Source organism: Chelonia mydas, chromosome 1 (genome assembly GCF_015237465.2).
Source record: "Chelonia mydas isolate rCheMyd1 chromosome 1, rCheMyd1.pri.v2, whole genome shotgun sequence".
Lineage (NCBI taxonomy): Eukaryota > Metazoa > Chordata > Testudines > Cheloniidae > Chelonia > Chelonia mydas.
In genome coordinates, this window is record NC_057849.1 from 214,388,316 (window position 1) to 214,504,460 (window position 116,145).

Genomic DNA, 116,145 nt, shown 5'->3' on the forward strand with positions numbered 1-116,145 from the left:
CCCAGTAGTTAACATGACAGCTACAGACCCAGCGAGCCTGTGTGTGACTGCAGCTGGGTGTGTCCCTACCTGTGTGAATGCTGGTGAAAGTGCAGGCTGGAGGGCTTTGCTGTTTGTCATACCAGTACAGTGTGAAAGGGAGCCCAGGCCGGTGCATCAGGGGGCTCAGTCATACCCCAGTTCCAGGTGGCACCCCCCGGGGAATACGTCACAATAGTGTTTCACAACTATTGAACTCTTTAAATTATGTGGGAAAACAATATGTGGGCTCCAGGCAAACAAATGTGAAAATATCGGGGATGGACTAAAGCTGCGGGTTTTACTCCCAGACCCAGATCTGAACTTGTCAATGTGCTGCTTTCCTACTACCTAAGCACAGCCAAAAAGTGAAGGGATTGATTCTCTGACCTAGGCTATAGTTGCATTAGCCAGAAGAGGCTACAGTAGTAGTAGAGATGGCATGTAATCATCTGGGAGGTTGTGCAATTCTGTGGGCAAGTTAATGATAGAAAGGTAAGCAGTCATTTGATTCATACAAATCTAGAGAATCATTACTTCAATGGTGCCACCCTCCGCATTGTGGCAAAGGGGCAGTCACTGTCTTCCCCCCCCAACCTCCGCACTTGGCTCCCAGCTCCAAGTCCTCTGTGATACCTGACTTGTTTTAATGTTACAGATTACTGTAAATGGAAGGAGTGCATTAAGTTGATTTGCCATCATCAGCAAAAATAAGTGGTTTGGTGGTGTTGATTATGAGCTTTGTTTGTGATGCTGTCAAGGTTCCTTCCCCACTTTGAACTCTAGGGTACAGATGTGGGGACCTGCATGAAAAACCCCCGAAGCTTATTTTTACCAGCTTAGGTTAAAACTTCCCCAAGGTACAAACTATTTTACCTTTTGCCCTTGGACTTTATTGCTGCCACCACCAAGCGTCTAACAAATATATAATAGGGAAAGAGCCCGCTTGGAAACGTCTTTCCCCCAAAAATCCTCCCAAACCCTACACCCTCTTTCCTGGGGAAGGCTTGATAAAAATCCTCACCAATTTGCATAGGTGAACACAGACCCAAACCCTTGGACCTTAAGAACAAGGAAAAAGCAATCAAGTTCTTAAAAGAAGAATTTTAACTGAAGAAAAAGTAAAAGAATCACCTCTGTAAAATCAGGATGGTAAATACCTTACAGGGTAATCAGATTCAAAACATAGAGAATCCCTCTTGGCAAAACCTTAAGTTACAAAAAGACACAAAAACAGGAATATACATTCCATTTAGCACAGTTTATTTTATCAGCCGTTTAAACAAAACAGAATCTAACGCATATCTAGCTAGATTACTTACTAAGTTCTAAGACTCCATTCCTGTTCTGTCCCCGGCAAAAGCATCACACAGACAGAGAGAACCTTTGTTTCTCCCCCCCTCCAGCTTTGAAAGTATGTTGTCTCCTCATTGGTCATTTTGGTCAGGTGCCAGCGAGGTTATCCTAGCTTCTTAACCCTTTACAGGTGAAAGGGTTTTTCCTCTTGCCAGGAGGGATTTTAAAGGTGTTTACCCTTTCCTTTATATTTATGACAGATGCCAAAAGAGTTGCAATGAGGCACTGGTTAAGCTGTCCGCATCCAGCCAGAAATTACAGGAATCCATCCGCAAATAGTGTGCACATAGTTACATCATATAACTTTGGGTTTGTAATTAACTATTACAAAATCCTTATTTTTACATTAGTCTATTATAGAATTAACCAGGTGATTGTTTGCTTGTCTCCTGATTGTATCCAGATCTCAGTGTGATGTTGATCTACGTGAGAACTTGGGAAAGTACAAGTTCTCAATGGTACCATGATCAGTGATCATGATCAATGGTACCATGTTTGAATATGATGGGATAATGCATGTGTTCCAGGTGAAAATCAAACAAATCTGCACATTGCAAGGTCTTCCTAAGCCAGCACCTACTGACAAAGTGATCAGTACCTCAGGCCAGCAGAGGCCTTTCAGTGTAGCAGTCACAGATGGTATGGCTAAGGTACAAGCTCTCAACAAACCAGAAACCATTAATACCTGCTAAGATGTGGCTGAACATTTTATGAGGAGGCTACAGATAAAATACTGGACCTCTGATAAAGTCCACTTCATGTTTGACATGTATGCACAGGAATTAAAAATATTACAGAAAGCATCGAATCCATGGTATTGCACCTTTCCAATATAAAATCAGTGATTCACGAACACTTACACTGTAACAGTGAAGAAGCTACTATCTCACACTTTCACAAAAAAACAAATTAATTGGGGGAGGGATAGCTCAGTGGTTTGAGCATTGGCCTGCTAAACCCAGGACTGTGAGTTCAATCCTTGAGGGGCCCATTTAGGGATCTGGGGCAAAAATTGGAGATTGGACCTGCTTTGAGCAGGGGGTTGGACTAGATGACCTCCTGAGGTCCCTTCCAACCCTGATATTCTATGAACTGCATAACTTGCAGCAAAAATGCTCCAGCATGCAAATAATTGCTTATTGTCTCATAGCATAATGAAGCTGTTGCCTTGTGCTGTTCAGTGGAATTTCTTCATAGTTTCCCATCAAGAGACTGACACTAAAGTTATTCTGCATGCCATCAATGCTCTGTGAAGAAGGGTGGAATGTTGTGTTTGCTGTGGTACCACTGTCCAGGCTGCAAAACTGCTACAGCTATTCACTGCTTCTGTTCTTGGAGCTCCGGTGTTATCAGCATAAGCAGAGAGTTCAATCTGCTAATTTAGCAGACTTCAATGTCACTCATAAAGACCACAGGCTCAGTTCAGTGGCAAAGGTGCTCTACCAGGTTTATTGTCGACAGAGCACGGTCCTAACACCCTGGCTCCATGGTTACAGGTACACTAGCACATGCCTGCCGGTGACAATGGACCAACTGAGTCAGCAGTAGGAGTCTGCTGCCTCCTAGGAGGGGCGACTTTGTCCAGCTTATGACTTACCTTTTTATACATTGATACAAACAAGTTATGTATTACAATCCTGACATAGTTAGTTACCACCCTTACCCGTGTACCTAACAGTTAGAACAAAACATCCTCATCCATTATCCTGTCACCCCATCCTTATCTTACAAGGGGACAATATGTTCTTGTACCATCCCTTCAGAATGTGTTTACATAGTTACTTGAGAGACCTGTGTGGGTTTTGGTACAGTCCTTTCCAGTCAGGAATGTGCTTACTTGGTTAGCTGACACTTGGTGCACTGCTATTTAGCACCAGGCCAGGCCTGCTCTGGTTCACACCCTTAGTTATGCCTAAGGCTCCAGTAAGGCCTACACCACCAAGAGATGCTTCTGAACTGTGGATTTTTACACAAGAGACAGATGTTCTAGTGCTCTCTGTGAGATGCTACTCGAGACTTCCAAAAGATTCGGGGTTTTGTGCCTGTTGCTGGGGAACAGACTCACTGTATGTCCCTCAGATGATGTGTTGCTATCATGTAGACCACTAAAAGCCACTGCACTGACAGGTTTCCACTCCCTTCTAGGATGTGACGACTGGAAGGTTGGTTGGAAAGACTTACTAGAAGTCATTTGATTCAGCCTCCAAAGACTCTCTCTCCTCACTCTAGGAATGGCTTGATGAGGTCATAAGTGCACTGGAAGCATTCATGTGCCAGGTTTATCATTTGAAGACCAATATAGTTCTGTAAGTGTTGGTATGTCGGTAGGTATTTTCCAAGAAGCAGACAAATAGAGAAAAATTGCCACCAGTAAGTGCTGCATTTATACCCACTGTCAAGAGGGTGAATTATCAAGCAATGGAATGTCTCTGGGATGACTGAGAGTATCCAAAACTTGCCCTCCCATGTTGGGCACGGATGGGTCTTGGAGGATGGACTGATCACACCAGTTGTGTGTGATATACCATGTGCTCCTGGTATATCCTTCAGCTAATCAAATGCTCACGTGCAAAGACCAGATGCTCACCACCCTGCAAATGTCTGGCAATCAGCCTGCCTTGTACAGAAACCTGCAAGTGCAGCACGGACAAGGATCATTGTGGCAGCATATCTAGCCGTGGTGCCTTAGAGATGACAACTGATGACTTTGACTTTGATTAAATGTTTTTAGTCCTGCATGTCAAGGTTAACTTCCCTAAGATTACCAGAGATCAATCTATTTAAGGAATACATCCCTGTGTTAAAGTGTAATTTTAAAAATCTTTAGTTTAAAAAAAAAACTCTCAAGTCTATAGCTACATAATAATTCTAGGTTTGTCATGTTTGGTACCACTGTGTTCACGGGCGAAAGGGCTTTTGAATGATATCCAACTTGACCCACTCTGACAACACTGTTTTATCAAAATTTCCACCACTGTAGGACTTGGAGTTGCAGGGGGCGGGGGCGGGAGTTGCTCCAGCAGCAGTGGGTGATGCTATTGAAATTGATTCTGTAGGTTTTTATGAATCAAATGACAACCCCTTACCTGTCTGTCACTAACTTGCCCACGGAATGAGATCTTACTGCCTGATGCTCCCAGACATCACGGAGGGCACAAGTCATGGGGCTCTGAGATGACCTCCATGAGCAGCAGTGCTGGGCCTGGAAGGTGGAAGGTGGGGTGAGTTGGGAGATGGAGGAAAAGGAAGGAAAGAGCAAAGGACGCTTCCCAGAAGTTCAGGAACAGCAGTTAGTTTGGGGGTGTTTATCTCAGCTTTATTCTGGGCTATGGTGCAGTTTGAGAAAATGAACACCTACTCCAAAAGGAGAATTCTTTATTTTGGACAGGTAGGACGTCATGTTGCCTGATATTTTTTTTATTAGATTATTAATTTAGAATCCCCAATTAACACTGAAACTTGTCCCAAGATCAGGCCCAGTATTATCAGAATTACTGGTTCGGGAGCCCAATAAGACATGGGAGCGACAAGAGCACTCACACTCAGGGAAGACCTTCTGTAATAGTAAAAGTTTTATTTATTACAATGATTATTCCAATAAATAAAACAATCCAAACAAGTCAAGTGATGTAATACAATGCTGTAAGGACGGCCTGCACCATAACAGGTATATACTCGCTCTATCCTTGGAGAGTTCTAGAAATTGAGACAGGTCCTAGTCTGGCTCTGGCATGCTACTGATGAAGAATTGCAATGGCTGTACCTTTACTTTATCTTAACTTCTTCACCCTCATAAGATTGGGGTGCCTTTATTCTATAGGCTTGTATATTAATTAAACTAAACTCACTAACAAATACATTCATTGAATTACTATGCTTACCTGCAGTTGAGGATCTGCTAATGTTCCCCTCCAAAAATACTCCAAACTGGTACAAACTGTCTTCCCGCTACACTTGTGATTGTTACAAAACAATACATAAAGTTTTGTGCTACCTTGTGATTTAAGGTCACTGTTACTTTATTTACTTATGCTAACGCATTGAGCAGTACTCCCACTCAGACTGCAATGCCTTGTACTTGTGCTAACTGCTTAAGCTTTTCTTATGGGTCAGGGCCTATAGGTTGCTGGCATTTCTGCAATCAATTCCTTATAGTAGTAATCATAAGATAAAGGGGTAATTACTACATGGCTACAGTCAGAGTGAACATCTTGGGCAAAAAGCATCTGGGGTTGCAGAATGGTGGAGGGGGCTTTCTATGACATTTTGCCCCTTTCTCTCCAGTGCTGCGTTTCCCAGCCACCACTGCAAAATGCCTCCACCAAGCACCAGGTTTCTTACTGCTGGGCACTGTTTGATGAGGGTATTATACACAAGGCCTCTTAAATAACCTCTGTCCCCAAGCACTCTGGCCTCGTGCCATCACAACTGTGCTTCTGCCCGCAGTCACTGCAGGGAGCTCCCATTCCACACTCCATTCACACTGCTCCTGATTGACAAGGAGGTGTCTTTTTGTAGCCACAAATGCCCCTCATGTACATCATACGGTGAACTAGGAGTGCCGCCCACCCATTATTTCCATCCTCTGCTGCCTCATAGAAGCCACAGACTAAGAGCAAGACACCAGATTCCCTCTTGACAGCATTTATACCACCTTCTGAGGCCACTAAACTGAGCATTGAGATGGGTTTCCCATCAGAGCCATCAGCCCTTAAGAGTGCATGGTGGATGGTGAAATCACTTATACCGTCTGGAGATTAGTCCCTACGCAAAATATCTAGGGAGGTGCTAGTCTAAAATAGTGGGTTTAGCATACCATTAGAAACTCCTGGATCCCACTATTGATTCTGCCACTGATTTGCTGTGTTGGGGAAAGTCACTTCCCTTCCCTATCTTTCAGAAGGGGATAACAGCTTCCCAGTCTGGTCAGAGAGATGTGAGGGTTACTTAGTGTTGATATGCTGCTTGGAAGATGTAAAGTACTACAAACGTGGTCAGGTTTATTTAATGCTGCTTTCTCTGATTTCTTCTCCATTGTGTTCATCACCAGGGGGAATTTCCCTTTTGTCTGATCAGAAAACAAGTAACTTATGCTGAGAAGAGTCTCAGATGCATGTTAATATTTGTAGGAGAGGCTTTTGCTTTTCACTGTAACATACCAAAGAATTTTGACCTTCAGGGCTCACCAGATGTTTTTAAGGGATGGGAGAAGAGATTCTCAAGTTTCAGTATTTCCTGAATGTCTTAGATGTCTGGTGTTTTTTCCCCTTTGGCTTAGCTCAAGCTAGTACAGGAGGACAATTCTCCCATTGCCAATGAGACTGTCCAGCTGAAGCTCAATGGAAAGAATGTGGGCAACTACACCACGGCTGAGAATGGCACTGTTCAGCTTTCTATCAACATGTCTGAGCTCTTCAATCCGGACTTCAACCTGAGAGTGAGTAACCAAAGAGAAGAGGAGCCTGTGCCCTGGAAAGTCCCTCTGCAGAGGAGGTTGAGGGATGGTCTTGGCCATCATCAAAGCTAGAGATGGGGCTCAAACCAAACCCTCAAATCTGAACACAGGTTCACTTTGGGGAACTCTGGATCTGGATGTGAAAAGCACAGCTGGCCCTAACTCTATATTGGGGTGAAACAAAACCCTGAATTGCCTCAACAATCCCAAATTTGGTCACCACTTTTGACCCAGATCCCATAATGATTCAGACAGTAACTCTTCAGTGGCAGCCCCATGTATACAGTGATGACTTGTGCAAAAGTATCCACAGACTGTCTGTTTTGGATATGGAAACTCACATCCTTTTGCTCCCAAATCACAGCCTCCAGCCACTGAATCTAATCAGAATCTGTTAGCAGTACAGGGCATTTGCTATACAGCTGAACAAGTCTGATGCAGTCCTTCAGAAGAAAGTGGAAACACACATGCATACAGTAGCCAGTTCATTATAGTAATCACTGCAAGACTTATGGAAACTGCAATTCTCACGGCTCTGGCATTAATGTTCAAGTGCATCGACACAGTAAATGTAGGAAATTCAGTGTAAGCACACATCTTAAAAATGGCTTGTGACTATTGGTATCTACAGGTTTGTGTGATTTGATGTTTCTCCTTCTTCTCCAGTGAAGTATCATAACTTTTTTCTCCCCACGTCCCCCCATTCCTGTCAGGCAATATATAAAACCAATGCTACAGTGCCGGCTGACTGGTACCTTTCTATCCTGAGGCCTATTACTCTGTCCAGTGCTTCTGCTCTGGACTAACAGCTTTGTGACGATTGAGCCCATGTGGGAAGAGCTGAGCTGCCAGGACAAGGTGATCACTGTGCACTAGCTCCTAAACAAAGAAGGGTACGGGGAGGCCACCAGTGCACATTTCTGCATGTGGTAAGTGTTGGGTGTTTGCTCTGCTTCCCTAAAAGCCTTCGCTGACTACTGGTCAAATCTGTAAACTGGGCAGAGATCAGAGATTTGCCAAAGGGCTCTTTCTGGGATCTGCCCAGCAAAACTCCAAACTGAATAATCGCCAGTTGATAAACTCATCTCCCAGAGGGTGGGAAGCAGAGACTCACCACTGAGTGAACTGTCCGTCAGTCCACGAAGCTGCACAACTGGCAGGCAGGAGAGTCCTAAATCAGAATTGCAAGGGGTGCCTCAGTCCTTCCCAGCAGTCCATCACCAGAGCTCTGAGAAGGTGTCCAGAGCTGTGGCACTCAGGAATGAAAGAGCAGAGTGAATGACATTGGCATTATTGCAAAGCTGTGTGTAAGGGGAGCTTGTACAACACCTGCTCACGCCAAGGTTTTGTCTACACTACAAGCTAGGGTTGTGATTCCCAGCTGAGGATACACCACTGGGTTCAGGCGGGTTTGTAATCTGCCCAGCTAGCTCATGTTGATGCTCACAGCTGCCCATGCTGCTGTGGCTACACCGCTATTTTCAGCGCACGAGCTCAAAGAGAGCTAGCCCCAGTATGTCTACACAAGCTGGGAATCACACTCCCAACTCCAAGTGTAGACACACCCTGAGTGGCTCCAGATTCATCCCTCAGTTACAAACTGAGATGCCACAGTGAGGATTTTAGGATTATAGAAACTTTCCTGTCTCCCTGACTTAGGCTGCTGTCCCTTAGCTCCCATCTTGAAAAATCTTTCTATGCCCAGGTGATGGCGAAAGGTGCGATTGTTAGGAATGGCCAACAGCAAGTCAGCATCAGTGGAGGTAAGTGCTGTTCTTGGTGAGAATTAGCTGGGCAGGATTCTTAAGAGTCACTTTTCCCTTAGATCTCATCACCTGGAGTCAGGATTTTCTGACATAAAGGGCCCAATCCTGCCCTCAGTTAGATGGGAGTATCACCCACCCATTGGCTTGACTATAAATGGAGACATAACTGAGACCCAAGATGGCTGCGTCTAGACCAGTTCAGGTTCCCTTGGCTCCTCTAATCACTACTTCCTTTCCTCCCCTGGTTCCCAATGGCAGGTTCGTGCTCTTGGTCACAGTCAGCAAGGAGCTGGCTCCTGTTGCCAGAACGCTATTCTACACGGTGCACTCTGCTGGGGAGCTGGTGGCGGATAGCATCAGATTCCAGATTGAGAGGTGCTTCAGGAACAAAGTGAGTGCTCTGCTCTCTCTCCCCTTAGAAGGGGAGTGAGTGCAACTATGTCTACTTGCACCCTGCACTCAGGCTGGTCTTCAGGGACTCAGAAGGCAGATACCATGGGGAGGCAGTCCTAGTGAAGACTGAGGAAGTGAGAGCAGGGAGACAAGTTGGCTATATGAGAGGCAGAGGATGTGTGGAAGGCATGGTAAAGGGATGGAGAAATGAACATGAAGCCTTTGCAGGACCTTTGTGGTCATGTCTGACCGTGTAGCAAAAACTCTGGGAGATTCAGTTTGATGGAGGGGCCCAGGTTCTGCAGGGAGTAGAATGAGGCCATGGTAAAGTGTAGGACCCTGTCCACCTTGACACAGGACCTATGCGCTCACAGAACTCTCGGCGTAACCCCTCTGACATCTCTGCTCAATTCCAGCTCCATCTACAGTTCTCCGGGAAGCCGGGGCTCGCAGTCTCCAACATCAGCATCCACCTGAATGCCACTGCCAACTCCCACTGTGCCCTGCAGGCTATGGCTCAGAGCATCCCACTCCTGAGGCCTAAGCGAGAGCTGTCTGCTGAGACCGTAAGCCCCCTTCACCCAGTCTTTAGCCACTTTACCAAGAGATCTCAACTGTTGTACCTCCTCCATGTGGGAAGGGCAGAAACGGGGCAAAGTTTTCACAAGATAATTCTCTAGGGGTTAGGGTCACCTCAGCAATGTGACCCTGACGGGCCCAAGGAAGAAGACTTGGATCCAAATCCAGTTGAAAACACCCCACAAGGGGAGACATGAGAAAGGACTGAGCCACAAAGCACAGATCAAGGCCTGAACTTCCACAGGGATCAGGGGTGTTTGGATGAGAGTTTTCTCTACTAGAGAGTTGCCTCTACTAGAACTATGGAAAGAGATGATCCAGTGGAGGACCAGGATAACTTATTCTTAGACAATGAGGCCAGAAGGCACTGTACTGGGATTAACCTTCATTAGAGAAGGTTTAGAGTAAATTTTTGGATACACTTTGTAGAGAGCTGAGGCTGGGACACCCATCTCTCAGGGATGGCCTAGGGATAACTATATCCAGTCCTGCCCCATCCCAGCAGAATGAACCCACTACAGACCCCTCTCCACCTGCAGGACTCTCTTTGTTTCCCCTCCCACAGGTGTACAAACTGTTTCCCTTGAAAGAGTCTTATGGCTACCACTTCAATGGGCTCAACCTGGAGGACGACAGCAAAGAGCCATGTGTGCTGGCTGATAAGATTTTTCCACAACAGCTTGTATTATGTACCTGTAAACTCTGACTCAGGCCCAGATGCCTATGAAGTTGTCAGGGTAAGTGCCAGCAGACCTCTCCTAAATCTGTCCACCATGGAAACATCTCAGGTGGGGGGTTCCCAGGGTTGGGAAAGGGATCCCAAGTCCCACCTGTGCACTTCTGTACAAACACCAGTCCTCTTGCTAATGGGGTCAGAGTTAATCCCCGGAACAAGCACCATACTTATCAATAGAACAACACTTCTCTAACCTAGGCAAAGCCAGGAGCAGACTCACGTCAAGATCTGGAGCAGGGGTTATACAGACTTCCTTGCCCCGGCACAGCATACAGAAATACAGCCCGCACCACATGCCTGGCTAGACACAGACTTTCTGCTCCACACCAGTTCACTCCCCTCCCACCTTTGGGTCAGTCCAACTGTCCATGCACTCTGCTGCTGGCATGCAGTGTGAGTTCAGAATGGTGAGTCCTGATTCATGATCTCAGGTGTTCTTTCAGCTACAGCCTGGGCATTTATGACAGTCCCCTTTTGCAAGCAGCTGGCTCTCCCCCAATCAGCTCCCTCTCTGCTTAGCTCAGGGATCCCGCTTTTTTTTTGTCTTCTCTGACTTTCCCAGGCTAGTCCCTATTCCCGCCTCCATCTGCTCACTTGATCAAACCCTCCCAGAGTTAATTCTGTCCTTGTTTTGGAGTGGCACACCCCACCCCCTAGCCAATTAGGTATGTGCAGAATAGCAGGCAGGGAGTAAAAGGGGGAAGGAGAAGGAGGAGGAGTTCTCTCACCAGTTCCATACCCACCACCATGTAAACACACCTGTTCCCAAGTAGCGGGCATGCCCCATGACTTGGCCACCCTCAGCATTGCTGTATCACTTGGGTAGGGGGATCCCCCTATTTGCCCTTTGAGAACTTTGGGGTGCTCCTGCCTTGTTGCTCTTTTCCCTCTCCCATCCCTGCCCCAGGGTCAGACTTTGGTGCCTCTTGCCCAGACCTTGGTGCTTCTTCCCTGGGTCTCCTGCCCTCCTCACTCTGTTCTTCCCCTGTCTGGACCAGAGTTGGGTGCTTCTAGTGGGGATTCCCCCAATGGGATCCACCCCACTCGTGGGAGCCCAGGTACTCCCTCTGGCCCCAGCTACACGGGCTAGGATTTCCTCCCCTCCCCCAACGTGTCTGGTGGCTTGGGCTCAAAGCAGCAAGGCCTCACCATGCTCCGGTGGACCTTCTCCAGTCTATCCACAGACTCTACTCGGATCTTGTATACCAGCCATTTGGGGTGTGGGATCCCACATACAGTGTACAGTTTGGGGCCCCAGGCTGAATCCAGTTTGGAACACCTCTGCTGCTTGAGTAGGACCCAACTCCCCTGCAATAATGGCCCAGCACCAGCATGTCTTTCATAGTTCTCTCTGTCCACCTTGGTTGTGGTCCATATCAGTGGCTATGAAACGGCCTGCCTTCCCAGAGGCACTGGAGATGCTCATGGATGCATTCTGGGACTTCGGACCCTAGTTCTCTAGGGTCCCTGGTCGGATGCCCAGGGTCATGTCTGTTGGCAGCCAGTCAACGCCTGCCAAACATCAAGAAGTAGGGGATGTACTTCATGGAGTTGTGCACCATGGTGTTATACATGTAGATCAGGTCTGGCAGATAAGACAGCCAATCTCAAAAGGTCCTCAGTCCCACTGGCAGCATCTGGTTGGCTTGCTCACAGAGACCATTACTTTGTGGGTGGTAGGCTGTCACTCTTAGCTTGTGGCTGCTATATGGAAAGCATAGTTTTTGAACATCTGTCACTCGAAGGGCATGTATTGGTCCATGAACATCTTGGTGTGGTAGCTATAGGACTGGACAAAGTAGTGCAGAAGACTTCTGTGGTTGTTCTGGCTGTAATCTCCCCAAAGGGCATGGTGACCAGGAATTTGGTGCAATGAACCACCATGGTCAGGATGCACAGCTCAGGCTTGGCTTCACCTTCATGGTGTCCAATGCTACCAATTCCAAGGGTGCACTGGTCTCTGTTGGATGGAGGAGGGCTCTGTCCCCTAACCCTAGGTTTCATCTGCTGGGCAGAGAAAGCAGTTGTCACACCACTCCTGCGTGGCTTGGGCCATCCCCACCCAGCAGAACCTCCTGTGTATGTTCATCTTGGTCTCTTGGGGGCCAAACTGACCTGAAGCCTCATGGGAGGCTTGGAGCACCATCTCGACTGTTGTCTGGGACAGCACCATCTGGGGGATTTTTTCATAAGACACACCTGGGTAATTAAAGGGGGCCTGGACGGGAAGAAATAGGCAGACAACCCTGGACATGTTGCTCTTGCTGACTCAAATGAGAGGAAGTGACATACCTGATTTTTCTTTTGGAAGAACATGGGGCTAATGGTTCTTACTAACTCTTGGCTACAGAGGCCAGATGTGTGCCAGAGTCATAATGTCCAAGCACCCCTCTCGATTATGATGTTGCTGGAGGACCAGATCCCTGAGGTAATGGAGGGGGAGGGGGGAAGGGGGATGGGAGGAGATATAATTATTAATAAATCTGGCTCTGATATTGTGTGGGGATGGGGATGTGAGGGGAAGTGATTATTCTCCTCTATTCGGCACTGGTAAGGCCACATTTGGAGCATTGCATCCAGTTTTGGGCCCCCCACTACAGAAGGGATGTGGACAAATTGGAGAGAGTCCAGCAGAGGGCAACGAAAATGATCAGGGGACTGGGGCACATGACTTATGAGGAGAGGCTGAGGGAACTTGGCTTGTTTAGTCTGCAGAAGAGAAGAGTGAGGGGGGATTTGATAGCAGCCTTCAACTACCTGAAGGGGGGTTCCAAAGAGGATAGAGTTAGGCTGTTCTCAGTAGTGGCAGATGAGAGAACAAGGAATAATGATCTCAAGTTGCAGTGGGGGAGGTCTAGGTTGGATATTAGGAAACACTATTTCACTAGGAAGGTGGTGAAGCACTGGAATGGGTTACCTAGGGAGGTGGTGAAATCTCCATCCTTAGAGGTTTTTAAGGTCCGGCTTGACAAAGCCCTGGCTGGGATGATTTAGTTGGTGTTGGTCCTGCTTTGAGCAGTGGGTTGGACCAGATGATCTCCTGAGGTCTCTTCCAACCCTGATCTTCTGTGATTCTATGATTCTATGTGGTTTGAGCTAGCAACTCGGTGGGGCAGTGTATGCAGATATCATGGCTAAGTTTCCATGTATTTTTCAGTTTAACCCACAATACAGAAAATGTTACCGGGCAGTTAACACTAAATGCAGAATAGAATCCCCAGTGTTAACCTGATGGCTTCCCTGCCTCTAACCTGACCCTTATTCTAATATTGAAAGTTTGGGATACAACTCCTGGTGTTTCCATTAGGAACCCCTCCTTCCCTTAGTCACCTCACTGTGCCTTGAACAACCTTTAATAGGGAACAGTCCTGGAGTAGATCCTCATCCCAGGGGTTATTCTAACTGTCCCCTGGGTTTGGCTAGTTCCATACACACACAGAGAAGCTCTATATGGGGAACAGTGGCAAACCCCCATCAGAACTCCTCTCTCCCCTCTAAGAAGACATCCTAAAATGAGCCCCCAGCCCAGTTCTGGTTTCACTGTCTAATGTGGCTTTCCTGCCCCAGAATGCCAGATCCACATTCTCTGAAGAGTCTGATTTGAGCATGCTCGGGCGAGGGCTCTACACCTCAAATAGCATAAAGAAGGTGTAATGATTATCCTCCCTTCTCGTGAAGCAGAGGCAATGACTGGTGGGGATGCTGCCTCTAGGGTGGAAGGAAAAGCTGTGCTCAAGGCTGTTCAGAAATTATTCCCCGAGACCCGGATTTGGGGGTCTAGTCGCCATTGTGTGTGTGCTTCCACCATTCCTCAGCTCTCCTCATCCCATCTCGACTGCCTGAGCCAGAGCCTGTTGTCACAAGGAAAGCTGTGGAGTGCCTGGCTGTTCTAGAATCCTCTCTCTAGACTTACCGCTTTCCAGCTGGGCCAGCATTGTGACATAGCTCAGATGCTTCGCTATTTCTATGGCCTGTGTTCTGCAAGTGATGCCCCATTACTGGGGTGGGGGGCGGGGGAAATGCCATCCATATTTCCACAGCACATATCATGTATGGTAAGAACTCACTATATACCTGGTAGCAGTGTAGAATCACTAACAGGTAAGTACAGCTTAATAAATCCTCTAAGTCAGAGATTGGAAACGTTTCTCAGGGCATCTAGTTCTCTGGCGGTTCCATGTGGCATACTCCAGCTGATGCAGGAATACACCTTATTATGTATATACTCCAGCAGAGATGGGTGACATTTCTTTGAGGAATAGGTTGTTTTTGCCAAAAAATGCATTTTGGGTGGCTCTGAAACATTCACGAATTCAGGTCAAATTCAGCAAAGATTTGTATAAATATTCTGACACCCCCCCCCTTTTTTTTTGTATTGACATGTTCGAACTGAACAATTTTGACATTTCATTTTGAAAATACTGATTTGTATTGACATTTCGTTTAGAAAATGTCACCATTCGTTTCAACATGTTTTTTGATTCATCGAAGAAAAAAACCCCCAAAATATTCTGTTTTGTTTTGAAACATTTCCCAGATTTTTTTTTTAATTTTGGCCACTGGATCAAAATATGTGATTCACTCGGATCTATGCTTGAGCTCTGTCCAATCTGAGGCTTAAATGTCTCATACTGTTGGAGCTGTCTTCAGGTTACACAATGAGTGCATTTAATAGAGGCAAAAATAACAGTCACGTATCTCTCATGGATATAACTGCCCAGCCACTCCCATTCCTGTCAAATCCCCAGTCACTACCCAGCACTTGCTCCTACAAATATTTTGCTACTTCATGCCATTTAACCCTGACATAGCCATCCCACAGCATTTGTCCCTGTAGGTACCCAGCCACTCTATGCAATTTTTATCCTGTAAATATCCAGATACTCTACAGCTCCAGAAGCTGTAAATATCCAGCCATTCCACAAAATGTCCCTAGATAGCGATATAGATTTATCTTGCTCCATGTCATATTCAGCGATCAGCTAGGTGCTCCATGACATTTTACCCTGTCAGTGCCCAGCCACTCCCAGGGGTTTCTCTCCTTAGCTGAAGCAGGTCTGTCATTTGGGAATTCTCATTCTTGAAAGGTCAGTGCTGCTGGGTCTCTCTGGCTTTGATGCTCAAGCCTGGTGCTGTTTTATTCAATGTAAGACGGGAAGAATTTTTAAACAGTGCCTTTCTGTCCAAACCAGCAGTTACTCCTAAAATCCAGTCCTATGGGAAAGTTGTATAAGCCAATCTACAATAACTCCCTGACTAGGTCACATACTGTAATCATTTCATGAAGACATCTTGGTATTCATAACGCTACTACACTTCAGCTCCGAGGCCGTCAGTGCCAAACAGCAAGTACAGGAAAGGCAATGAGTCCAACTGGCTGATCCTTTTATTAATATATTATACCCTGTAAGACTCTGCAAGCTGAGCATTTACAAGAGAATCTTAGATAAACACACCCGTCAGGCAGGGTTCAAACAAGTGACTCGCTCAGAACTTTGGGGAGGCTTGGATCCAGATCTCAACTTTGCATCTTGCTCTTGCAGAAGTTCTAAACAACCAGCTAAACAACCCCACATCAGTGGGAAAATTCAAATCTGGGGTGACTGCGGACCATTAAACTGCCGTTCTTTTTCTGAAATGTGACTGTGGAAACAGCATCTTCCTCAGCAGACCTGCCCCCTGTGTGCTTTTAGAGTCAGAGCTGCTTACTTTAGGGACGCAAGTTTGTTCTTCCTCCTGTTTACTCTGCAGAGCCATCTCAGCTCAGAGAGAGGGGTGTCTGCACCTCTTGTGCATCAGCAAATTATTCAATAGGTGCTGATCAGTGTCACCTGTGTAAACCCACTGAGGACAATGGGGTTACACAGGTGTCTGTGAGGGCATCCTTTGTCCTGCTGGATCTCTATTGCAGGCGGTGATGTTTAAGAAGGAAATCTTTTTTTTAGGTAACGTATGGAGCATGCTTTGGTCCAGCATCCCTTTTCAAAATAGGATTGCCCATTAGTTTCCCATTTAGCTAAGATTCCTTGCTTCAACATCTAAGAGCCTCCATGTCGAGGGCTATAAATCCAGCATATGATACCACAGCCAAATGTCTGAATTGCTGGAAAACTTAGAATCTTAGTCTCCACTAAATTTGAATTATTTTAGTGGATTTATAATACAAAGCCAAATTTCATTGATACTAAATATGCAGAGCTAGACTGTGACCTGGAATGCACTGTATGCAGGAACATGGGGGGGCTAGGAACTTCCCATGCACTCCTCAAGGGTCTGGGGGTAAGGGTGAGAAATGGGCTCAGCTGAGACAGCATGGGGAATGCCGTAACTTGCTGCTGCTATAGGCCAACCGCAAATTATTACCCACCCTTGAGCAAGGGGGAAGTGAGGGACTTGTACCTCAGAAGGGTATTCGAGGCATGGTGCTTCCCAGGGCTCCTCCTGAACTGGATCAGTTCACACATCACCCCTTGCATAGGGCTTTCCTAAAAGTGCAACCATGTGGCTACACTTTGCAAAAATGAAGTGCAAATGAGGCTAAACTAGAAAGTGTGAAATATATTGCCCATGAGTTTCCCATTTCAACCTTCGCCAAGTAAAGCAGCTGCTGCAATTTCATAGGGGTCCACCATAGCCCTTCCTCCATGTGTGTGGAGGGCCCTGACCCAGCAGATTCAGTGTATCTCTGCTGCAGAAAAACAGGAGGAAGGGAAGGAGGTTAGGATTTGGGGACCTATCGTTGGTGATCTGCCCCCTCCTCCCATACTCTAGTGTATGGGGGAAGTTGGCCAGAGGAGGGCAGGGCTGATAGATTCATGACTGCCTTTTTATGCAGCATGAAGGCCTAGCTAGATGCAGAGAACAAGGTGGATGATGGCTGCATAGGGTCTTGATCGTCTGAGATAATTAAGCCCTGGTGATCCACAGTCACCTCCTGCAAAAATTCCTTTAGTTTTCTTCATGTTGTGTTTCCATTTGCAATCACCTCAGTGCCACTGCAAGGGCTGGTGTTTAAAACATTCAGCATTTTGTGTTTTTCCTTTTGTCTTTGGCATTGTGTCTTCAGATGTCCTTTCCTTGTGATAGTCTCACCACTGCTCGCCTTCTCTCCTCACACAGACAGTTGTGATCCCCTCACACCATGCCACATTCAGAGCAGAGCTGGACCCAAGCAGGTTCGTCCCACTCTAGCTATCCCACCAGAATGCAACATTGATGATGAGATTTAGGGCGGCATCTGATCCTCAGATACTGAGGCAGGAAGGTGCTTTATCCAGCTACTGCCCTCTTGCCATTTTAAAGCGGTTAAAGCTGAGGGTAGTGGAAAGAGAGCCTGTAGACCGTCACCATGACTCCACTTCAGGAGTTAAGTTCTGCTGTCTAAGTGCATCCAGGAGCTTCTTAAACTGCTGCTCCCCTCAGCTTCCTTCAGGCCTGGCTGTGTGTTTCGTGGGCCGAACTCTGGCAGGAAACATTCAAAATTTTCACTGAAAAAGTATTTCCATGGATTGTCTTTCAAAAAGAGAGAAAACAAATGTACAGGGGTCATTTTGTTTTCCCCTTGAAGTTTGCCTGTGACTACATTGCTGGTGGTACTTGCCACTACATTGCTAAGCCTCCTTAATGCTAATGCATACTAAAAGGAGGCACGTTCAACCTGTCAGTCAATTCTATAGCATGAGAGCTATGGTTTACCTGGCTTCTCTCTTCTTGCGTATCTGGAGAAACAATTCCAGATGCCTAAATGAAATCTTCTGAGAAAATTATTGTGAGGAACATACACGTTTATGTTGTATGTTTCAACCTGCGGTACGTTAATATGCACTAGGGAACTTAGTGTGCATCCAACAGGGTCTACAGTGACCAGCTGGTGTGCAACACATTAGTGCACTTTAGAATCACGCCTTCTAGTGCACATTACTGCACCACGTAGAGCAGTCCTAAGACTACTGCAGAGCTCAAAGTGGTCTGCTGGACATGTTTGAGGTTTTCCCTTCACTGATCGTAGAGATGGTACGCTGTTTATTGCTATTTCACAAGTAGCATTAGAGATAGCATTGAGATCAAGAGTCTCGGTCCAGCCCATTAGATAAATAAAGTTGTGATCTGGGCGTCCCCCCAAGTTCAAGTTTATTCAGGCCTGTCTCTAGTTACTGATATTGCAGATGGCTTCAATACACTGTCTACGCACTCCAAAACAAATAGAAAAGATTCTAGTGACCTGCTCACATGGGTAATGGCTGAAGATGTGCAGCTAAAACTGCCTGCTAGAGACCGTGAAGACTCCTATAGAGATGTGTTCCTCAGGGGCAGCCAGGACCGGCTCTAGGCACCAGCAAAGCAAGCATGTGTTTGGGGCATTCCAGCCACCCTTTTTTTTTTTTCCGCTTGGGCAGTTATGCTCTTGGAGCTTGGGACAGCAAATGTTTTGCTTGGGGCAGCAAAAAACCTAGAGCCCGCCCTGGGGGCAGCTGGCTGGTAGTATGACTGGCAAATATACTTATCATTATAGCTGGATTTTTATGACTTGTGTGTCACCATTTGAACATAGGATTTCTCAAGTGGCTTGAAGCTGCACTCCCAAAGTTCACGTTGGTCATCAAAATGTCTTGCTGGTTCATCTGTTGGGGGAGCCTGGCCCTAAAAGTCAAAACAGGCATACCAATATAAAACGACCTTTACCAGGAACCAGACACCAACAGGGGGAGCAGTCTCTCTCCCTCCACCTCTTCTTCAGGTATCTGGCAACCTCCCACAGACCTGCTGGAAATAGGGATTCTAGTTCATCTCCACTATTGTCAGCAATTAGCACGGCCACAGGAACTAATCAACACAAATAGCTAGATTACAAAGGTGCAACAATACATCCAGTTGGGGTCCAGAACAGAGACTACCCATAAATTGAAAGATCTAGGGAAAAAAGAGCTCCTTCCCTATCAAATAATATTGAAAGCCTGGGAAAGCCAGGTAGGCACTAACAACTGGATGGCAGGTTTTGCTGAAAGGAGAGAAAGAGAGACAGGACATGTGCAGGTCTTCTACAAACTTTAAACCTCTGTGGCTCTCTGCCTTATGCTGGTTTCCTGACAGTTTCCAGATCCACTTTTAGGTCTAATCTTCAAAGCCCTAAATCCATTAGTTTACCTATCTTGGGAACTGTCTCTTCCTCCCTAATACACTGGGCTCCAAAGGGCTATCGAGGCTACTGGAGCTCAGGATGACATTCTCAAGGCCTGGAGTCATGGCATTCTCCGAGGAGGACCCTCAGTGATGGTGGGACTCCCTAATGATTGGGATGAGCTTAGTTCTTTGTGCAAGCCTCCCCTTAAGAGCAACCACATACTGTTCTGACTGTATTTCTCATAAAGATGGAAATAATGAAATAACCACTTCAGAAGACAACCACGCAATGAAGAGGAGATGGAGAGTACAGTCTTTTGGAGCAGAATTTGTGCTTTGTAGTTATATGTTCAGTATGTCCTAATAGTTGCCCTTAACAGGTGACAGCCCAAAGCAAGTTTAAGGAGTGTTTCTTATTCAATGCAATACCAGAAGAAATGGTCAGTTAATATGTAAGGTGACACAATGTAAATTCTTTGGCAGCATGGTCATAAGCCTGATGGACGCTGGAGTTCCTGTCTACGCAGTCTTGCATGCGCGCTCGCATGCTGTCTCTCCAACAAACTGGCAAAACAGACACGGGGAAAAGTTCCACTTCTGTTCAGTTAGGGGTAGGGAAGAAATTAATTTTCTTGTTAAAGAGAAGAGGGCCATGAAACTGAATATAGGAGGCCTTCTTCCCACCAACAGTTTTGCTGTGGCAGTCTCAGTGCTGAGATCAGAAAGATAGGACAGCGATCAGCATCAAATGACTTCCTATTTTAAAGACAATCTACAACTTTTCTCTGTGCAGATTTTCAGGTCCTAAACAGCAATCTTGTGTCCTGAAACCTCACTTGGCCCAATCAACTGCTCCAAAATTAAATGTGCCCTTTCAGATTCATAAGGCCAAAAGTTGGTGTTGAGCCCCTTCAATCCCCACTGACTTCAACAGAAGAGGAATGAGTCTCCAACTGAGGAGAGGTGGAGAAAGAGACAGGAAATGCCTGTCTTCTTGCAAGACAAGTTTTTCATTTACCTCTCAGCGATTCTTCTCCATCTGCACTGCAGATGCTTTCATCCCTGGACTTAATCTCACTTTGTCTTGGAGTCTTTGCATCACATTTAATCCATCATATTGTATTATGTATGTGGTTGGGAAATTTATTCTGATTTTTGCCATTTTATTAAAATCTTCATATGGTAGATCCAGCAGTTGGACACAGTAGAGACGCATGGGCTTAGATCCATCCCTGGCATAACACTGCAGTTAAAACAAGGATAAACCGGGCTTGAGGTCTAGAAACAAGTAGTAATGCACTTTCTTTATAAAACCACTCACTGTTATGTTAAGTGCAGAATGTTGACTAATATTGTTTTTATTTCATGTTTGTTTACATGTATGTATGCAAATTAAGTTGTTCAGTGGCACGTTCTGCATAAATAATTCTTTGCACACTAGAAGAATGTTAGGTGGGGAATGGGAAGTGAGAGATTGGGGTTCAGTCCCAGGTCCAGAAAGAAACTGAAACATGTTTTTGTTTGTTTCACTCAGATTTATATTTGTATAACTTAGAGTATTTTTATTCCTTATTTACTCACAGGCTCTGCAGTTTCTGAGCTGGAGTATCTGAAGGAGCCAGCAAACCTGGTGCAGGGATCAGCCACAGCCTTGTTCTCTGTCATTGGTAAGTTTACTAATTCCCATGCTTAATTTCATACTGAGACTCTTGTGTCTCAGACACCGACTTCTGAACTCTGAGCTTGGCTCCTTTCCCTTAGAAACTCACTGTCCTTGCTCAACATTGTGTGTAGCAACGGGGACACCTACTCTCCAGTGAGGAGAAATGGATTTTCTGAACCTTATAGTATGTACAGGCTGGGTGCTTTGGTGCACTGACTCCCTGTGTCTCCATCTCCAGACAATATCCTGGGCACAGCCATGCAGTACCTGCAGCAGCTCTTCCAGATGCCCTTCGGCTGCAGGGAGCAGAACATGGTCCTGTTTGCCCCCAACATCTACGTCCTGGACTATCTGAATAAGACAGGGCAGCTGAACGAGGAGACTAAATCCAAGGCCATCGGATACTTAGCCAGCGGTGAGGGGCATTAGAGGATTCCTCCTTCTAATATGTGACTGGCTTTGCTGAAACAACTTCGCACCTCACGTCTTGGCATAGATGCAATATTGTTGCTCCAGTAACACAGATTTTAGGGCTAGTTACGTTTGTGGCAGATCTTGGCAATTTTTTTATCAAATTATAATTCATGAAGAACACTTCCTTCTTCTGTTCCTATATAGCTTTGTCACATTATCCAGGACCAAATTATCTCTTGCAGTCCTGCAAGTCGGTTGATTTTCATAGGGTTGCTTTGGTGTAAATGGCAAAAGAATTTAGTCCCCAGTTGTTAGTTTATAAATCCTATGGAAAGCTGTTTGGAGACTGGGGTTTAACTGATGGCAAAAATGGATTTTACCCTACCTTTAAAAGCAGGGAATGGTTCAGTCTCCTCCTTGTGCTTTCAGGGTACCAGAAGCAGATGTCTTACAAACACCCAGATAGATCCTACAGTGTCTTTGGGAGCAGAGATAAGGAAGGAAGGAACACATGGTGAGAGCTGAGAATCTGTGGGGGGGCGGGGTTGAGCATTGTCTACATAGACTCCAATTTCTTATCTGAGCCTGCGTGGAGGGAAAGGGATCTGAGCTGATCTTTACTGCTCCTGACTCATAGTAGGTGCTCGTGTCTCTGTGGTTTCCTTGCAGGCTCTCCGCCTTCGTATATAAATCACTTGCACAAGCCAAATGCTACATCTATATTGTCAACAAGGTCCATTCTCAAACTCTGGTCTGGCTGGCAGACAAACAGAAGCCAGACTGGTGATTCCAAAATGCTGGGAAACTCTTCAATAACAACTTGAAAGTGATGTGTCTCTGCATATTCAGCCATTGCATATTTAGTGTAACCACTAAAAAATATTGTCCTTACCAAGCATATTTTGATCTACCACTGGGCTTACTGGTGTGTGCAAAATACTCTAGGTTGAGTTCTGCTGTAACACCTGTGTAAATCTGGAGTAACTCCATTGACTTTCATCAGGATTTGGACTACCACATCCAAGAGCAGAATAGGGCAATCAACTACATCTACACAGTCCAGCTAGAAATATTTTATAGCACATATATGTTGATATCAATGAAAACTGTATCTCTCACCATCTCTCCTGCACTCTGCCCACTAATTCATATCCACCAGGATTTAGTCTAACTTTACAAACCTCTGATAAGTTTTTTTAAAAAGCCATCATTTTAAAGTCAACCTGCCATGATCAACACACTCAGTCTTCAGATGGACCAGATCTATGAATGCTGTGATTCTGGAGGTAAATTTGCTATTTGCAAATATGGTTGCCATCACAAATTCATGCTGCTAGAACCTTTACCACACTATTATTCTAAGTGGTGCATCTTGGCATCACACTCTTGAGGTTGGGGCAGAGACAATGAAGATGTGGATTTTGAACAAACCTATAGAGTAGGTATCAGTGGTCCACCATCCAGGCATACAATGTGTTAGTGAGATACTGTAAGAGGAAGGGGAGAAGATGGGTCCCTGTTTTCCTCCCCTGGACTGACTAGCTCACTTTGTGTTCTATTCAGGGAGGAGTATATGACGAGTTTTCACTCACAGCCTACATCATCATGGCTTTGCTCAAAGCTGGACATCCCAGCTTGGTAAGGATTCCTTCACGGTGGTTATCAGCTGAAAATGTACTTCTGTCAATTTTCCTTGTATTAAAATCATTACAGATTGTCTAGGCACTGGGAGTGATAATTTGTGAGGATGTACAGGAACATGCGTTCATTATCTGCTGGTAATGGAGAGGAGAAGCAACCATCCACTTTAACACATTCTGTTCATATTAGTGGACTATTAACATACAGATCTACGATAGCATACAACTTATGGTGTACAGCTTGTTTTGTTCTGTTGATGCATGATCACTGTAATTCTAGTATACATAGGAACTGCACCTCAAATACATCCAGGAAGCTAGCAATGTATTGATCAGTTTGAAATCCTCACTAACAGCCCATCAACATATAAACAAAGATGGACCTACACCACAAAATTCAGATTTGGATCCAAATCAGGACTGTGCACATCTAAGATTTGGGTTAAGCCCGTTAGAAAGGTAGTGATCAGTTTCAAAATTCAGATCCAAATATGGGTTCATATTGTCCTCATTCCCCCTTGGAATTGTTCATATCGGAGGTGTGGGTTCCAGCCTATCCCTACACACACTATAATATTCCATGTTGCTGTTTCATGTACTTTTCCTATTTGTATTTGAAGGTCTTTCCTTCACCTGGCCCTTTGTGTTCTGCAGTGAAGTATTTGGACAAAATTCAGACCTGTCAAAATCTTCTCCAGCAAGTCCTTCAGAAGGAGCTTTCAAGTGGACAGCAAGAACCACCTGCTGCTCCTGTCTGATATTCTGGGAAATTACAGCGTGGAAGTGAATGGCCATGGCTGTGTCTACGTGCAGCACAGAGATCCCCAGCCCATTGCCCCTCATTGTGGGGCAGCTCCACCCAGTAATGAACCATTCTTCTTTCTCTTTCCTGTTTTTGTGGCTTGTTCATTCTTTCTTTGTGTCCTTTATTCTTTGTTTCATTTCTTTTATTCTCTTGGGTTTGGTTTATTCTTCCATTCTCTCTTTTGTTCCTCCTTTCTCTTTCATTCTTTCATGTATTGCGTTCCAGTGTTTCCTTCACTTTTCTGAGGGAACTTTCCTTCCTGGGAGCTTGGGTCCAATTCTGCACCCAGAAGTAGCTGTGTTTCTAATTGAAAACTCTGCCAATTGCACCCTATTGCGCTGTCTTTGATTTTCCTCTTTCCCAGGCTGTGAGGTTTCTGAGAGGCGTTAAAAGTAATGGATTGTGTCTCTGATGCAGATGCAACCCTTACCCTGGAGTCACTGTGTGGTAGTATTTGAGTCACAAGTGAAGAATTTTTGGAGCTGAATTACTGATGTGGAAAATAGAGGATAGAGGCAGATCTGTCGTAAAGGTGTTTGAGAACTGCCACCGCATTAAATGGAGGATGGGAGTGATTGGGGTTTTATTGTCAGGATTATTTTCCCTTTTTTCTACTTAATTCTGAGATACAACATCCTTGTGCCTGAGAAGGCATCTGGGTTCTCTTTCTCTCTCTCTCTCTCTGTGCAGACAGTGAATGCTTCCTGCACTGCTGATGTGCCAACAAAGTTTGACCTTGTCGTTTCAGCCAGGTAGCCTCCCTTCACTTCCCCAGCTCCCTGAATGACAAGAATCAGCTGACTGGGAAAGGGGTGAGGAAGAGGGTTTTAAAACAAGGCTGATTATAAATATTGCAACAAATCCTTGGCATCCAAGGACTTCACCATGGCCCCTGTGATTGTGAGCATAGGACACGGCTTCTCCTACCCCGAAAACCCAGGTGTTAATGAATGGGCCGGAAGGACATTCTCCACTAGCTGTTAGCAGTATTGGGCCTATGATACACAACTAATCATTTCTGATTCCATCCAACAATGCCCTGCAGTGCGCATATACACTAGACAGTTGAGTACAGTGTTAGTGCTGTTTTATAATGGGGATGATTCACATTTGCTCCCTGCACCCCTTTAGCCACATGATGGTTGTTTGGATGCGTATAAACCACAACGTGCAAAGAAGCAATGAATCATTTAAATGGCAGTTGCCATTGCAGCAGCCATTGTATGTACGCTAGGGTTCTCTCCAGCCACAGCCCTGTGGTGCCCGAGTCCCCTGAAGCACTCTCTCCTGTTGAGACACCTGTTGCCTGTTCCTGATGCCGGGACCTCTCCCCAAATGCAAGTCCAACAGCTTTGGATCGTGTCCCTGTGACTAGGAATATAAAAAACACTCAGAACATTAGCTCCCTCACCCTGCATGGAACTTATCATGCTTCATTGCAACACCCTTTCTTTCTCTAGGTATTTATAGAGCACCAGCACCACAGAAACTAGATGCTGTATTAATAGATCTCCTCTCCATGCCCTGTCCCTCTCACGCACTTATGCTTCTTGCTGCCCTGTCTCTCTCCTACATGTAATTAGGGCTTGGTCTACACGAGAAAACTAAGTCAGTTTAACTATGTTGCTCAGGAGTATGAAAAATCCGTACCCCTGAGAGGTGTAGTTAAGCTGACCTAAACCCAGGTGTAGATAGCTATCTAGCCTGTTGGGGAAGTGGATTATCTACACCAATGGGAGAACTCCTCCCGTCAGCATAATAGTGTCTACACGGAGCACTGCAGTGCTGCAGCTGTGCCACTGTAGTGTGTTAAGTGCAGACATACTCTAAGAAGTCAAAATGGAACAGGTAAATCAGAAAGGTCTTGTGCTCTGGAGCAGAACGTATCATTGTGATTCCTCATCATTCGTGGTCCAGACTGATCTTGTCTCTCTCATTGCAGTTATGCCGGGAAGTGCAATAGCTCCAGCATTGTTGATGGCAAGATGCTCTTAGGCTTTGTCCCTGTCGGATTATCCCTGCGGAAGGTAAAGGATGGGAGCGAGGTCAATAAACCACCCCATGGGTAGGGCGGTTACAGGCTGTTATACCCTGGGCTGGATAAAAGGAGAGGACCAGGCCAGCCAACCAGTGTTCTGAGCCATGCGGGCATTCACTGGAGCCCACCTGGCTCAGGACACATTGCCATCCCCTTCATTACATACAACCAGTAACCCACTTAATGAAACAAACATTATACTAAGCTGTGTGTGGATGCCTGACAAATTGCTACTGACTAGCTTAGGCCAAATATATACACACATACACCTAGGGCCAGTTTTTGTGTGTGTGTATGTGTTACAGCACCCCCCGCTTCCCCCACCCAAGGGCAGATTTTTAAAGGCATTTAGGTTCCTAGTGGGACATCCAAAAGAACCTAGCTCCCATTAAAATCAGTAGGAATCAGGTACTTAAGCATTTTAGAAAAATTCACTTGGGCACCTGCCCATCTGCATTCTTAGGTGCCTAATTACCTCTGACAATCTGCCACCTAGTGATTATTATGCAGTTTCCACCTTGGCTGTTACACAACACTTGTTCCATGGTAATAGAGCTGCCAATACTTGCACCAATTAAGAATGTGGTAGGTGTTTATTGACATCATGTGGCCATTTCTGCAGGTTCTGAGATGTTTTTTGTGTTAATAAATGGAATCTCTCTCCTTTTCCCTTGTTTCAAGCTTCAGGGTGATCGTATGCTGATACAGGTGGAAACCAAGAACAACCGTGACCTCTTCAACTTGGAGAGTGGAAGTCTGAGTAAGTCTGTAAGTGGTAGTTTTTCTTGACTTTTTTGTGTATATTTTATAAAACTGTTTTCCCCTAAGACCAAAAGTCTTAACAAGGCAATTGTAAAGCAACCAAGTCAAGTGAACAGGGACTCTGGGCAGATGGTATCATACAAGGTAAGCAGCCATGTGTTTGGGACGCACTTTAGGGGTCTTTGGTGGAAAGAAATTGATATTTTAAAAGAAAATAATCTGACAAGCTTGTCTGTCCTTCCATTCCCAGCCCTCACAGAAGAATATCACTTTCTCTTTTGAGCAAGAATTTCCTGTGTTCAACATCAAACCAGCTTCAGTGCTGATCTACGATCACTATGAAATAGGTAGGAGGCCTGGCTGAGATCCTTGTCTATTTCCACTAAGATAGATGGTGTTTGTTTACATGCTACTACTCTTGCCTTAATACATATTGACTGGGGGAGGGCACTCCCAGCTTTTATATTGGATGTTAGCCCCATGTCCCTCCCAGATGGGACCTGTAGACACCTTGGAACTCGCCAGACACTGCCTGTATATTGTAGCTCAGCCTTGGGAATGGATCAGTCTGAAACGGGGAGATTGCAATGGCGTTTCATCAAATGTTTAGGGACTTATTGAACATATCAAATGCTGACCATGAGTTTATAGATCAGCCATGAAGACAGGTCATTCTGAAACAAGGGATGCTTCAAGTTCTCAAAGGTGTTTGTGAGCTGAGAAGTTTCTGTAACTGGGGCAGGGGACACTTATTAAGGGTATGGAATATTTTGATTGAATGTGTTTGGGTTTCTTCCTTTGTAGATGAGCATGTTCTTGCTGAGTACAGCACAGCCTATGGTCAGACATCTCACTCTGAAAGCAGCTACAAGTCCGCACCAGATAGAGCGAATTGTGAGTGGTACTCTCCAGAGAGTACAATAAGAATGGGAGAGGACAAGGCTGTGGGGGAAAGTGGACAAGAGACTGGGTCACGTAATCCAAATGAAAGGGAGAGCTGTTCAGAACCTGAGGGCTCTGATGTACTTTGTAAGGAATTTGACAGTCGTGTAGTGGGATGGATTTCACTGGAAAAATATACAAGATTTTGTAGATGTTGAGCTTGGAAACAGATCCCTTCACCGTGAAAATGAGCCACTTTCTGAGTAGAAAATGGCCCCATCAGGAACAGTGAGGGGGTGTTTCAAAAGCAGCTAAATGACTTAGGAGCGCACATGATATTGAAAGTTAGTGCTCCTGAGGTGCTTCTGAAAATCCCACCCATCAGCTGAGGTGACTCCGGAATTGGAACTCTTGCATATACAGGATTTGAAACTTCACGTGGTGCTGGTGTTGTAACCAGCCGCTTCAGGGAGTTTTCTGGAAAAGTAAAACTTGTGGGGAGTGAAACTTGGCGAAAATGTCTGTGCTTAATTCTGCAATTAAATTTTCATCTGTTTCATGCAGCTGCAGTGGTTTGTAGAGCAGGAGAAGAAAGGCAGAAGGATTAAGTGTGGTTTTGTCCTCCTGGCACAACCAGAATTGGCACATTGGCTTTAAGAGGAGATTCTGATCTCTCTCTCTCTCCCTCACACACACACATAAATCAAAAGTAAATCCTCTGAAGTCAACAGAGTTACAGCTGTGAAGGAGAGAGGATGGGTAGGGTCCAATGGGTGGGGATGTAGGATTGCTCTGCATGGGGCCAAATAGGCTGATGTTTCATTGGTCCCACAAGGAACTGACAGAAACCCCCTTTCAGGACAGGCCTGTTGTCATTCTGTACAGCTAACCATCATTTTCTGGGGAGAAAAAATTGAGCTATACAAAAAAAAAATCCCCATTTTCATCATTCTAATTTTTAGTCTATTTTTTTCTTGTTGGGTTTTTTTTTCCTCACAGGACAAACCCAGACTGAGAAAAGAAGCCAGTGCATTTATTTCCCCTCTTTCCTTCTGCAATCCCTCCACTACTACTTGCTGGTAAATGTTACACTTACAGCATGTAGTCACTCAGGTTGTGACTGTGCAGTAGGTAACTTGGCTTGGTTTCAGCCCAAGCCCACATGTTCCTTCATACTCTCCCTCCAGACTTATATAGACAACCCTCTACCCTGCTTCCACACTGACTGAGAACAACAGTTGGAAATATAGCATATAATATTCCCTGTAATAATCAAATTCCATGGGTCTGGGTCCTGATTATCTCGTCTTTGCTCACTGAAGCATGATTATCATTTGTTGACCAAGCAAAGTCGGGCCCTACATTCAACTTGGTGGAGTTAGTTTGTCTGTAATGTGACAACTGTCTCACACTTTTGACCGGTGTGAGAAAAATCAGGCCTACAGCATGCCCGCTGTGGTGCTGCAAGCAAAGGAATTTCTCTGTTGCCTCTGCAGCTAGCTACACAAATCATAAGCAATAGTTCAATATACTGCTTTCTCTCATGTTGGTGTACAGCTCAGCCTCAGTAAGCAATGAAGTGTGTAACTAGTCCGAGCTAATGCCAATTTTATAGAGCCAGTGACCCAGCCAGTAACAGAAGGGCAATGGAGTTGTGCAAGGGTCATGGGCTGATAGTCAGGACTACTGTGGACAAGATGAAGTGCAAAAATCTGCTGCATAGTTCTGTAAATGCAAGCTATGTTATTCCAAAGCTGGACTTCCTGTACAGCTCTGCCAAGACCCCTCAGTCCTGCCCTACAGCCCTCCTGCTATTCCAGCCCTGGGCTCCCCACCCAGCTCTGCCAAGGCCCCTCAGTCCTGTCCTGCAGCCCCCCCTGCTATTCCAGCCCTGGACATAGGCGGCGAGTTATATGAGCCCATTGTGCCCATGCTCCACCAATATGCAGAAGCATGAGCCCGGCTCCACCAATGTCTGGGGCTCCGCTGCAAGCCCTGCGCCCGGGGTCCCAGCTGCCTCCCGGGGCTCCGCTGCTGGCCCTGTGCCCACCCCCAGCTCTGACCCCAGCCTTGGCCCCCTTACCTCTGTCCAGGTACCCCCTCCTGGAGACATGGCCCTGCTCCCGGCCCCAGCCCCGGGTAAGGTTATATATTGGCTTACAAGGCAGGTGTGGTGGATAGGATTTGGACCCGTTCTGGGCACCACCAAAAATTATACAAACCTGGCGCCCATGGCCATGGGCTCCCCACACAGCTCTGCCAATGCCCCTCAGTCCTGCCCTGCAGCCCCCAGGATATTCCAGTGCTGGGCTCCCCACACAGCTCTGCCAATGCCCCTCAGTCCTGCTCTGCAGCCCCCCTGATATTCCAGTCCTGGACTCGTCACACAGCTCGGCCCAAAACTTCTTTAGAAGTACCAAGGATACTGAGATGTGGGTTTGTAGGAGAAAAAGCAGCTGAATTTTTCAGGTTACAGAGAGGCAGGATGAGAACAATAGCACTATATAGAATCCTTCCACAGATTAAACCCTCCAGCTCTTAAGCAAAGTAAGCCATTATGGGATAAGAGGGAAGGTCCTCTCATGGATCAGTAACTGATTAAAAGACAGGAACAAAGGATAGGAATAAATGGTCCGTTTTCAGAATGGAGAATGGTGTCCCCCAGGAATATGTATTGGCAACAGTGCTGTTCAACATACGCATAAATGATGTGGAAATAGGGGAAAACAGTGAGGTGGCAAAATTTGCAGACGATACAAAATTATTCAGGATAGTTAAGTCCAAAGCTGACTGCGAAGAGTTACAAAGGGATCTCACAAAACTGTGTGGCTCGACAAAAAAATGGCAGATGGAAATTCAATGTTGATAAATGCAAAGTAATGCACATTGGAAGACATAATCCCAACTAACATACAAACTGATGGAGTCTAAATTAGCAGTTTACCACTCAAAAAGATCTTGGAGTCATTGTGGATAGTTCTCTGAAAACATCCACTCAGTGTGCAGCAGCAATCAAAAAAGTAACAATGTTAAACCATTAGGAAAGGTATAGATAATAAAACAGCAAATATCATAAAGCCATTCTACTCCTAATCCGTGGTAGTCCTATACCTTAAATACTGCATGCAGTTCTGGTTGCCCCATCTCAAAAAAGATATATTGGAATTGGAAAAGGTGCAGAGAAGGGCAACAAAAATGATTAAGGGTATGGAACAGCTTCCGTCTGAGAAGAGATTTAAAAGACTGGCACTGTTCAGATTGGAAAAGAGACGACTAAGGGAGTATCTGATAGAGTCTATAACATCATGACTGGTGGGGAGAAAGTGAATAGGGAAGTGTGATTTACGCTGTCATATCACACAAGAACTAGGGGTCATCCAATGAAATTAATAGGCAGCAGGTTTAAAACAAACAAAAGAAGTACTGTCTCACACAACGGACAGTCAGCCTGTGGAACTCATTGCCAGGGGATGCTGTGAAGGCCAAAAGTATAACTGGGTTAAAAAAAGAATGAGATAAATTGCTGGAGGACAGGTCCATCAATGGCTAACAGCCAAGATGGTCAGGGATGCAACCCGATGCTCTGAGTGTCCCTAATCTCTGATTGCCAGAAGCTCAGCATGGACAACAGGGGATGAATCACTTGGTAATTGCCCTGTTCTGGTCATTTCCCTCTGAAGCACCTGGCACTGGCCACTAGCAGAAGACAGGACTTCTGAGCTTCCTGTCCATTAACCCTGCTGCCTCACTGAAGTGGACTCTTCTCAGCATTGCAAACCCCCGCCAGTGATCAAAATTCTGGCCCAAATTCTAATAGTCACTATAACTACTCTTATTTATTCATTGGTTCAGGCCATAGGTTTGCACCATGGAGTCTATCCCAGTGTTGTGCAGGATGGAATGTGCTGAGAGCCACATGGTGAGGACTGGAGTTCTGGGTGGGTGGGTGGACCTCTCTCGCTCTCAATGGGCATCAGAATGAAAGGGCTGCAGAACCCACTGGCATAATGTCTGGCCCAGCAGGGGTGCTGTAACAATTTGTATCGCGGGGGTGCTGAGAACCACTGAGCCAAACTGTAAACCCTGGATATAATGGAAACCACTTCAAGCCAGGGGGTGCAGCAGAACCCCCGGCACCCACAGTTCCAGCACCTATGGGCCCCAGGGAAGCTGACGCAAAGGCAACCTATATGTCCTTGCTGGGTCTCCTGGTTGTTTACTCCATGTCCCTCCTGTTAGAACAAAGGTGACATGGGCCAGGACCCTGCAGTAAGTCAGTGCCTCAGTTGTAAATATGCAGCTGGTTGCTCTGCTGTTTGGCTCAAATCCACTGTGCTCCCCGTGGCCCTTGTTGTAAGGAAGCCAAGTCATTAAGTGATGAACCAGCAAATTCTGTTCTGTCCCACTTTCGAAATCCTCTGTTATTTGCTCACTGCTTTCCTGTCTTCTCCTAAACTCCCACTCTGTCAACGTGCTCAGCAAATAGAGGGTGTTGGAAATCGCCAGGGGAAAGTTCTTCCAGGGGAAAATGATGATTAATCAAAACCAAAATGTTCCCTGGTACTGAGTAGATCTAGATGAAACATTCAACAGAAACCTGCCTGCTTTTTCTGCTAGCTCATCACCAGTCTCCCGTGGCTCCACACCTGGGGAGCTGGATGGAGCCTCTGCTTCCAGGGCTCCTCAGACAGCTCTGAGGGCATCCCTTGGCCCAGAGTCAGCCAGCCCAGGAAGCCAAATGAATAGGGAGTCAGGCAGCCCCTGGAGCAAGTAGTTAAATTCTGGCTTGGTTCTCCCCAAAGGGAATGTTTCCTCCTTGAGAAAAATTTAAAATTTTTCACCTTCTGTCTTTGCTCAGGACAAAAGAGTTTTGTTTTGTTCTGTTCAAAACAATTTCAAATTTTTCCAAGAAAGGGAGACTGTTTTTCAGCCACTTCCACAAATGGTCTATGCTTAATGCCAGCCAGGACACAGCTTCTTTCCCCCACACATGAAAGTTCAGGCTTGTCAATGAGACCCTAAAAGCCCCACCATGGTATGGAAAAGGGGTCCCACAAGCTTTATCCAGAGACATACCTCAATCCTGCCCTGCAGTCCCCCTTCTAGTCCAGCCCTCAGCTCCCCACATAGCTCAGATGATGCCCCTCAGTCCTGCCCGGCAGCCCACTGTTCATACATTCTAAGGCCAGAAGGGACAATTGTGATCACCTGCTCTGACTTCATGTCTAACACAGGTTGTAGATGATTTTTTTGAACTAGTGCATGTCTTTTAAAAAATCCAATCTTGATTTAAAAATTGCTCTTGATGGAGAATCCACTGTGACCCTGGGAAAATTGTTTTGGTCATTAATTACCCTCACTGTTAAAAATGTAGACCTTATTTCCAGTCTAAATTTGTCTAGCTCAGCGCTTCTCAAACGGTGGGTCGGGACACCAAAGTGGGTCGTGACACTGTTTTAATGGGGTCACCAGGGCTGGCGTTAGGCTTGCTGGGGCCTGGGGCTGAAGCCTTAGCTCCACAGCCTGGGGCTGAAGCTGAATGCCAAGCCCCAGTACCTGGGCCAAAGCCCAAGGGCTTGAGCCCTTGGCAGCGGGTCTTGGGCTTCAGCTTCAGCCCAGGATAGGGTTGGCAACTTTCTACTTCACACAAAACCGAACACCCTTGCCCTGCCCCATCCCTCCTCTGAGGCCCCACCCCTGGAGTACCTCTTCTCCGAGGCTCCAGGCTGGGGATAGAGCCGAGGGGTTTGGACTATGGGAGATGGCTCTGGGCTGGGGCAGGGGGGTTGGGTGCGGGGGTTCAGGTTCTGGTTGGAGGTGCTGGCTCTAGTGTGGGGCCAAGGATGAGAGATTTGGGGTGCAGGAGGGGGCTGGAGCAGGGGGTTGGGGTGCGGGAAGGGTGAGGGCTCCAGCAGGGGATGCGGGCTTTAGTGTAAGGCCATGGATGAGGGGTTTGGGGTGCAGGAGGGGGCTCAGGGCTGGGGCTGAGAGGTTGCGGGGTGGGGGTGATGGCTCCATCTGGGGGTGTGGGCTGTGGGGTGGACCTGGGGATGAGGGGTTTGGGGTGCAGGAAGGGGCTCAGGGCTGGGGCTTCGGCTTTGGCCTTCCTGCCCAGAGGCAGGGCTCGGGCAGGCTCAGGCTTCGGTCCCCCCTGCTGGGGTCATGTAGTAATTTTATTGTCAGAAGTGGGTTGTGGTACAATGAAGTTTGAGAACCCCGGTCTAGCTTCAACTTCTAGCCATTAGATCTTGTTAAGAGCCCATTATCAAATATTTGTTTCCCATGTACAAACTTATATTGGGTTCAAGTCACCCCTTAACCTTCTCTTTGTAAGACTCAAGGAGTTCAATCTATTTATCTTATCACTAAGTCATGTTTTCTAATCCTTTAATCATTCTCAAGGCTCTTCCCTGAACCCTCTCCAGTTTATCAGCACCCTGCTTGCATTGTAGACACCAGAACAGGACACAGTATTCCAGCAGTGGTTGCACCAGTGCCAAATGCATTCCTGGACTCCCCCCACAGCTCTGCCAATACCTTTCATCCTCCCCTGCTGCCCCCCCACTTCGCCCCGGACCTCTCTTAAGACCGTTATTTCCCAGAGCCTTCTTGATCCCCAAATTCTCAGATATTATGAACTGACAGCTGGGGCATTAAAAATTTCCTTTGAGCATAAAGGGAGGGACAGTATGAAGGGGACTGTGCAGGGGATATTAACTCACTGTCCTGTTCATTGACAGGACCCTCTGAATCCGTGGTCCAAGGAGTTTTAAAGTACTAACTCTTCATATGTTTTCACTTCCCACTCCTGGACCCACAGGGAGGTGAAGGCTGTGTTATCACCCACAGCCAATTGCATAACCTTTTCCAACTGTTTGTCTTTTCCAACTGTTTGTACTGGAAGTGACGAGAGCTGGGCCCATGTGGATCTGGGATTACAGCTGAGTGGCATTTTTTTATAAAAGTGTCTTTTTTTGGCAGCAAAAATGCAGCTTGGGCAACAGCAAAACATTTTGCAAATTAGTTTGGATTTTTTGGGGGGAAAACCTTAAACCAAATGACAAAAAAAGAAAATGTTTTGTTTTGAAATTTTCCACTAACGTGTTATCGGGTTTTTTGGTTTTGTTTTGGTTGGGGGGGGGGGGGGGGTTGGGGCTTTTCAAAATTTCCTTTAATTTATTTTTAAAATACTTAAAAACATTAAAGACTCAACATAAAAATGAAATGTTTTCTTTCAGGGTGAATGAAATGCTTCATTTGAGCCAAAACAATTTTTTTCAACCTTTCACTTCAGTAAATGTTTAGAAAACTTTTGGTTGTCAGGAACTGAAAAATTACTCATTCTCCCAGGTCTGCTGGGGATCTCAATAGGATCCATCCTTCCCTGACTAAGGCTTCCCCAGTATTTCAGATCTCCGTTTTGTGGAAGTAGGGCAGGGGCTGCCCACACTCCCTGAATGATCTTAATTCCCTAATGGGGTAAGGGATTAATCTTCAGAATGTCTGACTTCTATTTTCCCATGTGCCCCCCAAAGGGCTTCTTCCTTTGCCTTTCTGTAGCACTTCCCATCAGAAGATCCTAACCCACTTGACAACCATTAGTCAGTTGAGCCCAACACACCCCTGCAAGGTGGGTCAGGATCATTACCTCCATTTTACTGATGGGTAAACTGAGGCACAGAGAGGGGTGTGGACGTGCCCAAGGTCACACAGTGAATCGGTGGCAGGGCTGAGAAATGAACCCACTTCTCCCAACTTTCTCTCACAAGACTTTTCTTCCTCTGTTTAGAGCCCCAGTGTGCCAATCTTACTGTGCTCCAAAGAGACCATTCACAACCAGCACCAGCTTCCTGGGGAGCTAAGGAAGCAGTCCCGCTCCCTCAAACAACTGAGGGCGCGGATATGCCTAGAGCTAGTGCTGTGGACACGAGCAAGTGTGCTCTATGCACTCCTAACAAGGGCAGTGGCACAAACACACCCCTACAGGGGCAGCTCCACTCATTCAGCCAGCAAAGGGTACTTTTATCCCCATGGCCAGCTCTGACACATGCCATGCAGCCGGGGGCAATGGTACACAAAATGGTCTCTCACTTGCATCCCCTGAGATGTGTACCAGATATTACTGGACGTAGCTGGCTATCATACCAGTGGAATACAGCATATGAACAGGAAAGGTTTCTCTGGGAACACTGGGCAGGATTTGGGGAGTTTGTTCCAGTCCCCACAGAATGCTGGACTGGCCCAGTAATGAGCTAAAGGGCTTCTCCAACCACCGCAGAGTGCTGCTGGAGTGATACAAAGAGGGGATGGGGGTGAATGGTTCAGACACAGGACAGTGTCTCACATGAACACCTCCAATAAATACCCTTCCCTCCACCCCACCCCACCCCACCCCACCCCCCAGTTTGTCAGGGTCTGGCCAGGGACAGTCTCTGTGCCATGAGTCAAAGCTGTTGGCTCTGGCTCCTCCTCACATACCTCTCTCCATTTCCCAGATGGTCCTGGCCCCCTGCCCTTATCTTGCCCCTCCCGGGGGCTGTTTACAAAGAGAGGTATAAAGGGGCGGACGCAGCGGACAGCCAGGGTGCAGGGAGCCAGCGGACAAGGCTGTGTGTCTGCCTCACTCACCATCCTCGCTCTGCACCATGGGCAAGGACAGGCTGCCCGGTGGCCCGAACATCTTCCTCCTGCTCCTCTTCCTCCTCCCTGGAGACACGTCGCCCACCACTGAACCGTAAGCTGCACATGCAGAGGGGGCTCGTGCTGTCTTCTCTTTTCTTTCCTTCATCCCCCTCACAGCGCTGCCAATGCCACTCAAACCTGCCCTGCAGCCCCACCCGCTATTCCACTCCGGGGCTCCCCACACAGCTCTCTCTACCTGTATCCCTACCTAGACATCTTCAGGAGTTTGGCTCTCCCTGCGGCTGCATGGGCAATATGTCCTCTGCCTTGTGGTACCTTTTGTGGATGGGCCCCAGTTTCCTTGCCTGTGAGGGAGAGCTCAGAAAAGTGTTTCTCTTTTCTCTTCTTCTTTAAAGCCAGTTTGCTTCCCTTGGCAGCCACAGACTGTGCTTGTTCCCAAAGAGAGTCAGTGACCTAGATTCCTGTCTGTCAGCACAGACCCTGGCTGTGGCACACTCTGCCGGAATATCCACCTGGGGCACTGCAAACTAGGAACTTGGCTGCAACCTCGACTCCATTGAGGGGCCTGAAGAGGGGGTATAGCCAGTATAGCCAGCTGGGAGGACTCAGGGTAATCCCTTTGGCAGTGTCGACTGGCAGAGACTTCCCCTGGAGCCCAGCATAGATTAGAGCGTTTACCCTCCAGTGCTCAATCCCTTCTCCTGATGTAGCATCCCTCCTCACTGGTGTACATGAGCAGGTGCAATTTATGCTGCCTTGATTCAGCGGGGATGGATCTAGTCCCAAAACTCCGATGTCAGATCTCTTAACCCAAGGAATGCCCTTTTAGAATTGTTTGTTTGTGTCGCAGCAGTGCCTATGCACCCCAGTGATGGATCAGGGCCCCCACTGTGCTAGGCTTTATACAAATACAGAACAGGGAGACAATTTACAGTTCGCTGGAAGCTGGAATTGCCATGCCACTGGAAAGCCTGACTTTTTAAAGTTTGTTTTCATTCCAAATCGGAACGTGCAGTTTAAATTTTGAGAGGAAGGAAATTCCAGAAAATTTTGATTCAGAAACATAGAAATGTTTCATTTTGATAATGTCACAACATTTTGTTACGATAATATTGAATAATTATAATGTATATAAATATTATACTACAGCAGAATATTAAAGGAAAAATGAAACATTTTGATGTTATTGAAATGAGAAAGTCGAAACAATTTGTTTTATCATTTTTCTGTCGGGCCCTTGGGCAAACTTGACATGTTCCCACAAACTGGTTCCATTTTGACTAAACTACACTTTCTGACAGAAAACAGTTTCATCAAGACTTTTTACACCCAGCTCTGTTCCATTCTGAGCATGTAGCTTGTGTCTGGTCAGATATGGTGTCTGCGTCCTGCACCTTTAAATGGAGAGAAGACCCCTCTGTGCTGCAGAAGCCACTGCCATTTTGTGTTTGGTTGCATCCTCCTGCACAGGAGGGGCCCCGCTCTTCTCTCTCCATCTGTCTTACCGAGACCTGCCTTGTGTCAAGTCTCGTTCTCTCAATCTAGACTGAAGTCCGTGCAGGCTGAGAGGGCAAGGGAAGAACAGAATGTGAGGCACAGTCACAAGTTTGATTCTGCTTCATGAGGCATTTCATGCTAACTGTTTAATTAAGTAATCGGCATATTAGTGAGTATTTTGCATACATGCTTAGTTTACAGTTGGCATACTCTGCCCCAAGCTGGTGGGGAGGTGGGGTGACCAGACAGCAAGTGTGAAAAATTGGGACAGGGGGTGGAGGGTAATAGGAGCCCATATAAGAAAAATACCCAAAAATCAGGACTGTCCCTATGAAATCGGGACATCTGGTCACCCTATGGGGAGGAGAGGAGGAGGGAAAGGGTAGTGTTTACCAGGAAGCTCAACAAAACCTGGCAGCTTTGGCTAGGGTAGCAGGTGCCCAAGGGTGTCAGATGCGGAGCTGCTGGGGTTATTGTTACTGAGTGGTAGGGCTGCTGGAGCTGGAACTCCTGGGATGCTTTGGGCTGTTCAGGTCACAGTGGCTGGGGAATTGTCCTGGGGGGAGCCTGGGGCCAGTATCAGGTCTCTCACATTCTGTCATCACCTCCAGGCTGCTTGCTCTGAGCCAGCAAGGAGAGAGGAGACACCTGGCTGCCTGCTCAGCAAATGCCACAGCTGCCTGTAGCAGCCAAGGGGCAACTGCAGGAAACTGCCTGCTGCCTTCTTACGGCTCAGCTATTCACTGAGGATCTCATAGTGTGCTAATCACTGCACTACCAGCGAGCCTGCCATTAGAGTGTTACGCAACGTGACTGTCACATGTTGTTCATTCTGTCATCCTCACCCCAGAGGCAGAAGTGTGCGCAGCGCAGTGCTTAATTTGTAATGAAAGAAATGCCAGGGCTCAAGCAATTAGGTGCCGGGGCTCAAGCAATTTTTTTACATTTGTAACTGATGCAGCAAGCCCAGAGGTGCCAGGGCAATGAACTGCCAAGCCTAGAGGCACCGGGGCTCAGCCCTGGCAAACCCTGGCACAACTTATTAAGCACTGGAGCAGTGTCTGGTTTTGGTAGTGTGCAGGGTTTTCTGTTCTGATGTGTGAGAATCCAGCTGAGCTGAAGGGACATGTGACAGGCTGCGGGTGAGTGTCACATACGAGGCAGGACACTTGGCAGTGCTAAACATAGGCCCTGGCTTTCCGTGGCCTTGCTCTTCGTATCGCCATTTACAGCAGGGCAGAGAGGATGTAAAATACTACCAGAGCAGAAGGGCCGATTTCAGGCCTCCTTTGCACTCACTCTGCACCAGGTGTCAGGCGGGGGAGAATCAGCCCCCAGCCTTTATTGGCTGAGATTGAAGATAGAGAGAAAATCACACAGGGCTTGATCCAAAGCCCAGTGAGGGGAATGGAAAGAGTCCTTTTGACTTCCATGGGCTTTGGCTCAGGCCTAACAAAGGGCGAAGAGGAATTTAATCAGAGCCAGGTTAAGGCTACTCCTACCTGACTTTGTCATTTTGAAATCTTGGCTCAGCAAGATAAACAACCTCCTGGCAGAAAGCTGGGTATACCAGGGAGTTTCACACTGCTGCACGTCCAGCCTCCCAGCAGTGACGCTCTGACAGCATCTCTGCTCTGAGTCAGCAGGCTGAACCCATGGACAGTCAAATATCCTTCTGTAGCCCAAATCACTCTGTTGCTGGCAAGGGGCGAGCCAAGCTGGGTAAAGTCCTCATTAACATTTGAACTTAGCTAGCACTTTTTATCCAAAGATCTCCATGCACATGAAGGCGGGGGGGGGAGATGTGGAAGCAGCATCTTCAGGAGAAATGGGGAAACTGAGGCACAGAGCAGTGAAGCCCAGTAGCACACAGCAGGTCACTGACAGACCCAGGAATAGCAATGAGTTCTCCAGCCAAAGCCCTGTCACTAGGCCATGCTGCCCCTTTAGCACAATGGCCATTCCCTACATTCAGATGTCCTCTCACACAGCCATCCCTACATTTGTATCTCTCCATTACTGAGGGCAGCTGGTGACACACCTAGATCAACAGACAGCTAGAGAGGGGGTTAGATTAAAAGCCCTGATCCACACTCCTCTGTAACTGCCTGCCAGTCTCCATGGAGGTGCAACAAGCATTTCATCTGAGCTCCCTCCCCGCTGTTCAGATAATACAGCGAGGGGCTGTGGGATACACAAACATCAATTAACAGCCTGGAACTGTTCAAGCCATCTCCACGCCCTGCTGGGAGCCTGAACAAACAGCCCCTGGACAGCAATCGCTGCTAGCACAGAGCTAATTCCTTCGCTCCAGGTGGTGTCCTAGGTTCCTGGCTGACTGAGCAGACCAGCTAGTATGTCACAAAAACAAAATGAAATTCACCATCCTGTATGTACAAATTACAGTGCGGATGGATGGTCGGGATTTGGCTGTCACACTAGCCCATGCCCTTTCATCAGTACCTTCTCCATTCCCCATCCCCGCCTCTCTGACCTGTGCCCTTCCCCTTCCCAGGCAGTACATGGTGCTAGTGCCCTTTCTGATCCACACCAACGTTCCTGAAAAGGTCTGTATCCAGCTGACCCACCTGAACGAGTCTGTGACGCTGAGCGCCACGCTGGAATATGCAGGGGCGAACAGGAGTCTGATTGCAGACGTGGTGTCAGAGAAGGACGTGTTCAAGTGCATCCCATTCACAGTGAGTATCTGACTCCCACAGGGTTTATTACCTGAGTCTGTAAGATAGTGACAGCCTGGGACCAACCCCTGCAAGGCCTGATACCATCAGAAATCACAAACAGAGACAGGCTCAGGAAGGAGACATTCAAGGAAAACCATGGTTCCTGCTGGCAGTGCTGTGGGTGACTCAGAGGAGTGAAGTTCTGGAATAGCCTTCCAAGGGAAGCAGTGGGGGCAAAAGACCTATCTGGCTTCAACATTAAGCTCGATAAGTTTATGGAGGAGATGGTATGATGGGATAACATGATTTTGGCAATTAATTGATCTTTAACTATTCAGGGTAAATAGACCCAATGGCCTGTGATGGGATGTTAGATGGGGTGGGATCTGAGTTACTACAGAGAATTCTTTCCTGGGTATCTGGCTGGTGAATCTTGCCCACATGCTCAGGGTTCAGCTGATCGCCATACTTGGGGTCAGGAAGGAATTTTTCTCCAGGGCAGGTTGGAAGAGGCCCTGGGGGTTTTTCGCCTTCTTCTGCAGCATGGGGCACGGGTCACTTGCTGGAGGATTCTCTGCACCTTGAAGTCTTTAAACCATGATTTGAGGACTTCAATAGCTCAGACATAGGTGAGAGGTTTATTGCAGGAGTGGGTGGGTGAGATTCTGTGGCCTGCATTGTGCAGGAGGTCAGACTAGATGATCATAACGGTCCCTTCTGACATTAATGTCTGAGTCTATGAGACCCATTAGGAGTGATCTTCAGTCGGTGCTGAGCTCAGTGCCCGGCACAATGCTGGGAGAGGCTCTGCTACAGGCTGTGGTGTGGCTGGCTTTGTTGGGTGGTTTTCTCTCTGAGTCAGTGCTGACCTTATGGCTGCAGCCTGGCCTCCCATTTCTCAGGGGGCTCCACAAGCCTCTGAGTGAGACCGGAAAGAAAGCCATGGAAGGAGGAGGTTAGAGAAGTTCCCCGAGACCATTGATGTCCATGAGCTCATCTTGTGCCTCTCCCAGGAGCCAGTCCAGGATTTCTCCCTGCAGCTCTCAAGGCTGGCTGCGGGGATAGTAGAAGAAAATGGACCCAGCACAGAAGTAATGAATCAGATGTAGCTTCCCATTTTCCTCCGTCACTGGGATCCACAGCTGGGGGGACACGATCACAGTCCATCAATCCCTTTGAGGAAGGAGCATAATGAGGGAAGAGAAATGACCCCCAGTCTTGGCAAGAGGCAGCACAAGGGGTGATGGGCAGAAGAAAAAGCTGAAACTAAGACACTGGGGGAAGTTCTTAAGATATGAGCTACTGGGGTGGAGGAGTCAGAGACTTCTGGTTGGGAGGGGATGGCAGTGGGTGGCAGGAAGAATCTCCTCTGGAGGAGGTGCTGGAGGCCTTATCATTGCAAAGATTCTGGCAGCGTAGAGGAGACATTAGTGGGGATGGAGGAGAAGAGTCCTGCAAAACCAGGGTGAGGTGAGACTGGCAGAGCCTGGCTTTCTTTCCCCAGACCCCACAATCCCTGATTCTGGTAGGTATGTGGTGACCTTTTTGTTGGGTTCCATGTACAACTCCAGTCTCCAAAGGCTCAGTGCAGAAGGGGGAGCCTCTAAGGCAGCGGCTCTTTTGCTTTTCTCCAGGTTCCAAAGTCCAGCAGCTCATCAGCAGCGTTTCTCACGGTGCTGGTGAAGGGGCCGACGCTGGAGTTCAGGAGCCGGAAATCGGTGCTGGTCAAGAACTCAGAGAGCCTGGTCTTTGTCCAGACGGACAAACCCATCTACAAACCGGGACAAACAGGTATAGGGAATCGGGTGGAAAATTATATACAGAGCAGGAAATCCTCCCTGCCTCCCCAGAGACCCCACAAGTCGTCACCAAGTTAGTACAGCTGGCAGTAAACCTGCCTTCCCACTGCCTCCCCACCAGTCACAAAGCTGGGGGAATGTGGTACATGCATCTAACCTTGCCATGTGTCCACCGGTCATTGCATCTGGGCCAGGCACACACACAGCAGCTGCCTCATTGACTGATGGTCCCTGGGTGAGCGACTGCAAGCTTGACAGTGAAATTCTCTTCCTCTCTCAATCATGCCCTCTGCAGTTCTATTTCGGATCGTCTCTCTGGACGAAGATTTCCATCCTCGGAATGAGAAGGTAGGTTTGATCGCTGATCAGTTTCCATGGCTGACATGGTGAGCGCTGATATGACCCCTTTAAAATCCTTTGTGATTCCTGAGGAACTTATTTCTATTGACATCCATCTAGAGCCGTAAAAGTGACTGTGTAAAGCAAGCGATGCCTTCTGACTCCCCGCATCTTCTTCGTAAGGGTCAGATTCTACCATGATTTACACCCCATTCAACTTCATTGACAGAATGTACATAGGACATAATATGAATCATGCTTTATTATAATATAAAACTGGCTAATGTCAAAACTTTTTGGCAATTTTATCAAATCATGTTTAATTTAAACATAAGTTGTGCAAATACAAAAAGAAAAACATACAAGTCTACAACAGCAACATCATATAAAACATATACGACCTTAAAAGGTTAATTAGAACCTAATAAAAACACTCCTCCATGGCCCAATGCTGAAAGGGCAAAAATTGCCAGTGATTTGATTACTACCAGAGATTGAGAAAAAACTAAAAACATTATCCTTTTGAGATGGTGATAAAAATTCTTTTTATATAAAAGAGGTAAAATCAAGCATGTTCTCAGAAGCTGGAAAAATCTACAGTTCAAAAGATAATGCGGTAGATCTTCCATTGCTCCAGAGTTATATGGGCAAAACTGAAGATGTGAAGGAACTTTTCTATATCTACCTGTAAGGACAGCAATTTCCATGGTTTGGCATCTTAATTAAGTATATCCCTTACATAAAATGAGGATTTCATAATGCAGTCAAATACTGTTCAAAAACATGAGCCATCTTCAAAGTACAAAACCAAGAGACAAACTTTGAACCATGAATCACAGCCAGATCTTCTTGTTAGGTAATATTTGTCATTCTTTGTTTGAGTAGTTGATTAGACTGATTAAAAGATACCGACAATAAGTGAGTCATAGAAAAATCCAGCCTATGTATAATAAATTGGAAGGTCTTATATCATGGCAATATGGAGTGCACAGGTTGTTCCTCCATCTCCTGAAGGCAAAAGTGGGGCAATCTGTTATCTGGAAGAGTACAGATCTTAGACCAAAATTTAAGAAAAGCAATACAAGCTCTATAACTTACAGTAAAACCATCCACCTCAGCACGTAAAAACAAAGGAGGGCTAAAATTCGGGAGAATCGTAAGTCTTCTCAAAAAATTATTTTGAATGATCTCGAAGGCCGAAATTTGGCCCCTCAATCAAACTTCAGCGTCATAGATCATCTACAACATTATTTTTGCATAAAGATTCTTAGCACTGGGGCAGCTGTGTTCCCAGCATATGGGCAGGTTAAACAGAGCACCCCTTGGCCAGAGCTAAGGGCCTTTTGTTTTAAGTCTTCATGATAAGGAAACCAGTGGCCTAAATGATGAAACTTTATCTCTAAATAAGTAAAAGCAAAGACTTGTTTTGTTCTTCCCCAAAATCATGACTTTGGGCTTATAATTGAGAACTAGGTCTTGAGAGTTACAATAAGAGAAAAAACAAGATAACCACCGGCGGCCTCTTGGATGCTGCGATAATACAACCATGCCATCAGCATATAACAATACTGGAATGGATCTACTCTTAATTTGCAGGGGAGAAAAATTATCTTTCTTTACAACATCACCACTTCATTAATATATACATTAAAAAGGAGAGGCGCTGGAAAGCAAACCTGGCATACTCCCCTAGAAATAGGGAAAACAGTACGTTCTCCATTGGCTTTAGTTCTTAATCTCACCATATTGCGCTGGTGTAGAGCCTCCAAAATATGTAAAAGTGTTAGATCGATTCCCATCCTTCTTAATTTTGCCCAACGTTTTTCTTGGTTAATAAAATCAAATGCCATCTTTAGATCTATGAAAGCAGCATGTAAACTATTACCATTAACCACACTACATTTATAAATCATGTAGGATAAAATAAAATAATTATCCCACTGTGGCTCTACCAGACCTAAAGCTGGACTGCTCTTCGTGTAGTAAATTAGCCTTTAAAGCCCATATTTCAAGTTTAGAGAGTAAAAATCTGCATTAAATCTTCCCTGCCACATCTAACAGACCAACAGGTCTACATGAAGCAGAATTCTTTCTGTCCCCTTTTTTAAAAATAGGAGCTATAATAGTGAACTTCCAGCCAGACGGAATCCATCTGGTATGATTAATGACAGTAAATAATTTAGCCAAATCTGGAGACCACCAATTAGAATTATCCTGAAAAACTTCATCAGGGAGAAAATCTTCTGCTGGATCTTTTTTTCCATTGTTGGGCTAAAATTAATGAGTGTACTTCACTGTACTGTACTGAAAGCCAGAGTGGTAAATCAAAGAGAGGATTCCTCATTGCATCAACTATGGTAGAATTAGATTTAAAAACTGGTTGAGGGGAATCGTTAAAGATCTGGCCAAAATGTGCTATCCAAGGTTCATGATTAATATGGGGTTCATCATTCAGAGATTATCTGCCAGAACCAGTGGCCGCCATCTTCTAAAATGTGGAAGAATTTTTAGCTTTAGCTGCTGCTTCAAACCCCTTCCACAAGGATCTAAGATAGTCTTGTTTTTTCTGATATAATAAACCTTTAATTGTCTTCTGGCAGCTACTAAATTATGAAGTAAATTAGGAGACGGATTGCATCTTACCCTATTAGCTAGACAGGCTAGAGCTGTGTTTTCCTTCACACGGTCTGCATCAAGCCAAGTGTACTTACCTTTGAAAGCATTTTTAGAATAATTAAAAGCAAAATCAATTTGTTTAGAGACAAGTGGTTGCAAGGACTTTACCAGCAACTCATAGGATTCACAAATTTGAGAGGAATTCAAGGACTTAATAATGATGTCTCCGAGAAATCTAACATCAGAGTCTTCCAATCTCCTTGATAATTTGTCAGGAATGGCTGAGCTTTAGTCTTTACAACCACATTGTTCCAAAGGGGTAATTAAGGCATCCTCACCCATGGGTAATAAAAATCTCACTAGAAAGAGCACATCATTTGTAATTACAGAGAAATCCCTACAATGACGAATGACACAGGGATGATAATAATATTATCAATAACACTCCCAGCAGTCAATTAAATTTATGTGAAATGCCCCTACACTTCTTCCATTTACAGGTATCATATTAAACTTATCCAATAATACCTTTAGTTTTTGTCCAGCAATGTTAACCATCTGATCTCCAGAGTTTCAGGGGGGAAGTTCAAAAATCTTCTCAGTGTTTTCTTCTCCTCATACTTGGGAAAGAGATTCATCTTGCCCCTGGAGCAGGGAGTGAAAATTGTCCTGTTAGGATCTTTTTGCCAGAGGTGAATAAATTGGAAAGAGTTCAGAGGAGAGCAACAACATTTACAAGAGTTTTCAAAAACCTGATCTATGAGGAAAGGTTGAAAGAATTGGTCAATGTTTAGTCTAGAAAAGAAAAGGCTGAAGGAGGACTACATGATAAATTGCCCACAGTTGGTGAGCTAAGAACCTCCCTCCATCTTCTGTTACATCTTAAAAATCATAATCCTCTGTTTTTGGCATCCTTTTGGGCTCTCTGAATATAGGAAACAGGATTTCAGGGCAGAGGGAATGAACAGCAGGGCAGATGAATCTGCAGAGGCAAATCATTATTCTGAATGTAAAGGAGCAGGCTAGTGTAACAAGGAGAGTCTGATCACTTCATCTGATCACAAGGAAACATAAAACACTACCAGAGAAGTTAGTGCATTGAACAGAATTGCTAAGATTAACTATCAAAAAGAAGCTGTTGGTTTCCACATGCGAGTAAAAACTGGCTTCTCCAGAGCTTAATTTGTAATGAAAGAGATGTGAAATGAATTTGTAATGAAAGAAGCTCAAGCAATTAGGTGCTGGGGCTCAAGCATTTTTTTTACTTTCGTAACTGACACAGTAAGCCCAGAGGTGCCAGGGCTATGAACTGCCAAGCTTAGAGGTGCAGGGGCTCTGCTCTGGCAAGCCCTGGTACTAATTAAGCACTGGGCTTCTCCATTGGATAGGACTGGAAATCAGAGACTTTCAGTGATGGCTTTAGGAACATCCTAAGGGCCTGATTCCCCAGTGCCATGCACCTTGCGGCATCATTAACACCAGAGCAAAGTGGGCATAAAACATCAAATTAGGCTTGTTCTGTGTGGCTTACTTTGCACTGGGTGTGAGTGACAGCACCAAGGGTGGGCCAGCAGTGAGTCAGGCCCTGAGGAGATCACTTCTATCTTGTGGGAAGGCATGTGACTGGGCCTCAAGACCCCTATACCTGGCTCTGTCACACCTTCCTGCACATGGTACACTGTGCTCTAGCTGACCCCCCTCCACAACCTCACTGCGAGTTTGCAGGAGCAAGGGTCCCTCAGGAGACATCCCAGCAGCAGGCCCCGCCTGATGCCGTAGAGCAGGACACAGAGCTTTGAGGCCCTGGAAACCAGCGACTTTCCAAATGGCTACATACTCAGGGGCACATTTCCGAAGTGCCTCAGTGATTTAGAAACTGAAGTCCCATTTTCAGAAGTGACTTGGCCACTTTGGGCCAGATTGCCAAAGGGAATTAGGTGCCTAAAGCTGTAGGTAGGTGCCTAGTGGGATTTTCTAAAGCACATAGGCAGGTTAGGAGACTAACTCCGATTGGCTGCAGTGGGGAACTAGATACCTCAGCACTTGGAAACTCCACTTGCATTGTTAGGCACCTAAACACCTTTACAAATCTGCCACCTTTACAAAGTCTCACTGAAAGTGGCTCTTTGGCTCCTAAGCCACAGACCTCAGAGGTATGTAGGTGCCTGACTCCCATTGAAATCAGTGGGAGTTAGACACCCAAATCCCTTTGTGGATTTTGGCCTCAAGTGCCTAAATCATTTTTGAAAAAGGCTTCTAACTCACTTAGGTGATTTTGAAATGTTTACCGTGAATCCCCTAAATGCAAAATGAAGTATTTAATTTCACAGCTGTGTTAAACTGACCAGTTCAGGCTCTAAAACATTAAAAGGCCCCGCTGGAGTTTCTCATTGAGTAACAGAGAGCAAGGGGCAGAGGGAAATGCAGAGACACAGAAGTCCCCTGAACAGGGTAGATGAGCTCAGTGCATGTCTGACCTGTATTTCTAACTCTGCTTTTCCCTGTTTTCCCCACAGTTTCCACTGGTCTTCATCAAGGTAAGTGGCACATTGATTTTTACTCTCACGGCCACTAGCTGAAAGCTGGGGCTGCTGCGGGGCTGGGGAGACTCCCGTGCTCCACAGCAGAGGGGGTGTGTAGTGCAGTGTTCATTGTGAATGGGTAGTGCGGCCACTAGGGGACTCAGAGCAAGGAAGTAAGGGTGCGTCTGTGGGAACAGGAAGTGGAGTCCTGCATTCACCCCACCCACCCTGGGTGATCACTGGATCATCTCAGCATTGGATCACCCTAGAGATTTCAGTCCTCAGCTGCAGTGCAACATTGGAACCTGACCTGCAAAGGGGGAAAATGTGCCCGTGACCTTTTCTGCTTCTTTAGGTTGCTTAAAGGAGCCTGAAAAGGGTCTTTTGTGAAAGTGAGCCCTGGTCTGCACACAGATTTCATTCCAGTTTAACTGTGTCAGTCAGGGGTGCGATTTTATACCAAAATAGTTAAACAGTACAGCCGCTAGCATGGGCCTGGTTATACCAACATAGAGGTGCCTTATACTGGCATAGCTCATTCCCCTTCCCATACAGGGATAAGCTATACTGGTCAAAGATATACTGGCTGCTTGAACCAGAGAGGTAGCCCAAACAACTACATATTTAAGACCAGATTAGTATTTCCATGCCCCATTGCCTTCCACATACGTGCATAGGGAGGGTTTTCTCAGCCCCATAGGTAACCTGAATATTTCAGTCCTCAGCCAGAGCAGTTGCCAGTTCTCGAACTGCAAATGTAACATTAAAACTCCCAGGCACAGAAAAACTCATTGCATCCTGCCGTCTGTGCATTGGTCTCTTAGCCTTGCTCTCTCCCATCCTCCTTGCCCACTCCATATGGATGTGGGCATGTTGATCAGGTGGGCAGACAATGGAATAGATATGGTGCTGGTATCTGGCTGTTTAATTACACACTGATTGCACAGGATTTGACTGAATCCTTACAGACTACTGGGAAAGTACAGAGCTGGCCACCAGGAGCTCTAACCTCAGCTATAGGAGAGGCCAGGGAGCTGATCGTGTATATATCCTGTATCTCTGCCAAACATTGGACTGCAACTACCCTGCTCTGCAGCCTCATGCTGTGTAGACACCCTGCCTGTAAATGAAAGGTTAAGAGTCATCCTGTCTTATGACCTTGTGCTCTTCTCACCTCTAGGACCCGCAGAGGAACCGTGTGTACCAGTGGCGAGAGGTGGAGTTAAATGGGGGCCTCACCCAGCTCTCCTTCCCCCTCACCTCCGAGCCCATTCAAGGCACCTACAACGTGGTGGTGCAAAAAGAAACGGGAACCAATCTAGAACACTCCTTTACTGTGGAGGAATACGGTAAGAAAGGGTCCCACTTGTGCTGGGACGAGGGGTGTTGGAAGCAGGAGCAACTGTCTGGGATTCATCCGTTCTAGGCACAAAAATCCAGTTCAGGATTGTCTGGGGTGTAGATGTGTGAAGAGTGATCTGAGGAATGGGCCAGGAAAACACTGGATTTTTTAAGGGATCAGGATCTGAGCCCGCATCCAGTGGTGTATAGCTTTCTCCTCAGCACTTGAACTGTCAGGGTCACTGTTCACTGTAAGCCTGGGAGTGTCTGGGTCTGAATACAAAGGCCCATCCCTTGGGCCTACTGGATTTGGGCTGTGATTCCAGTCTCAGTACAATGCAGCTTTATTTTTGTGTAGGGTCTTTCCTACCAGTTGTGTGCAGTATATGGTACGGATGCAGAACAAACTATGTGAATGCTACGTTACAGTGGCACAGTTTGCTTCCCCTGTGCTCTGCCAATGAAACTGGCTTAACTCACCTCTCCTTTCTCCCACTCTGGTCTTCACACCTTTGTCCTTGCGGCCCCTGGCACCCAGAACATCTTCAAATGTTCAAAATAAATAAATAAAGACACTTTGTCTGGAGACCAAGCCTGGAAAACATCAGCCCCAAAGGGCAAACTTTCGGAAGGTTTATGAGGAAAGGAAAATGAGGCCAGCAGGAGTGGTAGATTCTCAGAGAACCCATTTTGCAACCTTAATTACAGTGGTTTCCACTAATCACCCAAGGAGAGAGAAAGTACAGCTCTGTCTAGTCTAGGGAAATGTACCACTCCAGCCCCCACCCCGACCACTTGTGAATAGTCCCACAGAAATGCTCCAGCCACTTACATGCATTCCAAGAGCTTACTCTCAGCAAGCCTAAGAGCCAGCTCATTCTGAATGGCTTAGTAACAGTGGCTCCACGAGGCCTCTCGCTGCTGTCCGACAGGGCATTCTGAAATTTCCCAGAATCCACTGCTTCTGGGGTCTGTGCTGGGAACTGCGGGATAGGTACCACAGGGCGTCGCAACTGAAGGGCTTTAAAGCAGTGCTCTTGTAGGCAAACCCGCAGAGTTCCGAACACCAGTCAGCGTGGCAGTGCGGGCACTGTGACCAGCCTGTGCTCCAGCTGGGCCGATCTCACTGGTTCCAGTGTGACCTGGCTCTGGACAGACTGCCACCTCCTTGCTTGGGGTGCCTCTGCGTGTGCCACTCCAAGCCATGCTGGCTTTTGCCTGAGCCTTATACCTACAGCAGCTCTTATCGAGTTTGGTCTCCACTTCCCTCCCCCCCTACGCCCCCTCCCGCCAGTGTCTCTTTCCCATTACTACCCCCTCATTCAGTTAGTTCAGAACTTCTGAGAAAATTCACTTTGGGGCTGAAACTTAACATTTTAGTGCCCAGCCAGGAGGTGAATTCAGTCTGTGAACTCAGCCAGCAGGAAACAATATTTGCTTTTTCTGACTCTTTTCATGCAGGGATAAGTTTAAAATGGCTGAACTTTTGGGGCCATATTCACTGGTGCAGTCCGTCTGCTTTGTACCACTCCAGCAGGGATGCAAAGTAAGCGGGCTTATGGCTGCTTTGCTTCACCGGCGCAGCACAGGAGCCAGAGCACACAGTGAATGTGGCCCTTTAAATCTGATGAGTGACGATGGTGCACTGGGGAGTCGGGCCCTGACTAGGTATCACTTACGTCGCATAGTTTGGAATACAGTCTCTGAAGCAACGACAGCCCAGCGGGCAGGATTGGGCAAGGGGAGCGAAGGGGAGTGGAGCAGGGGTTACGGTGTCTTTCTCTTCAGTTCCACAGTCCTTGGCCGGATCCTCAGCTGGTGTAAACTGGCTCAGCTGCACTGAGGGGCATGGAGCTGTAGTGATTTATAGCAGGCTGAGGATCTGGCACCATGCGTTGCGGGGGGGAAGGGGGAGAGGCTGTGTCTGTCACTCAGTGGGGTAGTGACAGTGATGTACACGTGTTCCCTCTGCTCTGCTCAACGTCTGGCCCGTCTCTCTCCCTCAGTGCTGCCCAAGTACGAGGTGTCGGTGAAGCTGCCCAAGAAAATCACCATCCAGGATGAGGAGCTGAAAGTGGCCGTCTGTGGTCTGTGAGTTTCAGAGTTTGAGTCACCGTTTTTTGTGCTCATCCACCGTTGCCTTCCTGCTGCTACCCCCAGAAACCAGAGCTGGAGAAGGCCCCTTTGGTCACTTTCTCTCCATCCCCAAGGGCCCTGGGCAGGATTGTTCCCTACTGTCTAGTCTGCATCCAGCCCAAGTTTTAAACATCCCAAGCAATGGGGCTCCTCCCCTGCCCTGGGAAACAATGCCTCAGCCCCGTACAGCTCCCTCTCAGAAAGGTTTTCTCCATTATTCAACCCAAATTTCCCCTTTCTTAACATCATTCCATCCTTCCTAATCAGACCCCCAAGTGCTTCCATAAATTATCCCGGCCCCCCTTGGTGATGCCTCCTTCAGATACTTATAGGTAGAAATTACGTCCCTTCTTAGACATCCCGTAACCAGACTTGCCAGATTTAACTCTTCCTTCCCTCCTCATAAATCCCTCCCTCCAGCTCCCTGCTCGTATTTCTTGCTCTTCTCTGAACTCCCTCCAGTTTGTCGATGGCTTTTGGGTAAAGAGGTGTCCGGAGCTGAAAACAGTGCTCCAGAGGTGTCGTGTAGCATTGATGGGAGATGATAATCCCTTTCTATACAGCCTTAGTGCGACCCCACCTGGAAGACAGTGTTCAGCTCTGGGCCCACAGCTCTGAGGAGACTGCACCTGGAATACTGTCCGCACGTCTGGGCTCTTCCGTACCAGAAAGGTGTGGCCAAATGGGAGGGAGCTGAGAGAAGGGAAACACAACTGATTAAGGGGCAGAAGAGCCTGACTATCAGGCAACATTTCCTAATGGGGAGGCCTGCTGGGTAATGGAATAATCTCCCCCGGGAAATGGCTGGAACCCCGTCACCTGAGTCATTGGAAAACAGGACTAGATGAAGCTCTGGAGAATAGACATTAGGAAACCAGCAACAGAGTCCTCAGGGGTAATGGTATAAAGGGCCCCAAAAGGCCTCTTCTGCCTGACTCTGTCTCCCTGTCTAAGCACCCTGTGTCTCTTTAACGCCTCTCTGGTTACAGATACACCTATGGGACCCCTGTCCCCGGCCTGGTGAATGTCCGTGTGTGCCGGAGATTCTCCCAGTCCAGGTCACACTGCTATGGAAGAGAGGCCGAGGCTGTGTGTGAGGAATTCACCAGACAAGTGAGTCCAAGGCCCATCCCATAGGCAGGAGGTGACTGTCTTGAGGAGGGTGATCTGTGTCTGTCAAAGGGGATTGTTAGATCTCAGCTGGGATTGTGTGTTCTGGGTTGGGCTCTGTCTCACAGGAGGGAGGTATTGGTTAGGAGGTGATGCCAGGGCTGGGGGATATAAATTATGAAGAAAAACCCCTCGGGTGAAATCCTGGCCCCATTGAAATCTGTGGCAAAACTCCAATTGACATCAGTCAGATCAGGATTCACCCCGGATGGATGTTTCTTCTAGCTGGGAAAGAAAAGACCCTGAGAGGTTTTTGTGTCTGTGAACGGGATTGAGATAGGGAGGGGAGCAGAGCAGAGGAGAAAGCAAGAGGGAACTTTAAGATCTGGGAGAGAGAGAGAACGCAAGAGGAAGAAGAAAGAGAGAGACAGGGCAAGGAGGCAGAGAGAATAGGGGTAGAGCAATAAAGAGAGAGAGGGAGACTATGAAGGAGAAGAAAGTAAGAGAGAGAAAACAGAAGTAGGTTGGACAGAGATAGGAGGAGGAGAAGAATGAGAGCGAGAACGAGAGAAGGAAGAAGAGAGCAAGATTGTGCATGGAGAATGAGAGAGGATTCCAAGGGTGGATAAAAGACACAAGGAGATTTATCACACTGATGGGAAGTTGCAGATCTAGGGGGTGTGATCTGAACAATCAGGGAACCAGGCGTGTAACTAGGAGAATTTGTGGTGAAATGCATCAGAGAGGGCTGCATGTTGGATAAGTCACTGGGACCAGAGATGCCTTGATTGGTTTGTTGAGGAAGAAGGGAAGAGAGGGAGTCAGGCCGGATCAAGCCAGTAAGAGGATGGGATTAAGGCAAACCAAGCAGCAGGCAAATGTCTTGGGTACTGGGGTCTCTGTTCCTGTTCCACACAGACCTGAATTGTACAGGGATTTCCATGGTAATTTCCTCTTTGGTCTCTGGCTCAGGCGGACGTTCGAGGCTGTGTCTCCAATGTGGTGAAGACTAAAATATTCCAGCTCAAGCGAAAGGGTTATGAGATGAAAATTGAGGTGCAAGGCAAGATCACAGAAGAGGGTACAGGTATGCATCATGCTGACCTGGTGGAGCTGTGGGGCCGCACTGCAATAGCAGTGGGTGTTGCAAGCCAGCACTGAAGGGCACTGGCAGAGCTGGACAAAGTGGGGGGCAGCATTGGAGCATCTGGAGGAGCTGCAGGTCAGTGCATTAGTTCAAACCCCTCTATGCCGTGTTTTCTTGCAGGGGTGGAGTTAACTGGGACAGGCTCCAGTGAGATCACAGGCACCATGAGCACAATCAGCTTTGAGCAGGTGGACTCTCATTACAAACCAGGGATCCCCTTCTCTGGGCAGGTAGGGAACCTCTGAGAGCCCAGGAAATTACCTGACATGAGTGTGTTTGTCTGTGGAGAATGAGAACTTGCAAATGGAAAAGGGAAAACGTGGGACGATCACAAACCACGGGAACAGGAGCCATCTCCCTCTGCCTCTACACATGCTGTGGTATCCTTGCCATTAGTGGGAATTGCAGCACCTTCCTCTGACCCCCTGGTGCTGTCAGAGACAGGATACAGAGGAGAAGGCCCATTGGTGTGGCCGGCACAGTCCTTCCCACGTTCCCAATCACACACTCTGGGAGGACAAGCCACCTCCTCAGGTGGTTCAGACTCACCCAGCATGTTCGCACATACCTGCCCCGTGGTCAGCTCTGTAGGAAACACCCTCTGGAGCTGCCTCAGGGCAATAACGTGGGCAAAGGCTCATTAGGACTGTGGGGACTGCTTTCCCTGCCTGGTATCAGCAACGGAGATTGGATTTGTTCCTTTAGGTGAAGCTGGTGGACGGGACCGATGCTCCAATCACCAATGAAACAATCCGGATTTCCATAGGGGGAAACAAATACAAAGCCAACTACACAACGAATGAAGAGGGCCGAGTCCGGTTTTCCATAGACACTGTCAACTTCACAGACACCTCCATTCACATCACCGTGAGTGGCTGAATCCAGGGAGCTAGGGGATGGGAGGTGTCACTGGCTGAGCTCCAGGGGAGATGTCTGTGGGTTTATTGATCTCTCTGCCCATCGAGAGATAAAACAAAGAGTTTGTTGGCTGGGAATTTCAGTCTCCTCCTCTCTGTCTTGCTCTCTCTCTGTCTGTCCCTTGTTCTCTCTGTCCTTCACACACTCGGTCGCTCTCCCTCTGTTTCTCCATCTCTGTCTCTCTCCACACGAGCATGGAAAATGCAGATCAATGCACCGTGCACTGAAAAATCTGCCAAGAACATGTTTTTAAAATTACCCACTGTTTCCTTCTGAAATGCTAGTAGACCTGTTACTCACTTTTTGATCTGAGGTAAAAATGTTCTTCTTTATCAGGCAAACCATAAATCTGAACTGAACTGTTATGACACAGACTGGGTCACCCCTGTGTATGGTAACGTCGTTCACACAGCAACACGCTTTTACTCCCCGAGTAAGAGCTATCTCAAAATTGAGCCCATGTCTCAGACTTTAAGCTGTGGCTCCAACATGGTGGTCCGGGTGCACTACATCCTAAAGCCAGAGGCCGTGGGGGAGCAGAAGGAAATCGTCTTTTACTATTTGGTAAGCCCTCATGACCTCTACTTCCGTACACATGACACAGCACTGGAGGCCAGACACCCATATATGTCCCAGGCCACCAAACTGCCCCGAGGCCAGGTTCACTTGACTTTGACATTTACATGTAAAAGCCAGTGAAGGAAATGCAGAATTGGCCGGCGGGGAGTGGATGGTTTCTGCTGGGAAAGAGAATTTCTGACTTGGTCGAGGTCCCAATAAACTCCAGTCTGGGTCTGGGACTCTCTGTATGGCTCTGCGGGATTTTCTGCTCCTTCCCCACAGGAAAGCATCGGTATAGACCCCCCCCCTCCCCAGCATTCCTCCGTGAGCATCCCGCACGTCCCACCAGGACCTCTGTAACAGGTGGGTTTCTTCTTCCTGACAGGTGATGGCCAAGGGAGGCATCGTGAGGGCAGGCCCCAAGGTGTATCCCGTGCGGGATGGAGAACGTGAGTAGAGCTGTGTGAATAACTGACTTTGCGGTTTGCTGGGCAAACCAGAAATCTCAAAAAACAATTGTTTGGGAGCTGCTGAATCATTTCACTTTTGAGCTGCTTTCATCTTTTTTAAATAGAATTGAAGGGAAATTATAAATGAGGAGTTGTTTAGAATTGAAAAATGGAACCTTTCATTGAGGAAATGTCGAAACAAAACTTTCTGATTTGTTGCCAATTTTTTTTCTGAACAAAACCATTTGGTGAATTTCACACAAATTTGCAAAATGTTTTCTTTGATCTGAGTCTACATTTTTCAACAACAAAAAATCATCTGAAAAATGTCCACCCATTCTCGTGAGCTCTCCCCACGCCTTTCTCTGTCTGTCCTGGGAGGCTGAGTTGCTGTGTCTGTAGGAGGTGAAGAGAACAGCACCCTTCTGTCCTCTTCACTTTCTCTCTTACTCTCTCCTCCTTGTCTCACTAGTCATGGTCTCTCTCTCCCTTTGACACACACACAGTTCCCCTGACCGATTTCATTTCATTAATGGCAGTCGCAAGGGATTCCCAGTTTGACTGATTCAGGCTGGCTGGGCAAACTCTACCTTGAGGAGCAGGAGTGTGGAATCCCACCCCCTCTGCAGCCCTGTGCGCACAACCCTCCGCACAGAGCCACTGTACAACACGCACTTCTTTCCTCACCTTCATTATTGCATGAGCAGGGGCATCCTGCACTGATGGAGGACGGTGCTAGACTCTAGCTGACATGGATTTAGAGGACATGCTGAGATCCACCAAACCCATCTCACCTGAGTATCCCACACCAGGTGTCTGCAGTAAGAGTCAAAAGCCTCAGCTATGCGCCAAAACTCTTACCCTTGGATAGCGCATTTTTCAGGGTGGCTGATATTGCAGCCATCATGAGGGAGCCTAAGGAAATGTGTGGCCCTGGCGCTGCTTCTCTATAGCTTAGCCACCCCCCTCTCTGTTTGCCAGTTATCCAGGTATTTGAGCTGAGGCTCCCCGTGAGGCCTGATATCGCCCCCCTGGCCCGGGTACTCGTATACACCACTTTACCCAGCGGGGAAGTTATCGCCAATTCCGAAGATTTCAAGATTGAAAACTGCTTTGCCAATAAGGTGAGCATCCGGTTTCTATAACTCGCATTCACCCCATGGACAATGGCCCACCTGTGGAACCTGGAATGGCAAATTTCAAGGGAGACTCAGGAAATGTTCAATGGCTTCATGACCCACCAGGCACTGACCATAGATCAGCAATTGAATATGAGAGATGAATGCACATCAGGACTAATTTGCATAGCAGAATTATGGAGGGTGGAAACAGAACTGACGTATAGGGAGCGCTGCTGGTCATGTTTGAATTGCACTGGTCAGGGCTGAGGGGCATTGGCAGAGCTGTGTGGGGAGCCCAGGACTGGAATAGCAGGGGAGCTGCAGGGCAGGACTGAGGGGCATTGGCAGAACTGTATGGGGAGCCCAGCACTGGAATACCAGGGGGGGCTGCAGGGCAGGACTGACGAGCATTGGCAGAGCTGTGTGGGGAGCCCAGGACTGGAATAGCAGGGGGCTGCAGAGCAGAGTTGAGGGGCATTGGCAGAGCTGGGTGAGGTGGTTCCAGGACTGAGCTGTGCTGCGGGGCAGCATGTGAAGGTATTTGGAGAAGTAGCTCCTCTAACACCTTTCCTGGGGTTGCAGGTTGACTTGCATTTCTTACCGGCTGAGGGCCTCCCTGCCTCCAACACTCACCTCCGGTTCGGAGCCTCCCCGGGCTCCCTGTGCGCCGTCCGTGCTGTGGACAAAAGCGTCCTCCTCATGAAGCCTGAAGCCGAGCTCTCGCCCAGCTCTGTAAGTGCCAGCCTGGCCTGGTGATCAACGGGCACAAGAGATGATCTTGTCTGGAAAGTGCAGAGAATCACTCGTGAGAGCTAGGGCAGAGCAGTCTGCCTGTTATTGTAGGGTCCCGCGTCAGCACAAGGTCTGCGCCCACTGCTTGATCTATGTAGGGCGCTCATGAAAACTGTTGCTGCAGCCAGTGATTTATAGTTCTGGGGCTGCTTGTGAGGACACAACCACACATACTGATTTATTACTGGAGGGCCGCTGGTGAGTACTGGTCAGCACACACTGGGTTATTATTGAAAAGTCAGTGCTGAGCCCTGGAGTCAGACATTCTGCTCTGTTACTGTAGGGTTTGTTATTGTACGATCACCCTTGGTCACTGGGATTGCACGCACAGGTGTGTTAGCTTAAAGTTGTCTGTGATCACTAGGGTGGCACACGCTAGTTTATTATTATTGGGCCTGTGGTCACTGACATCGAGACGTGTCATACCCGCAGGTGTATGATTTGCTCCCGGTGAAGGAGATCAGGGGTTATAATTACCGGGAGCACCATTTGGAGGAAGAAGACGATAACCCTTGTGTGACACTCGAGAAGGTCATTTTAAATGGATTCATCTACGGACCCATTTCTCCTGACGGTGAAGGGGATGCCTACAACGTTCTCAAGGTGAGCGCCACGTCTCCCTTTAGTGTGTGAAATCACTGTTAGTTCAGAAGATTTCCCCACCGTGTTCTTGGCAGAGCAAACTCCTGTCATATCCCATAGGTGCTGTGTGAGCACACCCTTAGCTGGGTGCTTGTTAGCTAGCTCATTCAAGGTAATAACTAAACTTGGGCCAGAAAACCCCAGATGGGAATCCCCCAGCGTTGAGGACTGAATGCCTCTCTCAACCACTGAACTCTAGAGGTTTCCCATCACTAATTTAAACATGACAAGGAGACATCCTAATAGCTGGGGCAAAGAAATAGAGCCCAGAAATGGGCGACTCAGCCTCTGCAGCCATTTTGTCAAAGAGATCCTGTCCCACACGCTCTCTCTCCCGTCTACGTAGGTCTCTGTGAAGTGCCAGTCCCCATTTTATCCACGCACGCACGCACGCATATGCACACATGTGCGGAGTGCTGCTCTGAGCCAGCACCCAGGGTAATTACCCGGCCCCAGCTGGTGAGGGTTTGGTGTCCTGCGGGATCTCAGGTTTGTTGCCAGTGGGACTCACTCCCAAATCACCCAATCCCCAGCACATCTGACAATGACTTGTTAGGCATCTCAGCAGAGAGGCAGGGGATGGACTGGGCCAGAGAGGCTGATCTCCCTCCAGGGCAGGGCTGAGGCAAGCCGGCAGGGGCTGAGTGCATGGCGGAAGCTTGCATGGCTGGTGCCGCTGATGAACCTGCTCTGAGGACACACAGGACGTCCGTCTCCAGCCGCTGGTCCGGCATCTTTCACTGACACAGACCTTGCCCTTGGCTTCCCGCCAGCTACACAGGCATTGACCCCTCAGGCCTTAGTATCTGCTCTTGCAATGACCCATCCCTGCATTGTGATAAGCCCGTCACATCCCGGTCCAGTCCAGACGGCACGTTTATCTCCCGATGTATGGTTTACTTTACCACATGCCTGTCTGGGTTATCTTTTTACAGGAGATGGGTTTAAAAGTCTTCACCAGCACCAAGGTCCATAAGCCCAAACTCTGCATGAAGAGAATGACCGGTGTATCTATGGAATATGGTAATGGCGGGAAAAGAGCCTGCTTTGTTTTGCCCTGCTGATACCCCCCTGTTAGGTGCTTTTCCTGTTCCCCTCCCTTTCACCCTCTCCTCTGCATGGAAACTAGACCAGTAGGACCAGACTCTGTTCTCAGCTATGCTGGCCGAAGTCTAAGAAAGTCAGTCCTGAAATAGGAATCTGGTCCATTTCCACCTGCTTGCTCACCAGCTAAGGAAATGTGCACTGTTGTAACTACACTGATGCAGTGGCACCTTGCACCCCCTAATGTAGATGTGCTGCACTGGCACAAACTGGCTGCTAAATCTTGTTGAATTTATGGAACAGGACGATTTCCACTTCCACATTTCCATTTTATAGCAAGCACCAGAAGAAAAACTAAGCAGAGAGGGGGCCAAGTTCAAAGGGGAGGCAGTGGGTATGTTCACACTGCAGTGTGTGCCCAAGGTTTTAACTCAGGCTGTAGCCTAAACTCTCATCTATCTATGCACAAATCGTGCAAACTCCTGGCTTGGACATAGGGTCCCAGGACCCCACAGGGATGCAAGGAGGAGCCTGAGTCAAGCCAGGACCCAGGGTTCAAACCCTATTGCTTTGCAGTGGAGATATAGCCCCACTGGACTGTTGCTCTGGGGGTCTGCCAAAAGCATCCCATAGGTCGACTTTCTTTTTCCATGGGACAGTGAAGTTTGGTGAACAGTCAAGTTTTCCCACAGTGCTCCATGAACAAAGGGCTAGTGTGGCCACATTTTCGGAGAGCGCTAGGAAGTCTGGGATAGAGGTGGTTGGACATGGGCCCACATAATGCAATGTAAATGCTGGAACCCCAAGCTGGGATCCAGGGTTCAACAATTCCTAAACTGGGGTTACAAGTGAGTGTAGACACTCAAACCTTCGATTAACAAACCCAGGATCTGCTAATTCAAGTTCTCATAACCCTGGGCTTACACTGCAATGTAGGCATACCCTGTGTGAACTTGTGGAGAGGGTTTAGAATTGGGAGTCAGGAAATCTGAATTTCATTCCCATCTCTGCCATTGCCTTGGTTATGTGAGTTTGGGTGAACCATGTCACTTCTTTGTGCCTTAATATTCCTATCTGTAAAAGGGGACTAATGATACTTACACAGCCTTGTGAAGAGCTCTTGAGATTAGATGTCTAAATATTAGTGTTAATTATGCTCTCAGTTACACCAGTGGAAATGAAAAGTAACCAGATCAGATCACTGACGCTCTAATCCAATGTCCCCATTCCTACTGTAGAACATCAGACTACTGGTCTATATATGGCAGTGTCCTGCCTCCTGACCATATTGGATCAGCACTGTCATCTTTCTAGCGCAGAGTCCCTCTTCAGACAATGGCCAACGGTGGCTGCTTCAGAGGAAGGTGGAACACCTCTGTATTACACCTCACTGTGCTATGGGGCAAATTTCTTCCTGATCTATGGCTGGATATCAGCTTATGTCCTGAAGCATGAGAACTGATATCCCGGATCATCTGAATCTGAGCTGGTGTCACTAGAGTTGCTGCTACTCTTAGTCATATACAGACACAAGATTTTTTCCTGTGAAACTCACTGAACTATTTGAATCTATAACAGCTTGGGGCAGTGAGTTCCACAGGTTAATTCCATTTGACATGGATATAGGCAGGGCTTGGAGGGCTGCTTCAACACAGTTATTATGTCGGGGCTTCCCATCTATGCCATGATTGGTGGAGGCGGAATAAAAATGTTCATCCATCCATACCACCCCTATAAGAAGTGCAGAAGTCTTTAGAAAACAGACGTTGCTGAGCTCATAATAGGGCTCTAGAGATGTTTTTTCACTGGCTTCTAAAGAAATTCAGAAAAGACAGCTGATGATATTGGGAGAGTGGGGTGGGGAAAGGAGTGATCGGTTGCAAGCAGAGATAGGTTTAAGTTGGGTCTGAATTTGAAAAGAGGGGGGTTTCAAATCTAGGGTTTAGAATCCAATCTGTCACGAACTGGAAACAAAGTGCCATGATAAGGAATGAGGTCTAACATATCACCTTTCTCTCCCTTATCTCCTCCAACATCTAAAGCGAGGCTCTCATATGATGCAGATCTCTCAGGTGATGACATGGTGGAAGATGTCACTCATGACCCAGTGGAGACCATCCGGAAGTATTTCCCTGAGACGTGGATTTGGGAATTAGTTCCAGTGAAGTAAGTGATGTTTATGGGATGTGGTGAATGCGGTCAACTGGGTTACACAGACACTCAGAAGAAATTGCTCAGACACCATGAGATGTGCTTATATCCTTCTGTGAAAGATGGAGTACCTGTTGTAGATAGACTAGAGAGACACAAGCATGAGGGATGGATAGGCAGGTAGAGAAAAGGCAGGAAGTAAGTTAACTAGTTCTACCAATACACCACAGCCACTCCTTCTCCTCTCAGTAACTGGAAGACAATTGTGTGGATCTCAATTAACAATCCCTTGTTAAGAGTGTGGGTGGGTGGGTGGGTGGGTGTGTGTGTGTGTGTGTGTGTCGGAAGGAGGTGTAATTTCTTTTTGGTCCCAGCTCTGGTGCAGAAGTCACTATTAGCTATGCATCTCATCCTTTTCTATAGCCGTGTGTCTGAGGGATTTTCTGTTCACCGTGGAACCCCACCCCTTGTCTTGTTACCTGGATGATTCTTCTGCAGAGCTGGATGTAGGATGGGATGGGAGGAAGTGCTCTGCAGTGAGCCTACAATAACCGACCAGCATGCACACCCCAGTGCTCCCAAAGGACCCTGCAGTTACAAATGGGGGAGGGGGTTAATTCAGGATGCTGTGAGGGACATGGTTGTTTCCCCCAAAGCAAGGAAAGCTCCCCCCATCTCCTTGTTCTCGTTTGGTCACCAGGTCTGACGGAAGTGCTGATTTGGCCGTGATCATCCCCGACACCATCACAGAATGGAAAGCCAATGCGTTCTGCACTTCAAGAGATACTGGCTTTGGCCTGTCCCCCACTGTGTCCCTCAGAGCCTTCCAGCCCTTCTTCGTGGAGCTCACCCTGCCCTACTCTGTGGTGCGCGGCGAGGCCTTCACACTAAAGGCCACTGTCTTCAACTACCTGACCCGCTGCATCAGGGTAAGGGACATTTGCAGCTTTCCTCAGCAGGGGGCAGGGAGGAGACCACATGGGCCAGTTGCAACATGGTTTCCCATCCAGGGGAGGCAGCTGATTGGCCCCTAAGAAATTGTCTTATTACAGTGGTAAGAAATGGGTGATGGAAAGGAGGAATCTGATTGGCTCCTAGGTGTGTGTTACTACTGGGGTACAGAGTGGGCATTAGGAAAGAAGGAATCTGTTTGGCTGACAAAGGTTTGCGAGCTGCAGATATACCTGAGACCAACTTCCTGTGTGGCTGAAGGCCTTAGACCTCCTGTGCCTATCTCATGACCCCATGGCAAGCAAGGTACCTGGGGTGACCACACACTGTGCATCACCCCTTACTCTAGTGGAGACTCCCGGCTTCCTGGAATGGACACATGTGCTTGGCCTTTGGCCTCATGCCACACAAGCCCCCCAGCTGCACTACAGCTGCTGGGAAACTCACTGGCCTGTTGCATCCATGGAAACGGCACTGACTCTTTAGCCCCACTGGCCTGCCGTGCATTCCTGCTCCAGCACAAGGGACTGGAGGGGACTCAGGAAGGGGGTCCCTGCAAAATTGTGGTGACTTTTCTCTCAGCTTTTATTTAAATGGGTTTCATTCTAGATAAAGTGAAGCGGGAACAAGCTCTATGGTGTTAAGAGCCCCCAAGGCACTCTCATCCTCTTCCCCATCCCTTTCCTGCCCTTCGCTATGCTCACTGATGGTCCCCAATTCTGTTCTCTCTCAGCTACTCCCAGATAGCCCCCCGCCCCCCACAGCCAGCACTTCACCTCCTCCCCTAACAAGACACCAGAGGGGTCTCAGACTCATGCCAAGGTGGTAAATTTGAGGTCACCATTTTGTCTTTATTCCCACAACTGGTCCCGAGTCCCTCAGGCCCTGCAATCTCCTGTTTCTTCAGAGCCATGCACCCAACTCTCTGCCCCTCCTCAGTCTCCTGCACTTCCCCAAACCACGGTACCCCTCAGCTTTCCCCACCTCAATCCCTGCCCCACCAAATCCCTGTGGCCCCCAAACTCCCTGCCCCCTCTCCTCCCCTGCATTGTCTCATCTCCATTTACCCACAACCCCCTTGAACCCTTCTCTCTCCCTGCCTGATGGCACCTTTCTGTACAATGAACAGGTCAGCATCTCACTGGTTTCATCTAATGACTTCCGGGCTACCCCTGTGGAGAAGGAAGAAGAATCTTATTGTCTCTGTGTGAACGGACGGAAAACAGTGTCTTGGGCTGTGACCCCAAAATCTCTGGGTAAGGGACCTGGCAACTTCAAAATCTCAGGATCAGGGACTAATGGATGGGTCCAAAACCTCTGTGAAAGGGACCAAATGGCACCAAAATTTCTGGATAAGATTTCTGGCATTTCCAACCTCTCTGGAAGGGACTGATCTGCTGTGAAAGGAGGAAGGCTGGCATTATGGCTGAGGCACTGGACTGGACTCAGGAGACCTAGACTCAGTGTCCAGCGCTTGGGAAAGTCAATGTCCCGGTGCGTCGGTTTCCCCATCTGTAAAATTGGAATAATACATTCATCCATGTGTGGGAAGTGCAGTACACGACTGCGATGAGGGCCATATAAATACCTGGACTGACAGACTGGTTGGGTCTGAAATTTCTGGAAAAGAAAGATGATGGCTCTGACACCATGCAGGGGTCTGAGTGTCAGAATCTGAAGACCTGCCCCTGTACTCCCCTCCTCTCCATCTTGCCCAGCCCCATTCAGTGTAGCTGTTGAAGCCGAGGGGTTGGAACTAAGGCTTCTGCAGAGCTGTGCTATAGTGCTAACTACATGTGACTTGAGCTCTGCCCTCTTTAGAGAGGTTTCCATGTAATCAGTGGTGCTGCAAAGCACAACACCAAGCGAATGACACTGACACCCCTGTAGCTGCAGTGCCTGGCAGAACACTTATCCTTCTTTGTTCCAGGTACTGTGAATTTCTCAGTGAGCGCTCAGGCCCTGAAGACAGATCTGCCCTGCGGGAACGAGGTAGTGGAGTCCCTGGACAAAGGGCAGAGGGACATGGTGATCAAACAGCTGTTAGTGGAGGTAGGTGGGCTGTTTAGTCCCTGTGGAATAGAGAAGCCATGATAACTTACTGCTGTGTAGTGACAACTGATATAATGCTGCAGGTCTTCTTGGTTTTACAGGGAAGCCTTAATGACTTCATATGATCACACATTGTCTAATGCTGTAAAAGGAAGCAGCGATAAGTCACTACATTGGCCAATATAAACTGTAATACTGCATCACTTCTTACAGGAAAATACTGGTACCTTGTTGCACCGTGTGATTGAAATAATGAGCAAAGGTGATACGTTTGCCACAGCCATGTCTTTTGGGACAGAAAACATGACTTTTCGGTTTTCTCCATAACAAGTCATGGGATCAAGCCCTCAGCAGTGTAGATTGGCATAGCTCCATTCAATTCAATGCAGCTCTGCGGATTTACACCAGCTGTGATTGTGGACCGTGGTCCTTGTAAATAGAGCTGTGCGAGTAGCTGATTTTTTGGTTTGCTGGCCAACTGAAAAATCAAAAAAAGAATCGTCTTGGGCCAACCCAAATGTTTCAGGGTTTTTTGATGAACCAAAACTGACAAAAAATGTAGTTTTAAATCCAACAAAAAGTTTGATAATGACCTGACATGAATCATATTGTTGTTTTTTGAACTTCTTTTACTTTTTTTCAACATAAAATTAAACTAAAATTTTTAAAAAGTAACATTGAATTGAAAAATCTAAATATTTGGTTTAGAAAATGTCCAGACAAGATGTTTTGATTTTTTTAACTAAAACAATTTGGTGAATTTAGCACAAATGTGAGAAAGGTTTTTGTCAATCCGAATCCTCATTTTACTGCGAAAAACAAGCTTTTCCAAAAAATTTCTCCCAGATCTACTTGTAAACCTTGCCGGCCCATTCCCAAACAGGACAGTTCCAGGAACTATAACAAATCTTGTGCTGTTGTGACCAGTGTAGTGGAATATGGGAAAGTGACTGCATTTTAAAACATCTGTGAATGATTAGTGAATTATCATTATTTATTTTAAATCATTTGGTTGCAAAAAATTAAAAAATGCTCAAGGTAATGTGAGCCAATGATTTGTTTGCATATTTTTCTATAAATTTGTGTCTCTTACAGTATTTTGTGATGAGGAACCTCTGGCTTTTCCCATTTTTTTTTTTTTGACATGACACCCAGCCAGCCTAAACAATATCTCATAATATAAACCTCCATAGCTATTCTATGTAATAGGGAAGTAGTGATAATTTGTTACATAGTCTGATCAGAGCAATATCACATGATAGAAGGTGGCCACTCCTCTCTCCATTATAGGAAAGCACTAATCATTTTTAAATTGTTTGATGTAAGCAGTAACACGTGATCTAACACTGCAGCTCCTCTCTGAGTTACAGAAATGCATCCCGCTTTTTCAGTAAGGCAAAGGTACGATTCACATTATTGTATCAACCCAGAAAAAACAACTCTGTAAGCTTCAAGGTAAGAATGAGTCCTGTGGCCAGCTCTGGGTGCCACGCTTTAGGAAAAACATGAACAAATTGGAGTGAGGACAGCAACAAAAATTATAAGAGGTTTACAAAACCTGATCTGTATGGAAAGGTTGAAAGAATTTGGCCTGTTTAGTCTAGAGAAGGCTGAGGGGGAACAAGATAAAAATCTTCAAATATGTTACTCTTGGGGGAATTCTGCACCATGTTGTCTACAGTTTTCTTTGGTTCCCCACAGAAAAATGACTTCTGAGGGGAAGCAAAGGGAAGTGCAGTCACTCCCCCGTCCCTGGCAGCCTGGAGCAGCCGGAGGAGATGTAAATCAGCACGGTGGGGGGGCGGGGAGGACTGCGCGGGCAGGTGAGAAAGCAAGCGAACGAATGAGAGAGACTCGGTCCCTCTGGCTTGCTATTGCAACAGGCCCAGCGTGGAGGGACGGGGCTTTGGGGTGTTTGGAGGAAGGTGTGAGGCAGGCTGACCCCTGAGGCAGAGCATAATGTAGCAACCTGCCTGCTTATTTGTTCCCATTCTTAGTGAATTCCCCCAGGAGCATAAAACAGGTGTAAAAGTTTTAAGGATCCTTTACATTGCCAGAGTGGTGTAAAGGAGCCCTATTGTAAATGACAGTATGGCCTTATAAATACTTATGGTGCTTGAGTGATTAGAACTGGTCTAAATTTTTGGACTGAAACATTTTCCTATCAAAATGTACACCATTAACTGTTTACTTCTGACCTTTCTGGAGATGGTCAGTAGCCAATATAAACTATGAGTTTGATTCCCCAGCCCTCACTTGCTCTTCAGTTGCCTGTGATGTAATATGAACATATGGCTGCATATAACATTGTTATATGTTGACTAATAACTAGAAATAAAGGGTCAAGCCTAGCTACATTACTATTAGACAAAGAGGTTTGGGGATTTCCTCCAATGATCCCTACTTCTATTCTCCATCCATTGTATTGTAGTTGAAATAAATTACCAAAATAATTGAAACGGGTATGATTAAATTGCGTAATTTTGACACATAAAATATGTAGAATTTTAATATATTGTATGCAGAATTTTTAAAGTTTTGGTGCAGAATTCCCCCAGGAATAATATGTGTTATAAAGAGAACGGTGATCAATTATTCTCCATATCCACCAAGGACAAGAAGTAATTGGCTTAGATTGCTGAAAGGGAGATTTAGGTGGGATATTAGGGAAAACTTTCTAACTATAAGAGTAGTTAAGCATTAGCACAGCAGTGGCGTAGCTAACATGGGACATTTGGGTGGGCCCCGACTTTGTGTGGGTGAGCAATGATGAGGGAGAGGGGGAGCAGGAGGGATCAGGGTCCCATCTCCTCCGGCTGGCCTTGCGGGGGGCGACGGATGCTCTGGCTAGGAGTCCCCAGGGGTCTCACATGTGCCCACAGCTCTGGAAGGAGATGCCGTTCTCCACTGCACACAGCTCCCAGCACCCATCCCGTCGCACCGCCCTACGCCGGGCCCAGTTCCTCGAGATGGCACGGCAGGCTGACCTTTTTTGGGGATCTCCTCTGCCACTGCCACCCCCAAGCCACCCCACCCGCCCTCCTCCTACTGCTGCGTGCGTGCAGGGCACATGCATCTGGCGTTCCGCAGCTCTGCCACTGCTGTGCCTCTCCCTCCAGCTGGCCGGGGCGAAGCGCAATGCACCTGGCGCGCAGTGTCCTCCCGGTCTGGGTTGGGCGAGCGCAAGGGCTGGAGCAGAGCCAGGGCTGCGGGGATGGACCTGGATGATAAGTGGGTGAAGAACGAGAGGGAAAGCCCACTTTTCACACTTGGCTACTATTCACTACCTGGGTAAAGTTGGAAAAAGGAGGAAAACCGACTATTCTAAGACTAAAATTTTGCAGGGGAGGGGTGTGTTTCAAAAACAAAAATTGTTTTGACTAAACCCTCTTTTTTCACAACATTTAGTTTGTGAGTTTTAGTCAAAACTGTTCTGGTCATCTCAATAAATAACAGGGCTTCTTCCTTCGCTCAAGCCATGGGGGTCTGGGCCTTTGGAGCAAGAGGAGCTGAGTTCTATCCCTACTGTAGCCCTACAGGACTAATCGGCCACAGTGTGTAATGGTGAATTTCTAGGTGGCCCTGCAGTCATTACAATATGTCATTTCAGGGCACTGAGCGCTTTGGCCCTGACTCAGCAAAGCTTGCTTTACTTTAGGCACATGAGTTGTCCCATTGATCTCAAACAGGCTTAAAGTTAAACACTTGGCAGGATTGAGCCCCTACCTCACTTCATTAGCATCACAGCATATTATCAGCGCCAGTACCTGGTGTAAAGCTGGAAGTTCTCTCTGTATCACAAGCAAAGCCCATGTTTTACAGTGTGCTGACAGCAACTAATCACCCATGGCAGATCACTGCAATATCCTCCCCTTGGGAGCGAGGAGGCAATAACTTCTTAGTAGCTGATTTCCAACTATTATCTGCTGGCTTTATGAGAATTATTATTACATGAGAATTTGCAAGTCTCCATCTTTCTCTCATTCACTCCCTTTTCTTTCTTTCTTTCTTTTTCTTCTCCCCAACTTTTTCCTTCTCCCCATCTCTCTCCATCACCCCTGCCCAGATGTTTCTGAAACCAGGTGCTCAATGTCTCTGCAGGTTCTCACCTTTCTGATTTTTCTTCCCCTTCCCTTTTCCTCCTCAACCCAAAGCCTGAAGGGCTTGAGAAGGAAACGACCCACAACTTCCTGCTCTGTGCAGCTGGTAAGAGCCCCACCCCTCCTGACCTGCTTCTGCAAAGGGAAGGGTGGAAACCCCGGGTGTCCTAGGGGAAGAGCTGACGAGAAGCAGTAATATGGGACTGAAGAAAGTGGGACACTTCCAGCTGGATAACGAGGGAACGTTTCCTAATACTGAAGGGCTGGAATGGCGCCCAAGGGAAGGGCTGGAAGCGTAGGTCTTAGGGAACGTTCCTGACCCGGGTCCTGGGAGGATGGGCTAGATGGGATTTAATGTGGCTTTCCCCTTCTCTCACTCTCTGATTCCATGGAGTGAAATTACAAAGTGGAAGGTGTCAGAGAAAGAGCTGGAGACTACAGTTCCTGTGTCTCGCCAGGTGGTGACACCTCGCTCCATGTGGAGGGCTGGGGTGGCGGGTGAGGGGATCCACTCCTGAGAGGGGAGTTGGAGATGGGTTCACTATAAAGCTATGGAGGAATGGAGCTGCTAAAGGCAGGGAGCCCCTGTGCAGTGCCAGGGGAAAGACAGCAGCAGGGGCAGTGTCCTAGCTCCTGTGGTGGGGTCTGCTCACTGCTACACAGTGGGGGATTTTACTACAATCCCGTCTATGTCACTTTTCCCCAGGAAAGACAGCGCCGCAGCTAATGCCCCTGAAGCTCCCAGAGAACGTGGTGGAGGGCTCGGCCAGAGCCTATTTCTCAGTGCTGGGTAAGTGAGGCAGTCCGAGGAGCCCAGCTGTGGGTGCTGCTGCCGTTCCCTCCCCCTTCCTGACGGTTCTGGTCTCTCTACCCGTTCCACTCCTCACCCCTTTGTGCACCCATCACAGCCCCTCCACTTATCCCCCAGCTGCCCACTGCTGTAGTCTCTTGCTAGCACTTCACCCCTTTTTCTCTCTCCTTCCCCCCACCTCTGCCTCTGGGCCCACGTCTCTAGCTATTCATCCAGCCTAGTGCTCCCATCTGTCCTTCCAGCAGCACGCCCTTCACTTTGCCTTTCATGTGTCCCTTCTCTCTCAGAGCATATTTCTCTGTCTCCTCCTTTCTCTGGCTTGTGTGTGTGTCTCTCTTTCCCTCCTATTGCCTGTGATCTCACAAGCCTGTTACGGATGTCTCACATTAGCATCCTTGCTCTGCGGTGCACTCTGCCTCCGCAGGCGGGCAGCTGGGCCACACTGACTCCCTGTGTCTCCATCCCCAGGCGATATCCTGGGCACAGCCATGCAGAACCTGCAGCAGCTTCTCCAAATGCCCTTCGGCTGCGGGGAGCAGAACATGGTCCTGTTTGCCCCCAACATCTACGTCCTGGACTATCTGAATAAGACAGGGCAGCTGAGCGAGGAGACCAAATCCAAGGCCATCGGATACTTAGTCAGCGGTGAGGAGGGACGGGGCTTTTATTTCTTCACTTGCTCCCTTCCAAGGTTGTGCTGGGAGCTTTTTTTGTCTGCCTTGCTCAGATAATGCTTCCACTGGGAAGGATGGATGGACTGAGGGGACCACCTGTCTCTAGGGGGGAGCCCACTTGAACCTTCTCAGCCCGGTCATCCCATTGCTCTCCAGTGTGTGAGCCCAGTGGTAATTCACTCTTACCCCAGGAAACCAGACTCGGCTTCCCAGGTGGCCTATAAGCCTTTCCTAGCCACCAGTGTATTGGCAGCACTGTCACAGCTGACCCCTCATCATACACCTTTGAACCAGGGCCTCTGACACCCCCTCCCACCCCACCCCGCACCAGAGGAAAGAGATTCCCTTTCCCAGGAGCTACACTAAGAAGTTACTCCTTTAATGGTTGGTGTTACAATAGATCACTTCCCAACAGGGGGTGCCATAGCACAGTAGCATGCTTAGATCTAGGGTGACATCTAGGAATGTAGAGAACTCTACTCTCTGGAAGTGCTTGATGGGAGAAGATGGGTCCATGTGGATGAATGACTGAATGACACAGCCTGGGTGCTGCACTGCACTGGGTGAACTGCACAGGGTGCACTGGGTGCATTTCTGCTGATGACGTGCAAGGCAGAGAAGAAGAGCTGGGTTGGTTCTGCAGCTCTGGCAGCAGTAAATGGAGCAAAACCTGGTGTCAGGGTTCCCTCCCCACTCTGAACTCTAGGGTACAGATGCGGGGACCTGCATGAAAGACCCCCTAAGCTTATCTCTACCAATTTAGGTTAAAAACTTCCCCAAGGCACAAATTCTTCCCTGTCCTTGGATTGGTATCACTGCCACCACCAAGTGAGTTAGAAAAAGATGTAGGAAAAGGACCACTTGGAGTTCCTGTTTCCCCAAAATGTCCCCCCAAGTCCCTTCACCCCCTTTCCTGGGAAGGCTTGAGCATAAACAAGGCGAGCACAGACCAGACCCTTGGGTTTTTAGGACAGATTCTTAAAAACAGAACTTTCATTATAAGGAAAAAAAAGTAAAAGAAACGCCTCTGTAAAATCAGGATGGAAGATAATTTTACAGGGTAATAAGATTTAAAACACAGAGGATTCCCCTCTAGGCAAAACTTTTAAGTTACAAAAAAACAGGAATAAACCTTCCTCTTAGCATAGGGAAAATTCACAAGCTAAAACAAAAGATACTCTAATGCATTTTCTTGCTATTACTTACAATTTCTGTAATTTTGGATGTATCATTCAGTAGGAGCTGGATTACTTGCTTGGTTTCTCTCTTTATCTCTGGAGAGAACAACAAAAGCCCAAAACAAAAACCTTCCCCCACAGATTTGAACCTTCTCCCCTTATTGGCCCTTTTGATCAGGTACCAACCAGGTTAGCTGAGCTTCTTAACCCTTTACAGGTAAAGGAGGGATTTTATGCTGCCCTTTGCTGTATGTTTATGACATCTGGGTTTAAGCCTTGTTTTCACTAGTGGAGATTTGTCTGTTTGTAACACATTTAGCCGACTTGTAGTTTTAATACACGTTAGATGATCAAGGTAAACTCTAAGCTCCTCGCTAAGGTTAACTCGACCAGCTAATGTGTGAAACTACACGTACCTTGTCTGTGTTAGGATTTAAACACGTGATAGCTAGCAATATTGGTAATGCTCCTTTATTCCTTATGTGGACATGACCTTTGCCAGTAAAGCCAGTAGCCATGACTCTGAACACATGCAGGGCAGAGCTGCTGAGTGAAAAGGGGCCCTTTCCACATAGTCACTTTTCAGAACAGCCCCACTTTGGGTCACACCTTTGATTATTCCTCATTCTCCATTTCTGCTCCACCCTGTTTTTAATGAGGTTCAGCAATCTTTCAGAGACAGTCTTCCCATTTATTTTAGGTGCTGCAAAGGGATCCTTGAACCTGGTATAAGGTGGCTAGTAGATGCACATCATAACCCTGTTGCCTTTACCTTCATTTAATACCTAATAGAAGACCAAGGCTTCTCTGCTGAGAGACTGAGGCTATTTTTAGGAATGGGAGGCCTGCCTGGCTTGTGTACTCTACATCGGACCTGCTTCTGCGTCTAAGGCTTGATCTAAACCCAGCTTTGTACCAGTGTAACTATTTCAGTTAGGAGGTGATATTTTACCAAAATAATTAAATTAGTACAACCCGTAGTGTGGATGCAGTTCTACCCCCTTCTCATCTGGGAACAAGCTGTACTGGTATTAGCACTTTTATGCTATTGTAACTACATCCACACAGGGGGATTCGCTGCATTTTAACACTACTGGTATAATTCAAGCAGAATGTTTGTGTGTAGACAGGGCTGAAAATTCTCTTTTCCTGGCTGACATCTACAGCTGGTCTTTATTGCAGTAAAATACAACTTCATTCTCCCTTTCAGGTTACCAGACACAGCTTCAGTACAAACACCTGGACGGCTCCTACAGCACATTTGGGCCACGTTATGGGCAATCAGGGAACACCTGGTAAGATTTCAGTGTTGCTGAATTCTTTCCCTTCTCGATATAACCTGGAGCTTGCCCATTGTTAACAGGTGCTGATCATGAAGGTGCAGAGGAAAGGGGAGGAGCTCTAGAGCTGATGATGTGGGATAAGGCAACTATGAGAGGTGGTAGGGAAGGGAGATCTCCTTTAGTTTATATGCTAGAGGCCTTTGATTTTGGATTAATAACCATTTACAGCCTCCTCATTCCCTGCTCAGCTCAGGTTAGAGCAGCCTGGGGGCTGTTCTAACTTGCTCCAGCTGGCCACAGTCCCCTGAGGACCATATATCAGCTAGGTGTATCCAGAACACTGCACACTCCAGCCACTCACTTTCTGTACCAGGGGCTATAGGGAGGATGGCATAAAAGTGCCGGCCAAAGATTCCCCTGCTGGGTGACTTGCTGGTAGTTTCAGCTCCCTTTGTGTTACCTGAGCAGTGTGCAAGGGTGAGAACAGGGCAGAGAATCCTCCCCGAAGTCCAGACTGCGGACACTTGACCTTTCTGAAATTACGTGTTTGATCCTCAACCAGAAAAGTTTGACCACCACTGCCCTCAGGACAATGACTGTGGGTGCAGCCATCATAGCCCCTCAATGCTTAGTGCATGCCTTGCCGGGTGAACAAACAGGTTCTGCAGGGAGTGGCAGTGGGCAGCTCTGTAGGGGTTGCTTTTCCCTCTGCCACTACTGACTCTATTGCCCCAGTGTGGTGCTAGGGGGTGCTGTGCTGCAGGGAGCGGGGTGGGTGGCTCAGTAAGGGGCATTCTCCCTCTGAGTGCTGACCCCAGTTTGATGCTAGGGGGCGCTGTGCTGCTGTTTTTATCATAAGAAAGTGCAGAGCCAGCGTCCTGGCCATTCCTGGTCACTGAAGATTCTGAGGTCTGTTCTCCCAAGGGTTCTGGACAACCACCCCCTAAACCCACCCCTAAACTGTGCCCCAGCCATTTGAAACCAACACAGGAAGCTGGCTCACTTCCTGTCCTAAAACGGGCAGTTTAGCTGTGCCCTGTCAGACGACTGCTGGGTCTTGCCGCCAGGCTCTGCTGTATGTCAGTAGGTGGCTGAGTGAGCTAATCGTTCCCTGACCCAGGGCCACGAGCTCTCCGGCCCCTGCTGCTTCCCCTCAGGCTGGCGATGCCCCAAGACCCCACCCCTCCAGCGAGCAGAGGGCATGGGAAGGAGCTCTCACTGCTGCCCACTCTCTGTCGCAGGCTGACGGCCTTCGTCCTCAAGTCCTTCGCGCAGGCCCGCTCTCACATCTTCATCGAGGAGAAGCACATCCAGGACGCCCTGGCCTGGCTCGCTGGCAAGCAGAAGGACAACGGCTGCTTCCGCAGCTCCGGGACGCTCCTGAACAATGCCATAAAGGTGACGTATCTGCCCAGCCGGCTTCCCATGGGCCTCATGGGCCCCATACAGGACTCCAGTGACACAGAGAGAGCGTGCAACTCCTCATGGGAACAGCTCAGCCACTGCCGCACATGGGGTTGGGGCAGATGGGATCTACTAAGGGAGGCAAGAGCAGGGGGTACCATACTATACATGGAGCCACCATGGGCAGGGGAAGGGAGAAGAGGAGCAGATACATGGAAGCTACCATAGTGTGGGAAGAACAGGGATGTAGAACACCCCTGGGAGGAGGGGCCAGTGGGCAGGGTTTCAGGGTTAATGTCTCTCTCTGTGGTTCCCTGCAGGGCGGGGTGGACGATGAGGTCACGCTCTCTGCCTACATCACCATCGCACTGCTGGAGATTCCTCTGCCCATCACTGTACGTACCTGTAACCCCTCAAGCCAGACATAGGCTGCCAACTTGGGGGTCCCCAGCTCCCATCTCGAGAGAGAAGCCTTTAAAAAAGGGGGGAAATCCAGTCAGAAAAGACTTTAAATTGAGATCCAAATCTGGGATTGGATTTCCCTGCAGCTTCCCTTCCAGTCCAGGGCACTGGTTCTCTCTCATCTCTAATCCTTTTATATGATCTTTATTTTAAAACTTTTGAGGTGGTGTTTCCTTGATCCTCTCTTATAAGCCTACAGCTCCGAGTTTTACAGAGATTTAACACTTGGGTAAATAACACTTAACCCCTTGGCAGTTGGCACCAGCCAAATGGGTCCCCATCAAGGGTTGATTTCTGTTCTCCTTCTATTAGGCCTGCTCCACACCCAAAAGTCGCACTGCTAAAAGTTTTATGATCAGCGAGCAACCGAAAAGACTGTTTTGGTGCAGTGAGTTCACACTGGGCCACTTGTGCGAATGCATTGTGTTCACCTAGTATCAGGCCAGATTGGCAAAAGTGTGGTGCGTTGTGAGTAGGCATCCCAGTGTCCTCTGTGCCGCTTTCAGTGGCACTGCCTGGTGGGGAAATTTTGCTGCGTAGCTTTCGCTGTGCTTGTGGGAAATGTTCACTCAGCATGTGGGAAAAGGTAGCAAGTAGCAGGAATAGCTGTGGCTGTGGAGAATGTGCTGACTGTGTAAAAGCCAGGCGGGCTTCCCAACATTGGGACCCTTTGGTTCAAAAGTGCTGCCAGACCGTCTCTGCTAAAGAGAAAGTTGCACTGTGGGACTGCAGTGGAAAGACCGCTTACACTGTTACTTCCGGTGAACATGCACCTGACCACTGTGTAGATATAACTCCACTGGCATGGGGCTTATGCCACTCCAGAAAAGGGAGTCAGTATGCCCCCAAAAGTGTAGGGTTTTTGTCAGTAGGCAAGTTGAGCATGGACGTGTGCCAGGCTGTGCCCAGAAAACCTGAGTTCTGTAACTTGAGTCCAGACCAGGCTTTAGATGTGCGCTGCTACCGGCTGCGGTCGGACAAGACAAGTGGATGTGGCCCTACATGGCCTACTTGTTAACGTTGTTCTGATGAAGTGGCAGCCAGTTCCCATCCACTGTCATTAGACTAACCTGATCCCCTGTAGTTAATTAAGGAAAGTTGATGTCCTGATTAAGCCCTTCTCCGGTAGAAGGAGTATAAACCCCAAGGCATTTTGTTTTCAGGCTTTCCTGTCTCAAAACCAGCTAAGCTGATTCTCTCCAACTTCCCAGAAAGAACCTCTAGCTTAGCAGACACCAAGGGTTAGGAAGGTTCAGATCAAAACATTCTGAAAAAGTTTCAAGCCACTGAAGATGGGGCTGTCTGCTGGACTTTCCATTCTCAGCCATTGACGAAAACAGATGAACTGTCCTGCTGCGTATGGACCTGCGCACATTGGTATCCCTTGGAATGTCATTACGGGGAATGTCTGATTCCAAACTTTGTTTCTCAAATGTTCCTAAGTAAGGACCGACCACCGGACAAATTTAAAGGGCCAGGTTCCCCAGTACACCATTGCCATTCACCAAACGTGAAGGCCCAAACTCACTGGTTCACTCTGGGTACTTAGTGCCGGCCTAGTGATGCAAAGCAGCTGTAAACCAGCCACTACGCATTTCTGGAGTGGTGAAAGCGAGACAGTGTCCTGGGGAATCTGGCTCTGAAAGATCAGTTATTGTTTTGAGTTACCCATGTGTCAGAAAGTCTGGAAAAAATACTTCATAAAATGGAAAAAGTGCATATTGTTTCCTGTCTGCTGAGCTCATAGACTGAATTCACTGCTATGGTGACCTCTCCCCTCCCCCTCTCAGCTCATGTCTCTCTCCCAACACAGCACTCTGTGGTCCGTAATGCTCTGTTCTGTTTGGAGACGGCCGCAGAGCAGGGAGGAAACCACGTGTACACCAGGGCGCTACTGGCCTACGCCTTTGCCCTGGTGGGGAGGGAGGAGAAGCGCAGGGCACTGCTGGACTCGCTTGATAAGGAAGCTGTGAAAGAAGGTGAGAATTCCTGACAGCCCCTTCTTCTGAATCCCATCCCACGGGCCCTACATCCCCCGCTTGTAAGGTGACCATGTATTGAGAATCATATACAGGTGCTCAGAGGGGAAATCATAGCAGGGGAAAGTTAGGAGGGACCAGGACCAGGCGGGAGAACATTATTTGACATGAAGAAACAAGACTGAGAGAGAGGCAGCCAGGGCCAGCCCCTGGCACATTTCTGACCTCACAGCATGTTGTATCCCTCCCTTTTAAGGACTCCTTGTTCTTTTAAACTGGGTCATTGATTCACCCTTCAGTATCCAACCTACCTATTAGGTAAAATATCAACATTCCCTTTGCATTTGTCTCCCTTGTATTTGCCCTTTCCCTTGTCCCTGCCTTCCCTCCATTTGCCCCCTTCCTCTACTACGGAGCTTGTTAGCTTTTCCTCTGTTTGTTTCAGTCCATTTTCCTCTTTTCTATACTGAGAAATAACTGGTCTCTCCTTTCTTTTCCTTGTGCTCTCTTCCTCCTTCCCCCAAGTCTCCAAATCTCTCTCCTGCCTCCCACACCAAAAGCTCTCACATACTCCCTACTTCCCAGCCCACAAAATCACAGGCATACTGTCCTGCTGCCTTGCACCCCCCAAATCTCTCTCCCCACACACACACTGCAGCCTGCCCCAGGCACAAGGTAATGCACAAGCACATGCCAGGTTGCCCCAGGATCCACTCACACACACAGGCTCCTTCTCCCCCAGCCGAAAGCTATTCACACACACTCGCAAGCTGCCCACAATCCTAGTGCACATGGGACTTGTTATGCAGGGTCCCAGCACACACACACTCCAAGTTCCCTTCCCCTCACAACAGACACCTGGGTTCTCTGTCCCCCGCCCCAGCCCCCACAAACACAGAGCCTCAGCCCCACACTCATAGGCCGCATGCAGGTGAGGAAACTCACTGTGTTAGAAAGTGCATTAGCTGACAGACTGCTAAAGACAACTCAGCATCTAGTCTAGACAGGGTCAGGTGGGGTGAAAAACAGCAGCTGGTCGTGGCCAACCCAATCACATTAGCTGCCTGTGGCTCACCTGAGGGTGCCCCATAGACTAAGCTTACAAACAGCAAATGCATTTATAAGCCCAGCCAACCCTGCCTATGCTAGGTGCTGAGTACTGTTGACCAGCGTGTTGATTAATGCTTTTTCTTTTCTAGCACAGAGCATTTCCCCAGGGTAAATGAACCTTCCGGCATTGTCTACACATGTCGTTCTGCTGTAGCGGTACTGGTATAGTTAAAGTGGTGCGATTCCCCCAGTGTGGATGCAGTTATAGCAGTGTGAAGGTGTTTATACCAGTAGAACTGTTCCCTTACAGCTCTACCAGTACAAAGCACCTTTATGCTGGTATAACCGTGCCCAGACTGGAGGTACCAGTAGAAAAGTCACAGCCCTAGCCAAAATAGTTGTCGTGGCACAAAATCTGTGTATTGGCCAGGTCTTAGAAGCGTCTTCTCTCCCTTCTACCCTCCTTGAGTGTCTCTCCCTCCCTTTCCTGCCCTCCTCCCTAGGATCTCTCACCCAAGGTTTTTCTTTCTTTCTCCCCTGGTTTCTCCTTCCCTCTCCCTCTCCCCACTCCTTTGGGTCCAGGCCGTCTCTACCCTCCCCTCCCCCTTTGCCTCAGGAGGAGGATTCCTGTTCCCCCTCTCCCCCCGCCACCGGACTGTTGCCCATTTTGAGGAGGAAGTCTGTTGCAGGGGGAGGAAGCATCTCAGTGGCATCTAGCTTCCTCCACCCCCCGCAGGCTCTGCTGGCTACAGCAGCCCAGGAGCAGGCCAGCACCGAGAGCAGCTCAGGGGGCAGTAGGTGAGGCAGAGGATGGTTTGGTCCAAGGGGCATTACATGGGGAGAAGCATCAAGGGGGCACATTTTAGGATACTGGCAGATGCCTTACAGCTCCCCAGACAGAGGGGGCATCACCAGGGCAGAGAGAGTTGGGGCTGAGTCCCCTTTCCCTAGGGCTAGTTCCTGGGGGACGGTTTGATGGTGGCTTTTTTTTTTCTAAAGGCACTGAAATATTCATGTAAAGACAAAGGAAACTTTTAAAAAACATGAGTTGGGGCCAGGGCTGCCGGTGCCTGACTTTGCAGTGACACAGGTGTATCTGGGGGATCCCCTGACACCTCAGTGCTGTGAATGAGCATATCCTGTAACCCTGACCAAATGGTACCATTCCTACTGAGCAATAGCACAGCTCTGCCGGTGTCTTCGCTGGCTCCGCTCCACTCCTCACTCCAAGCACTGCTCCTCGCTCTGGACACTCGTTCCATGGGAGCGATGGCCCCTGGTCCGCACAGAGTGACGTCTGCTCCCTACAGCAAGAGACATATGAAGAGGAGAAGCCTGATGTTTGGACAGATCAAATGAAAAAACAGATCATTCTGGGGGGGCCCAAAAAAGGGTCCTGATGTCCCAGGAAATCCCAGGAAGAACTGGGACTGTGCTGGTAAGAGAAGGACTTATGGGCTCTTCACCCTGCTGGAGTGGGGTGTGACCGTCACTGCTGTAACCCTTCGGCCTTGAGCGCCTGGGGCCACTTAGTGACCTCACACTTTTTGGATCAAAGAGCCCAATAAAGGCTGCTACTGTCAATTCCTTGGGATGTCCCTTTATAAGATAAAGGGGATGTAGGCACAGAGTCATAGAGTCATAGAATATCAGGGTTGGAAGGGACCTCAGGAGGTCATCTAGTCCAACCCCCTGCTCAAAGCAGGACCAATCCCCAACTAAATCATCCCAGCCAGGGCTTTGTCAAGCCTGACCTTAAAAACTTCGAAGGAAGGAGATTCCACCACCTCCCTAGGTAACGCATTCCAGTGTTTCACCACCCTCCCAGTGAAAAAGTTTTTCCTAATATCCAACCTAAACCTCCCTCACTGCAATATGAGACCATTACTCCTCGTTCTGTCATCTGCTACCACTGAGAACAGTCTAGATCCATCCTCTTTGGAACCCCCTTTCAGGTAGTTGAAAGCAGCTATCAAATCCCCCCTCATTCTTCTCTTCCGCAGACTAAACAATCCCAGTTCCCTCAGCCTCTCCTCATAAGTCATGTGTTCCAGTCCCCTAATCATTTTTGTTGCCCTCTGCTGGACACTTTCTAATTTTCCCACATCCGTCTTGTAGTGTGGGGCCCAAAACAACACAGTACTCCAGATGAGGCCTCACCAATGTCAAATAGAGGGGAACGATCACGTCCCTCGATCTGCTGGTAATGCCCCTACTTATACATCCCAAAATGCCATTGGCCTTCTTGGCAACAAGGGCACACTGTTGACTCATATCCAGCTTCTTGTCCACTGTAACCCCTAGGTCCTTTTCTGCGGAACTGCTGCCTAGCCATTCGGTCCCTAGTCTGTAGTGTGCATGGGATTCTTCCGTCCTAAGTGCAGGACTCTGCACTTGTCCTTGTTGAACCTCATCAGATTCCTTTTGTCCCAATCCTCTGATTTGTCTAGGTCCCTCTGTATCATATCCCTACCCTCCAGCGTATCTACCTCTCCTCCCAGTTTAGTGTCATCTGCAAACTTGCTGAGGGTGCAATCCACACCATCCTCCAGATCATTTATGAAGATATTGAACAAAACTGGCCCGAGGACCGACCCTTGAGGCACTCCAGTTGATACTGGCTGCCAACTAGACATGGAGCCATTGATCACTACCCGTTGAGCCCGACAATCTAGCCAGCTTTCTATCCACCTTATGGTCCATTCATCCAGCCCATACTTCTTTAACTTACTGGCAAGAATACTGTGGAAGACCGTGTCAAAAGCTTTGCTAAAGTCAAGAAACAACACATCCACTGCTTTCCCCTCATCCAGAGCCAGTTATCTCATCACAGAAGGCAATTAGATTAGTCAGGCATGACTTGCCCTTGGTGAATCCATGCTGACTGTTCCTGATCACTTTCCTCTAAGTGCTTCAGAATTGATTCCTTGAGGACCTGCTCCATGATTTTTCCAGGGACTGAGGTGAGGCTGACTGGCCTGTAGTTCCCAGGATCCTCCTCCTTCACTGTTTTAAAGATGGGCACTACATTAGCCTTTTTCCAGTCGTCTGGGACTTCCCCCGATCACCATGAGTTTTCAAAGATAATGGCCAATGGCTCTGCAATCACATCTGCCAACTCCTTTAGCACTCTCGGATGCAGGGCATCCGGCCCCATGGGCTTGTGCTCGTCCAGCTTTTCTAAATAGTCCCGAACCACTTCTTTCTCCACAGAGGGCTGGTCACCTCCTCCCCATGCTGTGCTGCCCAGTACAGTAGTCTGGGAGCTGACCTTTTTCGTGAAGACAGAGGCAAAAAAAGCATTGAGTACATTAGCTTTTTCCACATCCTCTGTCACTAGGTTGCCTCCCTCATTCAGTAAGGGGCCCACACTTTCCTTGTCTTTCTTCCTGTTGCTAACATACCTGAAGAAACCCTTCTTGTTACTCTTAACATCTCTTGCTAGCTGCAACTCCAAGTGTGATTGGTGGCAGAGGTGGCAGCCTGATTAGTCACTGAGTGTTCATACCACAAGATTTGTATAATTCCACCAGATCAACAAGTGAGGGACTATTTAATCCTTTTGAGTCTCATGACAATGTGCCAGACTAGCAAGGGGGGCTCTGTTCTCCCACCCGCAGCAGCAGCAGCAGGTCAATAACCCCCTTAGAAATGGCATGTGCTAAGCATCTGTATTTCCTTCTCTCCTGCCCTCCCTCTTCCTTCTCCCACTGCAGATGGCTCCATTCACTGGCAGAGGCCTGGGAAGGAGCCGGAGGCAGATCTCCCCTTCTATCACCCCCGTGCTCCTTCTGCCGAGGTGGAGATGACGTCCTATGTGCTCCTCGCTTACCTCACCACGCGGCCGGCACCATCCCAAGGAGACCTGTCATTAGCAGCTCAAATTGCAAAGTGGATCAGCAAGCAACAGAATCCCAATGGGGGCTTCTCCTCCACCCAGGTGATCTATTCCCCTCCCAAGCCTCAGACATCCAGGGCAGGAGTGGGAGGCAGACAGGAGAGGGCAGGAGACAGACAAATAATCCAGGGGAGGGGAAGGCTGACCTGGGGAGAGGGAAGGGGTAGCATTCCCCTAGCTGTATAGTTTAGTTTAGATAATGGGATAGTCACAGCATAGAGCATGGCTACATCAGGTCCTCACAGGCCCAGGGGTACTTATGAGGCAGGAGACTGGACAAGTGATGCTCCTGTGTATGGAGGTCAGAAGAGTCGCCCTGAGCACTCGCAAGGTAGTGCAGTGCCATCCCCAGCTTCCCCCAGCACTGACCCCATCCAACCAGGCCAATTCAGCTCGGGAGCTGAGGCCTCCCCAGAGAAGCAGCAGCAGCCAGTCACTTCTGGACACACCTGGAAAGGGGAGGAAGCACCATCCTGAGTGACAACCAAACAGGAGATGCCACCTCCCCCTTTGAGCGGGTACAGGCCATGCTGGTACTTGGAGGCTGGGACCTCAGGAGATGAGCTCTCTAGACAGGACCAATCATTGGCCCCATGTTCCACCATTTCCCTGGTTGACTTGATACCCAAAGGGCTGTAAGACTTTCTCATACTCCATTACTGAGCCTCCTGGCTGCCTCACTATGGTCCTCTCTGAGCCACAGGCAGCTCCCATTTCACTTGGTCCTGAGCTGTCCCTTCGGGTTGGTCCTTCAGGGAAGGGTGGTGGCATCTTCCCTCAGATGCCTGTGGTGAAGTGTCAGAGATACCAAGGCCTAGGTTCCCTAAGGTACTTAGATGCTTGGCTGCTTTCAGTAGGATAAAGGCGCTTAAATACCTTTGAGAATCTGGGACAAGGGAATAGAGTGAATGGCTTGTGGGAGTGATGAGTGAAAATGGGAAAATCAGGGCACTGCTGTGTAGGAAGAGCTGGTGGAGTGGGGGCTCCAGGCCCATAGAAATGGCTCATTCTTTCCCTTGGGCACCTGGGCCTATCTCTTGTCTGGCAGGACACAGTGGTGGCGCTCCAGGCGCTATCCCGATATGGAGTCTCCACCTATGCCAAAAGCGGAGGAGCGTCCACAGTGACCCTGCAATCCACAGGGAACTTCCAGGCCCAGTTCCAGGTGGATCACATGAACCGTCTGCTGCTCCAGCGTATGGCACTACCAGAGGTGCCAGGGGACTACAGCATGGGGGTGACAGGAGAAGGATGTGTCTACGTGCAGGTATGGGACCCTGGGACGGGGGAGAGGGAGAGGCTGCTGCTGCGGGGAGCCTGTATCATTCCCATTGGAGATGGCATGATGGGGTGGATTGGGGAGGGGAGGGAGGGAAGGAAAAGAGAGGAAGAGATGCGGAAGAGGAGGAGAATATAAGAAAGAGGTATAAGGAGGAGAGAGAGTTGACAGAGAGAGTTGGGGAATGGGGGGAGAGAGAGAGAAGAGATAAAGGAAAGAATGAAACTGAGCCGAGGGGAGGAGATAGAGGAGAAGAGCAGAGAGGAGAGGGACAGATGGACACACACAGAGAACAGTGTATTCTCTTCCAGACCAGCCTGAGGTACAATGTGCTCCCCAAGCCGGGCGAGGCGCCGTTCGCGCTGGAGGTGCACACGGTCCCCGAGACATGTGACAGCGTCAAGGCTCACAGGACCTTTGACATCACCATAAACATCAGGTAACTCCCCCTCGCAGTGCCAGACCTTCCAGAGCAGCCCTAGGGCTGGGGACAAGTCATTCCAGAGGTATGGGGAGCCCCCAGAAAAGCTGATACAAATCAATATTTTTGATTTTTCCAAAAATTAAAAATGGATTTTTTACATTAAATCAGGATATTTTCTTAATTGCAATTGCTCTTTTCAATGTCAATCAGATTTTGTATTTCTGTATTGCTAGCTCTTTACTTTCTCCCGCTAAATTGTTAGAGTGATCGTTCTGTGCTGGTTTCTCTGAGGCTGAAAAGGACAAGTCAGCATCTCAGTAACACCCTTAGTGTGAGAGCAACACAAACTCAGACACAAAACTGCCCGGCCAGTAGCCCATCCTATACCTGCAACCACCACCACCCTCCCACATAGCGAACTGCCCCAGTCACAGGAGCTGTATGCTTTGACCCAGGCATTCTCCTTCACCAGGATTTGCAGGCTAAGTTCAATCAGACTTGTGCTCCTAAATCATTTCAGTGCTTTTACAATACCCACCCTAAGATGCCAAAATATAGGCTTCAGAGCCTGTCATAAATATAAAGGGAAGGGTAAACCCCTTTAAAATCTCTCCTGGCCAGAGGAAAAATCCTCTCACCTGTAAAGGGTTAAGAAGCTAGGATAACCTCGCTGGCACCTGACCAAAATGACCAATGAGGAGACAAGATACTTTCAAAAGCTGGAGGGGGGGAGAAACAAAGGCTCGCTCTGTCTGTGTGATGCTTTTGCTGGGGACAGAACAGGAATGGAGTCTTAGAACTTGGTAAGTAATCTAGCTAGATATGCGTTAGATTATGATTTCTTTAAATGGCTGAGAAATTAAGCTGTGCTGAATAGAATGGATATTCCTGTCTGTGTGTCTTTTTGTAACTTAAGGAATTGCCTAGAGGGATTCTCTATGTTTTGAATCTAATTACCCTGTAAGGTATTTACCATCCTGATTTTACAGAGGTGATTCTTTTTATTGTTACTTCTTTTTTACTGTTTCTTCTATTAAAATCCTTCTTGTAAGACCTGAATGCTTTTTTCATTGTTCTTAAGATCCAAGGGTTTGAGTCTGTGGTCACCTATGCAAATTGGTGAGGGTTTTTACCAAACCTTCCCCAGGAAGTGGGGTGCAAGGGTTGGGAGGATTTTGGGGGGAAAGATGTTTCCAAACAACGCTTTCCTAATAAAAATAAACCCAGATAAACGTTTGGTGGTGGCAGTGGAAGTCCAAGGGCAAAGGGTAAAATAGTTTGTACCTTGGGGAAGTTTTAACCTAAGCTGGTGAAAATAAGCTTAGGAGGTTTTCATGCAAGTCCCCACATCTGTACCCTAGAGTTCAGAATGGGGAAGGAACCTTGACAGAGCCTATGGACAAGTCTACACTTAAAACACTGCTGTAGCACTTTAATAAAGACGCTCTGCACCGACAGCAGAGAGCTCTCCCATCAGTGTAGTTAATCCACCTCCCCAAGAGGCACTAGCTATATTGACAGGAGAAGCTCTCTCACCAGCGTAGCTTTGTCTCCATGGGGGGTTAGATTCGTATAACTACATTATTTGGGTTGTGATTTTTCACACCCTAGAGTGACATAGATATAGGTCTGTAGTGTAGAGCAGACCTAACTTTAAGCTCCTATTTTTGAAAGTGTGTATCAAAAAGCTCACAATGACTTAGCTAGTGTTTTGAAATAACTTCCCAGTGCTAACATTGAACCAGTTTGGATCTGAAGTGACAGAGATTTTATGCCACTAAAGGAGAATTTTTTACTAAAAATACAGTTTATATATTCTAGTTTCAGGGCTCCTAAGAGGGTAAGGGGCATCCTCTTATTCCTATTCTTTCAGTTTGCTTGCTGCTTCCATTGGTATTCAGTACATGCTTTGTGTGTAACAAATTTGTTAAATTATTTTCTTATTGGAGGTTGTTTATTCATTTCAAGGACAGTATTTCATTTTTAGTCCCTACTATCAACTAGGATCCCCCCTTTTAAGCAATTTCTTTCCCTTTCCCAGGTTATACCCTGGTTTACATCTTTTAACATTTCTTCTTCCTTGTGCCAGACAATTCCTAGTACTGCTAGACCACAGCAATTATTTACAATGAAAACCAACAAAATCCCTTATAATCTTCTAAATTTGGAGGACATACTCCACACATTCTTTTATTGTACATAAGCATTTCACATTATGTATTAAAACAAGAGATATTTTCCACATATAGAATGTTGCAAGTTTGAATTTAATAACGATTCAAGATTATCAAATAACAAGCTCAAATGAGATTATTTAACCAAAGATTAATACAGCTCTGTGCAGACTACAGAAAGATGTACTTTTCCACCCCTGTAGATGGTGAAGAGAAAGTAGTTTGGTCATAAGAATATAAGAACAGTCCTACTGTATCAGACCAATGGTCCATCTAGCCCAGTATCCTGTTTTCTAGCACTGGCTGGTACCAGATGCTTCAGAGGGAATGAACAGAACAGGGCAATTACTGAGTGATCCATCCCCTTTCATCCAGACCCAACTGCTGGGAGTCAGGTTTAGGAACACCCAAGAACATGAGGTTGCGTCCCTGACCATCTTGGCTAATAGCCACTGTTGGACCTATCCTCCATGAACTTATCTAATTCTTTTTTGAACCCTGTTATATTTTTGGTCTTTACAGCATCACCTGGCAAAGAATTCCACAGATTGACTGTATTGTTTGAAGAAGTACTTGCTTTTGTTTGTTTTAAGTCTGCTGCCCATTAAATTCATTGGGTAACTCCTGGTTCTTTTATGTGAAGGGCTAAATTATTCTTTATTCACTTTTCTCCACACCATTCATGATTTTATAGACCTCAGTCATATCCCCCCATTACACACCGAGCAGATTTTTTTTCAGAGAACTATCCACAGTGACTCCAAGATCTTTTTCTTCAGTGGTAACTGCTAATTTAGACTCCATCAGTTTGTATGTTAGTTGGGATTATGTCTTCCAATGTGCATTACTTGGCACTTATCAACATTGAATTTCCATCTGCCATTTTTTTGCCCAGTCACCCAGTTTTGTAAGATCCCATTGTAACTCTTCGCAGTCAGCTTTGGACTAACTGTCCTGAATAATTTTGTATTATCTGCAAAGCTTGCCACCTCACTGTTTACCCCTTTTTCCAAATCATTTGTGAATATATTGAACAGCACGGGTCCCAGTATAGATCCCTGTGGGACACTGTTCTTTAGCTCTCTCCATTCTGAAAACTGACCATTTATTCCTTCCCTTTGTGTCCTGTCCTTTAAGCACTTACTGATCCATGAGAGAGCCTTCACTCTTATCCCATGACAGCTTACTTTGCTTAAGAGCCTATGGTGAAGGACCTTGTCAAAGGCTTTCTGAAAGTCCAAGGACACTATATCCACTGAATCAGCCTTGTCCACGTGCTTGTTGACCCTCCTGAAAGAATTCTAATGGATTGGTGAGGCATGATTTCCTTTCCAAAAACCATGTTGACTCTTCCCCAACAAATCGTGTTCATCTATTTCTGATCAGTCTGTTCTTTACTATAGTTTCAACCAATTTACCTGGTACTGAAGTTAATCTTACCGGACTGTAATTGCCAGGATCACCAATGGAGCCTTTTTTTAAAATTGGCATCACTTTAGCTGTCCACCAGTCATCTGGTACAGAGGCTGATTTAAGCGATAGGTTACATGCCACAGTTAGTAGTTCTGCAATTTCCTATCTGAGTTCCTTCAGAACTCTTGAGTGAATACCATCTGGTCCTGGTGACTATTTACTGCTTAATCTATCTACTTGTTCCAAAACCTCCTCCATTAACATCTCAGACTGGGACAGTTCCTCAGATTTGTCACCCAACAAGAATGGCTCAAGTGTGAGAATCTCCCTCACGTCCTCTGCGGTGAAGACCAATGCAAATAATTCATTTAGCTTCTCCACAATGTCCTTTTCTTCCTTGAGTGCTCCTTTACCTTGATCGTCCAGTGGCCCCACTGAGGTTTGTCAGGCTTCCTGCTTCTGATGTACTTAAAAAAAATTGCTGTGAGTTTTTATGCCTTTTGCTAGTGGCTCCTCAGATTCTTTTTTGGCCTGCCTAATTTTACTTTTGCACTTGATTTGCCACAGTTTAGCTTGCAGCTTCCCCACTCATCTCTTGATCCACGCAATGTGCAGTGGGCCACTTCGTATAGGAAAGCAGGGAATGACCCTTTCTTGATAACTTGGAGTTCTTTTTAGCTAGATTAGGAGGGAGAAAGAGGTTTTGTCCATATGCAAATAATGAGAGATTCTTTTCTAGGTGATTAACAATACTCTCATTAGCCATTTTAGTTTCTGTTCTTGGGGAGAGCAACTCCTTACCTTGGCTGATCTGTGGGTCCTTAGACAAAGGGTCTCACCTGATGGGAACCATGTTATTCCTAAGTGCATCCTATTTGGGGATAAAACAGAGGTGGATAGCTTTTCTCATTTTTGAGGGCTGGAAAGAATCACTAGTTATTAATCATTCAAACCATACCTGTTCTATATATCCCCTACAGTACCTGCTAAACAGTTTGTAGACACAGCTCCTTCACTTCCAGTATTTTGTTTTTCTGTCTAGAAGTTCTGTCAAATTCAGATAGGATCCCCTAGTCGTAGTGGTATTTAGAAACCCAAGTCTTTATAACTTAGTTCATCACAAACTGTAATCTAACGTAGCAACAGCACCAATACTTACATTGCTTTTACAAAACCTCAACTCTATTTTAAATGAATAATTTAAAAAAACCAAGTGATTTAACTCCTGATTTCAATTGTTCCCTCCTCCTCTTGCCACCAACGATGGAATAATTTAACTAAACCCCTTATTGGAAAGGATGCCGTCTTGTTTCAGGGACTTTCAACAAGCTTCCTCTGCTCCAAGGGCAGGACTGAGGGGCACTGGAAGAGCTGTGTGGGGAGCCCAGGACTGGAATAGCAGCAGGGCTGGGCTGCAGGGCAGGAATGAAAGGTAGTGGCAGAGCAGGGAGCCAGGGACCAGGGCCAGACTAGCAGGAGCCAGGCAGGGTGTGAGGTGCTGCAGGTCAGGGTTGAGGTGAATCATCTCTGTGCTGAGATGTATTAAACCTTGTTTTGTTTCCTGCTTGGTCTCCCAGCTACACAGGGAAACGCCCCGTCTCCAACATGGTCATCGTTGACGTTAAGATGCTCTCAGGATTCATCCCTGTGAAGACATCAGTGAGGAAGGTAACGGCCCATTCTGTGTATGGGCCGCAGCCAAGGGTATCTGCCCCACACCCAAGTGGCATCCAGCTCCCCACAACCCCAACCAGTGGGCATCCAGGGCCCCTTGCCTCCAACCCCATTTGAGGGGTATCTGGCCCCAGGTCAACTCCAAACCGCAACCCCTCATTTTACCAGTGCAGCCTGGCCACTCCCTAGTCCCTTCTCCAGAATCAGCCCCCCCCCCCCTTGTCTCCCATCTCTCTGACCCCATCTCTTCTTTCTGACCCTCCCCTGATACCCCACTCCTTCCCCGTCCCATCCCATCCCCCTGAGCTTCCACTCTGTGACTCCCTGGTAAACTGTTACACACAGGGGGAGCAGGCCAGGCTGGAGGCACCTCACAGTCTCCCCTGGAGGGGGCAGCGCTCCTGTAAGGGGAAGTCAGGCTGGGCTCACAGGGTGCTTGGGAGAGAGAGTGAGGAGCCCCCACCTCCCTGCATCCCTCTCTTCTCCCCCAGCTCTAACACCCCCGCCCCGCGCGCACGCACGCGCACACACACACACACACACACACACACACAACTCCTGAGCCCACCCTGGGCCCTGCATCTCCTCAGGGAGATTCAGATGTTGGGAGGTGTCCCTAGAGGGGCCCTGAGGTGGGATGCCATCAGACTAATGAAACCTATGAGCAGCACAGGGGAGGCAGTGCCTAGAGCCCCAGCCCTGCCCACAGCCCCAGCCCTCCCCTCACGGGATGGGTCAGACACTGAGCTGATGCTGCACTTGATTGTGGCCCAGCCGCACAGGTCTCAGACTGTGGTACTTCACATCTCAGTCCACCAGGAGGGCGGGGCCATACATAGGCGGTGCACGAACCCCCCCATTCGAGGAGGCTAGCCCCTGCCCCACCCCTTCCACTCGAGGCCCCACCGCTAACCTGCTCATTCTGCCTGAGGCCCCACCCCCATGCCCCCATACTCTCACCCACTGGGGCCAGAGGAGCCCTGAGCCCCCCACCGCAGACAGAGGAACCCCAGCTGGCCTGGCCAAGCAGCCCCAACCCCTGGCCCACCTGGAGGAGCTCTGAGCCCTGCTGCAGCCCAGCCCCAGGGCCACGGCTGGGTGCATTAGTGGAGGTTTGGGGAGGCTTAGCCTCTCTCAGCTGCATTACGCACTGCCCATGGAGCCACAGTACAGATTTTCCCTCTTCCTTTAAAGCAGCAGCAGCCAGAGGCACCGACTTTCTGGTTTCCCCGAGGCTGCTTGACCCCTGCTGTGCCCCAGACCTTGCCCACACCTGCCATCTTCCCCCGAGGGCTGCCCCTGCCCTGCCTCTTCCCACCTCATTCCACCCCCTCCCCTGGGTGCACCCTGCCCTCGTTCTGCCTCCTCCTGCCCCTGCTTCTCTCCCTCCCCACCAGAGCCTCCTGCACACCACTGAACAGCTGACCACCAGTAGGTGGGAGGTGCCCGGGGGGGGGAAGGGAGAGGAGCTGATCAGTGGGCCACCCACTATTTTTTTCCATGGGTTCTCCAACCCCAGAGCACCCACAGAGTCAGTGCCTATGGCACCAGCAAAGAATCACAGAGCTTTAGGATAGAGCCCTGTGTGTGACTAGTGTAGCACTCTGCAGTGGGATTGAGATCCCGCAGGACCCGTTGCCATAACAGCGGGAACGGGTGGGAGTGGGATTGAAAAATAGTCCCACACAGGACTCTGCTGTAGGAGTGGGAGGGACCACAAGAGGTCATCAAATTCAGCCACCTGTGAGGGAGCAGGACCGTGTAAACCTAGCTCATCCCTGATAGGCGTCTGTCTAACCTGTCCTTAAAAATGTCCAGTGATGGGAAATTCACCGCCTTCCTTAGAAGCCTGTACCAGTGCTTAATTACCATTACAGTTAGGTTAGATATTAGGACAAATTTTCTAACTCTCCCTTGCTGCAAATTAAGCCCATTACTTCTTGTCCTACCTTCAGCAGACATGGAGAACAGTTGATCACCATGCTCTTTATAACAGCCCTTAAGAGTATTCAAATATGTTAACGGGTTCTCCCCTCAGGCTCCTTCTCTCAAGACTAAACATGCCCAGAGTTTTTACCTTTCCACATGGGTCAGGTCTGCCACATTTTTTATCATTTTTCTTGCTGCTTGCTGGACTCTCCACTTTATCCACATCTTTGCTAAAGTGTGGTGCCCAGAGGTGGACACAGTACTCCAGCTGAGGCCTCACCAATGCCAAGTAGAGTGGTATAATTACAAACCATGTCTTACATATGACACGCCTGTTAATATACCCCAGAATGATATTAGCCTTTTTCATAACTGCATCACATTGCTGACTTATATTAAATTTGTGATCCTCTATAACCCCCAGATCCTTTTCAGCAGTACTACCCCCAGTCAGTTATTCCTCATTTTGTAGTTGTGCAGTTAATTTTTCCTTCCCAAATGTAGTATTTTGTACTTGTCTTTATTGAATTTCATCTTGTTGGTTTTGGACCAATTCTCTAATTTGGCAAGGTCATTTTAAAATCTAATCCTGTCCAAAGTGCGTACAGCCCCTCCCAGCTGGTGACATCCACAGATTTTATAAGCATGCTCTCCACTCTATTATCCAAGTGATGAATGAGCATGTTGAATAGTACCAGACCCAGGACTGACAACTGCAGGACCCCACTAGATACACCCTAGCAGTTTAACAGCAAACCGTGGATGACTGCCCTTTGAGTACAGTCTTTCAACCACTTGTGCATCCACCTTATAATAATTTCATTCAGACCACAATTCCCTGATTTTCATATGAAAATGGCATGTGGGACTGTGTCAGAAGCCTTATTAAAATCAAGATATATGATGACTACTGCTTTCCTCTCCCTCTCCCCCCACCACCATCCACTAAGCCAGTAACCCTCTCAGAGAAGAAAGTGAGGTTGGTTTGGCATAATTTGTTCTTGACAAATCCATGTTGGCTTTATCTTGTAGTCCTGTTACACTCTAGGTCCTTACAAGTTGACTGTTTAATAATTTCTTCTGCTATATTTCCATGTATGAATGTTAGGCTGACTGGTCTATGAATTCCTGGGTCCTCTTTGTTCCCATTTTTAAAGCTAGATACTCTGTTTGCCTGCCTCCAATCCCCTGGGAAATCACCCGTCCCCCAGGAGAACTCAAAGATAAATGCTAACGATTCTGAGTTTGCTTCAGCGTCCCATTCCTTAGGATTCTGGGGTGGTTTGAAGGGGGCTCAGTAACACCCTGCTTCTCTCTCTACCACTGGCAGCTGGAAGGACATAACCACATCCAACGCACAGATCTGAGCACCAACCATGTGCTGCTGTATATGGAGCAGGTGAGCGCTCACATGGGGCCGGGATGGGCCAGGGAGAGTCATCCCCTGACATACCTTTCATAGAGGCACTGAGCCGGGATCTCCCAGGCACTGGCCGGGGAAAACAAACCTATGTATTCCTGCACAGCTGCTACTGCTCTCCAGCATTTCTGTGCAGCACTTCCTGCTCCCCGCAAGATACAGAGCTGGGGACCTGTTCTCCCCCCAGCATATGGGTATCAGGGAGAGCAGCTTGTACCTGGGGGGAGGGGAATCGGGGGGGGCAGGGCGTCTCCCTTCTCCCTCAGGGCCTGAATCCCTGCCAGGCCCTGCAGCCAAGGAGGGCAGATGCTGGACCTGCAGGATGAGGGGTGGGGAGATAGGGAAGGAGGGGGTGAAGTCGCTCAGAGCGTCCTCCTGAATCTCGTCTGTTTCCCCCCCACACCCCAGGTGAGCAATGTGACTCAGAGTTTCTCCTTCACGGTGGAGCAGGACTTCCCCGTGCAGAGGCTGAAGCCGGCGCTGGTGAAAGTCTATGATTACTACGAGACGGGTGTGTGTGGGGGCAGGGCTGGGGGGATGTTAGCCACCATGGGCCTGTCATAGGGAGGGGAGAGGCCACAGTCACAGCCACGGGGGACCCACTGGGCTCAGGGTTGTGTTTGGCCTCGTTCTCTTGATGATCCACCTCTCCACCCCTGTGCTGCCTCCTGAGGGTGGGGACAGGCCTGGGGCTGAGCTGAGAACCTCACGCCAGCGGTGCCTGCTCAGCGACTGCCCGTGCAGGTTCAAGGGCAAACCCCATTCCCTTCTCCTCCTGCTTCCAACCTGAACGGCCCTGCCGCCACCATCCCTGACACTGGTTTGCCCCACGCAGACAGCGTCCCCCTCTCATCTCTGGACACAACAGGCCCATCTCAGCAGCGTCTCCCCTCTCCCAGATGAGAATGTGGGGCACACAGGGATTATGGGCGAGGGATCATATTCCACTGGCCTCATGCTCTCACCATGAGCCCAGACTCCTCCCGCACTGTAGAGGGAAGGTGCCAACCCAGGGATCTTGGAGGGTCCTGCGTTCAAATCCTGCCCTGAGATCCCAGGTCTGGGGGTGACCCAGAGGAGGCACATTCGCTTCCCTGCCTCCCCAGCTAGGACATCGGGTGACAAAACCAGAGCCCAACAGCAACCCCGACGGTTGTGTGTCAGGCGAGGTGCAAACGGACATAGGACACCTGGCACAGACCCTCTGGAGATGCCTGTTGCGCTGTAGCCTTGGGGTAATTGTTGTCTTCCTCCCATGGAGCCCAGCTGAGGTTCCCCCAGTGCCCCTGGAGAGAGGGCTCCCTCCCCTCCTTCCTGAGATCTCTGGTGCGGTGCCAGCTCTCTGCCACAGGGCCTGGTGGAAGTGTGAGGGGTCCTGGTTGGGTCTCACACAGCCCTGATCACATCTCCCTTCCCTTTTGTCTTCCAGATGAATTTGCCATCGCCGAGTACAGTGCCCCCTGCAGCAAAGGTAGCGTATGAAGAGCCATTTCCTCCCCTCGTCCTGCTCACAGCACCCCCAGATCTACTCCCCGCTGCGAGAGCTCAGCTCCAGGCAGTGCATCCCCCGTGCACTCGGAGCTGGTGGCTTTTTTCCCCTGCACAGGGGTTTGTTGCCTGCACTGATGGCGTCTTTGCTTATTCCGGGGGATAGATGCTCCATTCACCCCGCAGCCTCTGCCTCGTGAGCCCTATGGAAATTGGGCCATTGCAATGGTTTGTGAGAGGCTCTTCCTGGGGCGGGGCGAGGGCTCCAGCCCAATCAGAGCCAACAAGTCCCTGCCATCTCACTGGGCAGCTTGTTTCTGTGAAGCTTTCAGAGATGAGCTGTCTGGGCTCGGATCAAATAAGAACCTGAGGCCTCTCAGCCTGTCCTGTAAGCTCAGATTCTTTACCCCTCTCCCCCAGCAGTTGGGTTTGAGCTTCCTGCTTCTGGCTAGGATCAGAGGAGCCAAAATATCTGTGACAGGGAGGATCAGAGAGTGAATGAAAGAACCAAAGCACAGGAGAGCCAGGCAGACAGAGGAGGGGAGGGTCTCCCAGCAGCAGGACTCAGCAGAAGCCTCCTTCTCCCAGCCCTTGTTCTGCAGGACTGAGAGGCCCAGGAAGGATCTCAAGATCCAGGGGCTACTCTGGGCTTCATGCCCCTGGTGCTGATCCACAGGCAGGTGCTCAGTCCCAATGCAGGGAGCTCCCTTCCCTCCCATGGGCACTGATGGCTCTTGTGTAAATGGATTAACTCCATTCTGTGCTGGGTCCCATAGGAACAAAGGGGCAGGGAGAGGACGTGCTCCCCAGATCAGCACCTCGCCGCTGTTCCCTCTAAGCTGTGCGCGTGTGCGCGCACCCACAGATCCTAAACCCGGCGCACATGGCGAAACACCACGTGCACAAAAATTTGCACAGAAGCACAACAATTTGCACAGAAGAAGTTTTTTGTGCACACAGCCTGTCAAAAATTTGCACAGAAGAAATTTTTTTGCTCACACAGCATATCAAAAATTAGAGGGAACATTGCACCTCACTCCTAAAGCAAATGTCCGAGCTGAGCCTATGCATCCTGTGGCCCCAGGTCCATCCCTGCTCTGCAGTGTCAGACACAGCAGGGATGGTTCTAGGCTGACACAGCCTGCGCTGGATCCTGTCCTGTAACTCCCCGGCGCTATGAGATGCTCCTTGTGGAGGTAGATGAGGCAAGGCCCTGTCCCTGGTAGGGAGAGATCAGGGCCGTGGAATCTCCTGCCTGGGGCCCTGGCAGAGCTGTGCTCCCTGCAGCAGAGCAGTTGTGCCCAGCCCTGGATGTGTGTTGCTGGCTCTGTGCCCAAGCCCAGGGGAGGCCTAGCCAGTCTCTTCTCTAAACCCCTCCTGTTCCCGCTCCTTTCCCCCTCACAGTGGGAGCCGAGCAGAGCAATGTGTGAGGGATGGAGTCGTGTTCCGAGCCTCCTGCGTCCCACCCGCTTAGCCTCTGCGCAGGCTGAGGTGGTTGGAGGGAGCAACAGAGAGAAAACAGCAGCAACAAGAGGGAAACAAACATTACAAATAAATGAATTCACCACCCTGACCAATGGCTCCTGGCCTCTCTGTTCCCAACCCCCTTATCCCTGCTCAGCCCCAGGACTTCTCAGGCCAACATGTGTCCCATCCAGCTAGGGCTCTGTCCTGTACAGCCAGCCAGGGGGAAAGAGTCTGTGGGAAAAGATCTGCTAAGCACCATTGTGTCCAGTAGCCCTCACCTTTTCCAGTTAGCGACTGGTACGGGATTGTTCCTTACTTGTAAACATGAACTGTGGGACTGTAGATACTCTCTGCCCACTACGGGATGGAAACAGAAATACTCAGCTGTGTGCCGGGGCCTGATACGGCTAACATGTAACAGGGTCTCCTTTGGATGAAGTGGTCAAGGCCTGGGGGTTTGGAACACCAGCCTGTAAGTTCCATCCCTGCTACTCCCATGAAGTGCAGCTGGCCACAGCATGTAGCATTGTGACAAGTGGTTTGTCCTAGAATTGAATGGCATGTTCCAGGGATTTATATAATACTAGTTGTAAGTGCCTCAGCTAATGGGACTTCTGACCCCCTTCCCTTTGGGAAACTACTCCACAGTCTGGGAGCCCCTTCACAATTAGAAAATGTTTCCTGAAATGCTCCCCTTTTCTCGGTTTCAGCCCATTTACTCCTAATGTTACCTGTTCAAGTCCCCTAAAGAATTTCCCTTTAAATGCATGTAGTGAATTGTGCCTTCTAGTTATTCATTATTTAGCCAAACTATGCATATTTAAAAGCAGCAGAGTCCTGTGGCACCTTATAGACTAACAGACGTATTGGAGCATAAGGTCTCATGGGTGAATACCCACTTCATCAGATGCATGTAGTGGAAATTTCCAGAGGCAGGTATAAATCTGCAAGCAAGAATCAGGCTAGGGATAACAAGGTTAGTTCCATCAGGGAGGATGAGGCCCTCTTCTAGCAGTTGAGGTGTGAACACCAAGGGAGGAGAAACTGCTTTTGTAGTTGGCTAGCCATTCACAGTCTTTGTTTAATCCTGAGCTGAGGGTGTCAAATTTGCAAATGAACTGAAGCTCAGCAGTTTCTCTTTTAAGTCTGGGCCTGAAGTATTTTGCTACAGGATGGCTACCTTTAAATCTGCTATTGTGTGTCCAGGGAGGTTGAAGTGTTCTCCTACAGGTTTTTGTATATTGCCATTCCTAATATCTGATTTGTGTCCATTTATCCTTTTACGTAGAGACTGTCCGGTTTGGCCAATGTACATTGCAGAGGGGCATTGCTGGCACATGATGGTGTATATTACATTGGTGGACGTGCAGGTGAATGAACCGGTGATGGTGTGGCTGATCTGGTTAGGTCCTGTGATCTGGTGTAGATATGTGGGCAGAGTTGGCATCGATTGTTGCATGGATTGGTTCCTGAGTTAGAGTTACTATGGTGCGGTGTGTAGTTGCTGATGAGAATATGCTTCACGTTGGTGGGTTGTCTGTATTGTTCATTCACCAGATATTAGGAATAGCAATATACAAAAACCTGTAGGAGAACACTTCAACTGCTGAGCTTCAGTTCATTTGCAAATTGATTGAACAAACCTCGTTATCCCTATCCTGATTCTTGCTTGCATATTTATACGTGCCTCTGGAAATTTCCACTACATGCATCTGACGAAGTGGTTATTCACCCACGAAAGCTTATGCTCCAATACATCTGTTAGTCTGTAAGGTGCCACAGGACTCTGCTGCTTTTACAGATCCAGACTAACACAGCTACCCCTCTGATACTATGCATATTCATTTATTTCAAAATACCTTTCATAGGTCACTTTATTCAGCCCTTTCTCAGCATGTCTGTTCCAGGAGTTTTCTCTCTGAACAAAGAAATCCTTCCATCTAGTTCTCCAGCTTTTCACCTTATTTTATGTGTCTTTGTCTCCAGCTGTGGGGGGCCCATTATTCACACCCTAACGGGCCTGTCTGCACTACAGTGGCGGATTACTTATGGGTCCACGGGGCCTGTGCCTAGGGGCCCTGGGCAATAGGGAGGTTTCCCCGCAGGCTAGGGGTTGCCAACCCTCCCAAATTGGCTGGGAGTCTCCTGGAATCAGAATTGATCTCCTGGTGGCTACTGAAACCAATCTGGGAGATTTTAATAGGCTTCTAAAACTCCGGTCGGTGGCGCTGCGGGGCTAAGGCAGGCTCCCTACCTGCCCTGGCTCACCGTGTCTCCCAGAAGCGACTGGCACGTCCCACTGGCTCCTAGGCACGGGGCAGACACGGGGGCTTCACATGCTGCCCCTACCCTGCGCGCCAACTCCGAAGCTCCCATTGGCCAATGGGAGCTGCAGAGACGGTGCCTGCAGGCAGGGGCAGCACGCAGAGCTGCCTGGCTGCCCCTGAACCTAGAAGCTGGACATGCACATGGCTTCTGGGAGCACTCAAGGTAAGAGCCGCCCGCCCACATCCGTCACCCACTCCCACACCCCAATCCCCTGCCACAGACCTGAGCCCCCGCCTTCACTCAAACTCCTTCCTGGAGCCTGCACCCCCCGTCCCCTCCTGCAACCCAACCCCATGCCCCAGGCTCAGCCCAGAGCCCCCTCCCAAACTGCCCCCTGCAGCCCAGAGCCTGCACCCCCTCTCACACCCTAACTCCCTTCCCCAGCCCAGTGAAAGTGAGTGGGGGGGGAGCGAGCAATGGAGCGAGAGGAGATGGAGTGAGTGGGGGTGGGGATGTGGCGAAGGGGCGGGGCCTCTGGGAAGGGGCGGGGCAAGTGTGTTTGGGTTTGTGTGATTAGACAGTTGGCAACCCTACCTCAGGCCGGAAACCGCCCCCCCCCCCCCCCGCCGCTCCTCCTCTCCCGCCCCTGGAGCCCTGCCCCCTGGCCAGGCTGGCCAGATGCAGGAGCTGTGGTAGGGTGAGCACTGAGCATGCTACCACTGTGCAGAGCTGCCCCCCAGCCCCTCTCCTCCCCCTCCCTCCCATGTGGAGCTGCCCCCCCAGATACTCTCCTTCCCCCCATTTTACACATGGGTATAGTGAAACACCCAGAGGTTAAGTGAATTGCCTACAGTCACGCACAAAGTGAATCAAGTATCACTGCTAGTTAGAAAACTCAAGATTCCTGACTGCCAGTCTCCAACACTTATGATAGATATTGTTTTAATAAAAAACCTCATGTCTCAGCTATTACAATATTTGGCACTTAGACAGAGTTCTCTGGCATAATACTGTCTTATGTGTACAGACCCCTGCAGCTGTCCACACTCACCTGAAACTACATGCTCCAAAACTACCGTCACAAGTATCAGCAGGGTTATTAATTCAAAACCATACAATATAACAACTTTAAAATAGCCACATGTTTAGTGCATTGACCACCTATTTTCATTCATATTTATTTCTGTGCTGACTATTTTATATTAGTGTTTTATTCTTTCACGTTTAAAGAAACAAGGCTCCCACTCTGAACAGCTTACAGTCTAGTGTTTTTCCAATAAATATGTAGCTTATATTTCGTGTTTTTAAACTTCAAGCTGCTTTATAAAAGCTGAATAATTAATCCGCACTCACTGTGGGAGAGTGTGAAGGGGGGTAATGTTCTTTGTGTCTAGAGCCCCAGTAAATCTTAATGCATCTCTACTGACCCTGGTTACAAATTGAACTATGTTTAAATTAGAGCTGAGCCAAAGGGGATGAAAATTGGAAATAAATTTTTTCACAGAATGAAAAGTTCCCCAAAATGTTGATTCAGAAGTAACAATCTTTTCAACAGGCAGGGAGGGCGGCACTTCCTCCCTGTGTCAAGAGGCTATTTGCTTCTATATGAAGCACTGGATTCACCTCAAAGCTTCTCACCTTCAGGCAGCCCAGAAAGCAAATCACCTCAGCAGGTCTTTCTCCTCTCACTACGAATGGTTCCTTTGCTGCAACATAGCAAGGACCATTTTCCCGTGGTGGAGGACTCCCCTCATAGACCTGTTCGCAACCAGGCAGAACAGGAAATGTCATCAGTTTTGCTTCCTGCATAGCCAGAGCCAGGGCTCTCTCACAGATGTCTTCCTGCTCCCTCGGACAATGCCTTTCCCCCCATTCCTCTGATGCACAAGATCTTACTGAAGGTCGAGCAGGACAGAGTAGGGGTTATTCTTATAGCCCCTGTCTGGCCATGCCAGTACTGGTTTGGCACATTACTAGACCTGTCAGCAGAAACCCTAATGCCTCTTTCCCCCTCCTCCTGGAGCTGATCTCACAAGATCACGGTTGAATGCTCCACCCAAACCTCAAAACCCTCCACCTGACTGTGTGGAAGCTCCACAGTTAAATCCTGCGGAGCTGGCCTGTTCAGAGCAAGTCCGCCAGGTTTTGCTAGGCAGCAGGAAACCATCTACTAGAGCCACTTACCTCACCAAGTGGAAGCATTTCTCCATTTGGTCATCCCATCGAGGCCTGTCACCCACTAGGTCACCTCTCCAGACTGTGCTGACATATCTACTTCATCTGAAACAGCAAGGCCTAGCTATTTTATCTACTAAAGTACACCTGGCAGCCATCTCAACTTTCCACCCTCCGGTGGATGGTCAGTCAGGTTTTTCGCACAAAATGTCCATTTGCTTCCTCATGGGCTTAGAAAAGCTATACCCACAGATGCGGGAACCCACTCCCACATGGGACTTAAACCTGGTCCTGACAAGACTTACAAGCCCTCCTTTTGATCCACTGGCATCATTCCTTCTGCCATGCCTTTCCTGGAAGGTCATCTTTCTGGTAGCATTTACCTTGGCGAGGAGGGTCTCAGAGATCAGGGCCCTTACTTCAGAACCATCATATACAATGTTGTTTAAGGACAATGTACAACTTTGCCCCCACCCCACATTCCTTCCAAAGGTGGTTTCATAGTAACCAGGTTCTTTTCCTGCCAGTTTTTCTCCCGAAACCACACAAGAATAGGGAAGAGCAGCTTCTCCATATGCTGGATTTTAGGCGTGCGCTGAACTCTGAGACCACCTCCTAGGGTACTGCTTGGGAGTCACCTAACATGGAATGGACATGTGCAAGCACTTGAAGAAGAAAAAACAATTATTAACCTTTCTGTAAGTGGTGTTCTTCAAGATGTGTTGCACATGTCCATTCCATAATTTACCTTCTTGCCCATCTGCTGGAATTAACCAGCAAGAAGGAACTTAGAGGGTGAGTGGTCAGCTGGTCCCCTTATACCCACCATGAGCAGATCTCACCAGAGCGCACTAGATCCTACCCAATGGGTACCACTGAGGGAAAAGTTTCTAGTCACTGTGCATGGGGCACACACATAACTAACATGGAATGGACATGTGCAACATATCTCAAAGGTTACAGAAAGGTTAGTACAGAAAGGTTAGTAACTGCCTTGTCTTCTTCATTTGCCCACACACAGCCCCTGCAGGTGAGCAGTTAGCCGTTGCCCCCTAAGAAGGTGGGTGATTGGAGTCCCTATCTAGATAATGACTGAAGTACAGCACTGCCAAATGGGGCAACTGAGCCAGAAGCTGGGACAATGGAGTAACAGTTGGTGAATGTGAACTTAACTTCAGATAGTTGCTCTCCAGATTTTGGAAATAGGGACCTCTCTTACACAAGCCACAGAGGCTGACTATCTTTATGAAATACTGTATAAGAGGCTCCAACCCATAGAGTTTGAATTTCATGCAACCCCCAAGCCAAGGTGATGGCAACTAAACCCACCATTTTAATAGAAAGGTGTGTGGAGGCCAGGATGCTTGGTCACACTCAGGAAAGATGGGTCATTTGCTGCTAGCCTGCCTCTGTGTCTTGAGTGATGATGTTGTGGGTCTCTCTGTATGCTGGCTGGAAAACTTCAGTCCACCCTTGGATGGGCCTGAGGGCCAGGTATGGGTAACCCAGGCTCAGCATGTGGGTGAGAGTCTGGCCCTGGTTCTCAGGTGTTTGTGACCCAACTGCAGCCACAACCTTTTCCTTAAAGTCTTCAAAGTCAATATTTGCCCTGTTGGACCCACAAGGAGTGCAAAGCCTGCCAAGCAAGATGGTCACAAGTTCTTCTGACTATCGTTGGTCCAGGTCCTGTTCTGGACTAAGTGGCACTATGTGTAAAATACCTTATTTAAACGAACCTCAGCCATACCTGGCAGAGCTTTAAAGGAGCTTATGAAGAACACATCTGGTGTGTATAAGCGAGCTCTGAGGCCAGTCCATATCTGATACAGAAGTAAATGACATGGTGTCAGGAGTAAACTAAGAGACAAAAGGAAAACAGCAGCAAAGGGTGCAAACAGAAGGAACAAATCAACAGCAGCTGCAGGATCTCATCAACATGCCACTCTTCAATGCCCCAGAGAAATTCAGCTGTGGCAAACCTTAAAATGGACAGACTGGAAACAATATTATGCAAGATTTCACGTTGCCACCAAGCTCCACAAAGAAACTGGCAAAATACAGGTATCTTTTTTAAATTAGTGCTTTGGGGAAGCAGGCAGAGCATATTTCTAAATCCTTTGATTTTACTGAAGACAGTCACAAAGATGACTATAAAGGGGTTCTGGCTATCTTTGATGCACTCTTTGTACCTCAGAGAAATCTGGTTTATGACATATCATGTTTGCACCAGAGAATTCAAGAATCAGGGGGAAATGCTGAATGTTTTATAAGAGTCTACATACATTGGCTGAAAACTGTGATTTTGGGGAATGCAAAACATGAAAATATCAGGCTGGGTATTGGGTTAACAGATAAAAACCTTCCAGAGCACCTACAATTGAAGGGAGATTTAACCCTAGCCACAGCTATTCAAATAGCAAAACAGTCTTAACTGGTGAAACAGCAAAACCTAGAGAAACTTGAAAAACTCGACAAACCTGAAACTAGCTTACAAACTGTAAGCAGACTCCTGAATGTCAGAAGTCATTATCATAAGATCCCCGAGGCAAGGAGAAAGAACTCCCAGGCTAACAGAGACAAATTCCAGCATATATGCACAAGATGTGGAAAAAGTCATATCCAAAATGTGTGTCCAGTCAGAGGTACATGGTGTAATAAATGCATGAAATATGGACATTTTGTAGCTGTTCGCTGTACCAAAGCAGACAATGAAGAGCCATTGTTTCTGGGATCTATCCAGAGCCAGCTGGGAGAGTGAAACTGAACATTCATGGCAAGACTATTGACTTTCAGATTGACTCAGTGGCTGATGTCAGAGTCATCTCAGAAGGGATTTATACTCATCTTCAACCTCTCCCAGAGCTGAAGTCACCTGACACAGCCCTGAAGGTATTCTGAACTGCATAGGGCAGTTCACCACAGGAACAACTTACAAAGACAAAAGCTATGCATTCAGAGTGTATGTAATCAAAGGACAAACAGTCTTCTCAGCCACAGTGTGGCAGCCATGATGGGCCTAGTGAGAAAGGTGGAAGAAGTCTATGGAATATTTGCTGAAATTGGACTTTGAAAGGAGATCCAGTATAAATAATCTTAAGAGACAATGCTGAACCATATAGAGTACATACATCTCACAGGATTCCTATCCCATTACTTCATAAAGTGGAAATTAAGTTAACAAAAATGGAGCAGATTGGCATAATTGAGAAAATCTCTGAGACAACAGCATGATGTGCCCCAATTGTATCAGTTAGAAAGAAAAATGGAAAAATATGAATCTGTGTGAATCTTAATAGACTTAGTGAAGCAGCTGTGAGAGAAAAATATATTCTCCCAACACTGAATGAGTTCATCCCCAAAGTGAAAGGAGCTACAGTATTCACCAAGCTGTATGCCTCAAGCAGATTCTGGAAAATTCCTTTAGACAAAGTGCTAAACTGACTACATTTATCACACCTTTTGGGAGATTTTTGCTTTCCAAAGAAAGATGGCAGAATTGTTAACAAACACAAATGAAGTTGTTGTTCTCATGGATGATATTGTGATATATGGGTCTTCAATGGAAGAACACAACAAAACCCTCAATGAAGTCCAAAGCCTAATCAGTCAGTCTGGACTGAAGCTAAACAAGGAAAAATGTGTTTTATACCTACCCATATGGAGGTTTTGAGACCAACACTAAACAAAGATGGAATCAGTCACAGCCCTGACAAACTAAAAGCAATTAGAGAACTGAATGCACGAACTAATGTAAAAGAACTGAGATGTATAATGGTGTGTAAATTAGCTTGGTGGATACCTACAAGATGTTTCTACAGTGATAAAACCCCTGAATGAACTGCTAAAGGTCAATACATCTTGGCTATGGGGGCCAAATCAAGAAATTGCCTTCAAAAAGGCAAAAGAAATTATCTTAACAGCTCCAGTTCTCAAGTACTCCAATCTGACAAAACCCACAATGGTCCATGCAGCTCTAAGCAGCTTTGGCCTAGGTGACGTATTGTTGCAATGACATGGCTCTGAGTGTGAAAGCCAGTTGCATTCTGCTCTCACACACTCACAGAAGCAGAAAAATGATATGGACAGATTGAAAAGGGATCCTGGCAAGTGTACGGGCATGTGAGAATTTCTACAGATATATGTGTGAACTGGATTAATTTACAATGATAATATACCATAAACCGCTTGTGACACTGCACCCCATATTCATCATAGTGGTATCATTATGATATAATAGTGCCATAGTTATGATGCATCTTGTACAAAATGTGTCATGTAAGGTGTCTATGGAAAAGTTATGATTTGCTAAATATGATTATCCTATTCGTGCACGTGTATAATTTTTGTATCTGAAGTAATGAAGACTCACTATGCATTTGTATTTCAAATGTGGTTACACCTGGGTAACACCCACTAGGCAAGATGCTTCCAGTTTAGACATCTGGTTGTGAAGGACCTATTCAAGGTTATAGGCCATTAAGAGAAACAATAGGCCTTAGAAGAAGCTTATCCCCCACCTGGTGAGCTTTCATAGATTCATAGATATTTAGGTCAGAAGGGACCATTATGATCATCTAGTCTGACCTCCTGCACAACGCAGGCCACAGAATTTCACCAACCACTCCTGCAAAAAACCTCACACATATCTTTCCTGGGAACGCTTCTGGCAACCTATGGATAATGGCTGCTATGATTCAGCAAGACATGTAAGGGCATGTGTCCAAACCACATGACACTGAACTCCATTTTGTTACCTGTATTTTTCCACAAACTGGGCTGGGAACTTAGCTTGGAACAAAGGGTTCCCACCATATGGAGAGACTATATAAGGTGGGGAATGACATCATGACCTGTCTTCATTCCCCCACAACTCAACACTTGAAAGAAGCTCTGGAAGACAAAGGACTTGGAATGGGGGAGGGAAACCCAGGCTGCATAGCAGTTGCAGTCTGTGCCTTAAGAATCTGCAAGCCTGCTTGTATCATCAGTCAGGGTGAGATATGGCTAATTCAAATCCTAGCTATCTAATATATTAAGATTAGCTTGCGTTTTTTGTTTATTTTCAAGGTAATCTGCTTTGGTCTGTTTACCATCACTTATAATAACTTAAAATCTATCTGTAGTTCATAAACTTGTTTATGTTTTATCTTAACCAGTGTGTTTTGAGTGAAGTGTCTGGGACAATCTCAGCTCAGTAAACAAAGGCTGTTGCATATCTTTCCCACATCAAGGGGGAAGCAAACTATATTAATGAGCTTTCCCTGTATAGATCCCTGTGCAGTGCAAGCCAATGTATTTCTGGGTTTAGGTTCCTGTAGGGGTGCAAGGCTGGGAAGCTGGGAAATTGGCTGTTGTCTCCTGTTTACCCTTGAGTAGCTTAGGTAAAGCACTCACGTAGCTCAGTTGTGTATGTGGTGCCACCTGCTGTCATGTTGGGTGATAACAGGGCCTGGAGAGGCTGGCTAAGTCACCAGCAGAGCAGTGTGAGAGAGGCCAGCTGAATGGTTACGGAGCACAGCGGTTCCAGTAGCTCCCAGACTGCACCATGGGGGGCGACAACCCGTCACAGTGGCGCAGCGAGCAGGGGGAAGTGCACAGCTTGTTGTTCTGGATGATATTTTCACTTCATTCACTTGTGCAAAGATTTTAAGTGAGACTTTATGTGTGGTGGCTGGAGATCAGTCAAAGTGAGAGTGAGGGAGCGAAGCAGCTTGCCCCAGCGGCTGCCTGTAGTGAAATGATAACTATTCTGGGCAGCGAGCCTTGGGTGCAAACCACGCCTTTCGGTCTGACCAATCAGAAGCTGTTCTATAGCTATGTCATATAATGCATTTTCCTGAATCAATCATATCATACCAAGATTTTAAAACAAGAGACCGCCCACATCCAACTGTTTGAAGATGTAAGATAAACCCTTTTTTAAAGTCTTTTGCTAACATGAAAAACAACACTGTGACTAAGATGAGTTTGGTAGTGAAATAAAGATTGCCAGAGTATGATATTAAAACTCTCTCTCTCAGCCCTGCCTGCCAACCCCCCCTCCCCCCCAAACAAAGGCTTGCTTTTTAACATTTTGCCTAAAGGAAAACTTCTGTAAAGAAATTACACACACACACACAAAGAGGCTAACAGAAAACAAAAAGAGCTTATGTAAAGCAGATAAGAGTGGATAAGAGCTATGACTGTTTCTCCCTCACTTTCTAACTTTTTAAATGCTTTTAAAGTTTTAACAAATGCACCTGTCTTTAAAGTTTTGCCTAAAGGAAAGAAGGCTTTAGATATATTCAAAACACACACAACCCCCGCCCCCCCCAAACTAGATCATGTAAAAGAGTTAACACTCTTTACCAGAAATAAGGAGTTTGTTTTCCCCCTCACCATATACAGCTTCTTCTTTCCTAATGTTTTTTTTAAAATCTAAACCAAGGATAAACAAACTTTTAAAACATTAATTACAGGGAACAAGCATGTAAATTTCTTTATTTAGTTTTGTACCAGGGGTCCTTTTAATTTAAGCTTTGTAAAGGGTGAATGTCATATCCCCATCATTTACAATAAAAGTTTTTAAAAGACTGCATAACTGCATGAGAGGAACAAAGCTATATTAGCATGCTTTTATACTGGACGACACTAAGAAAGCAGCTTATACAAAAAAGAGGCTACTTTTATTAAATGTAAAAGGAAAGTCTTGTGTTTTACAACAAAGGCATCTCATCTAAGATAAAGATAAAAACTGACACCCCAGGGTTAAAAACACAAGCCCTGAATAGCAGCACAAGCAATAAAATATACGTTGTAAATGAAGAGAAAGTCTTCCCCCCTACGCTCAGGAATTTTTCTTGTTTTTTCATGTTAGCAAAAAAATTAACACTCTGACTTAAATGAGCTTTGTAGTGAATTAAAGATTGCCGGAGTATACTAGGAAAACTCTCTGAAAAAATACACCAGCTTGCTTTTTAAGGTTTTGCCTAAAGGAAAACTGTAAATAAATTATATTAAACACACATAGGCTAGTTTAAAAGGAAATTAATACAAAACATGAAAAACAACTTATGTAAAAGAGGCTATTTTTTTTTTATTTAAACCAAGGAAAGTTTTTAAAAAAAAGATTTAGTTTTGTACCAGGAAGGAGTCCTTTTAATTTCAGCTTTGTAAAGTGTGAATGTCATATCCCCATCATTTACAATAAAAGTATATAAAGACAAAAGCCCTGTGGAATGAGGAACTGCATGAAGCAGTAAGATAAATATCCCCCCTCCCTTAATATTTGAAGCTTTTAAATATTGCAACAAAATATTATATATATATTAGGAATAAAGCTATATTACTTTTATAAAATTTTTAAAAGACAAAAGCCATGGCTTTGTGACTATATGAAGGTTAGAGCTAGCCTTTGACTATCTGAAGACAGACACACACACCACCCCCGACTTTTCCCCCCACAATTTAACACTTTCATGTTCTTTTGCTAAACATGCTGTGTTCAATCATATCAGATAAAGGGGTTTTTTTTAATAGTTTAACATGAAAAAACAGCATTGGTCATTTTTGAATTAGATGTTTCATAACAAGTCCTCTTTTAAGAATGTTTTGTATGTAGTGAGGCCTATTTGAAGAAGCAAGTATTTTTAAAAGGTGTTAACTTTTGCAGGGATAGCACAGGCTTAAATTTAAATAAAATGATTAAAAGCTATGCTATCACAAATTTTTAAAATAATGTAAATTTCTTTTTACATTTGAAAAAGATGCTACCTTTACTTAATTTCCATAACTGAATAATTATCATCTCAGCAACACAACAATTTTAGGCTAAATGACTTATCTAACAAGATTAGGTAAATATAGCTTACAGAAATGTAAATTGTGAAGAAATAAGTTCCTGGAGAAAAGCAATATTATACAAAACCCACACATAAAGAGGGGTTTTATAACAATAAAATAAAACATAAAGACATGTTATAGCTTTCTAAACAGTTAGAGAGGATATTTAAAATATAGCACTAGTTTCTTTTTCAACTTAAGTTTTTCACTTTTCCTCTTTCCTGGAGTGTTAATTCTGTCAAGCAGGCTGCAGTTCTTGTTGGCAGAAGGGCACAAATATTTTGTCTAACTGCTGTATAAGGCTCAGTCAGTTCAGTACAAATGATCTAAGTTGCCCGCATTCTCCACCAATGTTACCCCATCCATTTAGGGCACTTTGTTTATACCCTACCAAGGGCACAAGGCATGACAAGGTCAATTTAGGCACCCCCACCCTTTTCCTACTGAAGGCTCAGGATATAAGACACCTACTCTTTGCCACTGGGCTCAGGGAAAAAGCTGGTCAATTTAACTACTCGCCCCTACCCACAGGGATTGGGGCTGTATGGGTCTGTGTGGCCTTTTCTACTCTATTCTGCACCAAAAAGTTAAAAATTCTGCACACAATATTTTAAAATTCTGCAAAATTCTGCATATTTTATTTGTCAACATAACATAATATAATCACACCAGTTTCAATTATTTTGGTAATTTATTTCAAAATACCTGTCAGCAAGTACATTTGTAACAATACAGACAACAAAAAAGATTCAGGAAATGTTTTTTGACAAATAGATTCCTTATTAAATACAGAACTATGAGTAATAATTCATTTAAACTACAGTTCATATTTCCTGCACCCCTCAGAAGTAGTGCAAAGGCTTGGGGAGTCAGTGGTAACAGAGGAGCTGAGGGAGAGGGAAATAATTGCTAGGAAGGAGCCTGGGTATGAGCTTGAAGGGTTGTTGGGTATGGGTGGGAAAAGTATGGAACAGGTTCTTTTGCGGGGCAGGGAGGGATTGTTAGGAGCATCCCCCATGCAGACCCTGGCTGATCCCTAGCCTGTCCCATTCAGTCAGACACATCGGCTCCTGTCCCCATGTGTCCCTGCACCCCCATGTGTCCTTACACCCCCTGCCCACACGTGTCCCTCCTCCTAGACACCCACTCCCCCCATCTGCATGTGGCCCTGAACCCCCTTCTCCTATCCCCATGTGTCTGCCCCAACTCAGCCACCCCTTGCCCCCATGTGGCCGCACACCCCTCCCCTCTGTCCCCATGTGACCCTGTACCCTCTCAGCCAGACCCCTTCCCTCAGCTCCATGTGTCCCTGCACCCCCTGTCCCCATGTGTCTCTGTGCCCCCACTCAGCCATCCCCCTTTCCCCTGTAGCTTTGCACTCCCTCTGCCCATGTGGCCCTGCATGTCCACTCCCATTCAGCCTGTTCTACAGTCTGTCCTCCCCCACTAGCCCTCATGAAACCCTGCCTGACCCCACAGCAACCCCACACTGTCTTTCTCCCCATATCCCCTGTCTCCTGACCTGGCCCAACTGGCGCTGTGAAGAAGGCAGGCTGTCTCTTCCTTATCATAGCTGGGGCGGGCCAGGAGTGGCTGCTGTGTTCAAGTGCCACAGCACCCTCTGGTGGGAAAAAAGGCAGAACTGCAGCAAATTTTCAGCAGAAGCTATTTTCTGCAACAACAACAAAAATATGCACAGCACATGAAATATGTGGACATGCAGTGGTGCAGAATTCCCCCAGGAGTATTTTTACCAGTGAAAGGGCCTTACACAGCTGTGCTCTAAACATCTATTTATTAGCAACACACACAGAATGCATATACCAAGCAAATCTCTTATACTCAGCACTCCCAATGTACAGACAAATTTACCTGATGACCAGTCAGAATCCATTCATCTGGATTCCCAGAGATGACTCTGGGATGACCACAGTCATGCACAGGGGTCAGAGTTCCAGCACCTTGATGCTGAACTGCAGTCTGGAAATGGTTCCCAAAGAGCATTGTTTTTCATGTACATTATATAGGTAAAACTAGCTCCCTCCTTCAAATTTACTAAATCTATCACATTAGCCCACATTCCTAAATAACAAAAATTTTAGCCAATTACACACTGGAACCTATGTGTCCTCTTTCCTGCCCAAGTTTTTTTTTGTTTTTTGTTTTTTTACATTTTATCTTCCATGCCCAAATTGTAACTGAGTTATAACCTTCTCTGTTTATGCAAATGGTTAGCATAAATTCACTGGTCAGAGCTTATTTTATCATTTGTTGAGTGTCTTTCTGTATTCTCCCTAATTTCCCAGCATCTGGGTGTCTCTATTTTACAACCTGGGTGGTTATAACTCTTGTTAGGGACATTCTTGAGGTTGGGGTGCTTTATCAGTAGCAAAACATTCTTTTTCCCGCCCCCCCCCCCCCAATTTTAGTGGCGAACTCCCTGAGTTTCACCCATGGTTGGTTTAATATGTGGTGGGGGGTTGATCAGGTCTCAGCCCTACAGAGATGTCCTGAGTTTTAGGGGTATACTGATAACTGAATAAAATCTTTTTTTAGTGAAACAGTTTTGTAGATCACCCTTCTTTGTTAATTGTTATGCTTTAGGACAGGCAAGTTTTTGTCATTCAGAAATACTTTTTCCCACTGTGAGGTATTATCTCCCTCATCCAATGGACTATCCAAAATAATAAAACAGATTAACAAAAACATTGTGGGGTTACCTACTTGGAGATACATTATAGCAGTGCCTGCAAAGTAACAAATACAATTTTGTTTATTATTACCATGTCTAGAGACCCTAAAGAATTTTTTTGGTTTTATACAACACTTTTATGCAAACTGTAACCCTAGATGCTTTACAGCGTTAAATAATATGAACCAGTAGATGAGACACCTGAGACATTGCTGAAAACAGAGGTGTCAGTGATCACTAAAGTCCTAATGCAGAGGCCCTAGAAGAAAATTAAAAGGCACAGCTGAAGCGGAAGATGGTATGATTTAAGAGGGTTTCTGGGGCTACTTTGAAATGCCCAAATGCCCCAACAGCCTGTAAACCTCATGCATAAGCACCTGCGGGCCCTTGTTTGGTAGGTAAAAATCTGATTATAGAAATCCGATAATAGAATAAACTACCAATTTGGGGCATCTACCCTGATTTTGACAGTCTGCCCTGAGGTAGGCACTTATGGTTGTGAGCCACTCCAGGCAGCGTGACAGATGGGGTAGTGGTAAGTTGATGTGGAGTTGCCAGAGACTGACATTGAATTGCGCGTCCTTTCTGGACAATTTCAGCACCCAACCTGTAAATGGGAATTGCAGCCCATGCAGCCACACAAGTGTCACAAGAAGGAGTAAAGATCCTCCATAACTGGTCCAGGACTCTCAACCTCACCATCAAACCTGAAACCTCCAGCCTGAAGAAAAATGCATGTTGTTATTATATAGGAAGAAGGGCCTCTCTTCTTGTGAGCATAATCAGAGCCTGCCTGCTCTTAACATGGCTTTATCTGTACTGCAGTGTAGTGTCTAATAAGCTGGCTGTTTGGTTAGAGAAGGTGTTTACTAGAAACCACCATCCTTTCTCTCTCTTCCTTCCTCTGCCCATGATTATATTTTCACTTCTACATCCAGGAAGCTGGTTTGTGGGGAAGACTAAAATATCAGCTGGTTCCTGAGCTGTGATTGCTTTTCAACACATGACAACTGGAAACCCCCAAGCACCCTGCCAGCCACAGAGCACTGACTCCATGGGGAAAATGAGTGGGTGCTCAGCACCCACAGGCAATAGTGGTTCTGTGGCCCCGGCCACGGATCGGCAGTTCCCGGGCAGCCCTGCCCACACTGATCAGCCCGGTAGGCGGCTGTGCTTATCAGCTGTTTGGCGGGCTCCCCTGAATGCAGCCCTGCCCCCCCCCCCCATCAGCTGTTTTGTGGCACCTGGGCTGGCTGCAGCAGGGGCTGACCCAGCCCTGCTTCAGCCCTGAGTGGGGCCTCTCCTCCAGCAGCCTCAGGGAGCTGCTCCAGCCAGCGGTAGAGGTAGGTGAGCAGCAAGCGCAGGACTCCCTCTGCTCTGCAGAAGCCTGACCTGATCAGCAGCAGTGAAATGCTGCTCACCTGGGTCGCCCCACCTCCTACCCAAATCTCCTGGGAGTCTCCAACTCCCAGCCTGTTCCAACTGCAGGCAGCACTAGATGAGTCTCCTTCCAGGCAGAGGGAGCTTGGCTGGGAGTGGGTGGGACCCACTGCAGTGTCAGGAGAGTTCACCCATGGGTGCAGTTTGGGGGGCTCCCAAACAGAGGCAAGGTGTGGGGGGGGTACATGCAGAGCCACTGCCACTGCCTTTCTCCATTTCTGTGAGTGCTGAGCGGCTCTGCCTGAGTGGGGAGGTGTCTGTCCTCTGGGGTGCCACTTAGGGGGAGAAAGGAGGACTGTCCTGGTCCCCCAGGATAGTAAAAATTTGGGGGCAAATTTGTCTCTCTCATTCCTTCCTTGCACCCATGCATCCTTTATCCAAAATACTCATTTAGCACTGAGGTTAAATAGGTGTTAACAAAATCAGACAAAACAAAGAGTTTTTTCAAAGTGTGATTTAAAATCCCTTACCTTCTCCATTGCTCAATTTTCTGTCTCTTGACTCTTGTGATGTTATCATTTCACTAGTTCTCCTGTTATCGTAGGCTTTGTCTGGACTAGGGTTTGTTTTCCTGTTGTAATTGATTGCCAATTGCTTGTTAAATGATTGTAAATGCTAATCTAGATCCAAACATTTGCAGAGTATCAGGATATGGGAGCTTAGCTTGGACAAATCACAAAACTTGGTGGTCCAGAAACAACATTTGTGGAGAGCCTCAGTTATCAACATAATTAGCATTTACAATCAATTAGCTAAAATTATAACAAGACCACCAATTCTAGTCTAGACAAAGCCAAAGCATGAGTCCTCCAGGCTAGATGGAACCTGGATTTTTAATGTAAAAGGAGGCAACATAAATGTATCTTTCCTCCCACCAAAAACCCAAACAAACATACAAACAAACAAAAACCCACCGAGGCCCCAAATCATCATGCCTTCTTTACACATCAGAAGAAAATCAAACAATGGCACAGTCTTAGTTATTGCCCCTTTATAGATCACCTTTAAAAATGAAATTATCCTTTACATTCCTAATTCCTCAAAATCAGGGTAACTGCCGACTTTGTGGGGCTGAAAGACTGGAGCTGGATTTCCACCATTGCATGTACATATAGAATAGTGTGCCGGGAGCACAACAGAATAGGTTAGGGTAAGAGAAAGTTGATCAGGGGCAAGGCCCTCAAAAAACCCTTGTCTTGAAAATAGCCACAGGGTTGGTTTAGTAGTCAAGATTTTTTATGTTGTTTAAGTGAGATACAGTCTGTCATAAATATAGAGGGAAGGGTAGCAACCTTTATGTATCTAGTAGCATAAAATCCCTCCTCGGCAGCTATACTGGATTGCTTTACCTGTAAGGGGTTAAGCAGTTCAAATAACCTACTTGGCACCTGACCAGAAGGACCAATGATGAAAGAAGATACTTTCAAATCTGGGGGGGTGGGGGAAGGATTTGTTGTTGTTCTCTTTTGTTGTTCCCTCTCTGGACAGAGGGAGAAGCCAAGTAGGCACAATATCTCCTGAAAATATACCCGGAATTAATGTTCCCTCTAATTTTTAACAAGCCGTGTACACAAAAAATTTCTTTTGTGCAAATTTTTGACATGCCGTCTGCACAAAAAATTTCTTCTGTGCAAATTGTGCTTCTGTGCAAATTTTTGTGCACACGGTGTTTCGCTGTGTGCATGGGGTTTAGGATCTGTGTGCACGTGCACACAGCTTAGAGGGAACAATGCCTGGAATAATCCATCTAAAACCACAGAAATTGTAAGTAGAGCAAGGAAATGCTTTAGGTTACCTTTTGTTTTGGCTTGTGAATTTTTCTATGCTACAGAGGTAGTTTTATTCCTGTTTTTGTAACTGTGAAGCTGAGCCCAGAGGGGAATCCTCTGTGTTTTAAATCTTTTTATTACCTTGTAATACCTTGATTTTCCAGGTGTGATTCTTTTACTTTTTTCTTTATAAATAAAGTTTTTCTTTTAAGAACTTGATTGATTTTTAGTGTCCTGAAGACAAAGGGTCTGGTCTGTGCTCACATGGCTAAGGCAATCGATTGGTATATTAGTCTCAAGCCTCCCCAGAAAAGGGGGTGAAGCGGCCTGGGGGGATATGTTGGGGGGATAGGGATTCCAAGTGACCCTTCCCTGAATTTTTGTGTAAATCACTTGGTGGTGGCAGCAATACCGTCCAAGGACAAGGAAAGGAATTTGTGCCTTGGGGAAGTTTTAACCTAAGGTGGTAGAATATAAGCTTAGGGGGTCTTTCATGCGGGTCCCCACATCTGTACCCTAGAGTTCAGAGTCGGGGGGAATACTGACACAGTCCCACTAAAAAAATTATGTAACATCCAAATTTTACACTACTTATAACTTTTTTTTTTTACACATACTTGGGGCCCAAACTATGGGTCTGATCCTGATAATACTCTCTTGGGAAAAATCGTGGATAATTTCCACCATCCACTTCCCTTCTGGGAAAGCAATAATTAAAACGTTATTTTGGGGCTGGGTAGAATTTATGGTGCAAATTTAGGTAATTTGATCAAGCAAATATATGTCCTCCCCCCTGCACTGTGACCTTCTTTTAATTTTCAAAGTACTCTAAAATCCACATGCATAATGAGATTATTGAGGATATTTGTATGCCACAACAGGGGCAATGCAAGTTTGGAGTAATTTGGTTCAGGCATTCCTCAGATACTGCCCCCCCCCACACACACACACACAATAAAAAGATTTTAATATTCCAGAACTGATATGCATAGTGAGATTACCTTGAACAGTGGTATTCCACAACTGAAACTGAGGTAGAGGGGGACTCCCATTGCGAGGAATGGGTCATTTCACACAACCCACAGCTATTGTGTTAGACTATTCATCTCTTTGGCGTGTCCTAATTCATCTGAGCATGCACCACTGAGATGAATGGGCCATTGCACACATCAACAGTTCTCCTGTACTGCAGAGGGCTATGCAGAGCCCCTTCCTTTACACTAGCTCCCTGCTATTCCTCTTGCTGCCTCCAGCTGGTAGATGTGCTCCTAAAAGCCCATCAGTTACCATCCTCCTTTCTTCCCATGGCCTGTCCAGCCCTACCGCGGGCATGGTGGGGCCAGGAGGAGGGCAGAGCTGGTAGTTAACGTGACAGATCATCATTCCCCTGCCACAGGTGCCCTCCAATCATGCCCCCTCACTAATACCTCTTCCTTCAGAAACAAGGGAAATTAACTGCCCAAAAACGTCATTAATGCAGGCCTTGTTTACACTACAGCGTCTTTGCCAGTATAGCTATGCCAGCATAGCTATCCTGGCAGAGCCCCCTCATGGAGACATAGGGTAAGCTGACAGAAGTTCTGTTGACATAGCTACATCACCTTGCCAGACAACATTAGCTAAGCTGACACAGAACCATTCTTCTCATAGCATAATTGTGTCTACAGTAGGGTTTTTGCTAACATAGCTATGTCAGCCAGGGGTGTGAATTTTTTTTTTTCATACTTCTAGAGGACATAGCTATGCTGGCAAACTTTGTAGTGTAGATTAAGGCCTGCAAAGTTAGGTCAATGTAAATCACCTTGCGTCAACCTAATTGTGCATGTGTCTATACTCAGATTTGTCTCCTGCTGATGTAGGTGCCCCGTTACAGTGACAAAGTAACACCACCTGTCAGGGTTCCCTCCCCACTCTGAACTCTGGGGTACAGATGTGGGGACCCACATGAACAACCCCCTAAGTTTATTTCTACCAGTTTAGCTTGAACATTCCCCAAGGCTCAAATCCCTTTTGTCCTTGGACGGTATTCGCTGCCACCACCAAGTGATTTAAACAAACATTCAGGGAGGGCTACTTGGAGCCCTATCTTCCCCAGAATATTCCCCCAAGCCCTTACACCTCCTTTCCTGGGGAGGCTTGAGAATAATATCCTAACCAATTGGTTACAAAGTGAGCACAGATCAACCCCCCCTGGGTCTTAGGACACTGAAAATCAATCAGGTTCTTAAAAGAAGAATTTTATTTAAAGAAAAGGTAAAAGAATCACCTCTGTAAAATCAGGATGGAAGATAACTTTACAGGGTAACAAAAGATTCACAAACACAGAGGAACTCCCTCTGGGCTTCGTTCAAAGTTACAAAAAACAGGAATAAACCTCCCTCTAGCAAAGGGAAAATTCACAAGCTAAAACAAAAGATAATCTAACATGCCTTGTGTCATAAATATAAAGGGAAGGCTAACCACCTTTAAATCCCTCCTGGCCAAAGGAAAAAACCCTTTCACCTGTAAAGGGTTAAGAAGCTAAAGATAACCTCGCTGGTGCCTGACCAAAATGACCAATGAGGAGACAAGATACTTTCAAAGCTGGGGGGGGGGGGGACAAAGGGTTCTCTTTGGCTGTGTGTGTGGGTTGGTTTTTTTTGTTTTTTTTTGCCGGGACCAGAGCAGGAATGCAGGTCAGAACTCCTGTAAAGGGCTAATAAGCAATCTAGTTAGATATGTATTCGATTCTGTTTTGTTTAAATGGCTGATAAAATAAGTTGTGCTGAATGGAATGTATATTCCTGGTTTTGTGTCTTTTTGTAACTTAAGGTTTTGCCTAGAGGGATTCTCTGTTTTGAATCTGATTACCCTGTAAGGTATTTACCATCCTGATTTCACAGAGGTGATTCTTTTACTTTTTCTTCAAGTAAAATTCTTCTTTTAAGAACCTGATTGCTTTTTCATTGTTCTTAAGATCCAAGGGTTTGGGTCTGTGTTCACCTATGCAAACTGGTGAGGATTTTTATCAAGCCTTCCCCAGGAAAGGGGGTGTAGGGCTTGGGGGGATTTTGGGGGGAAAGACGTTTCCAAGTGGGCTTTTTCCCAGTTATATTTTGTTAGACTCTTGGTGGTGGCAGCAATAAAGTCCAGGGACAAAAGGTAAAATAGTTTGTACCTTGGGGAAGTTTTAACCTAAGCTGGTAAGTATAAGCTTAGGGGGGTTTTCGTGCAGGTCCCCACATCTGTACCCTAGAGTTCAAAGTGGGGAAGGAACCTTGACACCTTGCCTGACTTTACTTACTATTTTTGTAATATTAGAGACTGGTTCAAGATTGGTTGGAGGAGATGGATTTCAGCCTGGCCTCTTTCAATCCTGGGAGAGAGAACACCCAACAAAAAGCACAAACAAAGCCTCCTCCCCACCCCCCGATTTGAAAGTATCTTCTTTCCCCATTGGTCCTTTTGGTCTGGTGCCAACCAGGTTATTTGAGCTTCTTAACCCCTTACAGGTAAGGAGGAATTCAAGGCTACCCTTAGCTGTATGGTTATGACACCACCTCCCCTGAATGGTGTTGAGTCATGGTTGACCCTACTGTGGTTGACGCAGTGTGAATATAGACATTGCATGACCTATGTCAAGCCTACCAGTCCTCCAGCAGCTGTCCCACAATGCCCAACACTGACCGGTCTGGTCACAATTGTAAATACCAATTCCCAGGGGTCACATACACCAGAAGCCAATTCCTCCCCTT

The 116,145-nt window shown here is 47.2% G+C and overlaps 2 protein-coding genes and 1 long non-coding RNA gene across 8 annotated transcripts; 2 read left to right on the plus strand and 1 right to left on the minus strand.

Annotated features, from left to right (window-relative positions):
- Positions 1 to 21,003: 21,003 nt before the first annotated feature.
- LOC122461562 (ovostatin-like) lies at positions 21,004 to 36,233 on the plus strand. 6 transcript variants are annotated; one of them, XR_006283565.1, is made up of 11 exons: positions 21,004 to 21,090; positions 21,930 to 22,014; positions 22,170 to 22,326; positions 23,761 to 24,002; positions 24,636 to 24,697; positions 25,888 to 25,972; positions 26,665 to 26,751; positions 26,996 to 27,092; positions 27,550 to 27,639; positions 28,627 to 28,706; positions 36,123 to 36,167. XR_006283565.1 is itself a non-coding variant. In XM_043521758.1 (10 exons), the coding sequence occupies exons 4-10, from the start codon at positions 23,928 to 23,930 to the stop codon at positions 36,183 to 36,185; spliced, it is 549 nt and encodes a 182-aa protein (XP_043377693.1). In that variant the 5' UTR covers positions 21,004 to 21,090; positions 21,930 to 22,014; positions 22,170 to 22,326; positions 23,761 to 23,927; the 3' UTR covers positions 36,186 to 36,233. The 6 variants fall into 6 exon arrangements, 5 of the variants coding, with proteins under 5 accessions (XP_043377693.1, XP_043377562.1, XP_043377579.1 ...); XM_043521758.1 differs by lacking the exon at positions 27,550 to 27,639 and having other exon boundaries at positions 36,123 to 36,233; XM_043521685.1 differs by lacking the exons at positions 28,627 to 28,706; positions 36,123 to 36,167 and adding an exon at positions 21,325 to 21,501 and having other exon boundaries at positions 21,010 to 21,090; positions 27,550 to 28,047.
- LOC102941695 (alpha-2-macroglobulin) lies at positions 36,219 to 94,351 on the plus strand. The gene is made up of 36 exons (XM_037912670.2): positions 36,219 to 36,361; positions 40,283 to 40,466; positions 42,083 to 42,239; positions 42,543 to 42,595; positions 47,719 to 47,739; positions 48,905 to 49,073; positions 51,072 to 51,156; positions 52,191 to 52,314; positions 53,284 to 53,398; positions 53,579 to 53,688; positions 54,164 to 54,325; positions 54,713 to 54,940; positions 55,323 to 55,386; positions 56,368 to 56,510; positions 57,090 to 57,239; positions 57,732 to 57,902; positions 58,877 to 58,964; positions 61,028 to 61,151; positions 61,837 to 62,065; positions 63,217 to 63,343; positions 64,018 to 64,139; positions 68,294 to 68,345; positions 68,946 to 69,029; positions 69,519 to 69,695; positions 72,113 to 72,197; positions 73,427 to 73,583; positions 73,910 to 73,984; positions 75,865 to 76,030; positions 80,797 to 81,020; positions 82,027 to 82,245; positions 82,569 to 82,696; positions 87,846 to 87,936; positions 91,202 to 91,270; positions 91,700 to 91,802; positions 92,721 to 92,762; positions 94,184 to 94,351. Exons 1-36 carry the CDS (start codon positions 36,273 to 36,275, stop codon positions 94,207 to 94,209), a joined length of 4,413 nt encoding a protein of 1,470 aa, XP_037768598.1. The 5' UTR covers positions 36,219 to 36,272; the 3' UTR covers positions 94,210 to 94,351.
- LOC122461589 lies at positions 54,320 to 61,082 on the minus strand. Its single transcript, XR_006283573.1, has 3 exons — positions 60,995 to 61,082; positions 57,141 to 57,289; positions 54,320 to 54,608 (listed from the first exon to the last, which is right to left on the minus strand). It is a non-coding gene; the product is annotated as an uncharacterized LOC122461589 (long non-coding RNA).
- Positions 94,352 to 116,145: the final 21,794 nt, after the last annotated feature.

Coding starts and splice junctions, on each gene's coding strand:
- LOC122461562 (XM_043521627.1), top strand. CDS start 23,928: ATGGCCATGGCTGTGTCTACGTGCAGCACAGAGATCCCCAGCCCATTG. Junction 25,973..26,664: donor TCGGATTATCCCTGCGGAAG/GTAAAGGATGGG, acceptor CCTTGTTTCAAG/CTTCAGGGTGATCGTATGCT. Junction 27,093..27,549: donor CTACGATCACTATGAAATAG/GTAGGAGGCCTG, acceptor CTTCCTTTGTAG/ATGAGCATGTTCTTGCTGAG.
- LOC102941695 (XM_037912670.2), top strand. CDS start 36,273: ATGGGCAAGGACAGGCTGCCCGGTGGCCCGAACATCTTCCTCCTGCTC. Junction 51,157..52,190: donor AAAGTGGCCGTCTGTGGTCT/GTGAGTTTCAGA, acceptor CTCTGGTTACAG/ATACACCTATGGGACCCCTG. Junction 73,985..75,864: donor AGATTCCTCTGCCCATCACT/GTACGTACCTGT, acceptor CTCCCAACACAG/CACTCTGTGGTCCGTAATGC.